General features: G+C 40.8%; 2 protein-coding genes across 15 annotated transcripts in view; both read left to right on the forward strand.

Annotated features, from left to right (window-relative positions):
• Positions 1 to 5,431, forward strand: part of SGMS1 (sphingomyelin synthase 1) — a 281,456-nt gene extending 276,025 nt beyond the window's left edge. For all 9 annotated transcript variants that reach the window (XM_080642210.1, XM_080642215.1, XM_080642214.1 and 6 more), the window contains 2 exons: positions 2,816 to 2,982; positions 3,684 to 5,431. In XM_080642210.1, the coding sequence (XP_080498336.1) occupies positions 2,816 to 2,982; positions 3,684 to 3,863 (347 nt within the window). In that variant the 3' untranslated portion in view covers positions 3,864 to 5,431. The remainder of the gene's footprint in view (positions 1 to 2,815; positions 2,983 to 3,683) is intronic.
• Positions 5,432 to 13,951: 8,520 nt separating this feature from the next.
• Positions 13,952 to 100,632, forward strand: ASAH2 (N-acylsphingosine amidohydrolase 2). Of its 6 annotated transcripts, none has more exons than XM_080688332.1 (22): positions 13,952 to 14,139; positions 32,398 to 32,512; positions 35,232 to 35,363; positions 45,561 to 45,760; positions 47,559 to 47,708; positions 52,926 to 53,102; positions 54,336 to 54,463; positions 55,796 to 55,873; positions 68,581 to 68,701; positions 71,368 to 71,493; positions 75,515 to 75,601; positions 77,943 to 78,047; positions 78,171 to 78,252; positions 79,397 to 79,512; positions 80,687 to 80,781; positions 83,192 to 83,231; positions 84,017 to 84,112; positions 87,382 to 87,477; positions 89,035 to 89,181; positions 92,770 to 92,829; positions 95,478 to 95,566; positions 97,343 to 99,957. In XM_080688332.1, the coding sequence occupies exons 3-22, from the start codon at positions 35,237 to 35,239 to the stop codon at positions 97,530 to 97,532; spliced, it is 2,310 nt and encodes a 769-aa protein (XP_080544458.1). In that variant the 5' UTR covers positions 13,952 to 14,139; positions 32,398 to 32,512; positions 35,232 to 35,236; the 3' UTR covers positions 97,533 to 99,957. The 6 variants fall into 6 exon arrangements, with proteins under 6 accessions (XP_080544458.1, XP_080544457.1, XP_080544460.1 ...); XM_080688331.1 differs by having other exon boundaries at positions 14,070 to 14,309; positions 97,343 to 100,632; XM_080688333.1 differs by lacking the exon at positions 13,952 to 14,139 and adding an exon at positions 34,303 to 34,350 and having other exon boundaries at positions 32,408 to 32,512.
• The last annotated feature ends 21,876 nt before the right edge of the window (positions 100,633 to 122,508 follow it).

A 122,508-nucleotide genomic window follows, 5' to 3' on the forward strand; every position in this document is an offset into this window, starting at 1 on the left:
GAGGGAGTAACTGCTCTTCTTGGCTGGAGTTTCTTGTTTCCTTCTGTGTCATCTGTAGTGTTGTGGGGTATGACAACCACTGGAAGGAATCACAAGGCGATCTCCAAGACACAGAAATCTAGTATTGGGCCTGACTAACTGTATGATGGAAGATCATGTGTTCACTCAGTAGCCATTTTTCCAAGCACCTGGCACTATGCTCTAAGCTGAGGGTGCAGTGATGGGTCAGTGACGTCTTTGGACCATGGTCGTAGAGGCCCTGGGCTCAGGAACACTAAGTGAGGCAGACACTAAATGGGAAAGTTCCTGTAAAAAAATGCACTTAAAATATTTTATTATGAAACACAAAAGCAAATAAAGTGTTAACATATGATTAAAACATTTCGTCCCTTCCCCCCTTCCATTTTCCTATATCATTTCCATGCATGTTTTTGTACTTGTGTAATATATTATTCTCTGTTTTTTGAAATTTACATAAATGGTATTATGCCACTTTTCTATCAATGGTGTTTTTGAGATGAGACTCTAGTTCATTTTAATTGCTGTTTATATTTCAGTACTACAAATGAACCACAGATTACATTTTGTCATTTATCTACTTATAGAAAATTCAGTTGTGTTCAATATTTTACTGTTAGAAACAGTCCCAGTGAGCCTTATACAGGCAGTTCCATGATAGAGTGACAAGTTAACCAGGTTGCTGATATCACAGAGGAGGGACACACTTTACAGGAGGGATGTCTTGGGATCATATGGCACCTTGGAAGTTTAACATGGTTGGAATTTAGAGTGGAGGTAATGATGAGAAATGAGAATGAACTGGTAAGTAGGAACCAGGTCATGTAGGAACCAGGTCACAGAGCATGCCATAAGCCACCAGAAGGAATCTGAACTTCCATCGGACAAAGATGGGGTGCCTACTGAAGGCTTGTTCCAGTGGGGCAGTGTCACCCTGTCCTTTCTGAAGGGAGAAACCACTCTTGCAGCAGCTTGCAAGATGGATGGGAGAGGGAGAAGACGAGACCAGGAGAAAAGTTAGGAGACTGCTGCTGTAGTCCAGTACAGGATGGTGGTGGCCCAAACTCCCAGGGTGGCATTGGGGATGGAGAGAAGCAGAAGGACCAGAGGGAGATTAACCAAGAAGGGTCGACAGTTTGATTGTGGAGGTTCAGAAGACAGGTGGTAAAATGAAGGGTGAATGCCCAGTTTTGGTCTTAAGAAAAACTAAGCTAGGGGACACAACAGAAGAAGAGAAGATAGGCTTTGGTGCACTGACCAAATAGAGCGAATTCTAGCAATGTCTATTCAGAATTGTCAGGGTGTGATCGTGTGATCGAGCCCTCGTACCAGGATATAATTGGACTCAAAATGGGAACAGAATGGGTCTGAGGTCAGTGGGCCTGGAGGAGGGATTTCTGCCTCCTGCTGGTTGGTAACTGGAATCCTTTAATGGGATTAAGCCTTATCCTTCTGGAAGATAATAAAGCAGTGTGCTATATTGGGTCACAAACTCTGATTTTTGAATCCTCGTGCTATCACTACCTCTGTGACCTTGGGAAAAACACTTAACCTTTCTAAATCTTGGTTTCTATATGTTTAAAATGAGATACTGATAGCTATTTAATGGGTGAGAGAGAGGCAGTAAAAACTAAAATAGATGGACATTTATAATAATGTTGCATGAGGAATGAATATTTGTTGCTATGTTGTTAAGTTATCAAATACAAATTTTCCTGGAAATGGAATAATACATACACCAAGACCCCTACCCTGACCTTCCATTTAAAATTGCAAACCACTCTTCACCCTTCTGAACCTGCTTATCCTATACAACTTTATTTTTCCATAGCATTTAAGACCCCTAACATAGTATATAATTTTCTTATTTATTATAATTATTTTTTATTGTCTCTCTTCCCTACTGGAAAGGGATCTCCCCACAAAGGCAGGCTTTTTGCCTGTTCTGTACATTGATCTCAGTACCTAGAGCAGTTCCCATCTCGGGCACATTATACATGCTCAATAAATATACAATGGTTGCATGAATGAGTGATTGATTCTTGGACTCCTTGAGAATCTAATAAAATCCTGAAATTTCTCCCCTGGAATGGGGAGGGAGGGTAGACCACATTCAAACTATTTTTGCCTAGAATTTCAGACCATCTATTGAGAGTACAAGGCTGAAAGGCCCACACTAAGGGAGATGTTGGTGCTTCCCTCCAGTGATTTTCCAGTGGAGGCACGGACAGTGTTTATCTGACACTGCCGCACCACTGGGAATGCACTTGGACTGAATTCCCAGGCATTTGGATTTTCTCTGATTTGTATTTGAGAAGGTGGAAATCTCAAAGACTCAGAGTAGTTTATAGTTGCACAGATTGGAAAGCAAATAGACAGTCATATCAATTATAATTAATCCATGTATAAGGATTTATGGACCAAAAGAATTGATTTTGTATAGAGAATTAACCCCACATTATTTACATGTAAATTAAATGTCCAAGAACAGCTTTTTTAAAAAATGGATCATGATACATTAACCTGTCCTTATTTGTCCTTTTAAACTGTATTTATGACTATATGAGTCAAATAACAGCCAAACATAAATTACTCTTGCTAGTAAAAACACTTTATAAAATAAGATGCTCCTATTCTAACATTGGTTACAGATAAGCTAAAGATTTGATAGCCCAAGAGGTAGTTTGCAGAAGGAAGGACATGAGGAAATTGCATTCACAATGGTGGTAGAGGTGTGATTGGGCACCCTTAGTGGTACTTGAATAGTGGGATTATTGCAAATTTCTCCTCTCTTCAGATTCCCCTCGACGACTCTGGTGGTATCACTGGATTTGCTGGCTTCTCAGCGTAGTTGGAATCTTCTGTATTCTCTTAGCGCATGACCACTACACTGTGGACGTGGTGGTGGCATATTACATCACTACAAGACTCTTCTGGTGGTACCACACTATGGCCAATCAGCAAGTGAGCTTTCCCATTTGATTTTCGGGTCTTTTGCTCCTGGGTTGGTGTTACTGACGTGGCAGGGGAAAAGTATAAAGGATCCATAGATGCCTTAGGTTTCTCATTTCTTAAGAGAGAATCAACTATGACTATGTTATCTTTTGTGATGCTGTCCACTTAAAAATAAAAAACAACCAAGAAATGTGTTAATAATGACATAGGAGATTGCATCCTGTTAGAACAATATCACATTCTCATTGTCCCTGAAAATATTTACTAAGTTGTGCCCACCTGTTTCTTGACTTGCATTCTTACCCTCTTCTTCCTACCTTTGGCCCCTCACCAGCTTAATATTTAACATTAAGTTTGTCCATTTTCATTGTAGAAGAGTGAGTAACTAAAAAGCTAATTGTGGTATTTATCTATAGACAAGAGGCTGAGTAAGACACATGTTTTCCTTGCACTCCTGGAATTGGAGTTACCTGTTTTTCTACTAGGGTGTTTCCCAGTTTGCAGATGAGCGCCAAGTGTAGAATGGTGGTGTGACTGTGAAACTGGGGTGAGGGTGGACATGGAGCCAGTCTGGGGCCCTTTGTGCATTTTAATATTAAAAAATTTGATCTCAAAGTGAAAGGTCATGAAAAAAATATGTATGTTCCTTTTGGGGCTGGAGCAAATTAATTGCTCTTACTGACTTATTTTTCCTTTCTTTATTGTCTTAGGTGCTCAAAGAAGCTTCCCAAATGAACCTCTTGGCCCGGGTGTGGTGGTACAGGCCATTTCAGTACTTTGAAAAGAATGTCCAAGGAATTGTACCTCGATCTTACCATTGGCCCTTCCCCTGGCCAGTAGTCCACCTCAGTAGGCCAGTTAAATACAGCCGGTTGGTGAATGACACATAACAGCTGTGCAAAGGGGGGGAACGAGGACCTGTCCGAAGTGCTAAGAACTCCACGAGAGAAGATGCCATAAAATAAACACCTCCCTAATCCTACTATCTTTCAACGGTTACCTTGACTTAACCTATTGAGTTACCTGGTCAGCACTGTGATCTTTTTCTCTCCAAAGGACCTGCGTTGGACAACAATAAAGGAAATCTAACCTATCATACACTGTACACATTTCCTGTTCATAAGTCTGGGATTTACATAACCCACAACCACCATGTTCCTTTGTATATGATGCAACAGCATAAATGTAAGCTTTTGTATCCTAAGTTCTGTTCTTTCCAGTCACATCTGGAAATAAAGTGTATTATTTTTCTTGGGAAAACATACTTTTCATATCTCTTGCCCCAAAGATTGGGCTGTAAGCCATTTTCTAGCAAATGTCTCTATGAAGGTTTCTAAGTACCTGAATGGGGTCTGATTCTGAAATCTTTCTACCTGTTGCACCGATAGTCAAATAAAAATGACAGACAGAAAGGTTTAGTAACTTTGGGTTTTGTAAAATCAGCAGAGACAGTGTGTCAAAAAGTGCAAAAAATAAAAAATAAAAAGGTTCTGTTATAAAGTGATTTTCTAAGTATTTCCTAACTTTATTTTTCAAATGATGTTATGAAAACCAAATTTCAAGATTTTTACATGTCAAAGAGAAGAGAGAGTTAAAATTTCAAAATGCTTCTTGGGAGAGAAATTTGTCTGTTTCTAGTGCCTTTCTTGTCTTGATTGTATGGTCAGTAGGCAATCTTTAAAAAAATGTTTTTATTTAAAACAAAGTATTCCATGAAAATATAAATATGTATACACTACTAAATTTTGCATTTATAGCTAAATTAAATCAGAAGACTGCTTATGGCTTTTCAGTTGCTCAGGGGGTCGAGTGGGGGTGGGGGGGAGCGTGGTGGTAATCAGAAAGTCAGCACCGGCTCCCATATTGTGAGCCGGCGGCAATGACATGGCCCACTTACATTATTTTACCTATTTGGTGGTTCAATTTTAACCCTACAGTGAAAATAGCCATGAATACTCCTTTTTTTAAAAGCGAGTTTTGAAAATGATCACTTAACTAAAACTTGAAAGCTATGAATTAGTTATCCATACTCTCATGACAATTTTGTTGGTGAACAACAAAAAAGAGATCTATTTCTTTAAAATATATTTGTGCAGAAACTGCATGTAATTCTAAGTTTTGTTCCTAACAAAAGGATGTTTGGGGAAGTATTCTATACTTGCCAATGTGGAGAACAAAATAGTTTTTTAAGAATGAAGAAGTATATATATCCATTCTGTATTTTACGTGCAGCAGAATTATCTTCTGTAGGGTTTTTTTTTTTGTGTGTGTGTGTGTATTCATAAGGTGATATTTGTATTGTAAAACAATAATGGTGAAGGAAATAAAAAGGCTTTTAAAATTTGGTTTGTTTTAAATCTTTGTAAAGTTATTATTCCAGAGAGCATACTGATATCTTAATAGCTTACCTAGATCGTAAATTAATCAAAATGCACTTTTTAATAAAAACTGATACTTAAAAATAAGTGGCTATTTCTAATGTGTTCACATTGTTCACGGAAATCATTAAAGCAAGGTAAGAGGCTCCGTTTCAGAATTTCATCACTGAGGTTGTGTGTGTGTGTGTGGTTTTGTTTGAGATAATCATGTTTCCTTTCTCTTGAGATTCCTTAAAACCTACTCTAAACTTCAGTTTGACTGCATTTTTTACAGTTGAACCTTGAATGACTCGGGGTTTGGGGTGTTACCCCCTGCAACAGTGGAAAAACCTTCATAGAACTATGACTTACAGTCAGCCCTTGGCATCCAAGGATATGAAGGACCAACTGTTCTTTGTTTTTTAAATCCATGTCATTTCTAGGAAGAACTTCATGCTTTCTTAATTGGAAACCCTTAAAATCAGTGTTACCATCTACTTTTGTGCCACTTGAGAAGAAAAACCATGCAACTATGAGAACTACGGACTCTGGAGACCACAGTGGATCATGTAGGTACCTGCTTGCTTATAGGAACCAGAAAGACTTGGGGACTGGATGCTTAGAAAGAAGCTACTAGTAAGCACTTACTTCTGTTTAACTTGTGTCAAACCTTCAGGAAAGGTTTGATAGTTGAAAGGATCAATGAATGAGTGGCTCCGTTGTTTTATGAAGAATGAGAGTAATTGCCTGGGGGAAGGAGCAACCCCAGAAGAAAGTGGGTTAAGTATGGCATATCCATTAGAGTTTGTATTGAAAGCTCAGAAGAAGTGGGTTCAAATCCAAACTCTGCTGCTTGTAGGCACTATTTTTGGCCAATTTTCTCTGAGCCTCACTTTTCTCACAAAAATGGGGATGATTTTACCTGTTCTGTGTAATGTGGGACGATGATGAGGCATGGGTGCAAGTTAAGTGCTCAGTAAACAACCACTCTCTTTATGGAGAGGAATGTGAACAAGAGAAAGATGAACACGAGGCCCTGTGGAGCCAAGGAAGAAGTCTCAATCCAAACTGTGGCCTCAGCCAGAAAGGGAAAGCTAGGCTGGATTAAGAAACCATGCCTGGACTCAGCCCTTATTTGAACTTCTGAGTAGGTATTATCAGTAGTTTGAACCTATTGACATCTTACTACCCTCAGTAAAATACTTGCTCCAGTATTCTGAACATCTGATGTGTGTGCACAGTGGTGGTTTGAAGTATTGGCCAATGCTGAAATAGCATGACACAGTCTTCTTGGGTGATAAGCCAGGGTAGCAATGAAGCAGAAACACGTGGCTACCATGGTTTATTGGTGCCTGGAGTCTGCTCCCCAGGCCAGCTCTGTGTTGGTACATGGAGCAACTGGTACCATTTGAGTTGCTTTCTGCTGATGGAATTAGCATGAGAGGGAAGGGAAGATGGGTTTCAGCCAAAGCAGTGGCTTCCATGCCTTCTCTAAAGAGCCTCTGACCATGGGAAGGCACATGTTGGGTTTCCCACTGGGGATGTGTAGCAATGCTCCTAGAATGTTTCAGCAAGATCTGATTGTTCAAATGAATGTTTGTTTTGAAGGCTTCTCTGAAATCGTTGGCTGTGAGGCCACAATCAGATCATCGCCAGGCTTATGGAAAATTTGTTTATCACAAGCCTTTTGGCCAAGGGAGCCTTTGACCTCTGGCTGGTGTTAGGCTGTGATAGGGCCCTGGCAGGGGTAAGGAGTGAGGATACAATGTGTTCGCAGCACAGACTTTGCACAGCAGACAACGTTCCGCGTTTCAGCGAGCCTTGCAGGCTTCCTACCAGAGGCGGGCAGATGAGCTTGCAGGCATTTGCTAGCTGTTTCTCCACAGGCTCCAGGGATGAACATGTAAAGCAAATGGCTTGAAAAGGAATCGAGTCCAATGAGTGCTGCTGGCACAGTGCTGGCTTTGGAAGCATGCTGGCCCCGGATGCTGGAACCCATTCCTGGGCTCGTGAGCGGACCCCAGATGCCTGCACAGAGCTTGCTGTCCCTTCCCGGGCAGCTCACAGTGGACACTCAGAATCCTCTGCCCACGAGGTCACCTAATGAGGCTTTTCCCCCTGAGGTTCCTGGGTCATGAGCACCTAGGGTTCCAACTGTGGGAAGACAGAGCGACTGAAGCAAGGCATATAGCCGATGTGTTGTTCCTTGTTCTTAGTCCTCTGAACCGATTGTGTCCAACACACAGCAAAAGTTGTTGAGGGTGGCGGTGGCGATAGTTCTTCCTTCGGGAGAGAAAATGTCAATGTATTCAGCACACGTAACTCCCACATGCTATTAGCATTCACCGAGAGCGAATTCAAACAAAAAGTCACCAAAATTAGATGGGGAAGTATCCGAAATGTCACTGTAACACATGGTGAGAGTGGAGAACTGTGGCAATTTGGCTTTCTGTAGATCTGGGCTATGAAACTGGTTTAATTTCTCAAGATGTTCAGGGCTTAATCACCAATTAAAATCAGGAACAACAATGAATTTGCTCAAGCCCTAGGAAATCCATTTTCCTCTTGAAGAGGGCCCAAATCCACTTCTTTCTCATTTGACAAAAACGGGGAATTAATGGCAGTCTTTTTACTTGTGTTAAAGGTCAGAGCAGGAAAGGCAGCCAAGCTTGCTAGAAAGACCTGCTGGTTTCTGTTTTGATGTACAGCAGCTTGTTTCCTTTGCTCAGGACTGAAGGGAGAGGAGCTGGTAGGAATGGGGCTGAAGCCCAGGGGACAGAGTCCCTGGGTGGTGGCCCCGCAGGACAGGTGAATGTTGGGTACAGGATAACGTGAAGTTCTCTGTTGCCCAGCTCTCTCTCTCCACACACACACACACACACACACACACACACACACACACACACACACGTATGTAAGTTCAGCATTTGTATCAGTGTATTTAAGGCTCTAATAAATCTCTCCTTAAAGAAATCTACTTACATTTCATTAAGTTAGTACTTTCTAAATTTATTTGGCCTTGAAAACCTTTTTGTACAAACCTTTTCTCCCTCTAACATTTTATTATGAAAAATTTTAAGCGTACACTAAATTTTAAAGAATTTTACAATAAGAACCCATACAGTATCCATTATTATTTTATTAACTCTCTTTATCACATATCAATCCATTTTTCTATCTTTTTATCCATGTATCAATTTTTTATTTTTTGTTAATTCTCACTAAGGATATTTTTTCCATTGATTTTTAGAGTGGAAGGGAGGGAGAGTGAGAGGGGAGAGAGAAAGAGAGAGAAATCAATGTGAGAGAAACACATCGATTGGTTGCCTACCATATGTGCCCTGACCAGGGCCGGGGATCAAACCTGCAATCCAGGTACCTGCCCTTGACTGGGAATCAAACCCTCAACCCTTGGGTGCACAGGCCAATGCTCTAACCAATTATTATTTCAATGCATTTCAAAGTGAATTACAGATATCAGTTCACTTCTCCCCAAATACTTTGATATTCATACCATTAACTAAAATGCAAAATTTGTTCACAGTTTTTTCTAGGTGAAATTTACAGACAAAGGAATCATAAACTTTAAGTGTATGTTTTCTGTCTTGACAAACATATGCATCTGTGTAACTCAAACACCTGTCATGACAACAACATTACCATCTTCCCAGAAAGTTCCTTTCCACCTCCTTCCCAGTCATTCCTGGCCTGCCCTCACCCTTCCACTCCTAGATGCAAACACCTATTGTATCCACCCTTCCCATTGATTTCCCACCCCCGACCTCTCCATGTACTATTATGTATTCTTTGTGTGTGGCTTATTCCACTCTGTATAACATTTTTAGATTCATCCATGTTGTACATATTGATAACTTATTCCTTTTTTCTTAGTAGTATTCTGTTGAATAAGTGTATCACAGTTTATCTCTTTTATAGATTAAAACCTGGACTGTTTCTAAGTTTTGAATATTATGAATAAAGTAGCTAGGAACATTCTTGTGTATGTTTTCTCTCTGTGTATGTGCACACACAAGTGTGTGTGTCTGTGTGTGTGTGTGTGTGTGCATGTATGTATGTACATATGTTTTCATTTCTAATGGGTCAATACCCAGGTGTGGGATTGCTGGGTCATAGGGTAGATAAGTGTTTAATTTTTAAGAAATTACCAGACCTGCTTATAGGAAATTTGCTCTTAAAAAGAGATTCAAGGATGAAAAGACCCCCTTCCTCTGGCTAAGGTTGTGTGTAGACACAATACCCAGAACTTCTGCAGCTCTGAGGACAGCACTGACACACGGGAAGGAACTTGGTCCTTAATGATTCATTGGATGCTGAAGTAGCCACTCTCAGATGCCTTCCTTGGGATTATGTGAATCAGTAACGTCCCTTATTATTTCAGTCAGTCTGAGCCAGACATACGAGGTAAAAATCTATAATAATAAAAGCGTAATATGCTAATTAGACCGGATGTCCTTCTGGACGACCTTCTGGACAAAGGTGAGGCTGTCAGGGAAGCCCGGGTCCTGGGTGCCTGCTGGCTGCCAGAGGGAAGCCCGGGTCCTGGGTGCCAGAGGGAAGCCGGTGCCGGCAGCTGGGGGAAGGAAGGCCTACTCATGCACGAATTTCATAGATCGGGCTTCTAGTATTTTTATAAGCGTAAATGAAGCATTACATACATAAGTACATACAGATTAATTTTCACAAACTGAAAATACTGGAGTAACTGGCCTCCAGGTCAAGAAACAGCATTACCACTATCAGTATGACCTTGAGGAAATAGAGCTCTATCACACATTATCAAAAGTGGAAGTAAAAATATAAATTTTGAGGCCCAGTTGAGTTCACTGGTGAATTCTGCCAAACATTTAAGGAATTATACCAATATTCTACAAAAACAAAATTAGAGCCCAGCACGCATGGCTCAGTGGTTGATCTATGAAGCAGAAGGTCATGGTTCAATTCCTGGTCAGGGCACATGCCCAGGTTGCAGGCTTGATCCCCAGTAAGGGGCATGCAGGAGGCAGCCGATCAATGATGAGAATCATTGATGTTTCTATCTTTCTCTCCCTCTCTGAAATCAATAAAAATATATTTTAAAAAAACAACACAAAATTAGACTTCCCCATCAGATCCCTCCCTCTTCCTCAAGTTTCCCCTGGCTTCTCTGTCTCCCCCAAACCTCCTCTTGCAGCCTCTTCATTGACACAGGTTTCTCTTCCATAGTCTCTCTCCAAACTTCTCTCAGCTTGCATATTTCATTTTAGCAAGTCAAAAACTTTATCATTAATTAAAATAGCAATCACTTAATTTTCCTCAAGTTATCCTGGGTGTTAGATGAGGACAGCCAGGGAGGAAACACAACTACATAATGAAGTAACCCTGCAAAATGCTTATTGTGCCATTGAACAGGTTGAAAAACTAAGGATCACAAAATAATTTGTGTTTCTTATGGGCCGGGTGACATTGGACATGCGGCTACTTGAGCTTTGGATGTTATTTTATTTATGAAATTGTTAGAATAATAGCTGCTTTATAGAGCTGTTTTGAGGGTTAAATGTAAATGGCTTACATACATTAAGGGGGGCAGTGTAGCAAGGATCATGTTCTGGGGCTCATGGGATAACTTCTTTCCTATTTTCACTTAATCAGGAAGGGCTTCTTCCCACCAGACACTGTCAGCTGGAGCACAGAGGATGACTGGTGTCTTGGGAGCCACATGGGTCTCTAATGGGGTCACTTGCTGGAGTTTGAAAGCAGAGCTACTACAACCTTCACCTCTCAGAAGACAGGGGTAAGGCAGCAACTGGCCTTATTCAGGGTTTATGAAGGAAAGCACATCTTCTCTAGAAATCAACCAAATTATAAGAACTCCAACTGGAGTAACCTTTGAGCAATTACATATGAACACCCAGTGAGAATAATCTACAGATGCGAATTTTGGCCTTTGGTGTAGGACACACTGCCCTTGAGTAGCCCTCATGTGAAAAAGAAATCTGGTGAAAGATCATAGAAGACAATGAGCCAACTGTAAATGAATAATAATTTGGATGAATCAGCAGATTTAATGGCTAAGGCTTCTCTTTTCAGAGACTGGCCTTTAAAATTACTTAAATTAATCCCATATTAAATTGTACACTCATGTTTCTCTAAGTTAATCCATTAGTGTATAGCTAACAAGCTTTTCCTCATAACTATTTATCATTGTACTATTACTTATTTAGCATTTTCTTCCAATAAAGTCCTTAAAATTTGGTTTAGCCTCACTCTACAATTTATATTTCTAATTCACAACAAAATCAATTCATAATTATAAAATAACTAGAAGCCCGATGCACGAAGATTCGTGCTAGAATAGGCTTTCCTTTCCCTGGCTGCTGGCACCGCCTTTCCACTCCCGTCCAGCCCCTTTCCACTCAGGCCCCGGAGCCACCTCTTTCTGCTCTGGGAGTCACCTCTTTCTGCTCCGGCCCCACCTTCCCACACTGCTCAGAGGCCCTGAGAGACGGGGGGTGGGGCAGAACGCCTGAGTCATCACCATGGCAATGACACAAGCATCCCACCCCATCACTCAGCGCCTGTGTATGCAAATTAACTTCCATCTTTGTTGGGTTAATTTGCATATCACTCCTGATTGGCTGGTGGTGTGGCGGAGGTACGGTCAATTTACATGTTTGTCTATTATTAGGTAAGAAGTGTCTACTCTGAACCACCTGAAACCTATCACCCTTTGGGATACACTTTTTTCTGTCATTGTCTTTGCAGATTTAGCTATCTCCCAACCAATCTCAACAAGTTGTTTTTATAAGGTCTTGAGCTAAAGAATCCCTCCAGAATTCCTTTGCAGAGATGTCCAATGCTTGCGTCTCTTTAACCAAACCTATTTCTCTCTCTCTCTTCCTCATCCTAGCCAAGGCTAACTCCACTCTACCAGTTCTTCAGTCTAGAAAGCTTTGGAATCATTCTTGACTCTCTTTTTTTTTTTTTTACATTTACTTTATTACTGAAGGTATTACAGATGTCCCCTTTGTTTTTCCCCCATTGACCCCCTCCAACCCACACACGCCCCTCCCAGGCCTTCACCACACTATTGTCTATGTCCTTGTAAGTTCCCCAGTTAATCACTCCCCTCCCATCCCCACCCCAGCCTTTCCTCTGAAATTTGTCACTCTGTTCCATGCTTCTATGTCTCTGGATCTATTTTGTTCATTAGATTCCACATATGAGTGAGATCATGTGATACTTATCTTTCTCTGACTGGCTTATTTTGCTTAGCATAATACTCTCCAGGTCCATCCATGCTGTTGCAAATGATAAGAATTCCTTCTTTTTTACAGCCACATTTATTTCACTGTGTAAATGCACCACAGTTTTTTTATCCCTTCATCTGCTGATTGACTCTTATTTCTTTCACATCCTTCTAAACCCAGTGAGAAATCCTGTTGGCTGTACCTTTAAAATACATCCGTATTAGTCCACTTCACATCATCTCTGCTTCTAGCCTTCTAGACCCAGTCTCTTGCTTGGATATTACAAAATGTTCCAAATTAGTCTCCCTGCTTTTAAAATTGCCCCTTGGCAGTGTGTGTTCCTCATCAAGTCTAGGTGATAAATAGTAGAGTAAGCTTTCTAAAGAACAGATCATACCACTGCGCTGCTCAAAATTCTCCAATGACTTCCCATCTCTCATTTGGAGTAAACCTGAAGTCCTTACCTTGATCTGTAAGGCCTTCCTGACCTCCATGCCCTGCACCTCCAGGGCACATACCTTGACCACATTTCCAATTGCTCCTTCTCTTGCCCTCTCTGCGTATGTTAACCTAGGCATCTCTTCTTCCTTCAAGCACACTCTTACCTGAGGACCTTGATATGTTATTTCTTTTTCCTGGGATGCTTTTTCCCAGGTATACGCATGACTTATCCTTCCTTCCCACTTCCTTCAGGCATCCACTGAGGTATTACCCCATCAGAGAGGACCTCTGATTATACTATGTAAAACAACCTTCTCTCACCTCTTATTTTGCTTTATTCTTCCTTTTAGCACTTATAACCTAGGAAATTATATTTAATTTTATTTTTTGTTTGTCTTTCTCCATTTAGAAGGGGAAGCATCATGAAGCAGGAAGCAGCCAATCAATGATTCTCTCTCATCATTGATATTTCTATCTCTCTCCCTTCCTCTCTGAAACCAATAAAAATATATGAAGAAAACAAACAGTATTTGCATTCTTTTCCCTGCCTTTGGTACCTGCTAATCTGGGCCCCAAAGGGTTAGAAGTTTGAACTTTCCACCTAGGGACTCTAGTAATCATGTGATTTGTTTTAACACTGTGATATCATTTAATACTGCAGGGAATTGATGTTTGATGTTTTGCCGCAGAAGGATACCAGGGAAAATATAAGCACTCTTATTTGCTTCCCCCAAACTACCAAGATGACCACATGTGATCAATTATCTTTGTCGAGTTACAGCCTTTCTAGAAAATCAGGGGCATGCCCTCTCCCAGGCTTAACTCATTCATCCAAAATGGTCCTCGGATTTCACTGCTGCTTTGTCCTGCAAAGTCTCCTCTCAGCGGTGTGGAGCTGATGTGGTGGAGAAAGAATTTAACATTTTCCAAATCAGATAGGAGAAGCAGGTCTGTGTAAGGCAATAAATGAACCAGGTTCGTGTAAGAAGCAGGCTGTGTACGTGCAAGTGCAAGGTGATGGACTTCAGGTGTGACCTCCCAAGGATGGTGCAGGGGTTCGCCCATGAGCAGGCTCAGCTGGAGCGCGTCCTGCCCCGTTGAGTGAGTCAGCATGCAATTAGGTAAGTTGGCAAGCTTTTGGCTTCCTTGGCTAGAGCCTCCAGCCTCCAGGAGTTAACCTGCAGCGCTGCTCAGAGGAGCAGGGGCCGAGGATCCAAAAGAGTCGGGCGCCCTGGCTTGCCGGAGGAGGAACGACAGGCGGTTTTATGAGCAGCTGCTGCAGCAGGCCTGGGTACGTAGCTCTGCTTTGATTGCCAGTGTTCTGTTTTCTCCCGAGAGAACAAAGCAATGGCTGTTCGTGTTTGCAAACAAGATCCCCCGCCCCGCCCAGACACCCAGAAGGAGCAGATGTGTATTAGCCTGCTGTTTATGATGAAAATAAGGAATAAGGGTGGAGGGGGGAGTAGATTCTTCATACTCATTCATGTTTCTGATTGCAAGGGCAGATTTTCTTAATTCTGTCTGAACTCCAGTGCTGTATGTCAGGTCGTTTGAATGTCACAGTTACAGTGGAATTCAAGAGGTATATTTTGCCTGCTCTTTCTGAAAATCTGCACATCTATGTTCAGAGAGACAGATTTGCTTCACGGAGTTGTTTGCTGAGTTGTGAGGTCCAGTGGCAGAAATCCATTTTCCTGGCCTGTTTTGGAAAGCAGGAGTCATCTCCTAAGGCTTAAAGAGAAAATTTCTCCAAATTTACCACATGCCTGAGTAAACGCAGCAGCATCTTGGATCTAGTTTTTTTTTTCTTTCTGATAACTCGATGGCTTTTAGTCTCAGATGTAGGCAGCGTGACCTGAAATAACCTCTAGAATCCTAGTTCTGTTTTTGAGTCTCCTTGCCAGGATCACACGGGCCTTCCCTTCACGTGGGATAGCTATCTCTACTGACTGATTAACAAATACCTGAGATGCAGAGGAGATGAGAACTACCTTCAAAGGCTTGGATCTGACGCAGTTTCCAAGGACAGGGAAACTTAAGTCAGGTTTGTCTGGATCTCAGTCCTTCTCCTCTCTGGCGCTGCAGCATTCTCTGAGCAGCTAACGGACCCCGAGGACATTTTCCCAGGTAGCACTTCTGCAGATTTAAAATATAGAATGCCACTTAACAAGTTACTGCTTCCCAGCTCAGTGATCAAAACTGGTCTGAAACTGGTTTGGAATCACCTGGACTATTTCCTTCCCAATGACCATAGCTTATGTTAGCCCACATTTCTAACCAATGGGAGACTTTGTTTTGTAAATAAATTTCTCTTTAAAAAAAAAAAAAGCAAGCACTACCTTAAAACTTGGGCAAGTTCACGAATACCTTCATAATATTAATACCTTCCCATTTAATACTTCCTTCAAATCCTGCTCCCTGGAGTAATAGAGTTTTTTTCAGAATGAAGGGAAGGTGGTGAGAATCAGGAATTTGGGGCCTGGGCTCTGAAGGCAGAGGGTTGGTGAGCATAGCCTGAATGGGTGCTGCAGTAGTGGTCAGGGGGGCCACGGGGAACACTGAGCCCCTGAGAAGGGGGCAGCTGGAATGTGAGGGCAGGACCTAGAAGGCATTGCACACGTGGTGCAGGTGCAGGTGCCCACAGACTGCCAGAGCACATGGCATAGCTGGCATTGGAGGGAATTAATTTTCAGCTCCTCAACTTTAATTGGAACTGCTTTCCAAAATGTTTCTTTGCACAAGAACTCATCTGAGTTCTGCTCCAGAAAGGGAAGATAAACTTCTCACTGAGCTGGCCACACAGTGTCACATGGTGCATGGAGAGCTCCTGGCCACATACAAAGGGCGAGCTCAGAACATATTGCTCCAGAGGGAGAGCCAGGCAAATGGAGATGACCACGTCTCACTTCACCTCGGTTTCCCACGCCTGCCACAGGCTCCGAGCCTTGTCCCTCGGCCTTAGAATTTCCACGCAGTGAGAGGTTATCATGAGGACAGGGTATGTGTAGGAATACACTTATTGGAAAGAAAAGGAAGTAGGTATTTTCTAACAGTAATTCTGAGTGGGCAGCCTGAATTGATGAGTTTGGTTTGGTGTTGATATTTTCTGTAAATTTAACATGCCAATTTTGCTGTTCAAGGTTTTGCCCAAAACATATTTAAAATATGTACAAAAAATTAGACACTTCAACTTTTGCAAGTATTTAAGCATATAAAAGCTTTTTAAAAAAATATATATATATATATATCTTTCTTGGTTTCAGAGAGAAATGGAGAGGGAGAGATAGGTACATCAATGGATCAATGGTGAGAAAGAATCATTGATAAGCTGCCTGCTGCATGCCCCCCCCCCCCCCCCCGCCACACTGGGAATTGAGCCTGCAACCCGGGCATGTGCCCTTGACTGGAATTGAACCCCGAACCCTTCAGTCTGCAGGCCTACACTCTATCCACAGAGCCAAACCAGCTAGGGCACATATAAAAGCTTTTGACATCATCTTTTAAAATGTGCAAGAGAGTAGAACATTCTTTTAGGGGTTGCATGAGCAAAAGCTTGTGAAGATCACTGGCATGGATTAGCCTCAAGATGAGGTGTCTGGCAGCAAGGCCTCTGCCCTCAGACTGCCCAGCATCTGCTGCTGGTCTTGTGCCTCCTGCATGCCTCCTGTTTCCCCACAACTTCAGGGTCCTGCAGGTCCCTCTGCTCAGCCCCACCCACTTCCTCTGTGAACCAGCTGGCGGGTCTGTGCAGTGGCAAAGTTTTCATAAGGCAAGGGTCAAAGAGGAGGGTTTATTCACTGACATACTCAGCAGGCTTTCTTTTCCCCACTCATTGCTTTCTTTATTCATTCAACAAATGCTTACCCATCCATCTTCTCTTGTGCTGGGCAAAATGGTGAAGAAATTGTCTCTCTCAGCCCCCTGTGGTCACTGGAGGTAGTAATTCAGTGATCTGCGCTGTAATTCGAGGCGGGAACTGGGTTCTGGGCAAGCGTACAGCAGGAATCAAAGGGTCACAAGGGCAGAGAGGAGGCAGCATTTGGGCTGAAATGCTGACATGGGGTACGTGTTCTTTTTCTTTCTTTCTTTCTTTTTTTTTAAATATAATAGAGGAAGAGAGAGGGAGCCAGAGATAGAAACATCAATGATGAGAGAGAATCATTGATCGGCTGCTTCTTGCACGCCCTCAACTGGGGATCGAGCCTGCAACCTGGGCATGTGCCCTTATCCAGAATCGAGCCGTGACCTTCTGGTTCATAGGTTGATGCTCATCCACTGAGCAACATAAGCTGGGCAGTGAGTATGTGTTCTTAAGAGGAAAGAAGGGAAAGGGCATCCAGGCCGAGGAAGAACTTGAGAGAAGGTCTAGAATGAAAAAGAACAGAGCTGGCTGCGGGGAGAGACTTGAGGCTGCTCTCCTGGAACTCTGTGGTGGGGGAGGTGAGGCAGAACGGTGGGGTGGGCATGCTCTCTGGACACCTTTGTAACAGGAGGAGGAGAGCAGGTTGATGTACTTTTCTAGCGGGACTCAGTTTTTGTCCCCAGTCTGGGCCTACTTCTCTTTGATCCTAGCAAGCCCACTGCTTCCCTGCCCAGCAGTGGCCTCTCTGCCTCACAGGGGAAATGTGGTCTTGGAAATCCTGTCCTGCTGGGCACAAGCTGGGGAGGGGCTCTCTGCGAGGACCCAGTCCCTGGCAGCTGGGGGACAAGGGCCACCCTATCTCCTTTCCTCCATCCGGCATATTGTGGTCACCTATCATATGTCAAGGCCATGTGATCACTGCAGTTGGAATCAAAAGATGCGAATTCAAATGCTATGTCTGCAGCTTATTAGCCCTGTGGACTTGCTTGAGCCACAGTAGCTTCATTTGTAAAATCGGGATCCTGTGTGCAAACCTCGGGGGTGGCTGGTGATACTGAGTGGAATAGGAGGGGACTCAAACACCACATTGACTCACAGTGAGAGACGCAACCATTAAATAGAAGTCCCAGCATAGAAAAGTGTGTCAAGTTTAAGAGGAAGAAAGAAGGTAAGCCACAAACTCGGGGGGATCACTGTTCTGACCATTAACATCTTTTCAGCATTCTGCAAGTTACCCAGCAATATCACATACTTCCTGCTCTATTGCCTCCACAGTCCTGTGAAGTGGATTCTTGTAGAAGGGTGAGGACAGGCATGTCCCCACTCCAATCATCTTTACCAAAAGAAACAGTTGTGCTGGGAAGGATACCCAGAAACCTTGCCTCAGGGCTTAAAGCAGAGATGCCAGGAGCTGGCTCTGAATGTTCTTCCAGATAGGCACCTCTCCAAGCCTTTCTGTCGTGAGAGCTTTGCCAGTCTCCTCATTCCCCCCTCAGAGAAGGAAGAGTCTGCTTCTTTGCCAAGAGGCAAGGTCACATCAACAGCAGGTGAGAAAAGCAGAGATCATATCAAATCTCTAGTGCACATTCACTGTGAGAGGGAGGAAAGGAACCAAACTAATCTGGATCACATCTTGGGGCAGGCACTAGAAGTCCTCCTAACATCAGGGTTGAATGGGTTCCCTTGGGGGAAAAAAGGTAATCAAAACATTGAGGTGGCCAGTTATCCATGCCCAGGATCAAGACTCCAAAACAGGCCCTAGTCAGTTTGCTCAGTGCTTAGAGCATTGGCCCACACACTGAAGGGTCTCAGGTTTGATTCTGGTCAAGGGCTCATACCTCAGTTGCAGGCTCAATACTGGTGCATGAGGCAGTCAAGCAATCAATGTGTCTCTCTCACATCAATCTCTCTCTCCCTTTCTTCACTCCCCCTTTCTTCCACTCTCTCTAAAAATCAATGGGAAAATATCCTTAGGTAATGATTAAGAGAAACAAACAAACAGGACTCCAAAACAGGAGGATAAGAGTCACCCCATATCACCAACATTAAATGGGAGGTCACCCTAAAGCAGGGGTGGGCAAACTTCTTGACTCGAGGGCCACAATGGGTTCTTAAACTGGACTGGAGGGCCGGAACAAAAGCATGGATGGAGTGTTTGTGTGAACTAATATAAATTCAAAGTAAAGGAGCGGAGGGGAGAGCAAGAGAACCCTCCGCTCTTTCGGCTCCGCGGGCCGGATAGAACAGCCGAACGGGCCGGATCCGGCCCGCGGGCCGTAGTTTGCCCACGGCTGCCCTAAAGAGATGGAACTCTGACACCCACGCTCCCTGCAGTAAGGGACACTTTGGCTGTTGTGCTATTTAGCTATCCTCCCATTCAGCATGAGGGAATTTGTCCCACATTTCCCCAAAAAGGTGGTGTCCAATAACGTGTGTACCCAAGGTTCATGAGACTTTCCTCATACCTTACTGAGAACAGCTTTAGCGCCAGTAAGATACTTGAAAAGAAGGAAAGAAGGTGATCAGGGGTTAGCCATCCCCAGACTGCGGCAGCTAGTGAAGCCACAAGAGGGCAGTGCAGAGAACGGCGCTGGTGACTTGGAAGGAGAATTTTAATGTCTGCTCAGGAAGGTAATGTGAGCTTCTTAGGATTCTGCCAAGAAAGGAGGTCCCTAAGGGGCCTCAGAGAATCTCCTGGGACTGTTTTCAATATTGTTTTTCTTGCACCCACATTTCCTGATTGCTATTGCAGGCTACCCTGGGCTGGGAAGAGCCAGTGACATAAAGAAAACCCTCAAAATTTATTTATGATACAAAACAAAGTAATGTGTACCAGCTGGATATGGTTTCAACAGTCACCTGAAAGATCCAGCCTCAATTCTTGCTCCCCATTGTCTCCAGGGACAGGACTGACATCTGAGACTATACTTGAGTCTAAACTTGGTGGCTTAGGAGGTGGTTCGTGCAGTGACAATTGTGTGTTGAAGAAACTTCATATCGGTTCATTGGAACCAATTGTACACAGATCTTCCCAACTTTACTTTCAGTGACTTCCTATGGTAGCTTGAAATTAGTCGTGGTAAGAGTATTTACACCACAGAAATTGGCAAATGTGACACGCAAGAGCTTTTTATTCCTGGAGATTCAGCTGTTAAAGATTTAGCCACACACCATTGCCAGTATTTGTTGCAGAAAATTCTTTGATAAAGAAGCCATGTGCTGGGTTAGGACAGTAGGAGAAAAAATAGCCTTAGGAAGAAATTATTTTGTATTGTGGTAGAACATTACAATAGACCCAGAATCAGGTTTACTTGGCAGAACAGATCTACGAGTTTGCAAATGGGGAGGACTCTGGCCAGGTCACCTTTTCAGGGCAGGCCATACTTTCCTAAATGGTCAGATCCCTGAACAGTGCTAATTTAACTAACCCCAGAGCCCCATCTTTATGTTACTATATTAATAAGAGGAAGAATTTTTAAGTAAGTCTTTGGAGCTGAAGTGAAAGAATACTCTACTTCTAAAATACCTTGTTATATTGGTAGAAGAAGAAACAAGAAGAAATTGGCATATGCACATGTGGAAGGTCGTTTGTTGAAGTTCATCTTCCTAACTTCATATATGGGAGATTGTGTCAGACTGGCATCTCACAGCAGATTAACACTATGGCTAGCATTACCTTATGTCCTCTCAGAGAATGGGGAAGTCTCTAGGAATTCCCATCATAGAAGTCATTCATTCATAAGCAGGTTCTTGAAGTTTCTCATCTACTTATGCTAAACCAAAGGAAATTTTTCTTTTTGAAAATGTGAGAACTCCCCATGGATTATATTAATGTATAAGGAGAATTATTCATTAGCATTTGAAAGAGTGTCTACACAAAAAAGAGTAAGGGTAATTGTGAAGCAATCATATTTAATAATTGAGTGCATTGTACCATGCATTTCTAATTAATCCTCACAACAACCTTAAGATGTGAATACTATTACTCTTTCCATTTTATAGATGAGGAAATAGGTGCATAGAGAAGTTAAGTGATGTCCTCAGGTTAGGGCAGTGTTGGGACTTGAACTCAAGGATATGTTAATCTGGAACACATACGCTAAGTTATAATTCTTTATTATATCCCCACAATGGAAATTTAGCTCCTCTCCAATGAACCTGGGTTCCCACTTTTGTTGGGTGAAAAATGATTTCAAGTTAGAGGTAGAAAGAGCATGGATTTCATAATTTGATCAAGTTTTTCAGGTATTTCATTAACTCCGAGCTTCAGACAGAGCAGAAGTTGGAAGGTGGAGTAGGAAACTTCAGGTTTCAACTTGTGTGGTTGTGGCCCATAAGCAACGCAGGAGTCATTTCTCCCTAGGGTTTCTTATGCAAAAACAAAACAAAACAAAACAACAACAAAACACACACACACACACACACACACAACAACAACAACAACCAACAAAAACACAAGAGTTTCTCTCCCATATGCATTCTTTCAGTGTTGCTGGAATCTTGGCAGAAATGCAATGTGAGATTTTTGTTTTGTGTTATAGTTGCAAACTTTAGCTTCATCCCTCATTCTAATGCTTTTAGGCCTGGTGTTTATACTCACCACTCAAACTGAATCCATTTCTTCTAATCTTTACAATCAGTTTGTTTTCCCAAGTTTCCTTTTTCTTGCTTATTGGTACCACAGTTCCCTCCAATCTTAAAAAAGTTGGAATGATATTTGGTTTTCTCCTCTTCTTCATCTCCCAACTGAACCCGTGTCAAACCCCATACTTCACTCACACTTCTCAGGTGTTCCCTGTTTTCATTTCTACATGCCACCCTGGCTCTGCTTCCCTCCCAAATGGGCTCTCACATCTTAAATGATTGCCTGTCCTTAGCCTCAGGGCAGCCTTTAGGTTCCCATTTGCTTTTCAGCTCCACCTTCTTCTGTACCAGTAGAACACTAGTTAGGAAGAATTCAGAGGCTGTATCTGAGATTCTCTAGAAAAAGTCCCTTGATTGATTAGTGATGCTTGCCATGACCAGGGGATAAGAAAGAAACATTCTCTTTCAGCCTCTCTCTGTTGCATTTATCCACTTTTGTCAGATGTATGTTTGCAAAATGCACCTCTATGTATGTATTTATTGTACTCAGAAACATTCTGGGGCTCTTTACTGCCTTCCCTAGGTTAAAATTCATCAGCCTGGCATTTGAGAAGCTAATTTATCTTCTCAGATGCTTCTTTCATTGCTACCCTAGGAAAACTTACATTCGTGATTCTCAAACTCAGTGTCACAATGGACTAGTTGGCAGGAGAGGGTGAGGTAATAACCAGAGACCTGGTGATCTTATGTAACACCACGTTCTGTCTCAACTCTGGCATCATCAGGATATGAATGTGGGAGAGCGTCACATATGAACATGATCCTTTAGGAGGTCAAGACCAAAACTGATGGAGCACTGCTGCCCTGAGCTCTGCCAAACTGCACAAACAAACAAAACTCTTTGCCAACCACTACAGGCCCGGTGCACGGATTCATGCACTGGATTCATGCACTGGTAGGGTCCCTTGGTCTGGCCTGTGGGATCAGGCTGAAACCGGCCTTTCAACATCCCCCAAGGGTTCCCTCCTCTCTGGTTCTGGGTGCGTCACCCACGATCTGCAGCTGCCAAGTCACCACAGCTTGGCAGCTCCTGCGTTGAGTGTTTGCCCCCTGGTGGTCAGTGCGCATCATAGCTACTGGCCGGTCGGCTGGTTCGCCAGTCACTTAGGCTTTTATATATATAGATAGTTTGGGTTTCCCTTCCCCTGTACTTAACTAATACTGAGACTTCCACCTTTATATCTCTACATGCAAATTTTTTTTATTCTTCAAAGTTCAGCTTGCATTCTATCTCCTTCATGAAGCCTTCTCTTATTTTTCAAACTAGATATATTATCTCCTTTTTATGAGCCCCATAGCATTTTATTTAGGATGCTTATGTTCAACCTTGCATTATATTCTATATTTATTTGTCTTATATTCTTCACATAAGAGAGAAAGCTTTTTTAAAAATCTTTAATCTCTCTATTTCTGGGTTGCATACATGGTAGGTCTTTCACAGTCTGGCTTCTTCTGACCATACTTGTCATGTCTTTCCTCAGTCCCCCCTTGGCCTTCTCTGTTCCTCTCATACCAATCGGGAGGGTGCCAACTCCATTTGCTCTCTCTTGCCTTCAGGCCTTTGCATGTGCCATATCTCCTCTGGTGAGGGAGATTGTCAAGATGGCCATAGTTCTCCACCCCTCCCTGAACCCACACCTCCTGCAATGTGACTTCCTCTCAAGAGGTGGGGACCATTCCATCTCCCTTGAGTCTGGGCTGACCCTGGGACTTGCTTCAACACAGTGCAATGGAAATTACTGTGTGCCAGGTCTGAGTCTAGACCTCCAAACGGCTCTTATGTTTCCACTTGTTCCCTTGGAAGGTTACCCAGCCCCCTGTGAATGGCCCTGGGCCAGCCTGCTGGAAAATGAGAGCATGGGGAACGGAGACCAGCTCTCCCAGCAGAGGCCATGCTACACCAGCAGCTCCCAGCCGACCCCAACCACCCAGCAGCTTTCTGAGGATGTAGTCACAGGTCCCAGATCAGCAGAACTGTCCAGCTGGGCCTAGCCGAATTGCTAGCCTACAGAATCATGAGCTAAACAAGTGGTTATTTTAACCTATTAAGTTTTGGAACGGGGTGTTATGTTGCCAAAGCTCACTGACATATTAGTTTAAGAGCTACCCTTCTGGTCTTAACTTAAATATTAGTTATTTGGCAAAGCCATTTCTGACTCCCTTCAGGTCTGGGTTAGGGTTCCCTGTTACGTACCACAGAGGCATGAATAGTCCAGTATTATAATTATTAGTGAATTATCTCTATCACACATTAAGATTTTGTTGTTGTTGATCCTCACAGGAGGATATTTTTCCATTGATTTTTTTAGAGTGAGTGGAAGGGGAGGAAAGAAGAGGTTGAGAGGTTGAGAGAGAGAGAGTAATGTCTATTGGTTGTCTCCCACATATGGCCCGACTCGGGCTGGGGATGGAACCTGCCACCCCAGTATGTGTCCTTGACTGGGAAATGAACCTGAGACCCTTTGCTGGGAGGGCTGATGCTCTAACCACTTAGAAACCTTGGCCAGAGCTCAATTGTAAGGTTTTTTTGTGAAGGCAGAAATTTGGCTTATGAACTGTATCCTTTAGGTACAGCATAGTATCTACTATTCCACTGATGCTCAGAAAATATTTCTGAATGAAGCAATGGATTAAAAGAAGAGGTTGCAACTTGTGGCCTGGACAGTTGTTCACACATAGTTTTGACCTAAATGATAAATAAAATTTTTTTTTTTAAATTTGTTTGTCTACATTTGAAAATCAAGGCATTTTAGATAAATACCTATTTTTCTGACTTTCCATTAAAAAATGGAAAGACTCATCAACATTGGGCTTTCATTTCCTCATGGCACCAACGAGTGGTGGCTGTACCCTTCCGATGGGCACACACTTTCTGGCTGTTGCAGTCCTCCCTGATGCCTATTGTCTCCTCAACACCCACTGTGCTTTGCCATCGCACCTGTGCGGTTGGTTCTGTCGCAGACATCTGAAGGTTCCACGCAGCTACTTGCCTGCTGTAAAGCACCCCACATGTAGGAGAGTGGCTGATAAATGTACCCCACTTATTTACTTCTGCCTTGGATATGCGTGTGATGGAGGCAGCCTCTCTCTTCCTGGGTAAGATTTTAAGCATTGCTCATGGTCTCATTTTTCTCCCCTACAAATTGAGTTTGTTTTTGCTCCTTGCAAAGGGTTTTCAAGGATAATTTGCCTTATAACCTGCCTAAGCGAGAGAAGGACTGTTTTTGTTTGTTTGTTTGTTTGTTTTCATCTCATAATTCAGTTTGATTGTGGCAGAAACTGTGGTTTGGCCAGAGGTTTCCTCCCCCAGCAGAACTGGAAGGCTTGTCAGGAGCATCACGCCAGTTTTCAGATGGTTTCTTTTTTTTTCCTTTAGTGGTGGTATGAGGTCTACGTAAAATCCACAATGGGTGGCCTGTCACTTTCATGATGGATTGAAATAATATTTTTAGCAGTGTGAGGTGAGATTGGAGGGTCTTTTTTTTTAATGATTATTCATTCTACTTATAAGGCTTATAATTCAATGATGGAGTCTCTGAAAAAAGAAACCCCTCAGAAAATTCATAATTCCAGGTTTTAAAAAGAAACTCACCAAGGTGGGCTGATGTTCAGCAGGAAGGCATTGGTACAAGCATGCCAGCTGTTTACCCTGGCATCTGTTCTAATTGGTCAGTGCTCAGGCTGAATCAGTAGCTAAATCTTTTGAACATATCAACCCTGAAATTAATACATAGGCATGGAAAAAATGCTAGTCTTCAATCGTGTCTTTACCTTTGGACTAGTTTATGAGGCAGCAGGTGTAGCAACTTGGGGTAGCACAGCTCGATGCCGCCTGGTGGTATCAATTCTCTTATGTAAATACCAATATAATTATCTAATTCAGAAGAGTCTTTATCTCTTACGGGGCATCCAAGGTTCAGCTCCCTGGAACATGAAAAGGCAGCTCAGCCTGTTTTCTCATTAGTGAAATGCATAAGCCGGTGGAACTTGGCTCTGACTAAATTAGTTGATGCCTCATTATTCCTACACCTCCCAGATAATCATACCACTGACTGATGAGCTCAACCAAGATGGAGTCTGAAGTGAGCTCAGCCTGTCTTGTTTAGCCACGAAAAGACACAGAAGCTCTATATTTAGTAGTGGCTATTCTTCGTTTGACAATGCATAACAATGAACAATGGGCTAGCAGACTTTATCTTCTTTTTTTTTTTTAAGCCTAGTTGGAGAATTAAAGTATTTATTTCATGTCTCTTTTTCATATCCTGCAATCATCCTTTAAAAAAATAGCTTTTACCCCAGAACTAATACATAATTATTGCAGAAAAATTAAATAGGTAAAGTAACATACAGACAATAAATTCCCAAATCCCACCTCAAGAAAAACATGGTAGCATTTTGAAATGGATTAGGCTAGTTATCTCTTTGTTTCTGTCTCCCTCTTCATATTTTTGACAGCTTTAAAAGTTGGAGTTACTTCTTTTTAAACTCTGAACTTAAAAATAAAATATCGTGGAGGAAAATCTTTTCAAATCATTTTACACATTCTTCTGCTGTCTTAGGGATTATTAAAAACAAGTCAGGTTGTCACTCTGACCACTGATTATTGTCATGAGTCATTTTCATGTGAGTCTCTTTAAGCTGTAACTTTTGCTACTTGTGTGCCTGCTTCTAGCCACCTGGAGTATTCTAATTTTTTTGTGATTTGAAGAAAAAGAATGGTTGTTTAGAACTGTATGAGAATTAAAAGTCACCAAATTCTCCATGGATTTGACTATCTCCTGTGGTATAAAAAGCATGGAATTTATTTAATAAGTTTCTCGGTTTTTAAATATTTATTTCTAATTTTTAACTATGTCTTAGAGTTGAGATTGCATAACATGTGATCTCTGAATTAGAGAGATTTTAGTATATTTTGAAATTAATATAATTAATTCCCTTTTCATCTTTCTGCATGTGGTTACCTAGAAATAAAAAACATTTGATTTGTGGAATTTATGGAACTGAAATAAATTTTAAAAGAAGATTTATAATTTAGGAAGGTATCATCTTTATTAGCTGGTGTTAATCAGGTGACTATGTTAATGAGGATGGGTGGGGGTCTTGCTGAGGTAACCAAAAACCCTCTCTAAATCTTAGTTGCTTAACACATAAGCATTTATTTCTTGTTTATGCAAAGTATACTTCTGGTCTGGTGACTCCCTGAGGTAGGTTTCTTCGAAGTGGTGACTCAGGGATCTTGTCACGTATCATCTAGGACATGAAGTTATCAGGGTCAACACAGCAGAGGAAGAGAGATCACAAAGAGCTCACACCCCCTCTCAAATGCCTCCACATTAAAATACTTCAGTCCCGGAGTAACACATGTCACTGCCACACACATTGACCAGTAACTACCAGGGAGCTGATGCCCTTCCTGTATGCCCACAAAGGAGCGGAGGACCAGATATGGATGAGTACTGCCAGTCTCCATCACAGTGACCTTGGGCAAGTAACTTCACTTTGTCTCTATGACAGAGGGGTCAAACTAGGTGACATTAGAACAATCCTTACCTCTTCTCACAGTCCCTGACTCTCAGTATTTGATTTCTTACTATGAGTGTTGTGTTTTTTACTACATTGTAGGCATTATTTTATTGTTATTGTAAGGCCATCAGGCATGTTTATACTAGTAAAAAGGGCAGATGCTTGTGATGCATAGTGTAGCTGATGGTTAAGTGAGAGGCTTCTGAAGGCACATGATCTGGTATTGAATCCAGCTTGGTTGCCTACTGGCAGTATGACCTTCGGTTCTTTGTTTTACTGCTCTCTGACTCACTTTTCTTGTTTGCTTTTTCTTTATTGATTAAGGTATTACATATGTGTTCTTATCCCCCCATTGTCCCCCTCCCCCCGCTTATGCCCTCATCTCCCCTGGTGTCTGTGTCCATTGGTTATGCTTATATGCATGCATACAAGTCCTTTGGTTGATCTCGCCCCCTTACCCCCACCCTCCCCTACCTTCCCTCTGAGGTTTGATGGTCTGGTCCATGTTTCTCTGTCTTGCTTGCTTTTTAACTTAAAGGTAAAATGGGGATAGGAATAGTATCATCCTTAAGTATCAAATGAGTGAATTCATATAATGTTATCATAACAAAGTCTGGAAGACACTAAAGAGTTTTATAAGTTTATTTGATTTGATTTTTTATTATTTTTAAAATGATGGCTATCCTTCTTGCCCTGGCTTGATACGTGTCCACACAGTAATAGCTCAATAAGTTGTTGTCTTTCATGTCTTGGTGTGATTAGCTAGCCCAACCCATGCGAGTCTCTTTAATCTACTGACCCATTAAATGGAGTCACAAACAGTACCTGTAGGTGATTTGGGTCTTTGCCCAAGACCACCAGCTTCTTCGTTCTAGTGCCCCATCTGCTTTAGCCTAGATTCCATCCCTGCCTGACCCTGTCTTGGCTCTATATTCGAGTTGGATCCTGCCTTTGGCTCCTGCAAGCTTGGGATTCCTGCATGGTTTCCACCCATCATTGAGCTCTAGCTTTAGCTCATGGACTTCCTAGGCTGGCCTTTTGATTCCTGGAGAACCCACTAACCTTGGGTGGTAACTCCATACTTTAACCTCAGTCCCTCAGGACCCAAAACCTGCTCAGCTTTTGGTTCACACTGAGGCTCAGTCCTGGCCTTCACACAGGGTACATGGGCTATACCTTTTGAGTGTGGGCATTTCAGATGCCACCTAACCCTTATCATCATCCCAAATCAATGACATACCCAGGATGTTAAGTGTTATCTCTTCAGGTGGATGCATATGAGCAAGAATGTTTTTCTTTTCCTCCTGCATCTTAAGTGGTTTGTCCTTGGGAATGAGTTGAACATATTGCAGCTGCAGAGAAGGTGAGAAAGGATGCATTTGCTCTCCAGCATGGGGATGGCCTGGTCCTCTTCCCCTTTTGCTTTTTAGCTGGTCTAGTGAGGGATCCTCTGTGAATGGTTGCAAGTCCACTTGCTCCAGGCATGGAAAAGAATAGTTCTCACCAAGCACTGTTCTTCCTTGGCTTGGTCCTGCCCAGTATAAGAAAGACAAATACTTTCATGTCAAACTCCACTGAGGTCATCCTGTCCCCCACTGGCCAGAGAGAACATCCAGTCAGGCTGGACTGTGATACAAGCATGTTGCTTTCTGCTTCTCTTGGTCCCTTCTTTTCCAAGTTCTATCAATGGGCAGTGTGGTACTTTTCCCACAGTGCACAGTGCAGGTGGGAGATGCTAAGCCTGAGATTTATGTAGAGGGGAAGAATTACATCAAACAATATTGTCACCCTGTCCCTGAAATAATGATAAATGAAGCTGCAGCCTGCTTTCCCCCAATTTGCCTTCGTAATCTTGTATGGCAAACAGGTCAAATTTGTCACTGCCAAATGCAATAAATTCTTATCTATGGTTTTGGAAAAAGATAAATCATCAGAGAATAACCTCCAAATACTCTGCAAAGGCTCTCTAGCCCCACACTGTTTATCTAACAGTAGAGAATTAAGGAAGTTGTACAAATCCAATTTTTTTAATCCTCACTCAAGGATGTGTTTTTATTGATGAGAGAGGTGAGATAAATCGATCAATAGCCTCCTGTACATGCCCCAAGTAGGGATTGAACCTGCAACCTAGGTATGTGCCCTGATCAGGAATTGAACCCACAACATTTTGTGTACTGGACGGTGCTCCAGCCAACTGAGCCACACTGGCCAGGTCTGTTAGTCTGCTTTTTTTTTTCTTTTCTTTTCTTTTTTGCAATGAGGAAAAAAGCCTCAATCTTCAGATTCCAAATTCCAGGCCTTCCCATAGCCTCAACATCTCTCTTTATCATTTTGCCCATTGTGTTGGAGGCAGGACTGGGATAAATTTGGCGAGAGAAACTGTAGCCCTTGAGCAGTTGATCTCTCCTGTCCTCGGAGGAAAGCAGAACAGTGAGGATTGCTGGGGACCTGGACTTGGTGAGTCCCCAGGGAGAGAAGAGCTCCGGTGTGCCCCTCTGTCCTCCTGCCTGCCAGCCGCCCACCGGCCCGGCCCCTGTGGAGCTGAGACCTCCCTGCACTTGGGCTCCCATGCAGTGAAGCACTGCCTCAGGCCGGCACAGCACAGGGGCAGAGGGGGTGTCACAAGAAACTCTCTCCAGCTTGGAACAGAAGGGGCTCCGTTCTTTCATCTGTTGTTTATTTGTGGTTTGAGGTCAAGATTCAACTGAGACCAGTGAATAGATGATTCTATACATAGTCCACTGATGATGGAACTGCTTTGGGGTTCCAAGGAATTTTCCAGTCCTGTACAAAACCCAGGAGGGGTAAGGTATCACTATGGCAGCCCTGTGGTGTACGTACAACGGCTTTCTTTTTGGACCTAATGAAAATGTATCGTGCCAGACCGCCCATCGCTTTTAACTTCACAGATGTTCCCAGAGGCAGCGAGGCAAACACAGTGCCCAGCGATTGGAAAGCATACCCTCCCCACAGGGAGGTCCGCTGCCCATTTCGCTGAGGTTTAGCTTGGATGCGTTCTTAGTTGGAGGTAACAGAATCCACTCCAACTAGCTTAAGAAGAAAGAGATTTATGAGTGGCTAGAGATAACTTGCAGGCCCTTTGTGAAGGCCAAAGACAGGGAATGGAGGTTGAGCTTCTAGGAACAACTGCCCAACGTAACTGCGGAACCGAGCTGCTAAGGGATGGGCTGCCTTGTCAGGGTCATGGGATAAGGAAGCAGCTGGGCATCCAGAAGCAGCCACCACGCTGCCAGCAGGGTCCCGCTACCCTGATCCAAAACAGTAACCTCCTGTCCCAGGCCCCGCCTCTCTTCCCAAGCGGCTCAGTTCTGAATCGAAGTCTCACACTAGGGCTTCTGAAAGGCAGAACCTCAAACACATCTGGAACTGTAGGCACATGAGGGTCCACCTTTGCACCCTAGATGGGTTTAAAAAGAGTGGAGCGTGAAGCCCTCTACAATACCTTCCACAGTGCTTTTAACCCACTCTCTCCCGTCCACTGGCATATTAAAGAACAAAGTTATTTTCCATCCATCTGTCCTTCCATCTGTCCATCATCTATCCACCCATATAGCTAGCCACTGATCAGAGTTTTGCACTTCGGGTATTTTATTTTTATCGGTTTCAGAATGTATTGAAAAGATAAGGATTTTAAAAAAAAGTATAATAAAATATCATTATTACACTAGCATTTAAAGCAATAACCCCTTAATGTCATCAAATATCTAGTTGGTGTTCAGATTTTCCCAATTGTCTCATAATTTTAAAAACAGTTTGTTTGAATCAAGTTCCAAATAATGATGGTTTAGTGCTTACAACATGCAGTCGATTGATGTCTCTTCAGCCTTTTTTAATCTATAGCTTTCTTCTCCTTTGTCTCCTTCTTGGCCCCTCTTCTCCCCCTGCCTTGCTCTCCCCTCCAGTCTTTCTCTTCCTCCTGTTTTCCTCCTCTCTCTCCTCCTTCCTCTCCCCCCTGCCCGCCCCCTTCTCCACTTCCTGCTCTTTCCCTCTCCACTTCCAATGTGGTTGTTAAAGGACCTGGGTCACTTGTCTTAGAGAGTCTCTCACAGTGTGGGTTTTGCTTCCTGTATGTCCGCATTATCCTCTGACATATTCCCCGGTCGTTTGTGTTTTCCTATTAAGAGGCACTTACAGCTAGAGGCTGGTTTTATTTGGGTTTAATCAGAATACTTGAGAGGTTGGTGTGCATCACTCAGAGGCTTGTCTCTTTTGGTGACATAAGCAGCCAGCCGTGGATGATCATTGCCTAGATCCCGCATTTCATTAGGGGCTTGCAAAACGTTTAGATTCTAAGTCCATCATTCCTGCCTCGTTTATTAGCTGGAATAAATGAGGGACGGACCAAACTCTGCCAGGAATTAAGTGTCATCTTCAAAGTGCTTCCTGGACAGCTTGGGTTTACTTGGCAAAACAGAGGGCTTTGGCCTCCTTCTCGCTCTCTTTGTCTCTTGTGGGCCACTGTTTAACTTCACGCTGTTAGATGATCTATATTCTCCAAGAGGAGGTAAACGTCTTATTTCCCCTTTACAAAAGTGCTACATGCCTATTACAGAAAATACCAAGAGCCAAAGGGGGGGGGGGGAGGGGGGAAACCCATCCATAATCTTAACAACATATAATTACTAAAAATTAAAAATGCTTTTCTGTTCTGAAATCAGTGTAAATATTGCCCAGTGGGACCCATAGCCCACTCTAATGCCACCCTAATGTGGTTGAGGGACCAGTTGAGGAAAAAGCAGGTGCTTTTTCCTTCCTTCCTTCCTTCCTTCCTTCCTTCCTTCCCCCCTTCCCCCCTTCCTTCCCTCCTCCCTCCTTTCTTTCCCTCCTCCCTCCCTCCCTCCCTCCCTCCCTCCCTCCCCCTCCTTCCCTCTTTCTCTCTCTCTTTCTTTCTCTCTCCTCCCTCCCTCCCTCCCTCCCTCCCTCCCTCCCTCCCTCCCTCCCTCCCTTCCTTCCTTCCTTCCTTCCTTCCTTCCTTCCTTCTCTCTCTCCTCCCTCTCTCCCTCCCTCCCTCCCTCCCTCCCTCTCTCTCTCTCTCTCTCTCTCTCTCTCTCTCTCTCTCTCTCTCTCTCTCTCTCTCTCTCTCTCTCTCTCTTGTTCTCTCTTTCTCTCTTCCTTTCTGTTCCAGCTTGTACACATTGCATAGAACTGACCTTCAGCCCTGCAGGTCTTCTGAAACTGTACCTCAGTGTTAGGCTGTCCCAGGGGAGAGTGTCTGTAAGCCTTTTGTTATCAATACACTTTAATCTTATCCTTGTACCCAGTCCACAAAGTTCTGATAATGAGAACTTGAACTCTTCGGACATCATTGTGAAAAGTCTTTCCTCTGTAGGCGTCAGAAAGTGCTGAGAAGTCTTAGCTGAGCAACGTGCAAGGGGAAGAAAACAAGATTTTGGACCACCATTTGCTTTCCTGGATGCAAAAAGTCTTTTGAGGGGTTGAATAAGGTAAGAATGCCTTTTATTTTCTTGGAGAGGGAGGGATGGATCTTGAGTCATCCATTGCCTCAGAGATCTTGACGAAACCCCAAACCTCCACCCCATTTTTCTTAGCTTTGGAAACCCATTTTGCCATATTATTACTTTTTCCTTTCACAGTCTTGAGAAATAGAAACCTCAGCATGGTAAAGATGTGACAAGTGGCTTGCTGTTGTCTCATTAGAACCTCATCATTGACCTTCTAGGATTATGCTAGATTAAGTGGGAACCATAAGGAAATGTATATTCTTTTAAAATGTAATTCTTGGTCCATTTGCCTTCTGCAGCAGACATTTGCTTTAATGTTTGAAATCAGATTTTAATTATTATGAGAAATAAATAGTACTAACGGCTTAAAAAAGAACTGTGATATGTTGGCAGTAATTCTGGCAACAAAGTAAGAGTGGTGAAACACATCATTGAAATCTGATTAAGCGGTGGAAACTCTAATGTTAAATCAAGTGCTGCTGTTGATTGTGCAAAAGGCCAGCAGTGGTAATCAGTCAACAGAGAAAAACTGGCAAAAAAAACTATGATCTTGTTGTTTGTTACACAGGCCCCTACCACATGACTGCATCTCTTACATATATAATTTGCCTGTAGATGATCTGGGGTTGGGAGGTCCACTTGTCAGTCATCCATTTTTTATTGCCCTTTTTGTATGGAAGCTGTCTCAGCTAACAGAAAGGCTTACAGAAACCAAAGTTTAGAGCAAGAACTAGGTGTACTGGGTTTGAAGTTTGCTACTGAAACAATAGCTAATGCCTAATAAGCCTCTTTGGATCATCGAAGTTCCAGAGGCATATCTTAGATGTGTTTCCTGACTTTTGGGGGCTGTCAGTGAAACCTGGGACCCAGATGCAGAACTAATTTGTTCTGCCCTAAATTTAAAGTTGTTCCTACTGCTGGTCTTGAAGGTGGTCATGGTGGTGCCATATGAATGAGGAAAGTCTACCAATAACCAGGAAATTTAGGAAGATGTTTCCGTCTCTTTGTCCATTCCCAGTTCAGCCCTTTCTCTGAAGTGTTCGCTTGCTGGTTGACTGATTTTTAACCTCAAGTCCAGGGGTTGCAAAATAAAATGACTACAAAGACCAGGTAGTAACTTAGATGTACGAGAACCATGGGGTAGGAGCTATGGCAGGTTGGAGAAAGCACGCACCATCTAAAAAGAACAGCACCTACTAAGTTTTGAAACTTTTGGCAAATGGGAATGCTAGCTCAGTGTTGCCACATTTTATGGAGTATTTTGAAAGAAATTTGAGGTTTCAGATTTGCAAATGTGGACTCTATAGAAAAATTGTGAGACTTAATCTTTTATCTTGTCAATTAAGTCAAATTGAAACCAAAAATCGTCTAGACTGAACTAAACACAATTGTTTGTTGCCAATTTATAACTCTTGGGGGTAGCAGCATCTTAGCCACATATTACCATTTCCAGGGGCTGGGGGGGCAAGTCTTGGGATTCCAGTCCCATCTCATTGCTCAGGCTTCCTAAAGTATGGTTAATAAAGTGGGCTCGCAAGTCCCTTCCTTTGATTCCAATAATCCTTTAATAGTAGTCTCATATAAACCCCCTTCAAGGACCTTGAAGAACACAGAGTCTTGCCAATTTGGAACCCAGTGATGAATGTCAACATTTTGAGCACTTACTACATTCCATGGAACAACAAATTACTACTTGCATTATCTCCTCTTATTTTGATGGGAACTCTATGAAATAGATACTAAAATTATCACCATCATATTCCTATTTACAGATGGAGAAACTGAGGCTCATTGTCTGGGATTTCCCAAGTTCAGTTGCAGTAAGTGGCAGAAATGAGATTTGAATTCTGGAGTCAGACTTCAGAATCCAATTTTTAATGACCATTATTGTACTTTCTCCTGTTATATGACTTTTTAGCTTCTGTAGTCCCTCTGCGTAATGATGAATTCTCCTCCTAAAATATCCTAAGGAATTTGTAAGGACATTTTCTGCTTTTGTAGAACACAGGAGCATTTGTATTTTTATCCTCTTCATCTGCTACAGGGTTTGCAAAATGTGTGAAATCATTATCACTGAAGAGGAAAATTTTATTAACACCTAGCTTGAGACCAGAGATGCCAACCCCCTTTTCCAGGCCATTTTCTTATCAGGTAGATAAGAAAGTTAGAACATGGGGTTTAGAGGCCTATGGAATGGATTTCACCTCCAAGTGGACAAGATAATTTTACTTAGTCTCTGATCACAGAGTAAAGCCCACACCTCAGCAAGCCCTCTCACAAGTACAAACAACGTGGGTGGTCCGTCATCCCCGTGGACAGAAGTGCTCCAACCTAGATCCATAAACAGCATCATCACCATAAAGGAAAGCAGCAGTGATGTAGCCAAGAAATGCAAATAGGTTTTCACTTAGTTGCCAATGCCAAATGATGAGTGGTGGATGCCAGGATGAGTACTGTGCTGAGAAGGATTTGGAAACTCCACCTGAACTTATCGAAGAGTGCTGTAATTGATTGGTCTTGTCTGCTATGGGCTTGGGATATGGAACTAGTGGTGAATGTGCTCTATACTTCCCTGGTATAGTCTGTTCCTATGAAAGTGCTAAGACGTCTTGGGCAGATTGAAGTATATGCATTTTAATTTATGATTCTATCTTTTTCTGTCTCTTCCTTATTTCTTCTTCCATCTCTGCTTCTTTCTTAGGAAAAATGGCCAAGCGTACCTTCTCCACACTAGAGACGTTCCTGATTTTCCTCCTCATAATGATGACTGCTATCACGGTGGCCCTTCTCAGCCTCTTGTTTATCACCAGTGGGACCATTGAAAATCCCAAAGGCAAGTGTCATGGGCCCTCTTGAATGCTGTGCCTACGCCTGCAGGAAATTCCTTGATTACTATGGAGACTAAGGCAGGAAATAGTGTCTGTTGATAATGCTGATAATGGAGGCAAAAGGAGAAGAAAGATCCACTAAGTATCAATTAGTCTTTCAAAAGCCTTGAAGAAGAGAGTGTTGAATTCTCATCTTCAGGAGGGTCAATGAAGCTCTGTAAATGAGCTTGAGTGGGGAGGGGACCAGAATGGGGGCAGCTGCAATTTTGGTGAAGAGGGTCCACAGCCCCTCCCTGAGTGCCATCTGATTGTTGTTATGATCAACATGGACTCAGTTCTCCTGAGTTTCAAGAGAAGCTAGAAATTTGGGTGTTTAGACATATCTTGATTTTTTTTCAGCACCACAAATGAATTTAGTTTTTAAAAACTATCTAGACTCTATTTACAGGCAAGAATGGGCCCATGGGTCTTTATAAAGTAACCTCTAGGTTATATTATACCTGTTAAAAGAGTAGAGAAGACAGTGGGGTATGAATGCTCTGACCAAAGTAAAGGGAGGGCTGGACTCAGGCCAAATGGAGAAGAAGATGCATGTCTGAGAACCCCAGTTTTCTCTTCGGTGGCCTTTTCTCTTTTCCAGTGTATTCTCTGCCATGTCCCCATGCTTTGAATTTCCTGCAGACACAGAGGACCAAAAATCCTCTGCCAGGAGTGGGCAGAGCAGGGTCCTGGACTGCTAGATATGAAAGGCTCTGTAGGACTTATTTAGTTTTAGCTCTTAAAATGAGACTCAGGGAGCCCTGGCCAGTATCGCTCAGTGGTTAGAGTGTGGGCCTGCAGACTGAAGGGTTCAGGGTTCAATTCCCAGTCAAGAGCACGTACCTGGGTTGCAGGTTCCATCCCTGGCCCTGGTCAGGATGTGAGCAGAAGGCAACCAATAGATGTGTCTCTCTCATGTAGACCTCTCTTTCTCTCTCTCTCTCTCACTCTCTCTCCCTCCCTCCTTTTCCCCCTTCCCCCTCCCTTCCTCTCATCCTCTCTATAAATCAATGGGAGAAATATCCTTGGGTGAGGATTAACAAAAAAAAAAAAAAAAAAAGAGAGAGACTCAGGGATAATTACAGCAACTATTCCCATAGTGGAAGTTGCTGTTTATTGAAGGGTTTTTTTGTGGCAAGCACTGTAATCAGGAGCCTACATCAGTTTCTTATCTAATTCTAATAAGGTTCCTATGAAGGCAGATGCCAGTCTTTGTACCATTTTATAGATGTGAAAGCTGAAACTTTGAGATCACAAAGAGCTTGCCCTTGGCTGTGTAAGTTTTGCTTTGGTTGGCACTACATTCTTATGTCAGTATCAATAAAGCAATAACAAAGCTTCCTGCTTCCTTTCTTGCAATACTAGATGTCCTATAGAGAATGTGGGCTTGGGGAGGAAAAGACACAGATTCTAACTACCTCTGGAATGTGGTTGAAAGTGCATCAGATTCTTAGTTGGAAGATCTGGTTTGGTCACGTGATTAATCATATGATCTCTGAAATCTTGGTTAAGTCACTTCCTTGGCTTTAATATTCTCATATGTAAATTGAGGAGATTGGACCAGGTGATCTCTGTTGTGTTTTTTTTTTTCTTTCTTTTTTTTTCTGAGCTCCAGAAGTCTAGGATTCCATAATGAGTTAGTTGCTAATCTCTTGCCTAAGTACTTCCTGAGCACTAATACCTTATGACATTGACCTCTGCTGCCTTGGCCATCCCTGGCTATTGTCCAGGTTGGAAACAAACAAGTAAAATGTAGATGTAAGATCTCTAAATATATAAATAAAACCAAAGCTATAAGGCAGTCACTGCTCTATATTTTTAAAATGCATTAACATATTTATTTGTGGGAACCCCTTTCACGTCCCGCGTGGTTCAGGGTTCCTGTTCAGGGTTCGGGTTCTGGAGAAGGCCGCACACAAATGAAAAGAGACTTGGAAAAGTATTAATTTGGAAATATTGGGGGCCAGGCAGGAGCCCAACTCTAGTGGAAGGACTACTCTTTGCTCTGACCTTGCAATCCCTTTTATTGAGACTATGGGATACACCCATAACCTTTAGGCAGGAAATTCCAATAACAGAAATTTACATAGGAGAAACAGAGTTGGAGGCTGCTTCAGCTAACAATGTTTCAACTAAACAGTGAGTGATTAAAACATTTAAGGTTGTTGACCAGCCTTCCCAGTTTCCTGGCCACATCTTTCTATTAGTGGTAGAATGATTGGTTTCCGGCATCTCCCCCGTTTCTTTCCTTAAAAAAATCTTGCATCTGCAGACCAGAAATAAACACATAAGAACAAAAATGTTTGAGTCCCAATTTCAATGTCCAACAGTTCTGAGTTCCAGTTTCAATGTCCAACAGTTCTGAGTATCAGTTTCAGTGTCAAACAATTGTGAGTCCCAGTTTCAGTGTCAAACAGTTCCTTATGTGTACATGTCAGCAATGATATCTGGATGGTGGCAATGCAGGTCCGACCCTCTCTGGTTTGGTCCTAGGCAACCTGCAGCGATGCACAGCTGCTGACTGCTAGTATGGCAAGGCGTCGTCAGCGTCTTCCATCTCTAGACTGTTTCTCCTCTTGTCTTTGTGGTTGGAGGATTACTGTCAATTCTTCTCTGTTGCAGGAATCCACATGGTCTTGGAGTTGTTTTCTGAAAATATACAAACATATTCTCGACCAAAAGTTAATAAAGGAATCTTTTCTATAAATTTTACTTGGGATCCTTTTTATTTTTGCCCAAACGATTTTCCTTTGGCCTATTTTGATACCATGTATGTTTTTCATTGGTGTCTTGCTGTTAGCATTACAAATGAAAATTAAAATTTTTTTAAAGTAAAAATTTTCTAGATGTAATTTACTTACAGAATATTTTTCCTTACATGCTATTTTTCCACTATCCCCCCCTTTTTTGATTAATGGAGGCTTTTGGAAATTTTATAATGCAGTCTTGATAACTTTAAATTTTAATTTTTTTTTGCACAAAAATATGACTGCTTTAGGTTCTTTGCATGCTAAGCAAATTTACCATGAGAGAAACTATCAATACAAATTTTAGTTAATAGTTTAGGAACAGGTTTTTGTCCAGTACAATTAAATTTTCTTCAATATTCACTTATTTCAATTAGCCAATTTAAATTAATCTGAAAACTTGGCTTCTATTTTACTGTCAAATTTAATACTCTTAACAATCTTAGTTTACCCTGTAAATATTAATGGAAAGGATTATTTGCATTCTTTGAGTAGGCCCTGAGCATTCCTGGTGCTAGGCTGGATTTAGATATAGGGCAACTGCTGTTGGCCAAGTCTGTCTGGGTCCCAATCTGAGCTGGGCTCCATTACCTGGGTCCCGATCTGAGCTGGGTGTGGGTAGCACGAAGCAGCCATGGGGGCAGGAGACCTCCCTCAGACGGGGCAAGGGTTCAAGCCCCTGCAAGGCTGGGGGGGGTGAGGGTCTGTGCCTCACCTCTGTTGACCCCCAAGTTCTCTCCTGATGGCCCCTCTGTGACGGTGCCTGTCTTAGGTTGTTCCTTCCTTGAGGAATCTTACCCGTCTCTGGCTAGCCAGCCATCCTCCGGGGCCAAGCAGGGTGATGTGAGGTTCAGTTCTGTCTCCTTGGTAGCCTATGCCCCCGTGGCCTCCACGCCCAGCACCTGCCTTGGGATCCCCTTGCCTGCTGGCAGGGCCCCGGCACTGATCACATATCTTGGGAAACCCAGGTTTCTTCTCCAGAGAGGGCCCAGCTCACACGATTGGGCCTGAGACAGATCCATGGTACCAGCCACCATGAGGCTTCAACCTCAGCATAAACAGAAAGTTCAGGCAACAGCTGTGGGAAGGTCCCTCTTGGCAAAAAGGCCAGTATAGAATGCTCAAGTGCCTTCCCAGGGAGGCCTTAATTCCTTTCTGGAAGGGATTAAATCCTTTCATGTCCTTTTTTAAATTGCTACCTAACATGCAAAGAATAAGTTTGTAAGTTTGTTTGGGATAATTGTTCAATATGCTGTTGTAAAGTATCAAAAATTATAATGACATTGTAGAATAATATCATGTAAGGATATTCTTTGCTCTAGGCCATGGCAATTCAATTTCAAACTGGCTGTCAATTTTTCTTTTTGTATAGACAAGGTCTTAGTTACATTTTTTGCACCTCTCCCAGGAGCAAGTAGTGAATAGTCCCCTACTTTAAAGGCCAAAACCTTTATAACATCTAAAAGTAAAATATAGTTATTAATTTTTATTTGATAAAGCTTTCCATGCGATTTCAAGTATCAATTGGTTAAATTTCAAAAATATTTCCTTTAAGAAGAGAGAACAAATTTCCTGTATTACTCCGGGTCCTTGGAGCTTTCCAAGAATCATCTCTGTTAAAGCCTTGAAATTTTAACATGGAAAAAACGATCAAATATATATATGCCCATATATGATTTAAAGATTACAATACTTTTTATAATTATTTTAAGATACCAATTAGATTTTAAACTAGTTTTTGCATAGAAAAATTTTGGTTGGGATCACAGAATTAATCCTCTTTTTAAATTAGACCAATAAGCAATTTATTTTGAATTCCTAATTGTTTTCAGCGAAAACACATTTTTTTTTCTCAAAAATAAGTTCTTATACTTTAGACATTTAATTACCACAACTATATAATTTCTCCCAATTTAATTTGCACTTTGAACTTTTAAAGCTGGCAAGTCAAACATTTAGCAGTTCCTAGATTAATAACAACATCCTGCTTACTTCGGGGCAAGTTTCAGCAACAGATCTGGCCGAATTTCTTTTAATGCTTAAAAGATAGACAGATCTTAAATTTTTTCTTTCTTTTTCGCTTTCCGAAGTAATAACTAGCACCCAATTTGGCCAAGATTTGCATTTCCCTGCGAGTTCTTTTATAATTTTTAAATGAAACCTTAAGTAATCTCATTGCAGGAGAGCAGATAGCCTTGCCCTCTCCTGCCACCTTTGAATTTCTCCGCACCAGAGGTGGTTTTTGCAGTGGAGTTTCATTTCTTATTACAGATTTTAAATTCCAAATACCAATTAAGATTTTAATTTGAATAAGAAACCACATTATTTTATAACCTAATTCTTCCCCATTAGCCTGGCTGAAAAAGACGTTCCCACCCTACTTACAGTTCACGACTCTGCAGTTAGTCCGTGGGCTTTGTGTGCGGTGAACCTCCCTCACCTTTTTCTAGGTGAATTTTTTCCTTTCCTTCGCTCTTAGGCGAAAAATATCATCTCCTCCAGAAGTCCCGAGTTCAGGTGCCAGATGTGGGAACCCCTTTTCACGTCCCGCGTGGTTCAGGGTTCCGGTTCAGGGTTTGGGTTCTGGAGAAGGCCGCACACAAATGAAAAGAGACTTGGAAAAGTATTAATTTGGGAATATTGGGGGCCAGGCGGGAGCCCAACTCTAGTGGAAGGACTACCCTTTGCTCTGGCCTTGCAATCCCTTTTATTGAGACTATGGGATACACCCATAACCTTTAGGCAGGAAATTTCAATAACAGAAATTTACATAGGAGAAACAGAGTTGGAGGCTGCTTCAGCTAACAATGTTTCAACTAAACAGTGAGTGATTAAAACATTTAAGGTTGTTGACCAGCCTTCCCAGTTTCCTGGCCACATCTTTCTATTAGTGGTAGAATGATTGGTTTCCGGCATTTATTGTTCAAAACAACCCTTGGAAGCAGGGTATTATTATTATTATCTCTATTTTATAGATGAGAAAAATTGGGGTGGATAGCTTAAGTAATTTGTTCAGCCAGTAATTGGTAAAGTCAGTTTTCAAATCCAGATTTCTGGCACCTGTCCATTTATTCTCAACTAGTGGCCTGGTGGATGAAATTTGTGCATGTGGGGGGTGTCCCTCAGCCCAGCCTGCACCCTCTCCAATCTGGGATCCCTCGGGGGATGTCCAACTGCCGGTTTAGGGGATCAGGCCTAAACCGGCAGTCAGACATTCCTCTCGCAATCCAGGACCACTGGCTCCTAACTGCTCACCTGCCTGCCTGATCGCTCCTAATCACTCTGCCTGCCAGCCTGCTTGCCCCAACTGCCTGCCCCCGCTGGCCTGATCACCCTCGACTGCACCCACACCAGCCTTCTCCTCTCCAACTGCCCGCCCCCCCGCCAGCCTGCTCACCCCCAACTGGCCCCTCCTGCTTACCTAATCACACGCAACTGTCCTCCTCTCCTGGCCTGATCACCCCAAACCGCCTCTGCCTTGGCCCCACCACCATGGCTTTGTCCTGAAAGACATCCAGAAGGTCTCCTGGTCTAATTAGCATATTACCCTTTTATTAGTATAGAATAGAGACCTGGTGCATGGGTGGGGGCTGACTGGTCTTCCCTGAAGGTGGTCCTGGGTCAGGGTGGGGGTCCCTTGGGGGACGGGACCAGCCTAGGTGAGGGGCTGGGGTGGTTTGCAGGCTGGCCACACCCCCATCAGGGTGGGGGGTCCCGATGGGGGACATGGCAGCCTGGGTGAGGGGCTGAGGGCCATTTGCAGGCTGGCCATGCCCCCATCGGGGTGAGGGTCCCCAGCTGGGGGGCGTGGCCGGCCTGGGCGAGGGGCTGAGGGCCATTTGGGGTGGTTTGCAGGCCGGCCAAGCCCCTGGCTTTGTCTGGAAGGTCTCCGGAAGGTCTCCTGGTCTAATTAGCATATTACTCTTATATTAGTATAGATGCTATTCTGCCTCCCTGATATTTGTATATATATGTGATATACATATTGATAAGAAATATAATGTGTACTTATGCATGTATGGTGACACGAGAATCATTAGCATAAGATAGAACTATGTCAACAAGTATACAATGATCTAGGCTGCATTAAGAGTAAGTCTTTAGCCCTGGCCGTTGTGGCTCAGTGGGTTGGGCATTGTACCATGCACGGAAAATGGTTGCTGGTTGGGTTCCCAGCAACATTGTAGGCTCAATCCATGGTAGGGGGCGTGCAGGAGGCAGCTGATTGATGTTTCACTCATACATTGATGTTTCTCTCTCCCTATCCCTTCCTCTCTCTCTAAAAATCAATATATATATATATATATATATATATATATATATATATATTTAAGAATAAGTCTTTAAAAAAAGAATAAAATTTTTGAGAAGGCTGAGGAAGATCAAAGCAGGATAGAGACAGCTGGGGTGGCATCCTGGAGTTGAGGGTTTGAGCTGGATGTGAGTGTGATGGAAATGAATCAACTCTGAAGTTGGTAGTGGAGATTGGTTGGTGGAGCAGAAAGGAATAAGGACTCTGGATGGAGAGAATGGCAAGAACAAATCCCAAGAGGCTGTGTTTAGTAGGTTGTGTGCCAGGAACCTGGCACATAATTTGTTTGGCTGGTGTAGAAGTGCATGGTGAGTGAATGAAGGGTGATGAGTTTGAAAAGGAATGGCTTGTGAGAAGAAGCTGAAGGAGGTTTGATGGAGACCTTGATTGTTTGTTTGAAACATGTGCAGTAAAGAAAAAGATCATTCTTAGGAATGATATAAAACAAGTTCCATGTATCATCCACATAAACAATATACAAAGATTTTTTCCCTCAGGAACCTGAACTTATATGTTCTAACTAATGCTGACACATAAGTGATCTGCATTGTTGTTTCTTAAATATCTTACTCTATTTTATTTATTTAATTTAATTTTATTTTATTTTATTTTATTTTAAATAAATCTTTATTGTTCAGATTATTACAGGTGTACCTCTTTTTTTTTCCCCCATAGCTCCCCTCCACCTGATTCCCCACCCCACCCCATACCCTTACCCCCCACCACTGTCTTCATCCATAGGTGTAAGATTTTTGTCCAATCTCTTCCCGCACCCCTCACACCCTCCTCCCCCTGAGAATTGTCAGTCCATTCCCTTTCTATGTCCCTGATTCTATTATATTCACCAGTCCATTCTGTTCTTCAGATTTTTTATTCACTTGATTTTTAGATTCACTTGTTGGTAGCTATGTATTTGATGTCATTTTGTTGTTCATAATTTTTATCTTTACCTTTTTCTTCTTCTTCCTCTTCTTAAAGAATACCCTTCAGCATTTCATGTAATCCTGGTTTGGTGGTGATGAACTCCTTTAGCTTTTTCTTGTTTGTGAAGCTCTTTAGCTGACCTTCAACTCTGAATGATAGCTTTGCTGGGTAATCTTGGTTATAGGTTCTTGCTGTTCATCACTTTGAATATTTCTTGCCACTCCCTTCTGGCCTGCATAGTTTCTGCCGAGAAATCAGCTGACAGTTGTATGGGTGCTCCCTTGTAGGTAACTAACCGTTTTTCTCTTGCTGCTTTCAAGATTCTCTCTTTGTCTTTTGCCCTTGGCATTTTAATTATGATGTGTCTTGGTGTGGTCCTCTTTGGATTCCTCTTGTATGGGGTTCTGTGTGCTTCCTGAACTTGTAAGTCTATTTCTTTCACCAGGTAGGGAAAGTTTTCTGTCATTATTTCTTCTAATAGGTTTTCAATATTTTGCTCTCTCTCTTCTTCTGGCACCCCAAAAATTCGGATGTTGGTACGCTTAAAGTTGTCCCAGAGGCTCCTTACACTATCTTCACATTTTAGGATTTTTTCTTTTTGTTTTTCTGGTTGGGTGTTTTTAGTTTCCTCATATTTCAGATCTTTGGTTTGATTCTTGGGGTACGTTGATCTACAGTTGAGTTTCTGTATATTCTTTATTTCAGACAGTGTATGCTTAATTTCTGACTGGTCCTTTTCCATTTTTTTGGTATTCTCATTAAGATCCCTAAAGGTCTCACTAAGTTCCTCAGCGGTTTTTAGAAGATTCTTGAGTAACCTTATAAATGTGGTTCTGAACTCTATGTCGTCCAGTATTTTGCTTTCCTCCATTTATTTCATTCGTGACATGTTTCTTTGTCTCTGCATTTTGCTGCTTCCCTGTGTTGATGGAGTGGCTTTGTGTGGTAGGTGACCTATAGGGGCCAGTAGCTCAGCCTCCCCAATCACCTGAGGTGGACGCCTTTGGTACACCCCTTTGTGGGCTGAGTGCAAAGTCTTGGTGTAGTTAAGCCTTGATTGCTGTTGGTACACTGGGAGGAATTGACCTCCAGGCTAATTGGCTGTGAGGACCCGCTGTGTCTGTAATGGAAGAACTGCTTCGCTGGAGACACGCTTATGGTGCAGGACTTGTTTCAGTGGGGCTTTGGTGCTCACTGAGTCTGCCTCTTGAATGTGTCACTTATGGATGTGAGGAGTTGAAATCTGGTGTCTCACACTGACCACTAGGTACACTGGCTTCTGGATCTCTAATGGGGTGCAGGTCAGCTACTGTCTGAGGCTACCCAGCAGGCGCTACAGCGAGAACTACAGTTTTCTCCTCTTTGCTTGGGGTTTGGAGGTTTTGGAGCTGTCTGACCTGGGCTGAAGTTTGCTAGGTTAAGCTGCGATAGGGCAGGTCATTCATATGCTAAAGCTGCTGCTTGGAGCTTGGGTGGGTTTGTAGATTGTGCGGGGTGGGGTCTCAGGGCGTCACTAGGCTATGACGTGGCAAACAGCAATGGCTGCCAGTAAGCCCGTTCTGCATCCGACTGCGTCCCGCGCCCCAGCACAGTAAACAATTATTCCTGTGCACAGCCCTGCAAGCAAGCCACCCTCACTTTCCGACCCCACGGCAGACAGTCCAGCTTCTCCCCGTAGGAATTTGGGTCCCCCGTGTCTCCCCAGAAACTGGAGTTTGGAGTAATTGGGAGCTTGTCTCCCTTCGGGTTGAAAAAAGCAGCGCTCCCAGTCGCCCGTCGCCAGCCCGATTCGTGCGCCTCCGTACCTCAGCTCTTCAGCGCTTGTGTACTTCTCAATGCTGTTTGCTCTTTTCTTCTAGTTGTAGAACTTCCACTCAGCCAGCTTTCCTGTGGTTCTGGGTGATAGACATTTTGTCTTTTAGTTGTAGTTTTGAAATTGTTGTGCGAGGCAGCAGTTTAGGTGTTTACCTACGCCGCCATCTTGGATCCTCTCTAAAAAGGTGTATCCTCTATTTTTATTTTTTAACATTTTATATATTTATTTAATTGAATTTATTGGGTGACATTGGTTAATAAAATTATATAGGTTTCAGCTATAGAATTCTACAATACGTCATCTGTATTGTGTGTTTACCACCCCAATTCAAGTCTCAAATATTTTATTCTATTTTTGGATTCAGGTTTTCCATCCACCGAGAGCTCTCAGGCCACCCTGAGCCCCACAGCCACCCAGGGTTCCACACTCACACAAGGCCCCACAGCCACCCAGGTGTCCCCAGTGACTACTACCCCAGAGCCTCCTCTATTTCAGAACTTCAGTGGCTACCACATAGGTGTTGGGCGAGCTGACTGCACAGGACAAGTAGCGGATATAAATATGGTAGGTAAATCATGGGCTCCTCAAAGAGACTGTGAAATAAAGTCTTATTATTTTGAATCTTGCATTTATTCCTGGTTATTTTAGCATATTCTTGCTTTTCTCTTGACTTCACTGCTGTGTAACACTATGAGTATTGTCCTATAAGGAAAAGGGGTTCATTTATTCAACCATAACTCCTTTGTCAAGACAGTTGGTCACTTTATATGAAATGGCAGGGCTGGGAAACTCAAATATGACAGAGGATGGGCAGGTACCATAAGTGACTGAAGCAGGTCAGTGTAAGATGTTCAACATCTAGTGATCCTCAGTTTGGGGACAGTAGGAAGTTGTGGGCATGGTGGTGCATCTAGAAAGTGCACGGCTTCAGCTAATTGTTGCCATGTAAGCATGTGGACTTAGGGTTGCTATATCTGACAGTTTTTTCCAAGAGAAGGCAGAAACATCTCTGGATTGAAGATCTGAGGGTTTAAATATCTCACCTGGAAAATCTAGGCAACTCTAGTTAGTTAAAACTGGAAACCTGGCATGAGCCAACAGTGCGTTAGCCAAGTAAAACCCTTCAATGTGTTAGGTGTGGTCTGTTGGCTGTTAGCATGCAACTTCTTCGCTCTGATGGTGGTAACACTGTTTATATCAGTCCTTCCCTAGGAAACAGAGCATGAGGTTGTCTGATGGGATTGTCTCCTGTCTGCCAAAGAATCTTTAGCTTCAAAGAATTACAGTTGACCTTTGAACAATGAGGGGTCACCAACAATGAGGCACACCAACCCCCACACAGTGGAAAATTCATGTATAACTTTGACTTGCCCAAAACTTAACTGCAGTTGGCCCTTTGCATTCACAAATTCAACAAAATGCAGATCAAAACATTATTTTTGATCCACGGTTGGGAATGTAAAAATACTATTTTCGATTCCTGGTTGGTTGAATCCAAAGATGTGAAACCTGTGGATCTGAAGGGCTGACTGTATTTATTAAAAAACGTCATACATAAGTGGATCTGCACAGTTTAAACGTGTGTTGTTTAAGGGTCAACTGTATTCCTTGCTGTCTGTTCTGAAAACTGACTCTTGAATCAATGTAACCCTAAATAAACACCCACATGAGGGTAAAGCAAGCAGTAGAGGGAGCATTCTGAAGACCTGGGTAGACTTTAAGGGTGGGTTTTATGACATGGTGAGAGAAGGGGCAGGGATAGATGTATTTGATCTGACTTGGCTTAGGGAGGGACAACATGGGACAAGCCAGGGTTAGGTACTTAACCATAAAGAAACCATTTTCTTCAGGTAGAAAACAAAACAAAACATACACATTAGCAACTCAAGTGAGGGAGCCTTCAATTTCAGGATGTTCCCCCTCAGTGTGCATGGTAGGAGGGGAACTATTTCCTTGTGTAGTACCTTAGACTGGCAGGAGAAAAGGTCTTGTTTCAAAAAACAGAGAAGCCCCGAAAGCTCTACAGGACAGTAACAAAATTCTGGGCCACACCAGCTCCTTCCTCACCCATAGGGCAATGAATAGCTTCTGTCAAGCTTATTGCTACTTTGCCTTTACTTATTTCTACACAGAAGAATAAAGACTCTTTTATGTTGTTGGCTTTGTTATTGAAAACACATGTATTATCTCACTAGGAGCTTTCAGTGACCTGTGGACTATTTTTATTGTCTTTCCTAAGTAGTCTTTTTCTCCGTGGGTGAGCCTGCTTTCTGTTGGGGGTGGGGGGTGGGCGAGATGAAATAGAGCGCCTATGATTCTCTCTGCCCCTGTAGATGGGCTCTGATGGTCTTTTCCCCTTTAGATGGGCTACGGCAAAAGTGGCCAGAATGCACGGGGCCTCCTCACCAGGTTGTACAGTCGTGCTTTCATCATGGCAGAGCCTGATGGGTCCAATCGAATGGCATTTGTGAGCATCGACATAGGCATGGTATCCCAACGATTGAGGCTGGAGGTAAGTAATTGATGTGAGGAAGAAATGACTTGATGTTAAAAAAAAAAGTCAGTAGCTAAGCCCTCCTGGTTTTTCATCCAGTGAGTTTCTACTACCTGCAACATTATAGGCTCTTGACAATCCAGGAGACAGAGTGATCCGAATTTTTCCATTCTGAATTATCTTGGTCAAGATTTGCTTTCAGTTCTGCTGGTGGTGCATCATCATCATTGATTGTTAATGTTATTTGAAAGCTTATTACATTCCAGGGGACCGTCACATACATTCTCTCATTTAATCTTCCTTGATAGAAGTCTGAGAGTGTCAATTAATCAGTAACTCTTCCTTCAAGTTTTTAGATAACTGAAAATAGATGAAAATAACCTGATGAGAATTAAAAATACAACACTGAAATTAGGTTGGCCATAGATTGCTGAAGCTGTGTGATAGGCAGACATGGGAATATTTTTATATTATTCTGCATATGTGTTTCTTGGGGGTTCTAGCTTAGGGTATCTTGAAATCAAGATATTGGCAAGGACCGCAATCATCTGAAGGCTGGAGTGGGGCTGGAAGATCCACTTCCAAGAATATTCACTCATGTGGCTGTTGGCAGAAGGCCTCACTTCCCCGTTGTCCATATCCTCTTGACAGAGCCGCTGGCTTTCCTCAGAGCGAGTAATTCAAGCGAAAGAGCAGGGAAGAAGCCACAGTGCCCTAACCCAGGCTCAGGAGTTGCACACCATCACTTCCACCCAGTTCTATGCATTGGAAGCAAGTCGCTAAGTCCATTTCACACACAGGGATAGTAAAGTTAAATTTCACTTCTTGAAGGCAAGAGTATCATATAATTTGTGGGTACACAGTATTTTAAAACCACCACATGGAGATTCAGGAAATGAAAATTAGGGGGAAAATTTTCAAAGTGGAAGTGACACTTGAATGGGAAGAATTTTAAATGGTTTACATGAGTGAGAGCTGAGAAATGCAGGGGATGGCATGAACAGAGGCACAGGGGAGGAATATAGACTCCAGAGACAAAGCTTAGTTAGTTCTATTAGGACACATGTAGGCATGTAATTGGAGATGTGCCTGGAAGGTGTGTTCATAATTATAGAGGTCCTGGGATGCCAGGTTGTTTTTAATTCTGTAAGTAATGGGGATTCTTAGAAAACTTTTGAGTGGAAAGGTGATGCAATCACAATTTTGCATTACAATGATTACTCAGATGGTGAATTTGAGGTGGATTGGAATAGACTAGAAATAGAGGAGAAGACACAAATGGGCAGATTCTTTAAATTAATGTCAAGGCTCTATTGGTGTGGGTCCAGCTGGGAAAACAGTAATCACATTAGGTATTTTAAACAGGGGGGATTTAATACAGCGGAGTTTTACAATACGATGGAAGGCTGAAAGAGCTATAAAGGGAAACTGGGCTTGCAGGAAGGATTTTAACTCTGCCTGGCGATTTCCCCTACATCATGTGACTCTCCCACAAAAGTTCTAAACCAATGGGGTGGCAGTGAGACTACATGGTGGTAAGAGGTCACATTAAGTGCTAATGGATTTGGGAATGAATAGACATAAAAGTGAACACTTAACTTTGTTTCCATGATGAGTAAGGCACTGTTCTATATCCTACTAACAACTGTATGAGGAAGACACTATTATTATATCATTTGACAGCCTGGGAAACAGAGTTGCAGAGGATCAAGTAACTTGTCCAAGATTACACTTACGAGCTGTCCGGGCTGGGATTCGAACATAGGCACCTCAGTGCCAGAGCTCATACTCATTACCACTGCACATACTGTCTTTCTGAAGAATCAAAGATGGCTCTGATTGGGAAATAGTGTTGTCAGTAGTAGCAATAGGAGAGTTAAAAGGTAGACTTTGTGGGGGGAGAGGGGCTTAATGTGTTGGGTTGTAGACACTATGAAGTCAATAGTGGGGACCATTTAATCATTTCTTCCTATTTTTACTTCCCCCATGCAATCTGAGACCCAGTGGGAAGGCCTTTAAGTGAACCCACTTAGTCATCCCCAGTTAACCCAAGGGAGGTTGTGAAAAATAAATGTAGCTAAACAAGTGCCATTAAGCTTACTTATAACACCTGGTTTTATGCAGGTTCTCAGTCTCAGCCTTAAGATGGATGAAATTTCCAGCATGGAATGAAGAGTAAGGATGATTTCTGAGCAGTGAGGCAGGGCAGGAAAACAGAACGACTTTCCAACTCTGTCTATGTCATGTTCCCATGAGTGTCAGTGATAGAAAATGGAATGGAAACTACAGAAAAAGAAGTGAGCTGTAGACATGAATATAGCTTCTTTGTTCTATGTTAAAATATCCCTCCTTTCATGAAGTAGACAACATACTATTTATAATGGCTATCTGCAGGCATTGCCATTAGATGATTGAGTTCTTAATTTATTTTTCTTTTCTTTTACTTGCAAGTCCCATGTGTCTGATTTTATATCAGAGATTGTAGTTTAGGATGAGATTTCTGTGAGCTGTTTCTAGTTTTCTTCTTTTGTTTTAAATTTCAATATTCATAATTTCTATCTTTTTAAGAGCTTGATTCTTGAATAAACCTGAAGAAATAGACTTATTTCTAAAATCCTAACATTATAATCCTAGTTTTTTTAGGAATAAAAATGGGGTAAAGGTTAGGGGAGCTTTAATGTTGACTGGCCGTTCTTTTTTCACAACCTTCCAATCTTGGCTATGAAATTGTAAGAACATTAGCCTTTGACTTTAAACTTCCATGATGTCCCTTCATTGATTGTCCCCTCTTCTCCTTAACATATTTCTTCTTCAGGAGTGTAATAGTTGCTGCATGGAAGAACATTAAGAGTGATGAAGATTTGGGGTTGAAATTAGGATCAAACAGAAGGAACATGGAAATGTTTTGGGTGGCGAATGAGGCTTATTTAGCCAGAGGGATGTTAGTCTGGTTATATCACATTTCCTTTGCAAGCTTTACTGGTGTCCCAGATTGTTTCTGTGGATTTGGTAACCTAGCAATTGGGGTTTGGGGCATGGAGAGATTAATGAGACAAGATAGTTTTAAGATTCAGTGATCACATGACTAGAATGAGGGTGGTGTAGCTCCTCACCTAAAATAGAAGAGATTGAATGGAAGTCTTTGTGTGTTAAATACGTATACGGGCACATGCATTGCTGGTCCTACTCCCTTAGGGGCCAGTGAAAGCCGCTTGTTAAATATTCAGGAACTCTGTGAACTGGTTAAACTTTTGGTAGCTTGAAATTAATTATGGTGGGAGTTTTTGTACCACACAAACTGGCAAAAAATACAAAGGAGGACTCTTTTCTTTCTTTCAAAGAGACAATTATCAGGATGCCACTGTGAATGCCATACTCCAGATAGACATCACTGCTAATCAAAAAAGGTACTCTTTTCTGTTCAGTCCAGATTTGGATTCAGATCCTTCTCAACACACTACTTCTGACAGAAAACACAAATAACTAGGACTGAGTGCATGAGATAAGCAGTATTTGCCATCTTTGCCATAAACAAGCTTTTGTAATTGTCCTGGTATTAGCTGTTAGAATCTTACACTGGGGAAGGTTGCTTTGGGTTTGATGCTTTTGCTGCTTTTAATGATTTTTGACACAAAAAAAAGTCAAAGCATCTTTCATAAAGAAGCCACAATAATACCTCACTCTAGGTTTCCATGGATTAAAGCATAATCAGAAATAGGTACTCAGCAACATCATTAATTTTCTTCCTGTTTTTTTTTTTATGTGTATGTATCATACAAAGACCCTAATCATGCATTTGGATGTTCATTAATTAATTAACTAAATGAACATTTACTGAGTCTCTTTGTTATTAGTCACATATTCCCATACAAAGAGTTATATGGAAAACTCAGTTTAAAGCAGGAATAATCATATATCATTGTCCAGGACTTTTGTGGGTCAGGAAAACCAAAGAGGCTGGGATGGGTGATTCTGATTTAAGTTACCACAGAAGTCATGTATTATCATTTCTGTGTCATGAGGTTGAACTCATGGCAGCTGTTTGAAGGCTTAACTGTGGCTTAGAGAAGGTTACTTACCCATGTGGCTAGCAAGATAGTGCTGACCAGATGGTTCCTTTCCACAAGGACCTCTCCATGGGATTGCTGGGGTGTCATTGGTCATAGCGCTGGCTTCCCCCAGATCAATAAGTAACATTTGGTGCCAGGGAATATTGAGTTCTTCATTTGGGGAAGTGAGGCAGTAGAGTAAAGAGGACATTGTACTGTCTGTTCACTGCTCCCACAGTGCTTTTCGCCCAGGTATTGCTCTCTTCATTTAAGGCTCTGATGAAGGGGAACCTCTCTGGAAAGATCATTCCTCATGAACACCCAACACCCTCTTTTTCCTATTTTGCTTCATAACATTTATCACTGTATAATATAATATTGCATATTTATTTTTTGTGTATTATCTTTCTCTCTCATTGGAATAAAAACTTCTTCAGAGTTTTTCCTAGTGCTTAGAATGGTGCCTGGATATTAATGGTGTGTGGGAAAGATGAGTGGGGAAGAGTACTGACTCTGTAGTTAGACTTGGATCTGGATTCAGGCTCTGCTATTTATTAGATCAAATAATTTAATTTCTGCACACTTCAATGTTATCAGCTAAAAGACAGGGTTAAAAATACCTCTTGAAGTTATTGTGATTTTTATTTTTATTTTTTAAAATATATATTTTATTGATTTTTACAGAGAGGAAGGGAGAGGGATAGAGAGTTAGAAACATCGATGAGAGAGGAACATTGATCAGCTGCCTCCTATACACCCCCCACTGGGGATGTGCCCGCAACCAAGGCACATGCCCCCGACTGGAATTGAACCTGGGACCCTTCAGTCCACAGGCCGACGCTCTATCCACTGAGCCAAACCAGTTAGGGCGTTACTGTGATTTTTAAATGCCATAATGTATGTAATACCTAGCATTGTGTGTGCTTGCACATAGTAAGAATCTATGAAATGTTAGCTATTGCGATGACTGTTGTTATTATTACTATGATGATGTACTGAAGCTATATATACCTATATAAACTATTTGTGCACTGTAGATATACCATCATGATATATAGAGTGAAGGGCCACTGGACAGACAGCGACGTCATTGGTATGGATCAGTGATTGTGCTGATCAGAGCCTTTCTTATGCTAAGCTCCTATGATATCTCACTTCTTAGTTCTGTTTTCTTTCTTTCTTGAAGGTCCTGAACAGACTCAAGAGTAAATATGGCTCCCTGTACAGAAGAGACAATGTGATCCTGAGTGGCACTCACACGCACTCGGGTCCAGCAGGATATTTCCAGTACACCGTGTTTGTAATTGCCAGCGAAGGATTTAGCAATCGAACTTTTGAGTACATGGTCACTGGCATTGTGAAGGTAGGCAGCTGTTCTTTCCCACTGCTCAGTGTTTTAGGAGTGTGCTATGCAGACAGTCCCTATAGAATCTTCGTCTGAGCACAGACCTCCCTTCCCTCTTCATGACCCCCTGGTAACTCTGGTCCCGAGCTGTGGGCTGGTAGCCTGAGGCACTTATTGGGAGAGGAGGACTCTATGGCAGTAACTTTACAGTCATCTAAAGAGACAGAAAACAGTTTGTATGTGACCCTTACAAATTATAGGGCCCCACATGGTCTGTTCTTGCACGAGGTCACACAAAAAGACATCAACCCATCAAGGAACCAACATTACAAATAATTCCAATCTTTCCTTGTATTTCTAAACATTTCCTTGTATTTCCCGAAGAGCATAAAAGGAGATCTAATTGGTAAATTTCTCAAGTCCTCTACAACAGCTTTAGACTGACCTGGTGCTCCTACCAGTACCCCCCACTTTTCTCCCACTCATGGTTTGGGTACATTTTGGTACTCCTCTCTCTCCTGTCTTCCAGTTTATTATTTTCTCGCACAGAACCCTTGATAATGTTTTATTCTTCATTCCTTTGCCTTTCAGGTTTAGTCTCTCTCTACTTTATCTTGTAAAGCCACCCCTCCATACCCCCGAATCCAGGGACCCAGTTGGCAAAGGCAGACATTTCTTTGCAACACTGTTTTTCAAACAGTGGCTAGCAATCTATAAATGGCTTTATGAAATCAATTTCATGGGTTGCCACAAACATAAAAAAATAAAACTAAAATAAAACGAATTGGAAAACACCATAGTGCATCATACACATTGTGAACTTCATTGTGGAATATATATGCTGAAGTGTATAAAGTTATGATGGAAACTGTATTGCTTACTGTGCTTCGCAAAGTTTGAAAAACTCTGTCTGAGAAGGTGGTGGGATGGAGAGGGTGGGGAGGGTGAAATACCTACATGTTGTAGGAGTCTCCCATTTGGGCCATCTGAACTGGCAGACGTGCTGACTCGCCAGTCGGTGCTGATGGGCACTGTGCTTCTCCACACGGAGCACTCTTTCTCTCTCAACCCTGAAGGCCAGTCTGTTTACCTCCAAAGGACACCAGCCTGTGTGGTTCTCCAGCTTTCATCTGTAGTGGGAACAGGTTGGAGACCAAGGAAATGGTCCACAGTTCTCTTCTGTTTATATTGACTAAGTCATTATCCCCAATAGGATTTCTAACTTGACAACTCTTTTTTTAAAACCCACAGAGCATTGAGATAGCACACACAAATATGAAACCAGGAAAGATCTTTATGAATAAAGGAATTGTGGATGGTACGCAGATCAACCGAAGCCCCTATTCTTACCTTCAAAATCCACTGGCAGAGAGATTAAGGTGAGGAGGGTAATTATCACAGTGAAATCATGTGTTTCCTTTAGGAAACAGAGACAGAATCTAAAACAGGGTTGTGCCCTAACCGGTTTGGCTCAGTGGATAGAGCATCGGCCTTTGGACTGAAAGGTTCCAGGTTCGATTCCGGTCAAGAGCATGTACCTTGGTTGTGGGCACATCCCCAGTGGGAGGTGTGCAGGAGGCAGCTGATCAATGTTTCTCTCTCATCGATGTTTCTAACTCTCTATCCCTCTCTGTAAAAAAATCAATAAAATATATATATTAAAAAAACACAAATGAAGGGTTTCCTTTAAAAAAACAATTAAAAAAATAAAACAAGGTTGTTTACTTGATAAATATGATGGGATCCTAAGAAAGTATCAGAGATAAAGTAATTTAAAAACATGTTTATAATCTAAGACAAGCAGAAATAAAAAGTAAACAGAAAACACACAGCAACCTGTCTTCCTACTTCGAGGGCTGTGAGAATCAGTGTGAATATTTGAAGGACTCCTGCCTGTGGAATCTGTCTCGTCTTAGCTTTGTCACTTCCTAGCTGGGCGACCTTTAGGATATATGGTGATGATGACAGCTGATTTACTTATCTTTATTTATTGGCTCACAGTTTCTTGGTTTGTTAAATGGAGATAAAAATGTGCATAACAAGTATTTGTTAAATTAATGAGTAGCTCTTTTTATTATGTTATTCAGAAGAAATCATCTTAGTCCAAGAGAATGTGGCAAGAGAAAGGAGATAATTGAATAAAAATACCGAAAGAACAACAAATAAAATGAGAATAAAGGAATGGCACAATTAAGAGAGATGATTAGTTTGTCTTTTTAAATGATGAGTCAGGTTTGCAACAAAGAGGGTACTTGGCTACTATGGCGATGTAAAATAATATCTCAGTCAATTTGACCACTTGACATTTTACATTTGTCTGCAATAGACAAAGAGTGAAAGGACATAAAAACATTTTAGTCACAGGTCCTGAATGCTTTTGATTTTGCATATTTCCTACTAATGGGATCTCAGTAGAAATTTCAAAGAGAAATCCTTTTTGTAAGAAATACATGTTATGTAATAGTGTGTATATTACATAAATGTGTATATTTCACCTCCAGCTAGCCCCTAGCACCGGTCACAGTTGCAAGCCATTTCTTCAGCTGAGGACTGAGGTCCTGGGTGCAGGCCCTGAACTGCGGCATGTCCAGGAGCCTCGCTTCCTGAGAGGCGTGTTGGTTTTTGTTGGTGTGCCAGCTTCTGCTGTCGGTCATACAGGGTGCCCAGGTTCTAACGTGAAACTGACTACATTTCTTTGTTTTGGTGGCTAGGTATTCTTCGAATACAGACAAGGAAATGCTAGTCTTGAAAATGGTAGATTTGAATGGAGACGACTTGGGCCTTATCAGGTACTCTGTTTACCTTTTTTTCTTTCTGTGTGAATAACTTTCCTTAATTACAAGGGTGGGGTGGGGAAGAGACTGGAATAGTGGAAGTAGGGGCTGAGAGTTAGTTGAATGGTTAGGAATTCAGACTCGGGAATCAGACACATCTAAGGTGCAGCCGTCGGCCCTGTGGCAGGGTTCTCAGCCTCTCACCTGCAACACAGAGCGAATAAAAGATGCTATAAATGGGGGATCTGGGTGAAGAAGTTGAGCACAGCATCTGGCATTTGATATAAAGACTCAGTAAATGTGAGTGCTTATGACTATATCAAGATCTTATACATGGGGACACCTGTAATACTGTCAACAATAAAAATATATTTAAATAAAAAATAAAAGATCTTATATGTGAAACTACTATGATGGTAGACAATTATCTCTTGGTAAACGGAAAAACAAAAACCCAGTCTGACCAACTAGGAAAATGAATATGGATTTGAGGTTATTTACCTATTTTCCTGAAAGGATCAAGGGAAGTCTAGTGTAGGGCAATGCGAGTTAGTGATGAAAGCAGAACTGAGGCCACCTAAAGGAAGCAGATGACGTGAAATTACAGCTTGGCACCAATTTTAGCACCCTTTTTATAAACAAGGAAATATGGAGATTTTTTTTTTCTTGAAAAATAAGGCATTTACATTCATAGGTGATTTTGCTCACAGCTATTGGACTCACTCAGGCTGGGTAACAGTGCCAGACACCTTGACGTGTAGACTTCCAAATGATGTGGAAATGCCCTAAGAAATTGTATGCGTGCACACGGGTTCACTCTGGGCTCTCACCCTTTGTAGCTCTGTTACTTAGGCCAAGTTATGTAACTGCTCCGTGTCTCAGTTTTCTTATGTGTAAAATTGAGGAGTAAAGGAAGTTCTTAAAAATGTTGATAATAAGTGTTAGTAAAGGTGGTGAGGTTCTGCCAGGTAGAATTAGGAAATATTTAAGTGAAAGGTTCTATGTGAGTAAAATGAACAATAAATTAAAAGTAAGAAGGGGTAAAGATAAACATTAAAGACTATGACCTACAGTCATAGTTGGTAGAGAATAGCATGGCGGTAAAGCGTTCAGGTTTAACCCTGTGGCTTGGGGAAAGTAACTCAATTACTTACACCTCAACTATTCTATTTGAAAATGGGAATAATAATAACTCACAGGATTGTTTGATGATTAAATGAGATAATGCATGCAAAGCTCTAGTTTTGTGCCTGACATAGACAAAAGTTCAATAATTTTAGCTAAGAGGTAAGAAATAGAATAATATTTTACCTCTTCTAAAAACCCCGTTATTGGCATATCAGAGTGCTTGGAATTCTTAGCATTGGAGTTAGTTCTTTGGGTTTAAAGTGAGGACTCTAAAAGCTCCCTGATAAGATAAACTTTATTACGTGGGTTAACGTAATAGGACTCATCTCTTACAATAAATTTATCTACTGATTAGTTGCTGCCTAGCATTTAACTCAATAGACTTTCTAAATGTCAGGTATATTTGGCGTATGTGATGACAAATACGTCATAGTCCCTATCTTCAAGGGTCTTGTAGGCTAGTTGGGTGATTGGGACCTGAAGCAGAAATAACCTCCCATTGTTTTTATAGCCGCCATATGTTATCCTTGATGTAATTGCTCCTCCAGGTGCCTCTTGTTGCATAGTGTAAGTTGCTCTTTGAATACATTGAAAATGATCCAAAACAGAGTCAAATTTGGGCTGCCAAGGAACTCAGCCAGCACATGTAGGTGCCTGCTGTTAGAATCCAAAGTATGAGAAAGTTGGAAGCATAGAACCTCAGCTTTGCAGAGAACAGAGATAATCTAGTTCAAAATTCAGCTAAGGCCTAGAAAGGTGATGTGGCCTGCCCAGGGCCACGGCCAAGACTCTTTTCTTCACAATGTTGAAGTTCATAATTTATTTCCTTCTACTTTCATTTTTGTTTCTGTTTCTTTGTTCAACAAGTTTGCACTAGGCACCTGCTGTGTGCCATGCAACACTTCCCAGTCCTTGGAATGATGCATTTCCTGGTCTTGAAATCAGAAATCAGGTACCTTGGAATCACCTTGGAATCAAATACTTGTATTCTGTGCCCCTTGAGCAAATTCCCTAAACACTGTGAGACTCAGTTTCTACACTTATTAAATGTAGATTTAGCATCTTCTCTCTACACAGAGACTATTCATGTATTCATTCATTCAATATTGTGGAATATATGTCATTAGCTGAGCTACTATTATAGATACACTGATGAGCAAAAATCGATGTAGTTGCTACCTTTTCAGGACTTACAGTCTACTGATACAGACAAAAGGTATTCAAATAGTCATACAGATACATATGTAATTGTAATTCAGTTAGGTGCTAAGAAAGGAAGGCCTGTAGAGCTACCTTAAAGAGATTTGACATGGTGGGGAGACTGGGAAAGGCTTCCCTGAGGAAGTGACAATAGAGCTGAAAACTGAAGGAAGGGGAGGAATTAACTGGCAAAATGGGGAATGGAAAAGAACTTTTAACACAGCTGGACAAGCATGTGCAAAAGTTCTATGGTCCATTTGAGGAACTGATAAAAGGTCTGCATGGCTAAAGTGCAAATGATATTGTGAGATAAAGTTAGTGGTAGAGATTAGATACCATGATAAAAGTTTTGGTCTTTATAATCGAGGGAAATGGAAAATTATTAAAGTGTTTTAAGCTGGGGTTGGGAGTTGAGGGGTCTTGTAATGTTAGAAAGAGTGGTGATGGCTTGAAGAAAGAAATAGAATTATGTGCATGAAACTATTCCATAGACTGTTAGGTCCTCTACAAATACAAGGCCAGTATTTGCTCCAATTGATCTAAAGGAAATATTTTTATATTTTTGCCTGATACTGCCTTATGCAAAAACAGCCAATGATTGTTCTCCAGCTGTGGAGAACATGTTTGGAATGTTTTGAATTCTGAGTTAAAACGTGGAGCTGTGTGGCATTTACAAAATTCACTTTGAGAACATTTGGCATGACATGGCTTCTCTTCGTCAGAACTGTAAGGAAGGTCTGAGCAGGTGTCTGAGTAATTGCTCCATTGTCTTCTGTTTTATACACTGAAACTCCTTTCATTTTTACAGAAAGGGTCATTTAAAGGAGCCCTTTAAAGGCACATTTTAAAAAACAACAGGGACAGTGACTTGTGTAACCTACATGAATAATTTTTGTATCCCCTTAGAAAAATCCAATTTATGAAATTACACTAATTTTTTGAATGAGAGTGGCTTATAGACCTCAGTCAGGGTGTGTGTGTGTAAATCTTCTTTACCATCCAAGACTATGACTTCTCAAATGATAATCTCCCACTGTCTATTCCCTATGGCTCTCTATTCTGCCCTTATTCTGTCTCAGTCTACTTAACCCCACTCAGAGAGCAAATGCGGAAACCTCAGGGACTGCCTGTCACTAACCATTCTTGACCTCTTCTCTTTTCTCCATCTCATCTTGTCTTTAAACCTTCTCCATTACCATTAACTGGCTTGTGAATCCCTGCTCTCTAGTCACATCCTTCACTGAATTTCTCTTTCCTGTTCTGCCCCTGCTATGCTGTTGTGAAATTTCCTGCGTCTTCCTGCTCCACCTTTCCTATCTGTCTGTCTGTCTTGTTCTCTCCAGGAGAGCATACATAGGCCCTGGCTGTGAGCTTTCATTCGATGTCTAAGCTATCGTCCTTCAAAGTGAAGGTGCTTAGTAAGGGCTCGTTGATAACGAGAGCTGACTGATAACAGATAAATCATGCTTGTTAACTTAATTAGTCCCAAGTTTAGAAACCAGAGCCATAAAAACCAGTTGTCATAGCTAGTAAAAGACGCTGGACTTACTTGATTGTTGGATTTCTGGAAAATTCTTAATCCAAAGAGATTTAGAATGTTCTTATTTTTTCCCCAAGTTTTTCCCCTCTTATAAAAATAATATGTACTCAGCAGTGAAAACTTGAAAAATATAAGACAGTAGAAAGAAAAATTAACTCAGTTATCCTTCATCAAGTCAACCATAGTTAATATTCAGGTACATTTTCTTCTGCCCTGTCCCTACATGGAGCATATTATAAGGAGTCAGCATGACTGAAAGGTAATTTTGTACACGTGGATGCTTACTTGGTTTCTCTCACTCTGAGCACTAGAAGCTTTAAAATACTGTGAAAAATATTAATGATATTATCTCCATGTACTGAGACTATCAAGTGGGTTTTTTTAAATAGTGACTCTATATATAAAAATGATTTTTTGATCTCAATGTCTATGTAGTCTTATATTAATATACTAACTCATTTCTCTTTGCAGGTTAGAATTTTCCATGTATATTTTGCTGTTATTTTCTTTCTTTGTTCTTACATTTTAGAGGTGTCTCTTATAAATAGCATATACCTTTTTTTTTACTCTATCTTTGTTTTTTAATGAGTGAGTTTGATGTCAGGAATTATGATTATTATATATCTGGATTATTTTCTGTATCTTTTCACTTTGTGCCATTTGCCGCACTTTTTCAATGCTTTCCCCCTAACCTCTTACCTTTTTAGGGCTGATAGGGCTTTTCAAAAAAATTTTTAAATGGCAACTTGTGGTTTCCAAAGATGGTCACAATGACTATCATCTCAGATCCTATATAATAAAAGGCTAATATGCAAATCGACCGGACAGCGAAACACTGGTCGCTATGACACGCACTGACCACCAGAGGGCAGATGCTCAACGCAGGAGCTGCCCTCTGGTGGGTCAGTGTGCTCCCACAAGCTGGGCTGATGGCTGGCAAACGCAGTGGCAGTGGTGGGAGCCCCGCCACCACAACAGCGCTAAGCCAGTTGGATATGCCCTGAGGGACCCCCCACCCCTCACCCAGTGCACGCATGTCATGCACCGGGCCTCTAGTAGTCCATATAAAGTGGCTGTGACAGTCCTCATCAAAAGGTGAAGGTGATTTCTCTGGTCCTTGAAAGTTGCCTGGAGCTGGGAGTGCTTTCCTGAATAGAAGATGGCAGATGTAACAGGTGCCAGGGCTGGAATCTTTTTTTGTTTTTAGTAGATTTTATTTTTAGAGCAGTTTTAAGTTCACAAAAATTTTAAGCAGAAAGTACAAAGGTTTCCCATATACCCCTTGGCTCCCAACAACGTACACCCTCCTTGACTGTCAACAACCAGGAACATCCTACACCAGAGTGGTACCTTTGTTACAAGTGGTGAACATACATGGACATGTCACCTTCACCCACAGTCCATAGTTGGCATTACAGTTCTCTCTTGGTGTTGTATCAAGTGGTTGTTATGTGTGTGTGTGTTTTTAATCATTTGGTGATCCTGGGACTTTGTAACTTCTCTTAACATTTTGTTACATAGCTTTATAGAGCTTTTGCTAATCATATTCACTTTTTAATTTAAAAAGTAATATTTTATTGTATGTACACTTTGGTAACATTTTTCATTTAGAGACGCCTTATAAATATCTTTCAATGCTACATAGCATTTTTTTTAAATTCACCCTTTAAAAATGGCTATATTCTATTATATATCTGATAATGTGTTCAGCTATCCAGCAATCATTTGCTATTTAGTTTATAGTTTTTTCCACCATAAGTACACTGTAATAAGCATTCTTGAACAGATACCTTATGTGTTTGCCAATGATTTCCTTAAACTAAATTCCTAGAAGTGGGATTGCTGAGCCAAAAAGGCATGCTTATGATTAAGGCTTTTCTCATAAACTGCTAAGTGGCTGTCTGAAAAGGTTTTGCTGGTTACATTCCTGCTTCCCCAACATGAGCAGTGTTGTGTCCCAAGCTCTTGCCAATCTTGGTGATATCATCCTTTACAATGGTTGCTAAGAAATAGACCCCAAAATCCAACTCACTATTGTTTTTCTTTCTTCAATTTCTAGTTAAGCTGAATTTAAAAAATATTCTTTGTGGTCATTTCTTGTTTTACTTTTGTTGATAGCTTAATCATACCACGTAAGACAAAAGAATTTTGACTGTAGTAACTTAATGGGATCCACCCAAGCCGGATACCTCTCCCGTAACATTATTCAGAGGGGATTTTTCACCCAGGATTTTTGAAGATAACAAAAGGAATAGTTGAGAATGTACATCTCTCCTCTGGAGCGGTGATGGTAGGAGGGTTCTCCAGGATGCTGGCCACCAAGTTTACCTATTCCTTCAGAAGGGCCCCTCTGGCTACCGCTCACTGTCCTCCTTGAATCTGGGAAAGCGGGTGTGTATTCATTGCTTCTGCTTGTTTAAAATGCAGGCCACCCCTTGGGTGAAATTCTGGGCCCAATAACCCTTCCCGTACAACACAGGGGAACGCCCTTTCCTCGCTCTCCCCAAACAATTTCTAGGAGGGCAGGTGAGGAGGACTGTAAGGGAGGTGACAAAGAGGTGTGTTAATCAGGACACTGAACGCCAAGTGTCACAGCAGACAATGTGAAATTCTTGTGGCTTAACACAGTGAAGACTTATTTCCCATTCATGCAAAGTCTAATGAAAATTGAGCGGTCCTTTTGTTCACATGTACCAATGCCAGAGCTATTCTCATGCGCTACCCTGCTAGTAGCCCTGGGAAATAGAGGAGCACATGGGTATTTTTAAAATTTTTATTTATTTTTTTACTTTACTTTTCAATTACAGTTTATATTCAATACTATTCTGTAATAGTCTCAAATGTATAGCATACTGGTTAAAAAATCATGTGCTTTTCAGAGTGGTCCCCCCAATGTTCCAAGTACCCACCTATTATTACAATATTATTGACTATATTTCCTATGCTGGAATGTACATCTCTGTGACTATTCTGTAACTACCAATCTGTACTTCTCAATCCCTTCACCATTTTCACCCAGCCCCTCAATTCTCCCTTCCCATCTGGTGGCTAGGACTTGGCACACGGGTATTTTGTAAGCCCTCAAGTCTCTGCCACAGGAGGGCAGGGTTTTCTCATTTAATTATTTCATGCCTATATCATGTAAGTTGAATATACATGTTTTGAATACACACACACTCACACCATTGTGTTAATCTTAGGAAATATATATACACACATGTATTCAGAGCTTTATAGTTCTTTTCCCCTTATAATCATCATCATCAGCAGCTGCAGAAGTATCAGTATCATCATCATCATCATCATCATCATCATGACTTACTCCATTCTTAGTATAGATCAGTCTTTAGATGTATTTGTTCCATTAATTGTCAAATGCTGTCAGGTAGATACTATTATCTTTATGATACAGATCTAAATATTGAGGTTCTGTAATAAGTAATTTCTGTTAAGTAACAGATTAAGCAACTTGTGTCTGACTGCAGAGCTATACTCTTAGCCACTAAGATATACACTGAGTGGCCAGATTATTATGATCTCTGAACGTATAATAATCTGGCCACTCAGTGTATATCCTCTATAATAAAAGGCTAATATGCAAATTGTCCCCCCAACCAGGAGTTCGACCAGCAGGCAGGCCAGCCAACCGCCCATGTCCCCTCCCCCTGGCCAGGCTGGCCAGACCCCACCCATGCATGAATTCATGCACCGGGCCTCTAATACACACACACACACACACACACACACACACACACACACACACACACACACACACACTGAGTGGCCAGATTATTATGCATTCAGAGATCATAATAATCTGGCCACTGAGTGTATGGCCTCTGTATTAGTTTCTTAGGGCTGCCAAAGGAAATTACTATAGACTGGCTGGCTCAAAACAACAGAAATTAACATTCTCACAAGTCAGGAGGCCAGAAGTTCAAAATCAAGATGTTGGCAGGGTTGGTTCTTCTGGAGGCTCTGAGGGAGAGCCTGTCCCCTGCTTCTCCCCTAGTTTCTGGAAGCTTTCAGCAATTCTTGGCTTGTAGCCATACCACTCCAATCTTTGCCTCCATCTTCACATCAGCTACTTCTCCAACTCTCTTTGTGTCTCTCTTTGCTACTAGGTCACCAGACTTCGGGTTTAGACCCAGCCTAAGCCAGTATCACTTGCTTTTTACCTTGATTACATTTGTAAAAACTCTATTTCCAAATAAAGTCACATTTTGAGATTCCAGTAGACATGAATTTTTTTTTTGGGGGGGGGAACTATTCAACTGAGTGCAGCTTCCTCTATTGCATTTATCCAACAAGCTCCCTTGTTATTACATGGAATTCCCATGTTCATAAACACTACCTTTGAATGGATGGATGTACAATATTCTCTTTCCCCATCGGTGGACATTTAGGTAATAGAAGGTGACAGCTAGCACATAGGACCTTGGTGCAAATCACACACAGGTGTTCCCTTCCCTGAGCTGACCGAGGTGCCTAGGTAGGTGAGCAGAGCAGCGGCCTGATTTCAGCTTCCACTTACCTGCTCTGTCAGTCACCTTTCTGCATGTGGGACATGATGGCCCAGGCCTGGGAGAATGGAACCTAGGATGGTTTGTTACTATTTTAGAATATTTAAGAAGCTCAATTTTTGCATTTGGCTTTTTTTTTTCCTGTTTCAAATTAGGAAGCACACAATGTCCACATTGAAAGATGCCCTAGAAATCTTTTGCTTCAAATGCCTCCATAACATCAGATGAGAAAAATCCTATATAATAAAAGGCTAATATGCAAATCGGCCGAAACGCTGAATGACCGGTCACTGTGATGTGTGCACTGACCCCCAGGGGGCAGATGCCGGGCTCACGGCTGGCGAGCGCAGCAGCAGTGGAAGGAGCCTCTCCTGCCTCTGCAGCAGCGCTAAGGATGTCCAGGGGCGAGCAGGCCTAAGCCATCAGTCGGACATCCTCTGAGGGCTCCCAGACTGTGAGAGGGCACAGGCTGGGCTGAGGGACCCCCCACCCTCCCGCTGAGTGCACGGTTTTTGTGCACCGGGCCTCTAGTAATTATAATAGTCTATAATAATTTGGTGTTTATGTTTCACATAGCATAGTTGAAATGTATTATTTTTCAGTCTCGGGAAAAGAGACTCAGAAATTTTAACTAACTTTGCTACTAAATAGGGTAAAATATCAACTCTCTTGCCTTTCCTCAGTACCTTGCTTGGGTCAGGCTGACTCAAGTCGAGCCCTGCTTCCTCTTGTACATCCCAGCTGTGACATAATCATTATTTTAAAATGTTTATGAACAGGGACATAGTCCTCCTTTTATGTCTGTAGTCTAATTTCTTTTGAAACTACCTAAACCTTTCTTCCTCTCTTTTGAACTTTGCTTTGATGAATATATTTCTGACCAGATAAAAGAAGCTGTGAGTAGAGCCTTCTTAACTTAAAATGACCACCTTTGTTCATATCTTTATATATATTCATAATTTATACTATTACCACAGTACTTTGGTTGCTGTGACAAGCCCGATATTTTAATAGCACATATTTGAAAGGACAGAGAAGAAAATATGTAGCATCTTCTGATTCTGATATTTAAATAACTTTTTTTGAATGCTTTTTTATTTTTTTGTAGAGAAAAAGTTCAATTAATTTTGCAAGGGCTAAAATAAATGAAAATAGCTCAATGAAATAAATAAGAATTCACGTTTGAAGTGTAATTAGTAGACTAAAATTCTTAGCATTGACTTTCTCCACAGATATTTTTATGATTTCTTGATGGTATAGAACACGGCTGATTCCTCTCTATGTTCCTTGGGGTTTAATGCAATTGCAGCCACACACGTGGCTACTGATAACTTCATGTGGATTGAATGAATGGCACAACCACCTCCTCTCTTTTCCTTCTGTGTTCTGCTCTGGCCACTGTGACTATCTGTTATCTGTACACCTGGCACCTCATCCCCCATGCATGCCTTTGCAGTGAATGACTTTTCTCCAGTGACCCCCCTCCCCTTCCAGGTTCCTACTCATCTTTTAAAACCCAGCTCAAATGTCAGATTCTCCATGAAGCATTTATTAAGGCCAAGATGATGCCTCATTCATCTCTATGTCCCTAGCATCTGGCTCAGAGTCAAAGTTATAAAATGTGCATTGAAATGAGAAAGTGAATGAACAGAGGGACAGAGTCAGTATCCCATAGCAGATAAGAACGTGGGCTTTATGGTCTGACAAACCCGGATTCATATCCTGCTTCTTGACTTGCACCTGCGTGACCTTGGTCAGGTTATGTCATCCCTCTGAGACTTCTTTTTATTGGTTGTCAAATGAGGATAATGACAGCATCTGACTCCATGGGTTCTCGTAAGGATAAACCGAGATCCTGTTTGGAAAATCCTTCACCTCATGAATGCTAAATGATAGTGCTGATGGACTTGTTCTACAGTTTTCCTTTGATTGCACTGGAGAGGCTGTGGTCTGGCCGGCCTCGGTGTGGTTGTATTAGATGGAAATATTTTGGCTGGGGTGTCATGGAATTGTCATGGCCACCACCCCATTTTCAAATGGAATAAAACAGAAAAGCAGACTCCAGCTAATTGGAAAACACTACTAGAGTAGAATTTCCTTGGCACTTAAATGTTAGGAGAAAGAGACAAACTGTAAAATAGAAACTAATGTAAGGGTTTTTTTGCAAGTAAGTTCTAGGGAATGACCTTTGAACTGTGTTCAGCCTAAACCTCTGTCGTTTTGCACAGTGGCAGATATATACCGTAGGCATTGAATTAATCCTACCGGCTGGTGATTTGGCCTTACACTGTTTTTTTAAAAAATTGAAATGGGTGTCAAGATAAAAAAGAAACTACTATGAAAAGTTTCAAATATATACCAATTTAGAGTGATTAGTCTAATAAATTTACACATAACTATTAATCAGCTCAATAATCAGCAATATTCAATCAACTCAACAATTAGCAATATTCTGCCATTCTATTTCATTCTTCTGTTCCTTTTTATTTGTATGTTTTGCTAGAGTATTTAAAAGCAAATGCTAGACATATTTTTTCACTCATCAATATTTTATTATCAGATAAACACTTTAAAAATATAATTATAACTGTTATTACAGCCAACACAATTAAAATAAATTTCTTAATATGATCTAAAGCCCAGCCCATGGTTAGTTTTCCTGATTGCATCAATAAGTCTTTTTAAAAATATTCCTGGGGTGACATTGGTCAACATAAACATATAGGTTTTGGATGTGGGTTTCTATGTTACAAGATCTGTATATTGTACCGTGTGCCCACCACCAAAGTCAAATCTCCTGTCACCTTCTGTTGGGTCCTAATAAGTCTTTTATAGTTATTTTGTTTGAATCAGTATCCAAGCACAGTTCACAAATGCTATTTGTTGGCTACGTGTCCTAAGTCTGTTAATTTGTAACCATTCCCCTCCTTTGTTTCCATGCATTTATTTCTGTAAGAATTTTTAAATAGGTAAATATTTCACAAAAACAAGGTTTGTGGTTTCTCTTGAAAAAAAAAATTGGAAGATCTGGCAGCCCTGGCTCACACTCCCAGATGGCACATTTGGCAGCTGCCAGTGTGAGTGCCTGCAGATCCCCACAGTCCTCACTAGTCCCTGTTGCACCAACCAGCTCACCTCACTGACGCTGCTTACCCAGCCCCCATGGGCGTTATGCTGGCCACCTCTGACCTACATATACATCTATTGGGCAATGAAGACTGAATCCTAAGTGGTGACCTTCAAGTCCCCAAACATGCTCAGTCACTATGTAAATGTCCAGTTTTGGGCACTGTATCATGTAGGTATGAATGTAAGCTGAAATGTTTCAAAAGTTTTCAGTGAAGAATTAAATCAACAAAATATTTTTTTAAAAATCCTAAATTAGCTTCAAACTTTATGAATTGGCATGTCTCTTTTCTTGATCATTCCAGTTAATCTGCTTTACAGCCTTTCATTCTGTAAGTATCTTTTTCACCATGTGGAGGTTTGATCTATAAAGGCCACTGGACAAGGTGTCACAAGACTGAAACACGAGCCTTGGTCCTATGGCAAGTGGGCCACCGTTTTGCTTCTCTGAGACACCTTGCAGAGTGGAGGTATTAACAGCCTACCTCTCAGGGTTGTTGTGAAGTTCAAATAAAGTAGCAGATGTGATGTTAATTTGTAAACTGTATAGCTCTACACTTAAGCTATTACTGTGCAGGAGGCTATATTGAATTATGCGTACCATCCTCTTTCAGGCCTCCATGCAGTTATTCTGCTGTTCTCTCTCCTTGGAATGCCCTTAAGAAATAATTGCTAGTCATCTGTGGTCCCCAAACACTTTATAACCTTTGTCACATTTTATTAAGGGCATTTCTTCACATCTTTGTCTTCTGGAAGATTCTGAAAGCAAACTGCAGTTTATTCAGGGTGTGGAACACAGCAGACTCTCAATAAGTGTCTGTTGAATTAGTTTGGACTAATTTGAATAATTATTACATGTGTGCCTTCTTGAAGGACAAAGTCTATGTCTATACAGTTCTTTAGGTATATCATCTGATAACTGACCAGCCTTGGCTCTTGTTAAAAGCTGCTGCTGCTGGGCTGATGATGATGAATTATTCATAAAAATAGTTTTGCATTTCACATTTAAGTCAATGATAAGAATTCTTAAGTATATTATTAGTAATGTAAGCTCATTAACAACAAAAGCACCTAAATGTGGAATGCCTATCATTAAGTTGGTTTTTTTTTTCTGTTGGGGAGAACTTAACAGAAATCCCAGTCATCCTTTTTGGCCCCAGTTATCTGATTTTCTTCATTAATTTAGGCTTCTTGCTCTGTTACAGCTGGTTTGCCATCCACCCTGTCAACATGAACAACAGCAATCATCTTGTAAATAGTGACAATATGGGCTATGCATCTTACCTGTTTGAGCAAGAGAAGAACAAAGGACATTTACCTGGACAGGTAAGAATTTATGGTACTGAAAACTTCACCTTAATTCACTGAGTATCATCACTCATGCAATATTCAAAATATCTAATTCAAATTTTCAGAGTAAAGTGTCAGTATGGGCATCACATCCTATCTAATAAAAGAGTAATATGCAAATTGACCATCACTCCAACACACAAGATGGCCACCTCCGTGTGGTCAAAGATGGCCACCCCCATGTGGACACAAGATGGCTGGCAGGGGAGGGCAGTTGTGGGCAATCAGGCCAGCAGAGGAGAACAGGTTGGGGCAGGGGGCAACCAGGCCTGCAGGGGAGGGCAGTTGGGGTGAAACAGGCTGGCAGGGGAGGGCAGTTGGGGTGAAACAGGCCGGCAGGGGAGGGCAGTTGGGGGGACCAGGCCTGCAGGGGAGGGCAGTTGGGAGAAACCAGGCATGCAGGAGAGGGCAGTTAGGGGTGACTGGGCTGGCAAGGGTGGGCAGTTAGGGGTGACCACACCAGCAGGGGAGGGCAGTGGGGGCAACCAGGCCTGTAGGGGAGGACAGTTAGGGGTGACCAGACCAGCAGGGGAGGGCAGTTAGGGACAATGAGGTCAGCAGGGGAGCAGTTAGGCATCGATCAGGCTGGTAGGGGAATGGTTAGGGGGTTATGCATTTGCCCTTCTGACTGGAACCCAGGCAGAAGTGGTTAGGGACCAGACAGGCAGGCAAGCATTTGGGAGCCAGCAGTCCTGGATTGTAAGAGTGATGTCCGACTGCCCGTTTAGGCCCGATCCCACCAGGATCAGGCCTAAACGGACAGTCGGGCATCCCTCAAGGGGTCCCAGTTTGGAGAGGGTGCAGGCTGGGCTGAGGGGCACCCCCCCTCCACCGTGCATGAATTTCGTGTACCAGGCCCTTAGTACTGATATACTTGGATAAAAAAATTTCCATCTTACCTAGTAGGAGAAGAAAAATTCAAAACTACCAATAAACTGTGTCAAGCACTACCTATATTGATGGCTTCATAAAGTTTTAATAGTTGGATAAAGGAGGGCAAGTTCAAGGTTTTTGTAATATATAATCATTTTTATCAACTTGGAAACATGGTAAATTGTATTGATGTTTACTTTTGTTTTCAGAGTTATAAAAGCATTAAGCTTCTTTTTAATTGTATAATAATCTAAATGAGGACAGATGCCAATCCTTTTCACTGGTCCAGACATCCCTCTTCATGGTGAATTTCCTTTCCAGGACATTGTTCTACTTTCCTGTAATAAGGCCTAAGTCAGAGACAGCCCTAATCCATCAGACTTGTTTGTAACTTTGAAACTCAGTGAGTGACTGGATCAGAGATGGGGGCCAGGAACCCAGTCCATGTACTCCAGATGCTGCTCAGATCTGTATACAATAAAGACTACAGCTAGATAGGGAGGAGGGACCCTGTCTGCTTGTGACCAGCACCTAAGCCCTAGGATGCAGGATGTATGATGGGATGAGAGCCCCGGGCCCTTGACTAGAATAATGCTCTGTTACGAAGATACTGATCCATGAACATTTGATGTGATCTTTTATCTCCTTTGTTGACAAAACTGTATTTTTTTCATCTTAGCCTGTATTTTAGGGAAAAGAAAGGAGGTTCTCATTTGTGATCATTGGCTAGGTGCTAGGCACTTGGAAATAAATTATGTTTTTAGCATCATGATCTCTGATACTTGCTTACTTCTTTTTCTAAGACAATTTAAGACATTTAAGATGGAATGGTATAAACAAACAAAATAGAAACAGACTCATAGATACAGAGAACAGACCGACGGCTGTCAGAGGGGAAGGGAGTTAGGAGGCTGGTTGAAAAGGTGAAACAAACAAACAAAAAAAAACCCCACCAACCCCCCAAACTCATAAACACAGATAATAGTGGTGGAAGAGGGTAAAGGGGACACAAATGGTGACAACCATTTTGGGTGGTGAACACACAATACAATATACAGATGATGTATTACAGAATTATACACTTGAAACCTATATAATTTTATTAACCAATATCACCTCAATAAATGCAATAAAAAAGTCACTTGGAATAGTTCCAACCAAAAAAAAAAAAAAAAAAGAAAAAGAAAAAGAAAAAAAGAAACAAGGACAGAATGGCAGAACAGTGGCTTGAGGTTACCGCCTTGTACCATTCTAAAAGGTTACGTGTTGTTACTTCAGGTTGAAGAGGTAGAGAAAAGATGCGTGGAAGTGCAAGCCTGGATGGTGGATACTGTATTTAGGTTCAATTTCACAACAGGAAAGTCTGGATTGGCTCTTCTCTTTTTAAGCCAATACGATATTTATTTTTAAAGGGCAAATGCATCTTGGATCTCTAGGTTCAACACCAGAGACAAAATTGACATTTCAGCATTTTGTAACTTGTTGCACACGGTGTTCCTTGTCAGCGTGCTTCTGTTTGAGGCACAGATTTGAAACTGTCCTGCTTAAAACCGCTCTATTGATAATGGGAAAGTCGTGAGTAATAATAAAAACACTGTGCTGGGAACCTTTTCAGGAGTAAGGCATTTCCTTAGAATATTGTATGTACATCCTTTTTATTGTGTGCAAATGGTTTTGAATAGTTCACCAAAGCAGATGGAATGTTTGCATTTTGAATGGGAGGCTTGGGGAAGAAAGAATAAAAGGCGATTTGCTGTTTCTCTTGGCAGGGGCCGTTTGTAGCAGCCTTTGCTTCATCAAACCTAGGAGACGTGTCCCCCAACATTCTCGGCCCATATTGCGTCAACACGGGGGAGTCCTGTGATAACGCCAACAGCTCTTGTCCCATTGGTGGGGTAGGTACCTATGCCAGGAAATCTTTGTTTTTGCAGGTCATGCGTCTTTTATGTTTGAATATTTATCATTCATTTACAAGTAGGTTTTCCTCAAGTATACACTGGCCTACTTACTTCTATCAACTGCTCTTCTCAAAAGCACCCACGAAATGTCAATGAGATAAAATTATAATTTGCTATGTGACTATGAAATTTTTTGAATGGTGAGGCAATTTAGGAAATGTCAGAGATTAAATATCTTTCCCCAAACGTGGACCGCCTGAAACATGATGCCTTGGCATTTCTGCGGTAACAGTACCCCAAACTGTCTGCCTGAGACATTGCTCACTCATTAGTAAAGCTATGGTTTAAAAAAGAACAACAACAAACCACACATACAAAGATCAAATTTTTTCTTTTAAAATTGCAAAAATCTTGCTGTCAGAACTCCAACAACATGAAAGCATAGAGAACAGTCAAAAGTGAAAGACCCTATTCACCTCCGTCCTGCCCCCCTCTCCCCTTTCCAGCAGTTACCTATATAATGACTTCCTATGTATTTGCGCAACCACAAACAACATTTATAACTTATTTGTTGATTTTTTTGTTGGTCCAGGATTCCAGTTTTCCACTCAACTTTGTCTTAACAATATTTTTATGACTATATATGAATCTGTGTGGTAAGTTTCAAAGACAAATGAGGCTGTACCATCATTTATTTAACTGCTTCTCCCCTCCCTCAAGCTCATTTAGATTATTCAGCTTGGACATGAGCAGCAGATGCTCATTTCTGGTTCTTATTCTTTGTGTTTAAAGAACATTTTACCTGTGATATTGCTTTTATTTAACACTATTTCTGAGCTATTTACTTTATTCCAATCAACCCCACCCAATGAGCAATATAGCTTCAACAATTACACTTATCTATTATATATTACTATTTTTTATGTAGGAAGTATTCTTTGTTACCCTTTATTTGCAAAATTTCTACACATTATGAATTCACAGTAGATTTGATAACTACTTACTAAATTACAAAATTCATAGATGAGATGGTTAAACATACTTATTTGCAATAGAATATTATGCATCAACTTAATGTCTTCTGTTGGAATACTTAAAGTGGGAAAAACTCATAATACATGATGTTGACTAAAAAAAAATCAGTACTTAATAATATATATTCATTGTGATTGCAGTTTGGAAAATCAGTGTGTCATTGTAAAAAGACAAAGTGAAACACACTGAATTGTTGACTATGATGTTCTCTTTTTTGATACTATTATAAATAGGTTTCATTTTAGTTATTTTGTATTTATTTTTATTTATACATTTTGTTATTTTTTACAATGAGCGTAGTTTACTTTATAATCTGAAAAAATCACACCAAAGTCATGCCCCCTCCCCCAATAGGATTCTCTCTTCCTCTGCTCCCCTCCATGCATTGGGTCGGCTTCCCTCAGGTTTGCAGGACTGCAGGTGGCAGTAAGGAAGGTGTATGCTCCCCTCCCCCCGCCCCCAAACAAAGTAGGAGAGAGAAAACTTCTCCAACACAGAATAAAAGTTCTCTCCTATCTGATTGGGTCAATTTCTGTCACATGTCCATCCCTGGACCAGAACAGTTGCTGGGGGAATGGTATGTGCTGAGTGGCTTAGGTTGGGTTCCTGGCCAAACTTAGCAAGGCCTACAGCCTTAGACTTACTGGGAACCAGGAATGGGAACATTGACTGCCAGCGGGGACATGACTTTCTGAACAAAGTCAGGATTCACATAAGAAAGAGGAAGAGGGAAATAAGGCAGATGTCTTCTGCTTTAATGTGGGTTCTTTAAAAACATAGCAGCTTAAGTTTAGAAAAAAGTTTTAATATTTTTTAGGAAAAGATATATGCTTGTTACACATTCAAATAATATGGTAAAGTCCAGAAAATAAAACTATGAAAAGGAGCACCCCCTCATCCCGTAAATTAACCTGTTAAAATTTTAATGAACTTCCTTCCAGACATTTTGTGCATCCATGCATATATATGCATGTAAAGTCTTACGTAAGTGGGATCACACTGTAATGCTAGTCTATAACCTGCTTCCTTATTTCCAGTAAGTGTGCTTTAAAACATCATTTAAAATCCCTCTGTGCCTGGCAAGTGTGGCTCAGTGGTTGAGCATTGTCCCATGTACCAGGAGGTCACGGTTTTATTCCTGGTCAGGGCACATGCCTGGGTTGTGGGCCCCATCCTCAGTAGGGGGTGTGCAGGAGGCAGCTGATCAATGGTTCTCTCTCATCATTGATGTTTCTATCTCTCTCTCATTCTCCCTTCCTCTCTCTGAAATGAATGTAAACATATTTTTTTAAAAAATGAATGAAACCCCTTGTAATTTTCAATATTGAGTACCATAGTTAACTAGTCCCCTGCTGATGAGTATTTTCTTTCCCTGACTTCTGCCTTCCTTCACACCCTCTCTCCCATCTTTTCTTCCCTTCTTGATATAAGCATGCTGTGGTCACTCTGCTTGTCATACATATTTTCACATGAGTAAGAGTTCACCATAAGCCAAATTCTTGAAAGTGAGTTTGCTGCCAAAGAGAAAGGACCGCTAACGTATGCTACACATAGCCCAAACTCTCTCATCACGTTTCCACCCACAGTGCACGAGCGACAGTCTCTCACCAACACCAGGACTGTCAGCCTTTCCGTTTTCACCAACACAATATGCAAGGAGTTCTCTTTGCAGCTTAAACTTATATTTAATTATTCATGAGATTGAACATATTTCATGTTGAATGGCTATTTACATTTATGTTTGTGAATTGCCTATTTCATCTGCATCCATCATGTATTCATTATGGCGGTTATTTTTACTATTATTTTTCCAGCTTTATTGAGATATAATTGACACATGACCTTGTGTAATTTAAGGTATACAAGGGATGATTTTGATATACATATAGGGTGCTTTTTACTGCAAATAAGAGATAATCTAACTCAATATGGATGAACCAAAAGGTATTAATAAAGATATTTTTTCTTACTTTTCCAAGTTCCTAATATTTTAAAGTCTTAGTTTCTCATAAACAATACCCCCCATTGATTTGTCAGTTGTCTTTCAGCTTATGTTTTAATTTTCCACATATGAATATTTAAAGTGTTTAAGTTATCAGATGTATTTAACCTGTTCTATATAATTTTAGAAGGGTCCTCTGCACCCTTAAGACTTTAAAATATATTCACTCATGTTTTTAATACTTTTTATTTCATTTGTAATATTGAAACATCTGATTAATCTCAAATTTTTCTGATGTAAGAAATAAGGTATAGAGTCATATTTATTTACTGTTTTTTTTTTTTTTTTTTTTTTTTTTTTTTTTTTTTTTTTTTTTCCTGAGGGTCAGCTAGCTTTTCCAATATCAGTTTAACTGAGTTTCAATTTAAGGTGATCATGACAAGAGCCACAGGCAAGAACAAGCTAGTAGAGACATGTGCAGCCAATGGAGAGACATTTGCAGCCAATGGAGAGACGTGACGTTAGGTCTTAGCTACCTGAATAATCTTCGGCAAATCCTCTAACACACCTGAGCCTCATTTTCCTTATTTTTAAAAATTAGGTGCTGGAATAGATGATTTCTAAAGATATTCACTGCTCCAATTCAATTAATGCTTTTGTTTTTCGTAATCTATAAGTTGAGAGAATATCTGAAAAGAAAAGCTATAATGTGTCTTAAAAATTATATTTGCTTAGATTCACTTGTAATTGTCCAATTCTTAAAATAATTGCTTTTTAAAAAATACATTTTTATTGATTTCAGAGAGGAAGGGAGAGGGAGAGAGAGATAGAAACATCAATGATGACAGAAAATCATTGATCAGCTGCCTCCTACACATCCCCTGCTAGGGATTGAGCCCACTACCCCGGCATATACCCTGACTTGGAATTGAACCGTGACCTTCTGGCTCATAGGTCGAAGCTCAACCACTGAGCCATACCAGCCAGGCATAAAATACCTGCTTTATTCACCAAGAACACATCTGTCTCATTTTGTTCCAGTCTTCCATGTGCATGTCTAGGGGACCTGGACAGGATATGCTGGACAGCACACAAATTATAGGACGGATCCTGTACCAGAGAGCTGCGGTAAGCCGTGCACCCACTCTTTGATCTTCATTTAAAACTAGAGGCCCGATGCACAAAAGTTGTGCAAGGGGCTCGGCCCTCACGGCCTGGGCTGCCTTGGCCCTCGCAGCCCTGTCTTCGCCCGCAAGGTCGTCCAGACGGTTGGTAGTCTGAAAGGTCGCCTGGACGGTCTTTCTGCTGTTTGGTCTAATTAGCATATTAGCTCTTTATTCTCTAGGATTGTTCTTGAGGATCTGCTGACAGTGCTCTTTAGGAAGTCCCTAACTGTGAGGAAGACAAGCAGCACCAAGGGGTCTGGAAAGCCAGATGCTGCTGCAGGGCAGTTGGGAAGGTTTCTTGCACAAGCCACACAGGAATCTCTCTCTGACTGCCTGGTCCAACCACTTACAGGAAGTACATGTTACTTCTGCCAGAGGGCTTGCTTCGGGCAGTGGGATGATAGCTAGATTGTAAGGTTTTCAATTAGCATGGTATATATGACCAGACTGTTTCAGAGGCTCGGAAATCTCTCAGGGATTTGCCTGCCAAATCCTTTAGCCATTTCTTTTTAAAAATCTTTATTGTTCAAAGTATTACAGATGTCCTCCTTTTTCCTCCCATTGTCTCCCTCCACCTGGTTCCTGCCCCGCCCCGTCCTGTCCCAGGCCTTCACCAAACTATTGTCTGTGTCCATAGATGATGCATATATGCACATAAAATCTTTGGTTAATCTCTTCTTACCCCCCTCCTTCCCTCTGAGATTCATCAGTCTGTTTCATGTTTCCATGCTTCTGATGCTATTTTATTCATCAGGTTATTTTGTTCGTTAGATTTCTTCGTTTATTTTGGTTTTTAGATTCAGTTGTTGATAGATACATATTTATTTTATTGTTCATATTTTTAATCTTTTCTTCTTCCTCTTCTTAAAGAATACCCTTCAACATTTCATGTAATGCTGGTTTAATGGTGATGCATTTCTTAACTTTTCCTTCGGTGACAACACAAAGCTGAGCCCCACAACTCGCTGCTCTCACAGTTTGGATTCAAATGAGTTCTAGTCTTCTTTGATATGGCAGAGATCATCCATCTTATCTTTTCTTAACTTTTTTTTTTTTTTTGATGAGGAGAGAACCTGGTCTCCAGCAAGATTACTATGATTTGCTCTACTCTCTTCCCTCTTCTAAATTTGATCTTTCCTTTAGTCCCATATTATGTGTCAGCTTCAATGGAGACAGATTTCTGACCGAAAAGACAGAGGATGAGCTGGAGAGCTGAGCTGTCTCTGATAACGAGAGTTAAGTCTCTTCCTTTTCATAGCTTACTTATACCTTTGTTGTACACACACGTGTGTGTGCACGTGAGTGTAAGTAAATATTTTGTTCCAACGGTTCTAAAACGTTTCAGCAGCAATTAAGGAGGATCAAAAGCACCTTTAAAAACACCAGACACTAGCCAGCCCTCTTTGCTGCAGTTTCTTTTTAATTACTGTGGTGTTATCAGTGGATTGCTCTACATGAACAGATTCTATTTAGGGAGTGCATCTGTGACACAATTAGGTGTCAGAAATGTTGTTATCTTTCCGGCCCCAGAGCCAGCCAGTGGGATTTGGCCCACATTCTGCATTCTCTTCTCAGCAAGGCACAACTTTCCTCCTCCCCAGGGAGGCAGCTGCCTCGGGGGTCACTCAGCTCCCAGCTCCCAGGTGGCAGTTGAAACTGGGATGGTGTGGAAATGAGTTAGGTCTCCGGCAAAGGGACTTGTACCGAAGCAGGATTTGCCTCTGTTGTATGATACAGATCAGTAAAAACAAACATTTGTAAGCATGTGTTGACTCACTTTCCCCATAAGATTGAAAAAGCATCAGTTGACCACCTTGGGGGAAAAAAAAGATCATCAAAGAGGAGCGGGGTGTTAGGGGAGTTTATGCAGATGAAGTGGGGCCTGAAGTTTCCAAGCCGCCCTTTGGCATCTCCTCAAGCCAGCCCTGCCAGAGGACTCAAGACTGAGGATGCCCGAGGATACACTCCTGTTCTGGTGAAGAAAGTCACTCAGCCCTCCTACTTCTCATCTTACATTTTCTTAACCGTCTTTCCAGTGAGACTGGGGCCTTTTGTGCCTCATCCTGGATCACTACGGTTTCATCTTTGTGGGGAAAAGCACGGGTCAACCATCCAGGGCCTTCAGTCTTCAGGGAGGCAACAGGTTGGCAGAGAGATCACCTGGGTGTAGTGGCTACTGCTATGGACTCAGCAGAATAAAACTTGTCTGAGAGATCCTTCTCCAAATTGGTACTTACTGGATACAGTGGTAGTGCTCATTTTAGCTTTTTGCTCTTAGCAGTGAGCTTCTGTGGGTTTTCTAGGCGCTGTATGCCTTGGCTTCCCAGGAGTTAACTGGTCCACTGACTTCGGCTCATCAGTGGGTGAATATGACGGACGTCACCGTCTCACTCAATTCCACACACACGGTAAGTGTTGCTGAGTCACGCTGACTGTGCCACAAGCGTAAAGCTCAGGGCTGATCTCATCATTAGTGGAAGTTTAACTTCTGTTTCTTTTTTTCTTTTTTGTTCAAAAAATCTTTCCTTTAGGCAAAGACATGTAAACCAGCGCTGGGCTACAGTTTTGCAGCTGGCACAATCGATGGAGCTGGGGCCTTCAACTTCACGCAGGGTGAGGTGCAGATGAATGGAATCTGTGGTCCCAGCTTCTGGAGCTTTGGGGTTGTGTCCCCGAGGAGAGTTTACTTGTAGCCAATGCATTTACTATGTTTCTTTCTAAATGCAGGGGTGTGCGGGAACTCCAGGTTTGTACATGACAACCCGATTCCCCAGGGACGGGTGTCTTCGGTCACTCAGCTTTCCACACATTCACATAGAATCAGAGACAAATCCTCTTTGCATTTCAGTCTGTGGGTGAATAATTTTAAATTGTGCTTGGGCAAGAGGGTTGGAGGTGCAGAAGGGCGTTGTCATTGTACCTTCCACAACACGAGTCGGCTCTTCCAATTTGTTATTAGTGTCTCTGTTCCTTATCCCTTTACGGAAGCCAGAATCCCTCAGGGCAGAGGCCTTTAGGAGACTAACGCATGTGGTCCCAGGTCCCCTTCCTGTGTGTATTTCCAGGATCTTCCTTAATTTATAAAGTTATAAAACTTGTCTGAGAGTATTAGGTTTTAGGTTTTATAACTTAATCCTGATTTCACTGTACTTATAGGCTTTGGTTTATGTACTTTGGATGCTCTTTTATTAGACTCACATACGTTTATAATTGTTATATTTTCCTAATAGATTATAGATTCTAAGTCGATAGGTTTTGTAGTTAACATAACTTTTCCCCAGATTATGGATTTTAGGCTAGGTTTTTGTATTTTACTGATAGTGTGTGTGTGTGTAGATAAGTAAGTGGGGATTCAAGAGAGGCCTTTTCAGGGACCCCAAGCCAAACAACTGGTACCTCAAATTGGAGGTGTCATTTTTAGTTTTCAAAATGGAAAATCTACAGTGAATTATATCATACTGTTTTCACTTGAAATGTGGAAGAAAAGGAGCAATAGAAACAAAACTTTAAGGATGCTGAGCAAAATGTATTCTTTTATTCTATCAACCACACTGAAGATCTAATTAAATAATGGCTCCTATTTTAGGATGCACAGGAAATTTTGCTGCTTCTATTATTCAGACTGTCTTGGAATCATTAAATAACAATCTTAGTGAAATCTCTGAAACTCCTGAAAGCATTGTTGTACAACAGCTGTCAAAATGATGACAGTTTTTCCAGAGGATTGGAGTCATATTAATTAAAACATTCCTAACAGGAACAACAGTATCAGATCCATTTTGGGACACTCTTCGGGATCAGCTCTTGGGCAGGCCATCTGATGAAATCAAAGAGTGTCATAAACCAAAGCCAGTCCTTATTCACACTGGAGAGGTAAAGCACTTTTTGTTATCACGGTGAAATTAGTACATTGCTTTTTAAAATTTATGAATTGTCGGATGTGAATGGTATACCTGTATTGGCATGGGAGGTCTTATTCAGATATTCCCACATAAAAATATTTCATGTCAAAAGTATGGATGCTGTGAGGCTAAAAAAATAAGGGGTATGATTATTAAATATTGTAACTTTGAATTTAAGATAAATAACTGGAGCAATTAGAACACAGAAAAAGGAAGAATAAAAATAACAGGTGTCTTACTTAAGATTCATTATGTTACCTCCAGGACAGGAGTGCACACAGAATTCTCTGCAGAGAAGAGCATCTCAGTCCCTATAAAAAGGAACATGTCCATGTCTCCGTTTTCTCACAAGTCAGGCAATGTTATTATCTAAAGCAGTGGTCGGCAAACTGCGGCTCGCAAGCCACATGCGGCTTGCGAGCCGCAGTTTGCCGCTCTGTTGACTAATGAGTTTGCCGACCACTGACCTAAAGCAACATTCTTTTCCTATTCCTTTGGAACATGGATTTTCACATTCTAAATGTCGAAGTGCGATGCCAGTGTTTATAATATGAACTATTGATGTAGAATACAATTTAAATAGAGTCCCCCCCCCCTTAATATTCAATTAAAATTCTTCAGGAAGAAGAAAGAGAGGAAAGGGAAGGGATAGAGGGAAACATTCTATACTCATTTGAGTACAGAAAAGGATAGATTTTCTTGGAGAAAATGTGGAAAGTAAGGCAACACTTGGTAACTGAAAATTTGAAGTGCTTTTAGAGTAAGAAGTTATTAAGTGAAGCTATTCCAAATGATGGAGTTACTTAATTGTTTTGTACGAGGAGAGTCACCACCATACTCTAGTAGGTCCTTGGTCATTGGTTACACTTTGTGATTCCACAGTGACAGATCCACCAGACATCATTGATGAGAAAATATGTCCAGGTTAATGGGGCATTCGCATTTGAGATTCACACGTTATGACTAGATAAAATATTTAATGTTATATCATGAATTAGAAATAAAATCTATGATGGCATGAGACACCAAAAGCAGCTGGAAACATTTTGCATCCTTTAATAAAGAAACTTCTGTGATCATCACATGTCTCTTGGTCATAGAAAGAATAATATTCCTAACACAGTGTTCATATTTTGGGTTCTTAGCTGTCTAAACCTCATCCCTGGCACCCGGATATTGTTGACGTTCAGATCATTACTCTTGGGTCCTTGGCCATAGCTGCTATCCCTGGGGAGTTAACGTAAGTCCTTTTTTATTTTATAGTTAAAAAATGTAATTATTGTGGCCTGGCCAGGTGGTCCTGTACTCCAAAATGTTTGGGTTCGATTCCCAGTCAGGGCACAGACCTAGGTTTTGGGTTTGATCCCTAGATGGGAAGCAACCAATTGATGTCTCTCTCTCTCTCTCTCTCTCTCTCTCTCTCTCTCTCTCTCTCTCAAAATTAATAAAAACATATCCTCCAGTGAGGGTTAAAAAGAGTTGCAACTTTTAAAAAGTCAGTTATTGTATATGTGTTTCTGTTGGAATCACTTATCATGGGCAGATAATTCTGTACTGACTCCTTTGTATCTCACTGTACTTATTCGGCATCGCTGACAAATATTCCCACCCTCTGTTAGTGGGACCTCAGAAGAATAAACCTCTCTGTACTTGTTCCTAGTGTGTCACTTGAAGCAAACATAAAAATTTGAAAACTTATCGTTCCAAATTAAAATGATGTGAATTATGATGTCAGTAGAAAGACTTGAAATAATATTAAAATACAGACTCTTGAAATAATTACTCTAGGTTTTAAAAGCATGAAAGAATGTTTTAAGTCTCCTCCTCACGCAGTCTTTCCTATCTTAGTAAGAGGTAAGTTTATAGCTTTCCTGTTGCTCAGGCCTAAATCTAGGAGTCATCCCTGAATTCTTTCTTTTTCAATTTCCTCACTTTCTATTCCTTCAGCAAATTCTGTATGTTCTTCCCAATACTTTCTATTACTGCCCTCCTGCCTCTTCCCTTAAGCGACCATTATTTCTCCCTACCTTGCCTTATTGCTTCCTCTCTTTCTTCTCTAGAGTATTTTATCAACACCACAGCTAGAGCAAGCCCTTTAAAACACAGGGTAAACCATGTCCTGCCCAAAACCCTCCACTGGCTTCCCATTTCACCCTAGGTGAATCCTCGGACCCTTACAATAGCCTAGGGGCCCTATGTGATCTCCTCAGCAACTTCGTTGGTCTGATTTCATCCGACTCTCCCCTCTCTCCCCTGCTTCAGCCACTTGGGCTTTGTTGCAGTTCCCAGACTCATCAAGCATGCTCCTGTCTTAGCACTTTTGAACTTATGGTTCCTTCTCCCTGAAACACTTGCATTCCAGTAATCCCCATGGCCAACTCTTTTATTCCTTCAGTTCTCTGCTCAGAGCTCTAACAGAGATGCCAGTCCTGCTTATGCTATGTAACATTGTCTTCACCCACCACCGCCTCCACCACCACCACCGCCATATCACTACAGCATCAGCACCACCATCACCATCCACCACCACCACCACCACCACATCACTACAGCATCAGCACTACCACCATCAGCACCACCACCACCACTGCTGCCGCCCCCACCACCACCACTGCCACATCACTACAGCATCAGCACCACCATCACCATCACCACCATCACCACCACCACCACATCACTACAGCATCAGCACTACCACCATCAGCACCACCACCACCACTGCTGCCGCCCCCACCACCACCACTGCCATATCACTACAGCATCAGCACCACCATCACCATCACCATCACCACCATCACCATCACCATAACCATAACCACCACCACCACTACCACCACATCACTACAGCATCAGCACTACCACCATCAGCACCACCACCACCACTGCTGCCGCCCCCACCACCACCACTGCCACATCACTACAGCATCAGCACCACCATCACCATCACCATCACCATCACCACCACCACCACCACCACCACCACATCACTACAGCATCAGCACTACCACCATCAGCACCACCATCACCACTGCTGCCGCCCCCACCACCACCACTGCCACATCACTACAGCCTCAGTACCACCACAATGACACCACCATTCGCTTTCATTCTTTAACCTACCTTATATTCTTCATAGCACTTATTGTCTTCTCCCTTTTTAATTTGCTTATTGACCCTCTGTCCTCCCTAGAATGTTAGCTCCACACTGCTAATCCTTAGTATTTAGAAGTAGGCCTGGTATGTAGTAGGTGCTCAGAGTTTTATAAAGGATTAAATTAATGAATAAAATGGTAAATTATTTGTGGCAGGAACAATATACTCTCTACTTGCCTTAGCTCTTACGAACAAAGAACATAATATATTTTGTTGAATCAATGAATGGAAAATGATTGTGATCTTTTGCTAGTGATATTTATTGATTCTTTTTCCCTCCTTCAAGTTATCTGTTTTCATTTTAGAATTTGTTTTGAAGATATGACAGCCAGGAAAAAGGCTCAACTTTAGCTTAGCTTTGTGATTGAGTTCCTACATACTTTACGATTGTGTAATGAGTCAGGATAACTTTTTGTGTTTTACTACAAGTCACTTTGCATACTTTGCACACATTCTAAGTAGGAAAACACTTAAATAATTCTGTTTTCTTCACTCAGGACCATGTCTGGACGGAGATTTCGGGAGGCAATTAAAGCAGTAAGTTAAAAATAAAATAACATCTATGCATTTATAGTTGGTGAAGAGAATTCTCTAGCCATATGATCTAATACCTTTTAAATTAATCTTTGCTAAAATAACTAGAGTTTTATACTTCTTGAAAGTAATGGTTAGAGGTAAATATGAAATATTGGTGGTATAAGAATAAATTTAAAAATATAAGGGAACTATAGTCAGGTTAAAATATTTTATTGATATTTATGTATTAATAATTTAAAAATTAGTAATGGTTTTATGGATTAAATGGTAAATAACCCGTGAGTATCTTAATATCTTAAACTCTTATCTAAATAAAATCTAACACTAACTGAGAATTATGTATTTTATTTATAATTATGATTTTATTTATATCCAAGAAGTATTGTAAATGGTTCTAAAATGACATAATCAACAAATGCCTTATTACTTGGGCCTGGGAATAGCTATTGTCATTAGCTAGTAACCTCCCATTATAATTTTATAGGAAATTGATAAAATATCATTATTTTAGTAATAAGAAGATTCTACATCTTGAAATGCAATCATTAAGATGTTCACAGATCCATTGGTTTGTCCAACTATAGTGCAGCGTTATGGCTCTAACTTTTATCCAGGACTCTCTGATACTTCTGCATTCTCAGGCAGTTTTGATCAGTAGGAAGAATATTGTTAAGAGAGACATCTTACACTACTGATTCATATATGTGATTCATTATAACTGGGATTATAATCAACTTTAAGATGAAGAGTAACTTAACTGGGCTCTACCTCTTTCCCCCTCCCAGGAGTTTGCAACTTATGGGATGCGGAATATGACTGTTGTTATTTCGGGTTTGTGCAATGTATATACACATTACATTGCCACCTATGAAGAATACCAGGTAGGGTGAATCGTCTTTATCATTTAAGTGAAATATACCCTGGCCAAGACTATTGTATTAAATGAGGTTTTCTTTCTAGACTTACATAATCATGTTTTTGAGAGATGACTTTGTTTTAGGACAGATAAGAGAATGATAAGCCAGAAGTTGTGTTTGGTAGTTCTAGATTGACCATTTACAAGTTCAGGTTAGAAATCTAGTCTCACTGACTTTCACTTTTCCTGAAATAAGTTATTTTGTCAGGAGCCCTGGTGGTAAGTCTGGGTTGTGGCATGCAGCATTCCTAACTCTATCCCTAATGCTTCTGGTGCCTTAAGCTTGTGTAGGACCTAGGAATACTCCCACTAATGGTTACCATTTATTGAATGCACTAGCTAAACACCTTGCAAATATGATCTTAACTAATCCTCATAATAAGCCCTGCAGCAAGATATTATTATATCCACTAGAGGCCCGATGCATGAAATTCATGCAAGAGTAGGCCTTCCTTCCCCCAGCTGCCAGCACCAGCTTCCCTCTGGCACCCGGGACCCGGGCTTCCCTCGCAGCCCCGGCTGCGTCTGGAAGGCTGTCCGGTCTAATTAGCATATTATGCTTTTATTATTATAGATATTATAGATGGTATAGACCAGGGGTGGGCAAACTTTTTGACTCAAGGGCCACAATGGGTTCTTAAACTGGACCGGAGGGCTGGAACAAAAGCATGGATGGAGTGTTTGTGTGAACTAATATAAATTCAAAGTAAAGGAGCGGAGGGGAGAGCAAGAGAACCGGATAGAACAGCCGGATCCGGCCCGTGGGCCGTAGTTTGCCCAAGGCTGGTATAGACTAAGCAACAGAGTCACAGAGAATTTAGGGGAGGCTGCTGGTTAGTGATGTTTCCTTGTTCACAAATAGTACAGGAAGTAGCCCAAGTACTTTTTAACAATAGTAGTTAAAAACATGAGAATAGTTTAGAGTCCAGCAACTAATGTTTTCTAATATATCTGCAGTCCATACCCAGGCATGTAGTCTACCTCTTGGCAAATGTTCAGTGATACCAGCCGTGGAATCTGCTTCAGGCCCTCTGTTGACTTTATCAAAGGGCCCCACCTTCTAGGAAATCCTGTTGAATAAAGATTCTTAATTGGGGTAAATTTGAATGGGAATACTTTTTCATTTACTCATTTTATTTATTTATCTGTAACTATTTATTATTTAGCATTTCCTCCAATTATGAATATAGGTGACAAATGACAATAATATTAGCAGTGTCTCTGACTTTGTCACCAATAGGAACCACAGATATTTTTAATATCACACACCATTATTTAAGATCTGGGAATATCTTTTACTCTCATCCCTACTTTAAAATCACAGTTGTGATTAAATCTGTTGCTAAATCTTATTGTTCAATAAAGAAGCGCAAACATTATCTATCACAAAATTGATTTATTAATGTATTTCAGTCTAATTAGTTGCCTTTGTCAACTCATGCATTTTATTTTATGCATTTAGAAATATTAATCTGAGAGGGGTCCATAGGCCTCAGTAGATGATCAGAGGAGTTCATGGCACAAATATAAGTTTATCTTCTGGTTCAGGGACATGCCCCTGCAAGGATTAATATTAATTAGTTAATTTATTTATTCACTCATTCACATTCAACAGATATGTGTTGAGACATGCAGTAGTAGCCATGATCTGAGCACAAAAATGAATAAGAATCTGCCCCTGTCCTCAAGACCACTAGAATTTATGGTCTAGTAAAAGAGAAGAAAGCAGATGATTATATTTCTGTGAAAGGGATGCACAAAGTGTATGAAAAAGAGAGAGAGAGAAAGAGCACCCATTTAGACTAAGTATTTGAGCATGGGGACTGGCAGATTTTTTGGAAGATGGAACATTTGTCTGAGTTCTTGAGAACGAGTAAGGGCTAATTAGGCAAATAAAAGTTAGGGGAGGTGTTTCATAATGGAGGAAGCTACACATGCAAAGGTCCAGAGGGGTTGACCTAGTACATTTAAGAGGCCATGATTAGTTGAGTTCCATGGACTAAGCATGATGAGCGTAGTGAGAGAGGGACTAGAGTGCCATGCAGGGGTTAGTGAAGAGTCTTTTATGCTATGCTACAGAGCATTGCCTCAATAACAGTGGTTCTCAACCTTTCTAATGCCGCGACCCTTTAATACAGTTCCTCATGACCCCCAACCATAAAATTATTTTCGTTGCTACTTCATAACTGTAATTTTGCTACCGATGATCTTAGGCGACCCTGCTACCGCTATAGAGCCTAAGGACCATTGGAAAACACAGATATTTACATTACGATTCATAACAGTAGCAAAATTATAGTTATGAAGTAGCAACGAAAATAATTTTATGGTTGGGGGTCACCACAACATGAGGAACTGTATTAAAGGGTCACGGCATTAGAAAGGTTGAGAACCACTGCTCAATAAGGAAGGTGTTGGGGAAACTGTAGTAGAACTCAAAGGAATGTTCTTATCAAATTTGTGACTTAGAACCATCACGAGGATGGCAGTGCAGAACATGAATCCAAAGGGCAAGTGTGGAGACAGAACTGATTAAGAAGCTGTAGTAATTGGGGTGAGAGGTAAGCGTTTGGCCAAGGTAAAAGCAGTAGAGACAGAGGGAAATGAAAGGAGTCAAGAGATTTTAAGGAATGGGGACTTGGAGACTTATAGGAGGTAGGATGGGGGAGAGAGGAACCTGATGATGGCCAGCTGGTCCTGGCACGGGAGACAGGAAGGCTGGCCTTCACTGAGATGAAGAACGTGGCAGGGAAAGCTGGTGTATTTGGAGTGAGGCGTTCCATTTGAAATCTGATGAATTTGAGGATCCAGGGAAACACCCAAAGGCTTGGAGCTCAGGCAAAAGGATATGTATTTGGTTCTATTTTATAGCTCTATGGTGGGTTAACATTTTCTCCTGCTGTACTCCTTAGGGGAAAGCATTTGTATTACAACTACGTAAAATAGACATAAGCTCAGGAGCTAGTACCTACATTCAGATTAAATGGACTGACAGGCCAAATGGCACAAGCCTGGAGGAGCCACTGCCTTTAGCAGATAGTTGATGGGAGCCATGAACTTTAGCTGGTAAATGAAAATGCCTTCTCCCCCTGCCTTTGTCATCATTAATCTTGAATTGTGCCAGTTTGAATTACACATGATGTCTGAGCACTACCCCTCACCTAAGTGTGACACCTCTGTAAGTGGGTTGAAATAAGCAGAATGGTGTGCAACACGGCCCTGCCTTTCCTGCAGGTTCAGCGGTATGAGGCAGCATCTACAATTTATGGACCACACACCCTGTCTGCTTACATCCAGCTCTACAGAGGCCTTGCTAAGGCCATTGCTACGGTAATCAAAAATTGTACGCGTGTCTGTCTCAGAGGTGGGGAGATACAGAGGGAAGCAAAATGAGAACTTTAGCTGTGAGTGTTCAGTTTTTATTAAAAAAATCTTTATATTAAAATACATACACACACACACACACACACACACACACACACACATATATATATATATATATATATATATATATATATGTATATAGCTATGAGGTATTCCTAAGAAATTAAACAGAGAGTAAATTTGGATTTAGTAAATGCCTTTTGATGGTGGTAACCGCTGTTGTATAATACCATAAGAGCCCCAGGAAAGTGTAGAACAATTATGGCAGTAGCAAAGACAGTAAAGGCCTTTCAAAGAAAGAGCTTGGATATATTAAATTGAAACAAATGAAATTACTGTTTCTGTAGTTGAATATTGGCAATTTCATATGCCTCCATCTAATTAATTGCTTGCTGTGTGTGTGTTTGAAGTTTCAATACAAGGTATTAGGATATAATTTTGATTTTTGTTTCATCATAATGTTCTTAATTTGAGCTTTGATACATTTTTTTTCAAAGTAGAACTATTTTATTTTTCATCATAGAAGCTATAACTATTTTTAGATTATTCAGATTACATAGAAAAGTATAAACTTATAACCCATCCCTAGAGAAAACCACTGTTTAACTTTCATTGTTATCATAGGTCTATAGCTCTTCCTATGGAAATAGAGTCTTCAAATTTTATAGTGATATTTAGGAAGAAAAGTGTGAATCATTTTGTGGAAATTTGTTTCACAGTTTTATGGTTATGTATCTAAGACTAGCCATGTGATCTTGAAAAACTACTCCAAGCCTATATTCTCATTTGTAGTATGAGAGTGATAATAGATTATATAGCTGCTGTAAAAATTAAATATATAAAGTGATTATGAAAGTATTAAATCCATAGGGGGGCTATTTAAAATTTGAAGTTAACATTTTGATGACATTATTAAAGGTGGAAAATTTTGTGGAAAACACATTAAACCAGTCAGGATATAGGTTGGTCTTAACTTTTAAATTAAAAATGTATTTATTATATTCTTTAATCAGCACAGAGGAGGATTTAGAAAAAAACAAAACTTGGTACTGATTCTGGATAAGAGAGGCTAAAAACACTTTGTAAAAATTAAAAGACTAACTACAGTGTCATGGTACGAAAACTTATCATGTGTTAGACTCCTGTTCAAGGTCACACATTTTAAAAACTGGTTCTCCTAGAATCTGAAGAGTGTAACATGCTTCCAAGCTTACACTGTGGTCACTGAACTATGCTGCTTAGGGAAGTGAAAATGTTGCCTATGACCAAAACTGTCTTCTAGTGACAGAAGTTTACCTCATGCACGTCTAGGCTCACATTTTAGCAAGGAGTGCCCCTCACATTTTGTTAGCTAGCTCTTGAAGGGAGAAAGAGAGAGGGAGAGAGGGAGGGAAGGAGGGGGGATAGATTTCTTTAATGAAGGCATTTCTGGGGATGGGGAACTTGGGAAAGACTCTTTGTCTCTACGGTGTGCACTCCTTAAGCAAATGTTCTCTGTTCTAGGACACAGTGGCCAATCTGAGCAGAGGTCCAGAACCTCCATTTTTCAAAGAACTGATAAAACCATTAATTCCTAATATTGTGGATAGAGCACCAATAGGCAAGAATTTTGGGGATGTCCTGCAGCCGTTGAATTCTAAATACAGAGTGGTAAGTTTCACAAAGAGATCTTGGAATGCTTGAATCCTGTGTTTGGGGGAGTTGGGGGAAAGGTGTTGTTAATGGCACCACCTGCCTCTAATGATGCCATAGATCATCAGCTGTTAAGCAACAATAATTTTGGTAATTGTTTTTATCTCTGTAGAGGCTCTACAAACATGATAATGAGGAAATAATTATTTTTCAGGTGGTAATTATGTAAAATTGAATTTCTAAAATCCCAATTATTCTTTTCCTTCTTAAATGGATGGTTATGGAATCATTCATTGGCGCTCAGAAAAGTTGTCTCTTAAATCAAGGTTAGGAAAAGCACATAGAAATGAATCAGGATTTTACCACTGCTATTTTGTATTAACTGTCCTTCAGTCCTATATAATAAAACCCTAATATGCAAATCGACCTAACAGCAGAACGACTGGTTGCTATGACATGCACTGACTGCCAGGGGGCAGACGCTCAATGCCCGAACAGGGGCAGCTCCTGCATTGAGCGTCTGCCCCCCTAGAGCAAGGCAACCAGCTGCAGCAGCGGCGACTGGGAGACAGAGACAGCCAGCGGGAGGCACCAGGTTGCCAGCCAAGGCGGGTGCCAGCAGGGCCCCTCAATCATCCTGCCAGCTGGTCGCCCCACTGATCAGCCTTGATCGCCAGCCAGGCCTAGGGACCTTACCCTATATATTGGGAACAGTCTCTTAGATTTAAAAATTAAAACCTGGCAAGGCTACTCTAACACTGAAAAAACAGGATGATGCAGCGATGACATGCATGGACTTTGATTCTGACACTTATAACTGTGTGACAAAACCAATTACTTAACTTCTCTCTGCTTCAGTTTTCCCACCCATAAGATGGGGGAAATGGTACTACTTCCTCAGAAGGATCATGTTATGCGCTACTTTTTATAATCAGGGCAAAAAAATGTAGCTGCCCATACAACAGCAAGATGCCTTTCACCTGTATGAAAAGTGTGGTCACTGGTGCATGCAGCATCCCAGATTGTGAGAGGGATGTCTGACTGCCGGTTTAGGCCCAATCCCCGGGCCTACACCAGCAATTGGACATACCCTGAGGGTGCAGGCCGGGCTGAGGGACCTCCGTTCCCCCACTCCCCCCGTGCAAGAATTTCATGCACGAAGCCTCTAGTATATAATGTTTTTCAACTTTGCTAAATTAAGTATTAGTTCTAATAGATTTTTTTGAGGGGGTGGGGGGGAGGGTTGAGTCCTTAGAAATGTATACATATAATATCATGTTATCTATGGATAAAAACATGTTTAATGTTCTCTTTTGGATTTATTTTTCTGGATGCTTTTAATTTCCCCCCTTATTGCACTGGCTAGAATCTCCCAAGACAACATTGAATTGAAGTTGTAACACTGGACTTCCTTGTCTTATTCCTAATACTTGGAAGGGAAGTGTTCAGTAATTAAGGGTAATTATTTTTAGGGAAAGGGCATATACAAGGTTCCTTCTATTCCTAGTTTGTTGAGAGTTTTTGTGAAGAATGGTTGTTGGATTTTTTTCAGATGATTTTCTTTTTTTTTTTTAAATTTTTTTTTAAAATATATTTTATTGATTTTTTACAGAGAGGAAGGGAGAGGGATAGAGAGTTAGAAACATCGATGAGAGAGAGACATCGATCAGCTGCCTCCTGCACACCCCCTACTGGGGATGTGCCCGCAACCAAGGTACATGCCCTTGACCGGAATCGAACCCGGGACCCCCCAGTCCGCAGGCCGACGCTCTATCCACTGAGCCAAACCGGTTTCGGCTCAGATGATTTTCTATGTCTACTGAAATGATCATGTGGTTTTTGTCTTTCATTCTATTAATATGGTGTATTGCATTAGTTGATTTTCAGATATTAAATAAATACTCGTTAGGTTTGGTATACATATTGTTTAATTTGGTTTGGTAATATTTTGCTAAAAAGTTTTGTATTCATCTCCATGAGGGATATTTGCAGACTCTTTTCATGTGTGGTCTTTGTCTGCCTTTGGTATCAGGGTAACATTGGTCTCAAGGAATGAGTGGGAAAGTGTTCCCTCCTGTATTTTCTGAGAATGTGTGCAGATCAGTATCATTTCTTCTTCAAATATTTGATGAGATTTATCAGCAGAGCCATATGGACCTGGGCTTCTCTTTATGACAAAATTTGAACTTACTAACTCATTTCTTTTAGTTGGTATAGGCCTATTCAGATTTTCTATTGTCTTGGGGTATCTGTATCTTTCTAAGAATCTGCATCTTTCAAGGAATTTGTCCCTTTCATAGAAATTGTCTAATTTGTTGGGACAAAGTTGTTTATAATATTTCCTTATAATCCTTTTAATTTCTGTAGGGTCAGTAATGGTGTCCCCTATTTCTTCCTGAATTTGATGATTTGTATCTTCAAAGATCTTAAGCTTCATTGATTTTATCTATTGTTTTTCTGTTTTCTATTTCATTGATTTTTCCTCTCGGGTTTCTTATCCTTCCTTCTGCCAGCTTAGATTTTATTTTGTTCTTTTTCTCATTTCTTAAGTTGGAAGCTTAGGTTATATTTTATCCCTCTGTTTCTCTTCTCAACACTCTGCTCTCAATACTTTTGATAGCAGATGTGTGGAGGTTTTCTCCAAACCAAGCAATTATCCAGTTCTCTATAAATACCAACTTGGTGTCCTACAATGCAATTTAATTCTGATACTGTCTTCTTGGGGTTGGTGCAGACCCCACAGGTTAAGAGATCAGTTTCATAAGACTGCATCCCTCCCCTCACTTCAGACACCAATGGCAAATCCAAGTTGTCACCAGTGTTTCTGACCAACTGGCTATAAATTGGAGACTCCTACCACCCCCTGTTTGGGTGCAATAATTTGATAGAAAGGTTCACAGAACTCAGGAAAATAGCTTACTTACTAGATTACCAGTTTATTATAAAAGGATGAAATTAAGGGACAGCCAGAAGGAAGAGATACATAGGGAAAGATATGGGGGAAGGAACACAAACTTTTAAGTCCTCTTCAAGCATGCCAAGCATCTTCATGCATTCACCAACCTGGAAGCTCTCTGAACCTTGTACTTTAGAGATTTTTCTGGAGGCATAATTGATTAAACAATTGGCCATGAGTCATTCACTCACCTCCAGGCCCTTTCCCCTCTCTAGAGGTCAGTGGGTTGAAATGGAAAGTTGGTTCCCCTGACAACTAGCCTTCATCCTGAGGTTATTCAGAAGCCCTCCATCACAAGTCATCTCATTAGCATACAAACAGATCGTCACTTGAGAGATTCCAAAGGTTTTAGGAGCTATGTGCCAGAAAATGGGGCAGAGACCAAATATTTCTTGACCTATGAACCAAGAGGTCACAGTTCGATTACCAGTCAGGGCACATGCCCAGGTTGTGGGCTCAGTCCTCAGTGTGAGTTATGCAGGAGGCAGCCAATCAGTGATTCTCTCTCATCATTGATCTCTCTCTCTCTCTCTTCCTCTCCCTCCCTCCCTCCCTTCTTCTCTCTCCCTTCCTCTGTGAAATCAATAAAAATATTTTAAAAATAAAAAAATACTTTTATTAGAACTCATAAAATAAATCTTTATTTTCAGGGAGAAGTTGCTGAAGTTACATTTGTAGGTGCTAACCCAAAGAATTCAGCAGAAAATCGGGTAAGCACCAATGATTCTTTTTATAAATTTAAATTCACCATTTAGCCTTTCATACACTTGACTATCCCTTTGGTTAACAACAGGAGGATTTTTTAGGTATGAGGGAATTTTTAGTGGGAACATGTAATGTGAAATTGAGTCTGGAAAATAAACATATAGAAAACATTTCGCTGGCTCTACTTAGGACCACATATAGCACAATGAAAATGACATTGTCTCCTGAGAAGACGTAAATTTGAATAAAATCTCATTTATGTATTCCAATCTAAAAATTCAACTACATTTGGTAGAATAATCAAAGGCCTAAGAGTGAAGTGTTTCTTTGGTTCCCTCCTACTTCCTCTGGCTCCTCTCCTCCTACGCTGCTGCCTCTGGTCCTGCCTCTACTGTTGCAGATAATCATGGATCTCTGAGTGGGGACACTCTCCTGGCTTGGAGCCCTGATCCATGCGCTTTACTTTATCTTGCATTGTCCATTTCCTATTCTTTGCTACTGCTTATAATAGGATAGTTATTTATTAATCTTAAAAAATGACACATCTCTAATGTGAAAACAGATAGTATAAAAGTGCTTAAGATAGAATGTGAAAGGACCCCTCTATTCATAAACCTTTTTAGAGGTAATCACTGTTAATAGTAGGTTACATATCATTTCATACCTTTTTGTTTTATCATACATATATATGATAAAGTGTATATATGTTATATGTCTATTAATAAAGTGAAGTAATTTTACTTGTCTGCAACTCCCTTAGAGTGTTCTTGTAAGTACACAAGCAATAACCAGGCACCTTCTAATTATAAAAATTCAAAGAATAAGTAAGTATAGAGGAAAAAGGGAATGGATATATGAAAGTGACTTCAAGGTCAGACCCTCTGTTGATAAGCATTCTTCCCAGGGCCCACTGTCACTTAGAAACCCAAATACCTTTCTTCCAAATGAGCCTTCCCACTTCCGTTCATTAAAATATTATTATTGCTGTGATAACAATTGTGGCAATATGGTATTATCTAAAGGGCATTGGGAAAAAATGTTCTACTGCTTCGGTAATAAACATATACCTGTTTGAAATAATTTCTCTTGGCATTCAATCTGTGCCAGAGATTTACATGTTCATAACATTATTTTTCTGAGGAGGGCAAAGTGCTGTAGTAAAACTGCGGGAGTAGCTGTCACCTGATATCCTTAGGTGGAGAAATGTTCTCATCACTCCATGGAGAAGCAGAAGAGCAAAATGCTTTAAAGCACTGGAGTGAAAATAAAATTAATTCCTAAGAAGGCTCTGGGACTCGGTGTAAAACAGTTTCCAGTACCCTTTATTAGTAATAGTCATCATATCCTCACCACTATTTATTGAATGCTTACTATTTGCAGGTACTAGGCTAAGTGTTTTATGTACATCATCACGTGAATCTAATTTAATCTTTGCTACTATTCAATGAATTACATTTTATTATCCCTATTTTACTGAGGCCTAGAGAGATTAAGTAACTTTTATTAAATATTAACTAATTATGTAACTGGAAGAGATTAAGGTTAGGAGGTGGGGAAAGGATAGTCAGATAATTCACATATGCTGTGGCCAAGACTTGTTCTCTGATTTGTACTCTAGACTTAGGAACTAGAGCCCACTCTGTTTTCTAACCCATCTAAAGCACTGCGCCTCCATGGCCTGCCTTCCCCCCCCACCCCGCCACATGTCCCTCTGCTCTAATTGGCAAAGAAGCTCTCTTTACAAGTAACCATGGTTATAAAAACTTCTTTATTGAATATAGTCCATCAGTTGATTAACTAGAAAATAATTTGAAATAATCCCTGGCCCTGCTGTAAGTAAGTGATCCATTCAGCAGAAGTTGATTTGAATACCTGTAAATATCAGGTATCATGGGCTGTGATGGAGAAAGGAGGAGTAGATACAAGTCATGCCTTTAAGGACAACAATATAAGATTTTTTTTTTTTGGTGGCAAAATGGAGATTTATGGCCTTTGTATCATTTAATTTGTTATATTATTCAAATCCGTGCTTTATCTGAAGCTGAATTCTTGGTCTGAAAGAAATGATTATAGCCATTTTCCAATGGGAAAATAAAATTTTCTTATGATGAGATTTCTAGAAATCCATGACAAAATATAGGAATTTCTTTTAACACCCCAGGACAGAGAGGATTTATGCATCCTTTTCAATTCTTTCACTGGAGAAGGCATATTTACTAATAATTCATATACCTGGAGTTGGAAAGATGAGGAGACCCTTTTTCCCTCCTAAATCTTGAGGTGACTAGGGAAACTCTTGGAATATGGGTCAATTAACCTGTCATGAAAAGGTTTGATTTATACCTTTTTAAAATCTCAAGTTTTATTCTGTCTCTTCTCTGCCCTAATTACCAAAATTTGCTAACATCTCTGAAATTATGCTTTATTCAAATTTCTTTAAAAAGTCATGGTTTTTTAATAGACTGGATAAATTAATATTCTATAGATATTGTATCGAATGTTAAGAAGAACACAATAAGAATTTGGGTGAAATTCTAATACATTTTACTCAAGGTATTGCTAGGTTAGCACAAAATCAACAAGGGGAGTATTCACAGACAAGGTCCTTCTGTGACTGTTCAGTGTCTGATCAATTATGTTAATTGCATTTCAGACCCATCAGACTTTCCTCACTGTGGAGAAATATGAGGACGCTTCAGCGACATGGCAGGTAGTGCATAATGATGCCTCCTGGGAGACTCGGTGAGCATGTCTATTGAATATTTTGTCTTTCAGGTCTTGAAAACAGTTGGTTAGTAATGTAGGGAAGACAAATGGGAAGCCTGGCTCAATACATGATATTAATGATAGCAAATTCCCAAGGAGCTGTCCGGCCATATTTAGTTGATTTATTAGACCTCATTTCAATTCTGTTTTTCTACAAAATGGTAGTGTGTGCCTCTGGAAGATTAGGTGCTAATGAGGTTATGGCCTCCATTCTTATAACCATCTGTTAATTTTTTTTCCATAGTCAAAGACATTACTCCTAAAAGCTGTCTAGCCTTCTTGCAAATTTGTTGAAAGGGGTGCTAGGTGAAGGTGATGAGATAGCTCTGTAGAGCCTGGCATTCCTTCTGGAAACAGAAAGAATGAGTCTATACCCAACAAATATGGTCCAGGATTCTTCATTTGAATTACCAAAACACAGGAGCTGAGTGTTTACATCAGAAAGAAGTATGCTCATGGTCTTCAAAAGACGCATTGCTGTGCCTTTTGTTACCAAATACCTGAGCTCACTAGATATTTTGAAGATTAAAAATGTGTCTAAAATAAGAAAATGTTTCTGTTCCCAATTTTACAAATTTCACCACAGGGACAGTGTCATGGAAGTGGGGGACATTTTCGGCATTTTGTTTCTAATTCAGATCACCCTAAACTAAGAGATTATTTGCATGTTGTTTTGGTTCACATGGTTAACTGAAAATAGAGATTTGATAGCCATACCTAAATATGGGCATACCTTTTTCCTCTCATCTTTAGGACTCTAGGGTATAAGTGGCTTAAAAACAAGGAGTAAATACATAATTATTGTTAACATAAGGTTATACAGATAGTAAAAAAAAAGGCTGATTTATTTTCAAAAGCCCCAAAACAGAATAGCAGTCAACACTGAGACGATGTATAGCTCTCTGCTTTTTTCATCAGAAGCAGTTCAAGAGCACCAAGCTTATTACTGACAAACAGAATGTTGAGTCCAGGGGATTCACTCTCTACTACATAATTGAGGATACCAGTCAGCGCATCCTATCTCACTGTATCTAGAAGAGTATCTGAACCCCGTGTCCTGGTCTATAAGGACCAATGTGATTTGACTCTATCTGTTTCTGTCATCTCAACCACACCTCCACAGTTTATTCTGTCTTAATTCCACTGGCCTGCATTCTGTTCCTTGGCTGTACCAAGTTTGTTCCTGCTTCAGACACTTTGCACTCTCTGTCCCCTCTTCCTTTAAACACGTGTGGGCTCCGTTTAAATGATACCTCCTTAGACATATCTGTCTTACTGATTTCACATATCAGTTTTAAGGTTATTTGTGGTTTACTTGCTTATTGCCTTCTGTCACTGAGAAACACAGAAACTTTGGGCCATGTCTGTCTTGTTCACTACTGTGTCCTCAGAGTCCGGCACATATGCCATTAGAAGTGTCAGTTACAGCAGAAGATGACAAGGGCTAAAGGATGCTATGGCAGTTCTAAAGCAAGAGACATCCGTGTTCTGAATATCAGATAAGCCTTCCTGGGATGGCTAGAGTTTAGGTCGTTAGAAAGATGGAACAAGCAAAGGTATTTCTACAAATGGCTGTTCCTTAAAGGTCCTTCTCTAGGCAGTAAGTACTTATCTCTGTTCTGTTCATTGCTATACTCTGAATATCTAGACTAGTGCCTTGTTCATATTCATTTAATGAGTAATCATACGTTTTTCTAACCACACATTTTTTAAGAATAAAATTGGATTTGTTTGTTTGTTTCCTACCAACAGTTTCTATTGGCACAAGGGATTACTGGGTCATAGCAATGCAACGATACAATGGCATATTCCAGATACTGCCAAGCCTGGGATCTACAGAATAAGATACTTTGGACACAATCGGAAGCAGGACTTTCTCAAGCCCGCTGTCATACTTTCATTTGAAAGTACTTCCTCCGATTTTGAAGTTGTAACTACTTAGTGAAAAGTTGACACCGCATTTAAAGTTTTGCTCTGTATAAATTACATCACTGATTTCATATGAATGTAAACTATTCTGATGACTTCTATAGTTGTCCCAGTTTGGAGTTTACTGCTAATGGGACAGAGGGGTATGTGTGTGTGTGTGTGTGTGTGTGTGTGTGTGTGTGTGTGTGTGTGTGATATGTATGTGTTCCATTTATCTTGGTCTAGCAATTTTTACCTCATGGTCTACAGCATGATTTCCCTTGGGAACTTGTAGCTGTTTAAAGCAACAGTTCTCCCTTATCTAAAGCCTCTGAAATGTTAGTAAGAGTGGTTGAAGATGTGTGAACAAAGTTTAAACTATTTATTTATAGAGTTATTGAATGTTAGCACTGGAAAAGTGTAGAGAGGTCACCTAGTTTGACCCTTTATTTTGCAGAGGGGAAAAACAAAATTTTATGGATTTAAGATTAGCATAAAACTACCCGACCTTTCCCATCAGTCACATTTAAAGAATAGCATATAAATATCGACCATAAATATATAAGCCCAATTAGAGAAAGTAGCATGAAAACTAGCATGCCAGTTTTTCTGTATCGAGCACAGCCTTTCAGAGCAGTCACTCTGGAGATGATGTTCCCAATCCAGATTTATTGTTGATGCACAAATCATTTCTGGAATTGCCTTCAGAGCCCACTTACAGAAAATGAGACTTGTTAATATTTGGATTATGCTTTGTGTTTCCCTAAGTGCCCTTATCCCACTAAATTGTATCTCTTATTCCCAAGACTTGTTCTCAGTGATTTTTGATCATTCTCACTTATCAAATTTACCCCCAAACCACAAAGCTTTGCTCTTAGTGTAGATATTAAAATGAAAGTGATATTGACTTAGAAGGGAGTCCTCAAAGGGGGGGCTTTAAATTCATGTTCTATCGCTCACTCACTCACTCACTCAGTTATGGACCCATTCAATCATAACATATTTATTAAGACCTATTCTCATACTCAGCATTACACAAGTATCTGGTACAATGACAGCTGGTGAGCTCAATTTGTGAGACCATATTTTGGGTGAATGTATAATTATCAAAAGGTGGCTATTTTGTAGGAGAAAATAATCAATTTAAAATATAAATTCTGGGGAGGCATTTAAAAACCAGTAATCTTCAGGTATATCCTCTGTGTTGGGTACTCTAATTTTTTGAAAAAGCGGCTTCAGACAACTTGGAATAAGCTGTTTTGAAGTTATGTTGGGGCATTACAAAATACCTAGCCTAATGTCCAAAAGAATGAGGTAGGACAATCTGACGTTGATCACTGGAAAGTACTAATTGCATTTAAAGTTATCCAAGTTAAATAGTTGCCCCAAGACTGTTAAATAAACTTCCAGAAACCAAGTCATGTTTTTTGTGTGTATAAAAGATTCCACATTTTAGGGAAAAATCAGTATTTCAAAAACAAACTTTAACGTTTGAAAAAGAGTAATATTAATAATGATAATATTAAGCCCCCTGCTTGTAGGACTTGAACATGCATTAGAGTGAACCTGGAACACTTTTTGATGAATCAGTCCTCTGCAGGCTGTTTCTATGGAAATGAACTGCTGGAGAATTAGCTAATCAGGATTTCAAATGTGTAGCACTCATTTTCCCTAATGATCTCCCAGTAACTAGTGAAAAAGTTCAGAGGCCTAAAAGAGCAGGTAATTCTGAAAGTAGTTGACCCCAGGCAGATAAGTTATATTAGACTCATGATATGATTTTTAAAGGTATTTCTCATGACTCAGAAGAGTTTTTGAATGATTTTCTCCCTCCCTCCCTACCAACCCCAAGCTTTCCATTGAAGGTTTCCTCAGTTGGCCAGTGATTTCCTGTTGTTTAGTTGCAACTGTGCCCAGGCGGCCTTGGCATTGCCTGTTGATGGTCCTCCTGCACCCAGTCCTCTGTTCAGTACTCTTGGCCCCAAACAACCCACAGAAACCTGTTTCGTCACTAACGGCCATCTCTTCCAGCCCATGCAGTTCCATTGCTGCAGTTTGTGTGTAAATGTAAGAACAGATACCTGCATTGCAGATACCACAGATTCATTGGAGCATAAAAGAACACCATCAAGAGGCTGATCTGGTCTGTTAATGTCAAAACATAGACTCAGTCTGCGTCTGTAGCTGCTGCTCCTTGGAGCCAAACCATGTGGAGGAAACTCCTGAAATTGGTGGAGAATGTGGAAAAACAGGGGATTGGGTTGGTGGGAGAATTCTTCTGGAGAAGATTTTGTTTCTTGTGACAAAGTGTCTGTGTTTTGTTTGTTGTACTCTGTCTAGTTTTAAGGATGCTGTGATATCTTCAAAAAGTACTGAATAATCCCTCTATATTTTTCAATAAGTATTACATAAATTGTCAATATTCAATAGAATGTTTAATAAAATAATAATTACACTTGAGAAAGTGTTTCCTAATGAGAAGTAATGTAGATGAATGAACACTTTTCCCCCTTCTTTTTAAGAGGTGGAACAAATGGTGATGGATTCCATGTAAATCAGGTTGGAAAGTGATATAAATGGCTTTTGTAAGTAATCACCCAAACATAAGGAACCACTTCATCAATTCCTTCCTGCCCTCCAAAGATTTACTGCTGGCAAAATACATATGGTTGACATTTTTTACTACTAGGGCAACTGAGAGTTTCCTAGACAGACTTGGACTGAATTATGACTGTGATATTGTCCCTTGTTTATGAAATGGTGATGGTAAATAATGACCTTCTATGATTGCTATGGACTTGTGTATGTTAATGGTTAAGAGAAAATATCCTGGAAACTTACTGGTTCAAATTCTGGTTGCCATTTATTCAGTGTCAGATCCTAAGTAAATGACTCAATTTTTTAATGCCATAGTTTCTTCATGGGTCTCAATTTCTTTTATAAAATGAGAACAATAAAGTACTTACTCTTTTCATTTGTGAGGGTAAATTAAGGTAAAGTTGTTGGTGCAGTGCTTGGCATATGATATGTGCTTGATTTACTTAGCTGTTAATTAACTTAGCTGTCACTGAGTGATATGCAAGATGATTCATCTGAGTATCTGGAAAAGAATAGGAAATAAAAATTCCTCCATCAAGAACTGAATCTATGATTTGCCCCAAAGACATTATACGTTTCCTGATATTTTCCAAAGTTGTATTTTTGACATCTCTGATATTAATATAGGAGGAATTGGAACGGGGTGGGGGTAACTGAGGCTATTGGAGTTGTTAAGACTGAGAGATAATGGAGGTCAGGCCAGGGTCAGAAGGTGGGATGGTATGAAACTCTATAGTTGAAATGGACATGATTAGATGGAGAGGGGGAGAAAGACTTTAAAAACAATAAAAACCCTGAAACATTGTTTGGGTGATAGTATAAACAAGAGCCAGACAAAGAAGAGAATTTCAGAGGGATGATAGTAGACCTAGTTTGGGATGTCAACACTTGATCTTAGACATCTAGCCTCCAGTACTATGAGCCAATATATGTTTTACTGTTGTTTAAGGCACCTGTGTTTGGGATTTTGTTATGGCAGCCTTGGGAAATGAATATACTGACCAATGGATTAATTTCACCCCTGTAGGCATCTGCCAAAGAGGTTCTTGGGTGCTTTCCAGTTTAGAGGACATAGTAATTATGTCTGTACTTTACTCTCCTGAATAACATGGTCACTTTATGGCAACCGTTCTCATCTATCATTGGTTGCCTATGACTGTCATCTATTGCTGTCAAAGACTATAGTAAACTCTGAAATTAATTTACATATCATAAAAAGCCAAGTGAATCAGCTATGATGAAGCTCTAAGATTTTATGGAGAATGAACATTCTAAAATTTTGGGAATTGATCTTTTATGGGTTGTGGCCAAGATTATGAATATCTATTATATATTTATAAGATGACAGAATCAGGACAAATGTAATTATGCATATTTATTCTCAGGTCCTATTGAACTGAGCTATTTTTTTCCTATCCAATTTATTATGTAAATATTATAAGCTCTGCAGCAAATATAGGACATGTCAATGTAGAATTCATCTTTCTGTTTACATGGAAGCAAAGCCAGAAAGAAAACATGATATACTTTAAGAATTTGGTAGTGCCAGTTTTAAATTAAGGCAAAAAAAGGTTATATTCATGTTGTAGAAAGCATTGCAAAAAAGAGTAACTGAGGTTTTTTTTCTCTGTAATTCACTTATCTATGCTAATAAAAGTGTAATATGCTAATTAGACCAGACAGCCAAACGACCTTCCAGATGTCATTCCAGACATCCTTCCAGACAAAGCTGCAGTGGTGGAGGCCAAGGCAGAGGTGGTTAGGGGCAATCAGGCAGACAGTGGAGCAGTTAGGGGCGATCAGGCTGGCAGGGGAGTAGTTAGGAGATAATCAGGCAGGCAGGGGAGCAGTTAGGGGCATCAGGCAGGCAGGCAGAAGCAGTTAGGGGTGATCAGGCAGGCAGGCAGGTGAGGGGTTAGGAGCCAGCAGTCCTGGATTGCGAGAGGGATGTCCGACTGCCAGTTTAGGCCCAATCCCGCAGGGGTCCCAGATTGGAGAGGGTGCAGGCTGGGCTGAGGGACCCTCCCACCCCCTGTGCATGAATTTCATGCACCGGGCCTTTAGTGGTTAAATAAATGACAACTGGATTCCCACCAACAGTGCACAAGGGTTCCCTTTTTCCCACATCCTTACCAACACTTGTCTCTTATCTTTTTGATAATGACCATTCTAACAAGTATGAGGTGATAGCTCATTGTGGTTTTTATTTGCCTTTCCCTGATGATTAGTGATGGTGAGCACTTCTTATATCCCTGTTAGCAAGATGTGTGTCTTCTTTGGAAAACTCTCTGTTCAGATACCCTGCCCATTTTTTAACTAGGTTTTTTGTTTGTTTGTTTGTTTGCTATTGAGTTATATAAGTTCTTTATATGTATTGGATGTTAACTTCTTACCAGCTATATATGATTTATGAAAATTTTTTTCTATTCAGTAGGTTTTCTTTTCATTTTGTTAATGGTTTCCTCTGCTGTGCACAGCTTTTCAGTTTGATGTGGTCCCACTTGTTTATATTTGCTTTTGTTGTCTCAGTGTCAAATCTAAAAAATTATCACCACGACCTATGTCAAGGAGCTTACAGACATGTTTTCTTCTAGGAGTTTTGTGGCTTCAGGTCTTACATTCAAGTCTTTAAGCCATTTTGAGTTAATTTTTGGTATGGTGTAAAATACTATCCAGTTTTATTCTTTTGCATTTGGCTGTCTAGTTTACCCAGCACCACTTATTGAAATGACTGTCCTTTTCCCATTGTATATTCTTGGTTCTGTTGTCATAAATTAGTTGACCATATGTACATGGTTTTATTTCCGGGCGCTCTATTCTGTTCCATTGCTCTGTTTTTATGCCAATATCATAGAGTTGTGATTACTTCAGCTTTGTAATATATAGGGTGTCCTAAAAAATGTATACACACATTTTGATGAATTATAAAGGCAGCGTTTATTAAAATACATTTCATTTTCAAAATTGAGCCATCAGCTGTTAAAATATGTATACATTTTTTTGGTATACATTTGGTATACATTTATTTTGTAGTTTGAAATTAGGGATATTTTTCTTAAATTTTAGGTGATCTTTGTATGCTTGTTATATTGTCTCTTCTTTGCGTATTCCATTAGTACAATTTTTGCAGTTTGTCATTTGTCTTTTAACTTTGTTTATAGCATTTCCCTATGCTAATTTAAATTTTTATTATCCATATTACTTTTGATTTTATTATGCCTAGATTTTGAGTTAAAGTAAAGAAAATTTACTCTGCTTCTAAATTTACTGAAGATAGGCAAGAGAATCTGGAGCTCCCCTAAAAACTAGAGTAGTCCACAAATAAATTCCTGGTGAACCCTAGGAGAATATAATTGAGCACATATTGACTGAGCACGTCCTAGGAACAAGGCATTGTGCCAAATGAGGGAGTAGGAAAAGCCATATGAATATGACACCAGGAAGAAGGGCCATTCAGTTCAGTATACTTTTTAATAGTGAAAAATTGCAAAACAGATCAATAAATTATGGTATTCCACACAATGGAGTGCTTTTGAGTAGTTAAATGTCTGAACTAGAGCTGTATATCTCAAGATAATTATCAAAATGTGACGCAAATAGGTAAGCTGCAGAGTCTTATATACTGCATGTTACTAAAGTACAGTTTATATGAAGTTAGAACACACATAGAATAATACTGTGTACTGGTTTTGGATATATGCAATGGAATAAATGAGAAAAATGTGTGAGACAAAATTTGGCATGGTGATACTTCTGGGGTGTATAAGGTTCCTAAAAGTAGAGGTTTTGTTTCATATATTAATGTGCTCCCATTCTTAGACCAGCACCTGGCACTTAGTAATGTTTGGTAAGTATTTGTTGACTGAAATATTGAATAAAGAAAAATGGAATCAGGAATGGGTTTACAAGGTCTTCAACTATAAATGGTACTTTTAGTCCTAACTGGTTTGGCTCAGTGGTTAGAGTGTGCACCCTGCAGACTGAAGGGTCCTGGGTTTGATTCTGGTCAAGGGCATGTCCTTCAGTTGTAAGCTATATCCTTGCCCCGGGGGCATGTGCAGGAGGCAACCTATCGATGTGTCTCTCTCATATCAATGTTTCTCTTTCCTCTCTTTCTGTCTCTCCCCTTCTCTTCCACTCTCTCTAAAACACAAAATACAAACAAAACAAAAAAATTAATGGAAAAAAGAAAGATCATTAGGCGAGGATTAACAACAACAACAATAATAAATGGTACTTTGATTAAAAAAATGTAATTATGTCAAAACACAAACATTTGGTAGAGGTTAATGATGGATACACGGGTATTCATTACGTTAATTTTCTTAATCTCATGTATGGAATATTGTACTGAAATTTTTAAAAGATGTAGATGCAGAACAGACAGGACTACTTGGGTGAGAATGAGGTGAGGGAAAGAGGGGAGCTGAAATGACGGAGGGTTCAAACCTGGGTAATTGGAGAATAGCAGTGCTTCAAGCATTGCAATTGCTAGAGGAAAATCAGGAATGAGATGAGGGGTGACAACACTACTTTCAGATGCTTGACATTTACCATTCCAGCTGGATTTCATCTAGAAATGCCCACTGGCAGTGCTCACTCTGACATCATCAGCAGTTGTGAGAAGAAAAGTAGCAGGATGCAGTGTCAGGGCTTCCTGAAGCACTTTCAGAGCCACACATTTGAAGCTGAGAAACCACAGGGGAAAAAAACCCCACAGAAAAACCATAGAAAATTCCTGGGGGGAAAAAAACCCTCACAAAAAACCAATGGTATTAATAATGGTCTTGCATTTCACTCAAAATATATACCTGGTTGTCTTAACAGCCAACTGGTAAAAAGCCTTGGCATGTGAGGATAGCAGCTCGAGGGCAGGAGCAACTGGAGGATGGTGACATTCTGGGCCGACAGAGCAGGTCTCTCATGGGCCAAGATGAAATGGGCCTGCGAGGCCCATTGCACAAGTAACACCTGCCCCCGCAGACAGCCTTTAGATTTAACTTCTGCCTGCTCTTCCCTCTCCTTCACCAAATGAAGAATGGGTTACAGAAGAGCAGACAGATGACTAGCACTTAATTATCTGGTCTTGGTCCTCAGGGCTTGTATTTAGTCTGCCTCTCAGCAGCAAGGGATTTAGACAGGGTGGAATAAGAACTGTTTAGTGAGAGTCAAGAGGCCTGGATCCCTGTCCTGGTTCTGTCATAAAGCATCTGGGAAGCATCTGGATCACTTTCTTAACAACCCTGAGTCGTATCTAGGATTTGATCTTGAAAATCTCTGAACTCTATGGCGCGGATTTGGTGTCTTTGTTGACAGATTGTAGTAGCTGCTTGGAGAAGTAGATGGGAAAGGGTTGAGAGATGGCATCCGGGTCCTGTGGGAAAGTATGATCTGGTTGATTAGCACCCTCTGACATGGGTGGGGTCTGGGCTAGTGGCTAAATGTTGGCCCTGTGTTTGCCCTTCCAGATGTATGGGATTCTATCAATGCTCTTTTTCAAAGACATAAGATATACAGGTCGTTTCCAACAGGGTCAGAAACAATTTCTCCTCTAGCAAATTATTCAAGCTCCCCTGTTGGCTTTTAGACAACATCAAATACTAAAGAGGGCTTAAAAAATAAATAAATAAAAGCAGGCTATTCACCGCAGGGTGAATCTACACACATTCACTCCATCGGATTTTCTCTATGCTAACTCTGCAGTGCCATCTACTGAATCGGACAGGAAATAATACAAAGACTTTAAAAATATGCCAGATGACAGTAAGAGGAAATCTTTTACTTTTTAAGATCACATATTTTAATCTCTTTATTTATATTTTAATAGGTGAACCCTTCTGAGAAAGTCTCACACCGTTTTTAATTCAATATAAACAACAGTCATGACGATGTTGTCAATACATGTTGAATCACTTGTTTCCTTTTTTTAAATTAGTATTTTATAGAATCTCAAAACCCCAAGTATGCTTCTGATGTCCTTGTAGCCACAGGGACCAAAGCAAAGAAATCTGGGTGGGAGAAGAGAGGCAAGTCACGTTTGTTAAGGTCTGTTAGGTTTTGCCTCAAATTGGTATTCCCAGTACTGTTTATACTCGTGCCATGAAAAATGTTCCATGAGCCAATAAGTTTGGGAACTACTATATACTCAATCCCTCTCTCACAAGGCACACTAGGAAAATAGAGGTTTTTTAGACACTCTGAAGGCAAGAAATGTGTTTGACTTTGTCTAATTCGATGCTTCCTAAATTTAGTTGAACACAGCTTATTTTAAGGCATTTCAAATATTGCTCTCTTACATGCCAGGCACAGTGCTAGCTGCTTCACATATGTTAACTGGTTTATGCTTTGTTACTGCCTTATGCTTTAACAGAGGAAGGAGATGAGAGAGTTGAAGCAACTTCTGCAATTCGTGTAGTTAGAAAGTGGTGCTAGAATGAAAACCCAGCCTGATTCTTAAGCACATGATGTTCCCAACTGTACCCCATGGCCTCTCAACAGGGTGCTTAGTGCTCACATGGCTGAGCACAGGATCTTCTACGTGGCAAGGTGGGGTGGGGGGATCACAAGAGTCCCCATTTTAGTTGATCTTTTCCTAGGGTAGAGACACTGTTTTTTGTTAATCCTCACCCGAGGATATTTTTCCATTTATTTTTAGAGAGAGTAGGAGGGAGAGAGAGAAACAGCGATGTGAGAGAGACACATCGATTGGTTGCCTTCGCACATACGCTGACCAGGGCTGGGGAATGAGCCTGCAACCGAAGTATGTGCCCTTGACTGAAATCGAACCCAAGACCATTCAGTTCGCAGGCCAATGCTCTTTCTACTGAGCCAAACCAGCTAGGGCTAGAGACACTTTAAAGACTCCTCTTGTGGAAGCAAGTGATTTGCTTCTCCTGGAGGTTAGGAATTGTGGCCTGCATGTGATAGATGGACTTTGTCACTTCTGAAAACTCAACTGGCTGCTTCCAAAGTTCACTCACCTTGTTTTGGATGTCTCTAGGGAATTCTTAATTTGCATAACAAGCATCCGCTCTAGTCCTTCCCCAGATCTGTACTAGGTACTGGGTTTCTTAGCCATGGAAACAGAATTTATAGTCTAATTCTCTGAGGTTCAGTTTTCAAAGGCACTCTCCTCAAGGGATCACAGATTTGTACCTTACCAATAAGGGGCAGCTATTAAGAGCAGATACTCCAGAAGGTCACATGTCCAGATGCTATTTTTAGGCAGACTATTTTGGGTACTTTATGTATGAAAGTTGGATGAGATCAGGCCTGTAGGATAGGGGACAGGACAAGATGGGCTCTGAATCCTGACTCCATCCCTCGCTTTCAGTTTCTTCACATGTCAAGTGAATATTTGGTTCTTAAGGCTGAATCAAGACCAAATCAGATCCTGAATATCTTCATTCTCTCATCCCAAATAGTTAGGAGAGGCAACCACATAGGAAAACAGCAGACAAGATTTATTAATGTGTTAAAAGAATCCTGAGTGTCTGACTTGTGTTGTAGAAAATATTTTTGATTTCCTCCACTTCTTCAAGTAGTGGATTAAAAGAAGGTCAACTTAAAATGTTTGAGAGACAGGAGAAAAGCTTAGACATTTTATGTGGATTAGAAATATAATTATGGAACGTCATGAAAATAAATTTGTATCATGTAAATTATAAGTGTGTTTTATATTCCTTTGCGATTGTGTGCTTGGTTTAAATCTAGGTACTGGTCCCTCCCTTCCCTTCAGGGACCCAAATTAGAAGTCCTTTGTTAGATAGCCTTTGTTTTAAAGTCTATTTTGTCTGGTATAAGCATTGCTATCCCAGCTTTTTTGTTTGGTTGTTTCTGTTTTCATGACACCCCTTTTTCCATCTCTTGACTTTCAGTCTGTGTGTGTCTTTCCTTTTGAAGTGAGTCTCTTGTAGAGAGCATATGTAAGGGTCTTGTTTTCTCATCAAGGGGTATAATCTCTTTCCTCTCTTTTCAAGCCCAGCATGCCCCAAGCTGAGTTTGATGGATTTAACCCTACCTATTGGTCAGGCAGTCAGGAGTGGAGATGGGAGCATCACCTTAGGGAGACATCTGTCCTGCCTAGTGGAGAAGCTTCTACAGTGTCTTCCCACACAGCGGAAGTGCTAGTTCTCCCTGGGAAGTGGTGGGCCACTCTGCAAGCTCTGGGTGTCTGAAGAGCAAAAATCCTTGGGGCATCTACTCAGATGTCCCTATGTTACAGAAAACTGGAGAAGAACCAAGCAATACTTAGAGAGATGGAGTTACATTTATTACGCGCGGGTCCAGAGGAAAATGTCTCTCAAATTCTGGGCCCCAACATGGAGGAACTTTCCCCATTTATATGTTTTTGCCTTTTTTGTGTACCAAATATGGGGTGTTTCTGGCCCCCTTTGCAAGTTCTTAAAGAGCCCCTATGTGCTGGGGCCTTGAGACCTCAACTAAAGGCCTGGCCTGGTGTCAACACTGATAATTTCGTTCCGGGAAGGTTTAAAGGCCTCTCTGAAGTGGAAGTAGTCTTATTTTCCTTATTATTTAAGCAAGCAAGCATTTACAGAAGCCAAATAGCAGGGTTAAAATTTCAAACAGCAGTTTTTATATAAGATGGATGCTTCACCTATTCCATGTTCTAGGGTTCCATATGTTCCCAACCAAGCCCTCTGCTTAGCTCAACTGACTTGTTTTAACTATTTAAATGTAACTATATGAATTCAATAAATATTAATGCAATAGAGAGGAATAAAACTCTATAAAATTTCTAATAGCAATAGGCAGACTCAAAGAGAAGCTATGAATAAGTTTTAGAGCCACCAATCCTGTTTTATTTATTATTGAAATATATTTGGAGTTGTGCAACTCTATCAAATTCTGAATCTGGTCCACAGCTGTGTTTGTTTTTGCACTGCAAGAGATAAGCTACAAAAGAAGTCCTCTGGTTCTCTCACTTAGCCTGTAGCTGTCTGTCCACCACCCTCAGGGTCACATTATTCCTCTATGGAGCATTAACACAATTTAGCAAAGACTACCCAACTCTCTTTTCCTGACTCCTGTTGTAGAAAATATTTTGGGTTTCCCCTCAAGAACTTCTCCCCACCCCCCGCCCCAAAATATTTCACATACCTGAGTCATCGTACTGGCAAGGGCATTTCCCCAGGTCAACACCAGTGAAATCTTCAACAATTGGGCTGCCATCTATGCCAGGGACTACCTGTGCCCTAAAATTCCAGTTAGGACAGAGTTGTCCTTGCTAGTTGGATGGTGAGTGAGCCAGTCCTTTTTCTTGGGTCACTTCTGGTATTACCACTGTTTTCCAAGAAGCAGATGCCAAGATGAGATTACATGTGCAAGAGATTTATTGGGGAAAGTGCCTCTTTAGGATGTAGGGAGAGGGAGCAGAAACAAGCTGGAGAACCTTCAGACTGAAGTGCATAGTCTGAAAGGAGAGAGGGAGGAAGGAATGACTGGATAGGAAGATCCTTGCATCACAGCTGTGTTCAGATACTCTGGGTTAGGCTAATGGGGATCTCTGAGTAATGGTTGCTAGATGGTGCAGTCCCGTGTTGGGCAATAATATCCCAGTTCTATTACCTCTGCTGTGCTCAGTCATCTGGGAACAGCCTAGGGCCGTGGTCGGCAAACTGCAGCTCGCGAGCCACATGCGGCTCTTTGGCCCCTTGAGTGTGGCTCTTCCACAAAATACCACGACCTGGGCGAGTCTATTTTGAAGAAGTGGCATTAGAAGAAGTTTAAGTTTAAAAAATTTGGCTCTCAAAAGAAATTTCAATCGTTGTACTGTTGATATTTGGCTCTGTTGACTAATGAGTTTGCGGACCACTGGCCTAGGGGAAGTGTGGCCTTGTCGTGAACAACATGGTAGATCCAACTATTCTCAATGTGGTAGGTTCTCTTAAAGGCCTGAGTGGCACCCTCCATGGCCTCCACAGTGGCTAACTGCCTCAGTTCTGGAGCCAAGGTGCCAGGGCTTTAAACTAGGCTATGCCACTTATTTAGCTATTCGATCATTGGCAAGATAATTCCTCTAACCTTAGTGATTACATCTTAAATCAAGGGCTTCATAGTAACTATCTCATAGGCAAGCTGTAAGGCTTAAACAGATTAACACATATAAATGCATACAATGCAGGTTGGCACACAGAAAGGGCATAATAATGGTAGCTAGACAAAACAAAATTGGTGGCTCTAGAACCTGTTTTTATCTTTTTTCGAGTCTACCTATTGCACTTTGAAATATTGTAGGATGTATACTCTGTTTCTCTTTATTTCACAGATATTTATTAAGAGTCTCTTATAACAGCATATAACTTTGCTGGCTCTTGTAGTGCTATCTTAGAAATCACATAGCTCAGGAGTGTTCTGTGAATTCTCTGATATACTTATAAACTTGAAATGTGTGGCTAACACCACAGTTACTTCCACTGGATTAATCCAGATGCATTAAATATAATTGACATACAAAATTGTAAGATATTCAAAGTCTACATCATAGTCAGGGTCACTTCCCTGTTCTTTCTAGATTATTTCCTTCTATGGTCTTCATAAGGCAGAGAAAAATCTCATTCATCCACATCAACAACGCACGCCCCCCCCCCCCCCCCCGCCCCAAGTTGTTCTTTCTAGGAGTTTGAAATTTAGAGCTATTCCTACCTCCTGCTACCATCCATAGCCAAATTAATCCTTGTATATTTCATTTCATCTCCCAAATGTTCATTGAGCTTCTGATTACTGGTCAGGCAGCCAATGAAACACAGGATAAACATTTATAAAATGATGATCAAAACATTCCCAAACTTGCAGCCTCCAGGGGAAGGTAGATGAGGGAAGAACTCACAGTGCACTGGGAAAAGCCCAGGAGGAGGCTGTGAAGAGTTTCCCAGGAGAATTCAAGGACAAGATGGGGCAGGGACAAATCTCAAACACATTTAGGAAATGTCAAATGATTGTGCCTGACTGAGATCAAGGCATCTCGGAAGCCTTTGCAGAAATAGCAAATTTCTCTTCATTTATTTTTTTTCAAAGCCCTTTGCAAATAGTGTCTTGGCAATAGCACTAGAGATGCTGTGGCTTGCAAAGATTATGCGAAGTGACCCTGATAAGAGTTTAGGGTCATCTATATACATGCACGTAATACGATTTAATAATACAAGTGATTCCTGCTTTTCGTGTGTTGGTGATATCTACGAGTGCTTCCAGTTTTGGCTCCAAATTAGCCAGACAACTGCTGTCACTTAGGCAGAGGTGGAGAAGAGAATCCCTTGTTAGAATGAACAAGAAATCAATCACAGCAGTCCTACATTCAACGCTGGCATGGAGTATACTTGTGAAATTGACACTACAATGGGTTAATAGTAAAGCTGAGTTTTGTGCTAGGAATAGACTTTTTATTTTTCCTAACTGGCCAAACATGGTGCCCTCTCCCAATTAAACAACAAGGTAAAGGGGCCCGAGTAGGCATTTCTTCCCATCAGAGGAAATTCCAGATATACGTCTTAGGAGAAAGGCGAAAATAAGGAGGGATTTGAACAAAATTACTGGATTCACCTGGGGTTATTTTCATTTTTCTAGATAATCAGGTCTTTCCCGTGATTTAAATAAGAGGCATTCAAAGCTAAACTGAAGTATATGAAACTTTTTAAGAGTTTATTTGAGCAAAAATCTAATGGAATTGGGCTGCACCAAACTGGAAGTGGTAAGGAGTGCTCCACTCACAGCAGCCAGGGGAAAGACTTAAGTAGAGAAAGTGTGGAAACAATGAAAGACAAGTATTTGATTGGCTAGAGCTTAAAGCTTAGTTGGCTGTTTGTGATTGGTTGTCCTTGGGATTTGATTTGGCAACCTGGAGGCATTTACAGGTTTAGATTTCAGTTTGCTTGCTTACATACGCTGCCAACTCATTCTAATGGCCTCCTTGTTTAATTTAACAGAGGAATATTTTACTTCTGAAGGTTGTCCTGTTGGGGGCTTTCTGTTTGAGAGGCAGTCTTGAGGAAAAAAATCTTTTACATTACTTGTAGTCCAGATCTCCCGTGGGATTTATCAGGTGTATCTTTAAACAGTTTTCTTCAATAAAGATCAGTTTAATACCTAAAAACCAAAACTAGCAAGCACCTCGTAGGGTGGTTCTAATATATAAATAAAAAAAGACGAATGCAACCATTTAGCAAATAATCTAAGTACACACATGCTCTAGAAATGCTAATTCCATTCTGTCTGATAACAGACAAGGCAAAATCTTGGTTAACTGGAATCTAACTTCCCAGAAATCCCAATATACCACAACCTTTTCTCTGCATTTCATTCAAGAAAAGCTGGTATATTGTTTTAATATTAGTTCATAAACTTGAAGCCCAGTTTTATGCATGATAGACTTATGTGATGACAGAAAGAAGAAGAAGAAGAAGAAGAAGAAGAAGAAGAAGAAGAAGAAGAAGAAGAAGAAGAAGAAGAAATAACTTTAGTTTACCATGGAATCTTCAACACTTAGAACCATTTAGTGCTCAGAAAATATTTGTTGAATGAATAAAGACCCCCAAATTCTCAAAGAACATTTTTAGGAATTCAATGATATTATAAGTCAGCAAAGTGAATGACTTTTCCAGAGGTATTCAATTAAAAATATTGCAAGTAAAATAATTACTGGTGATTTCTGTGAGTTTCTCTGAAATGCTTAATTTGATTCAACAAATTATCAACATTCAACAATTCATCAGTATTTCTTGTTTAACTACTCTGTGCAAAACAGAACAAGAGATAGAGTTCTTTCTCTCAAGGAACTCCAAGTCTAATGGGAGATTGAGCTATGGGAAGAATAATTGAAATTTGGGGCATGATTGAGACAAAGCAACATGAGAGCATAAATGAGGTGTGAACTAAAAATGCAATTGTCATGCAATAGAAAAAGAAATTTATTTTCAATGAGAGGATCAACAAGTTCTTTGAAGGGGAGATTTTATTGCCTTGTAGTTGAACCCTAAAACAGAAACAAACTTTGACAAGTGGGAATAGCAAAGAAGATAAAGGAGACAGGAAAGGAGGTTGATGTGGGGGAGAAATTTGAGGCAGAAGACAAGGCATGATTGGTAGAGAAGCAGAGAAAGCTTTTTCCAAGGGTTTTAAAGAGGTAAGTCCCAGAGAAGGTGCAGTGTGTGAGAAAAATAGTGAGGATAAGTGATATTTTTGACCACGGTCATTGTAGACTTTGTATTTGAATCACCTTCAAACTCTTTGGGGAAATATAAAGAGTGGAATTCCTTATTAATTGTTTCTTGAATGTGACTCTGTTTTGAGCCTCTATTTTGAAAGGAATCAGGTTCTATCAGGACAAAACAGGCAAAGGGCATTGGAACTAGTTCTTATCTGTGAGCAGTGTCACCATATTTGTAGCATAAACCAGAGTCTAATGGTAAAAGAATTCCTGGCCAGGTAGAAGATGTCATCTGACTATGCCATAGATTGTGTTCAGGGCTTAGAATGTGGCAAAACAAAGCCAGTCTTTGAGATAAGCTGTTTAACTGCCCAGAAAAGGTTCACTCTTATTATTTGGGATGTTCAATCTTTCTACGTTAGAATACATATTTCTTTACTTGGTTAAACATAGAATGCTAAGAATAATTTAATTGCTCTTAGTGACTCAGGGTCATCATTATGGACATTAATTATTATGTCAGGTTGTAAAGAGTGAAACCTTTGGAGCTTAAAGTGTGTCGGATTTTTTTGCCGATGTACTAATGGTACTACCTACACATTCAAGTTTATTATTATTATTTCTTCATTTGTCTTCTTTCTGCTGCAAACTCTTGTATAAAGCAGTTAGTAAGCTCATTTCTAATCTTCCAATTGTAAGAGTGGGGCTTTTCTTTGAAGTAAAGCAAAGGGTCTCTGTTATCAGAGTTTGTGTTTCAGAGGCCTTGGTGGAGGTAAAGAATATTTACATTAGGGAAATTTAATTATAGAAAAATTAATTGGTGCATCTTCTTCAAGACTTGAATTCCAGCCTCAGCCCTTTCCCTAGCTAGTTAACTTTTTGGCATCACTTAACCTTCTTCAGACCAATTTCCACATTTGGGAAATAGAAATTTGGAAACATGGTCTTTGAAGTCCATGATAGATGGAGTATGGGTTCAGGAGTCAGACTATATTTACAGCTTCTTACTTGCAAGCTGGGCAAATTAGCTGGTAACTTAGTTAACCTCTGTGCCTCTTATCCATTTTGGTGGATAACAATATTGGTCTGACAGTGACTGTGGAATGTGGGTGGGAAATACGGAACAAGTTCCTCTCAGTGCCTGCAGTCCAGTGGAGAATGCTTGTTAGTTTCAGCTCCCTTTCTTCAATTGAAATCTTTCCAGCAAGATTGAGTGCCTAAGAGGTCAGGATTCCCAGGCTATGTGAAAGTCTCTAAGTGTTATTAGCCAGAGAGGCCACTGGATGTCACACTTGATCTAAGCTACCATGTGTTCATTGTCCAGTGCACTTGGCTTGGACGATCTTGGGCCCTTAGAGCTAGACTGGACCTCAGTGATCTTTGAGGTTCAGAGTTAGAACCAGACTTTGAAAGCTGCAGACCATCACCAAATTTGTTTTGCACACATTTTACTTTTTTTCTGTTATAATGGAAGTTGAATGAATTTGGCAGAGGGGCCATTGCACAGTGTCCTACCTACTCCGTAGAGCACTATCTGGGCCTTTCACTCATTCGGGTTACTCACCTGGTAGGCAATAGTATGTGGAGTACCTGATTTCATCTACAGAAGAGGAGACCAACTACTCAGATACCTTAAATGGTTGGACCAAGGACACAGGTTAAGTTGGTAGTAAATCTGGGACTAGAACTCAGGTCACTTGACTCCCAGGTTGAGCCATGCACCTCAAAGATACATGAATATTATGCACCTTTAGGAAATTTCTGCTATGCAGGAACAGATGAGAAGGCTCATATCTGATTATGGCTCCACCCTGAGCTCTGTCCAATCACCAGGTGGGGGAAGTTTTCGGTCATTATTTCTTCAAATAGGTTTTCAGTATCTTGCTCTCTCTCTTCTTCTGGCACCCCCATAATTCTGATGTTGGTTCGCTTGAAGTTGTCCCAGAGTCTTCTTACACTATCTTCAACTTTTAGGATTTTTTTTTCTTTTTGCTTTTTCGGTTGAGTGTTTTTTGCTTCTTTGTATTTCAATTCTTTGACTTGATTCTTGTGTTCCTCTAGTCTGTTGTTGGGTCTCTGTATAATATTTTTTATTTCAGTCAGTGTATGCTTAATTTCTAGTTGGTCCTTTTTCATATCTTCGAGGGTCTCGTTATATTTATCGGTCTTTTCTAGGATATTCTTGAAAAGCCTTATAACCGTGCTTTTGAATTCTATATCAAGTCATTTGTTTTCCTCCATTTCTTTCGTTTGTGATCTGTTTCTTTGACGCCGCATTTTCACTGCTTCCCTGAGTTGGTAAGGTAGATTTGTGTGCTAGGTTTCCAATATGGCCCAGTGGGTCTGCCTCCCCAGTTAACCTGAGGTGGACACTCTTGGTTCACCCCTTTGTGGACTGTGTGTACAGCCTTGTTGTAGTTAAGTCTTGATTGTTGTTGGTATCACTGGGAGGAATTGACCTCCAGGCCAGTTGGCTGTAAGGATCAGCTGTGTCTATGCTGGGAGAAGTTCGGTGCTGGAGACAGCCTTATAGGATTAGACTTGCCAAATTGCAATAGCCTCTGTGCTCAGCTTGGATGGGGTGGAGTCTCAGGGCGGAGCAGACAGTCTTGGCTTCCAGTCAGCCTTGCCCTTGCGCGCGTGCACGCCTGCAGACCTCTGCCTTCCCCTGCTCCCAAGTCTCCGCCCGAGAGTCCAGATTCCCCCCACAAGAGCGTGGGTCCCCAGGGGCTCGCCTGAAACTGGGGTTCAGTGCAGTCAGAACTGGGGCTCAGTGCAGTCAGGAGCTTCTGACTCCCTTCCATTAGGGAAAGCCTGTGGCAACCTCTGCAGCTTTTGTGCACACTGGCGCGCGTGCCTCCAGAACCCTGCCTGCCGGGGCTCCCCCGGGTCTTCCCCGGGTCTCTGAGTCTCTGGGTGCCTTTCTCTCTACCTGACAGTCCAGACTCCCTCTGTATGAGCCTGGGTTCATGGGGTTTCACCAGGGACTGGGGTTCAGTGTATTCAGAACTGGGGTTCAGTGCGGTCGGGGGCTTCCTTCCCCCTTCCGCCAGAGAAAGTCAGCCAGGCTCTCAGCCACCCTTCCTCTCTGCGCACACAAAGACCCTTTGCCGTACCTCCAATTCTCTGTGAGCTTTTCTCTTTCCTTCTAGTTGTAGAATTTTCACTCAGCCAGCTTTCCTGTGGTTCTGGATGGTGTCCATTCTGTCTTTTAGCTGTAGTTTTGAAATTGTTGTGTGAGGCAGCAGCAGTTTAGGTGCTTACCTATGCCGCCATCTTGGTTTCTCTTCAGCTCTGTCCAATCACTAGCCTCAGCAGTAGGTTGGGTGTTTAATCTCATTAATGTTTTATCTCGAGAATTTGGTTGGCGGATGGGACTATGGTTGAACACTGGAACATGTTTCCCAAGGCACTTAGCAGAGACACATAGACTAACAATAAAGTCCACAACCTCTAACAGGAAATCAGTGAGACAAGCCAAGGGTCATGATTTATCCCAGCTCTTATCAGAAAAAGCAAGCCAAGAGAGCTCACCCTGAGTACTAAGTTTTCATGTAACTGGACACACACACACACACAGGAGTTTAAATTTTCATAGCTGCCAGATGGAGGATGTGGGCTATTATTGCTCATACTCTACCCACTGCCTTTGGAAAGAATAGGTCAGAGAGGGTAATTATCTCTCAAACAGAATTCCCTGGTTGTGTTCTCATCAGAACAATGGAAGGTTATTTTCTGGGATTATGTTGGCAGATTTGCAGGACTGTAGGGCCTATTGAGATAAGAGTAAATCAGGTTTCCCCTTGAAAACACTTTACTGCCTAAGATACTTGTTCTTAGAGCCTGCATATATGGGGGAGGATGTAGACCCTTTCCTGGGACTGGAAATGTGGAGGGTGAGCTATACTTCTCTCTTTAGTTGATATACATTTTGAAGGTTCTTAAGTAAGCTTACTGGAAGTCTCCTTAAAGTCTATTTAATCTTTTTTCCTAATTACAGTTGACATTCAATATTAGTTTCAGATGTATAGTATAGTTGTTAGACATTTATATAACTTATGAAGTGATTGCCTCAATAAGTCTAGTATCCCCTGACACAGTTATAATATTGCTCACCATAATCCCTATGCTGTACTTTACATCCCCATGCCTATTTTGTAACTGCCAATTTGTTTCATCGTCCTCTAACCACCCACCCACCTACAACCATTAAAATGTACCCTGTATCTATGTTTGTTTGTTTGTTTTGATTGTTCATTTATTTTCTTTTTTAGATTTTACATGTAAGTGAACTCATATAGTATTTGTCTTTCTTTGTCTGATTTATTTCACTTAGCATAATACCCTCTAGGTCCATCTATGTTGTTGCAAATAGTAAGATTTCATTTCTCTTAAAAAAAAAAGAGAGAGATTTCATGTCTCCTAAATAAATGAGGAAACAGTTTAATTATTTTTTTCCAAGTTCCCAGCCATTAGTAATTGGAAGAGCGAACTCAGTTCTGAATGGCTCCAAAGCTTGTGCTCTTAGCCAGTCTGGGAGGCAGAATGGGATTTAAAAGAACAATAATGAAGTGGACCTTGAATGCTAGAGTTACAGGTCTCCATCCACAAATCAGCATGAAAAAAGCAACCACACTTTATTGTTCTATAACTCAACTTGATTCTTAATGAAGCTCTCATCTTGTGGGACAGGTAAAAACAAAAACTTGTTGAGATTCAGCCTCCCATTTTTGAGATTCTGCTACAATCTTTGGTATACTACATAGTAGTGGGAATGGCGGATCAGGTCCTCATTCATGGGTGACAGAGATAACTTCTGAGAAGGCCAATGCCTCTGTCCCTTGAGCCCCTTTCATTTCCTTTGAGAAGTCCCTGCTATCTTGGGGGCATGCACATGTATTCAAGGATGCCTGAACTCTCTCTACAGCCATTCTTCCTCGAGGTCTTGAGGTCTTGATGCCTTACGGTTGATGCTGCTGTGAAGCAGGACCCAGATTCCCTATGCTCTTTTTTATCCATCTCTTTCTTTTCTCTCTCCCTGTCCCCATTCTATTTTGGGGACAAAGGCATGCATTTTCTCCCCTGCTTCTTCACAATACTCTGTCTCTACTACAGATCACTTTACTCCCATTCTTTTACTCCCTGCCACCCCCCCCCCCCCCGCCCCAAACCCTATAAATTCTTTGAATTGCTAAAGCTTTTGGAAAACCACAGCCAGAAAGGCTTGCATGGAATCTCTTTATTGAAGCAGTGATAGACAGAGGGACCTGCTGGAAAGGGGGAAATACAGTGAGAATAGAAGTAAATTAATATCTTCCCTTCTCTTCCTTTCCTTTTCTTCTCCTTTTCTACCCTGCCCTTTCTCTTTCTAAAAAAAATTATTTATTTAATTTATTGTTGACAGTATTACAGATGTCTCCTTTCCTCCCCCCTCCCCTCCCTTCTACCTAGCCCCTCACCCCCAGGTCTTTACCACCTCACTCTCTTTTTGTTTCCTTTCACCCTTAACTCCCTCCCTTCATCTGTCCCTCCCTTCCTTTCTTCTTTCCACTTAATCAGCATTTTTTAATGCCTCCTATGAGGTGTATCCAACTTCCTTGGCTTTATCTTTCTTAGTAGTGGGCATATGATCCTGTATACTAGCAACAGCAAGTTATTTATAAAATCAAAAATTGAATTGGTTTTCCCGATTTTGTGTAACAGCTTCAGTGACTCTCAGATGATACACACATTTGTATTTACTGTAACTTTATAATGTTTCACTGTTGTATTAGTTATCTATTGCTTCATGACAAACTAATCTGAAACTTAGCATCTGAAAAGAACAACACTTATCTTATAGTTTTGATGGGGCAGGAATCCAGGCACAATTTAGGTAGGTCTTCTGCTGCAAAATCTCTCAGAATCTGCAATCCCTGTGTCAGGCCAGGCTGCAGCCTGTCAAGGCTCTATTGAGGGGAATTCTGTTTCCAAGCCCAATCCAGTGGTTGTCGGCAGGACTCAGTTCTCACATGCTGTTGGCTGGCAGCTTACTTCATTCAGCTCCTGGCCATATGGCCCTTTGCATAGCATAACTCACAACATGGCAGCTGGCTTCATCAGAGCTAGCAAGCAAGGAGACCCAACAAGGTGGAAATAATAATCTTCTATAACTTAATCTCAAAAGTGACATCCCACATTTTATTCAGTAGAAGTGAGCCACTAGGTCCAACCTGCACTCAAGGGGAGGTGATTATACAATGGTGTGAATACCAGGAGGTGGGGTCAGTGGACTGGACTCTACCAGAGCTGCACTTTCAATGGGTGACAATACTTCGAGAAATTCTAAGATAAACTGACAGTTTCCTTTCAGTTGGTAAAGGGAAGCCAAGACTCATAGGCATCAAGTATGTGCCGAGCCCTGCCGGGAGCCAATTCCAGCATGTCATAATTACAAGAGTTTTATCAAAAGGTTGATGAAACTTGGGGGCTCAACAAGGACTGAGTCACATATGTAATTACCTGTTGGAATGGCTGCACTTCCCTCAAACCTGAATAGGATGATTGTTTACTGCCAGACAGCTCAGGGCATCTCAATCTACATGTTATTGCCTCCTGTTGGCCGAACACCTGAACAGCTATAGGCTATTCCCCAATCTGACAATGCTTCTGTACCCTGCCCTTTGAAGTGTATTATCTCCACCTTGCCTTAGGACAGTGGTCGGCATACTGCGGCTCTCGAGCCGCGGTTTACCACTTTGTTGACTAATGAGTTTGCTGACCACTGGACTAGACTAAATGTTACCGTGTAGTTGGAAGCTGTGAGGATTAGGCAATTGTGGCATATTGTGTACAAAGAGGTAAAGGGTAGTATATGACAGTGGTCGGCAAACTCATTAGTCAATAGAGTGGCAAACCGCGGCTCGCAAGCCACATGTGTTAGGACAAATTGTGTTAATAAAAAGCACAGGGTCCTGAGTCAAAGAGAAGTCTTTAGCTCCTTTAGCTGAAGCTCCTCTGACCCCCTATGCCTTTCAAAACTATCTTTTGTCTTTGGACTCCTTATTGAATCTACACACAGCCTTTCTCCAGGATGCTGAACCCTTCGTAATGCTGGGACAAGAACCCCGCAGAGCCCAGTGCCAGATTATCTCATGTGCCTTATTTCATTAAATCTCACATCTTTCCTGTGATGCAGGTATTTGTGCTAGTTTTTGTCAATATTCATTCTTCCATCTTGTCATAGAAAAATAATTTTTAAGGTTGCCGAGATAAAGGTTGCCCATTTTCCATCTACTCTTGCATCCAGGTGTGGCCATGTACCTAAGTTTGACCAATGAGATGCAAAGCTTAGTGTACTGCAGCTTCTAATAAATCTTTTTAACAGAAAGCTAGTTGTCCTTTTCTCTTCTTTGTCCTTCCTCTATCCTTCGCTTTGGAATGTAAATGCCATTATCTTGTCTCAAATAAAGCAACAAGAAGAAAGACCCTCTGTTCATGACACTATGAAGCACAATACTGCACTGTTCTGCCTTTTGGAACTTTGGGACAAGGGACAATAAAATGCTACCTTATTTATTTAAACCACTCTTGTTTTAAATACTGTCACTGGAAGCTTAACCAATCCTAGTTACTTCAGAATTTGGCACCTAGAAGTGGGGTGCTACCTGTAACAGAAATCAAAATATGTGGTGTTGGCTTAGTGCAGGGTTGGCAAGCTTTTTGTAAAGGGTCAGATGGCAAATATTTAGGCTTTTTGGACATCTTTGGTCTTTGTCACAAATTCTTCCTTTTATTTTTAAAGCATTTTTTAAAATAAAAAAAAATCTTAGCTCAGTCTTTTAAAAATATAGTAACCATTCTTAGCTCAAGGGCTAATAAAACACACGTTGCTGAATCTGCTGCTCGAGGGATAGTTTGCTGACCTCTGCTTAGTCCATCAGGGGTCAGCAGACCCCAGCCCTCCTCCACCAGGGTCAATGTTGACTTCAGAGCCCTCTTACCTTTCTGGAGTCATGTTTTCTCTTTATTTTTAGTTTCTGAGGGTTTCTCTTATTTTCTTTATTGATTAGAAAATAATGCATTTAATTATTAAGTTACATTTACTCTCAGAAAGTACATCAAAGTGGATTTTTATAAAAGATGGCAATGTAAAGAAATCACCAAAAGGACATCGCAATGATAGGTCATTAATATTTAATATTTACTCAAAGAGAGTAAACTTTTAATTTTTAGGAAAGAAAAAAATAAACCAACTTATGTTGTTGGTTTTTAAAACTTTATAATAGTACTTGACAATTCAATTATAATCATTTTGCTATCCTCGAATTACACTAGTCATTACAATATTGCATTATTGCCCATTTCATGTGATTTATGATTCCATGGTACCCATTATGTTTATTGCTTCCAAGCTAATGATTAGTTTCCCAATAAATGAATGTTGTAATTTTACTTAGTATATTTAGATAGACCACAGAGTTCTATAAAACATTGTACTCAAAGTATAAAAATAAGTGCTTTAGGCACACTCTTTAATACTGTTTTTTTATCTTTCTTTTGGTACCTCGGCTAACTAACTTCACATAAATAAAGTCAATAATAACAAAAAGGAAAACAAGCAAGAAATTAATATCTAGAAACTAGAAATACATTTTGCTGACAGTTTGCTTTTCATTGAAAGATAGAGGATAACCTATCTGGTTATACTGCAGCCAGAAAAGTCAGAAAAAAACTCATAAAGGAATAGGAATAAAAATACCAATAATTATAACAAATATTTAAATCAGTGATTGTGATGGGCTGATTTAAATAGACTTATCTGCAGCCTGTGAGCCCAAAGATCTCTTAGGAATTATAGTAGCAAATGTTAACTATCTAAATAAAATTTACATTTGAAAAAAGTATGTATGTTTTGTTGCAAATCACTTATTGCCAAAAATATAGGTATAGGTAAGGCTTGTGAAATAGATTTTGAATTTTATAAATACAAGTATATTTAGGAAACAGAGATAGTTAATGACCAAAATGCTTTCAAGTAGATAAAAAGCATAGGGATCTGCTTATTAACATCATAAATTAGTATGTGACTATGACAAATCCATGTTTTAAAGCTCCTCTGGATCTTTAAATTTATTTCCTTTTTAAAAATTTTGCATAGTCTTTTAAATTTCTTTTTAAGGTGAAGGAAGTCACTGATGGCAGAACTCAGGACCCTTAGCCCAGGGGCAGTGGGAGGAAAAGTTGGACCAGCAAAGGCAGCTAGATGGGG

Source organism: Plecotus auritus (genome assembly GCF_963455305.1).
Source record: "Plecotus auritus genome assembly, chromosome: 9".
NCBI lineage: Eukaryota > Metazoa > Chordata > Mammalia > Chiroptera > Vespertilionidae > Plecotus > Plecotus auritus.

Bases quoted from the DNA above. Each gene is read 5' to 3' on its own strand.
- ASAH2 (XM_080688332.1), top strand. From the start codon at position 35,237: ATGGCCAAGCGTACCTTCTCCACACTAGAGACGTTCCTGATTTTCCTC. The intron at 45,761-47,558 runs GTAGGTAAATCA...TTTCCCCTTTAG, and splicing joins AAGTAGCGGATATAAATATG to ATGGGCTACGGCAAAAGTGG. The intron at 71,494-75,514 runs GTAGGTACCTAT...ATTTTGTTCCAG, and splicing joins GCTCTTGTCCCATTGGTGGG to TCTTCCATGTGCATGTCTAG.